We start from the raw sequence: 144,179 nt of genomic DNA, 5'->3' as shown, positions 1-144,179 counted from the left end.
AAACAAAGTCTTCACTTGAAAGCAATCTGAATATGGCAGTCTTCTGTACAGAAAAACAGATTTATGCTTGTCACAGAGCTAGGAGGATGGAGCTCAGAAAAGTTTCCCTCTTTTTGGACTACAGCTCCCAGAAACCTTGTTGCAGCATGTTTAGTGGCCATGCTGAGAGGATTTTGGAAACCATCATTCAAATAAAGGAATGTGAGGTACAAGTATTTCCTGTTACACATTCAAACAAAACTGGGGGTGGGGGTGGAGTGGGGACAATGCCAGTTCTTTTTCTTTTTATTACTAGTTTTATTTCCTAAACTATTTTAAATCATCCTTCATCTTCACAGTTATCGGTGTGCGCGGCTAAAACTAGTCACATCTGCATTTGTTTATTATGCTTCTTGTCTGCTCCTGATTGTTTCATAGTGTTCCCAAGGATGTCTCCTATATTATAGATGAGTGTTGTCAGCTGCTCCACTGCCACTACAGCAGACAGGGCCAAATGAGGCCTCAAAGTGGTATTGGGACTTTTTGCCATTGGATTCCCTTCTGTTGCCATCCTGAGATCTGGTGACCTTCATTAGAGCTCACTGAGTGGCCATGTTGATTGAGCAATTTGACTGGGAATTGTAGTTCCATATGTGTTGTCTCCAACGCATTTTTGGTATCACTTGGTAGGACAAAGTTTCAAACAGAGTACAGTGGTGCCCCACGTAGCGACAATAATCCGTTCCAAAAAAATTGTCGCTATGTGGATTTGTTGCTATGTGGGGCAAAAAAAGCCCATAGAACGCATTAAAACACGTTTAATGCATTCCTATGGGCTGTAAACGCACCGCTATGCGGAAATCCTCCATGTGGCCGCCATTTTCGCTGCCCGGTAAGCGAGGAAAGGGTGTGAAAATGCTGCGGGCGGCCATTTTAATTACCCGACGGCCATTTTGGAACCGCCGATCAGCTGTTCCCAAAACATCGGTATGCGAAAATCGGTAAGCGAAACACTTACCTATCATCGCAAGGTGATGTTTTCCCATTAGAAACATTGCTATGCGATAGCAAAAAGGATCGCAAAAAACACATTGCTAAGTGGATTCGTCGTTAAACGAATCGCTCGTTATGCAGGACACCACTGTAGTGCTAGATCAAGCTGGAATTTTTAGCATGTTTACATTACTGAAACAGCGATGTCTACGTTGGCTCGGGCATGTCGTGAGAATGGCTGACAGCTGGATTCCAAAAAATCTCCTGTATGGAGAATTAGTGCAGGGAAATCGCCCCAGAGGGAGACCACAGCTGCGATACAAGGATATCTGCAAACGGGATCTGAAGGCCTTAGGAGAGGACCTCAACAGATGGGAAAACTTGACATCTGAGCGTTCAGCCTGGAGGCAGGTGGTGCATTACGGCCTCTCCCAATTTCAAGAGATCCTTGTTCAGCAGGCCGAGGCAAAGAGGCAGTCCCAAAACCAGCAAAATCAGGGAGCTGGACAGAGGACAGATTGTATTTGTCTTCAGTGTAGAAGAGATTGTCTCTCTCGAATTGGCCTTCTCAGCCACACTAGACGCTGTTCCAAGTCCTCCATTCAGAGCATGTTACCATAGTCTCTTGAGACTGAAGAATGCCTAATCAATCAAAATACTGTACTTTATTGTTCTGGCCAAAGGCCTTTACAATATACAGTATACAATGTACAGTACATAAAAAAGTAAAATATTTTTTCCAGTTTAAAACAGGTAATTATAATAGCTCATTACGATGCTTGTCATCCAGATGATCATAGCATCCTTCAAAATGACCAAGCTTGATGCAAATGTTTTGTGGGAGCTGTACAGCATTATGATTCTTGACAAAACAAGAATGCAACTTCTTGGCTGCCTGTGTAAATTGGGCTACAAAGTGAGTGATCACTAACTGATTGTCAGAGAGCAGATGTAATACTGCTTTCTCAGAAGCGCAGTTGGCAAGTGACAGGAATATTTTTCTAGGGTCTATATAAAGGGGACAGAACAATAAATAGTGAGATATGAGGAGTAAAACAATGAAACCTTTCCACGGAAAGACTAAACTTTAAAATTATCTTGACACCACTCTGCTTATCCTCCCATCTGCAATTGCTCCAGCCAACAGCACTTGGTCATAGAATGGTCCTCCATGCTATAGCCTACACCAGTATCTAAAACAGGCCAAATCTATTCTGACCATAATTGAAGGGAGATCCAGCTCAGCCCTAATATGAACTGAAGGAGTCCCTGGAGAGAGCCCAAGTATCTGCCTCATGAATTTATTCTGCAAAACTTCCAAATTGGTCTTGACTTCCTCTCCCCATATTTCCACCCCATACAACATTTGAGCCAAGATTTTGGCAACAAAAAACCTAAAGGACAGGATTTACTAGCTGGCTGCCTCTGACATAAAAAATCTTCTTCAGCTGCCCAATAGATCTGGAACTCAATAAGGTTACAGCATTTAGGTGTTGTTTCCAAGAAATTTTCCCACTGAAATGCATGCCCAGATATTTAAATGATTGTACCCACTCAAGGGTATGTCCATCAAGTGACCAGTTATACTTGGGGGCTCTCTTCCAAAAGACCATCATCTTAGTTTTTGAATAGCTGATTGTTAATCACTCATCTTTGCAGAGTTGGCCAAATTTGATTAACATTCTTTTAAGGCCAATTTTGTTCTGGGATAACAAAACCAAGTCATCAGCACAGAGCAGCATTGAGGTCTTATGACTGCCAAGACCTGGGGGGAAGAATGAAGGGGAAGCCATTCCAGGGATCAAGTCATTAATGTAAAAATTAAATAGGAAAGGTGCTAGGATGCAGCCTTATGGAGGGTCTGATCAGTCACCTTTTTAAAAAAGTGGCACAATGACACTGGTGCACCAAGCTGGGGGAAGTTTTCCTGTGCAGTTAATGTGGCTAAATAAATTGACTAAAATAGAGGACTACCGGTCAGTGTCAATGGTGAACACCTCCATGGCAATCGTATCCTCACCTGGGGCCTTGCCATTATGAAGAGTTGAGATCAGAACCCCAATTTTTGCAGGTGAGACAGGCGGCCATTCTGGGATATTAGGTGGAATCTTGTTTGCATTCTGTTTGCATTCTGTGGATGCATGTCATTTCCAAATACTGTATGTCTCTAAAATGAGAGACCCTCTTTAAGGGGATGGCCCTGGAATTTCCAGTTATTAGTAAAACAAACACCTTATTTTTCTCTCTCAGAAAAAGGTTTTGTATTCTCTCTGATGTTGCAGCAAAAGAGAGATGGCTTCATCAACATTCATTTTACATATTACATTATCAGTTCACATGCCAAACATTCCTGACTCATAAATATTCATTTTTGAGATTAGAAATTGTACTTAAACACATGGGACTGTTTATATATAAATCAAACATCTGTATAGTGGCAATAGTCCTGAAATAATCCATTGTCCCTCACTTACAGTACTTCTTTTAAGTTTCTGGCTTGGAAGCTATCCAACCAACATGAACACCAATGAACAATTATCTGAGTTTTCCTTCTGCCTATAGCTATAGTTGCAGGAAAAGTCTATCGCTAGTGAGATTTAATGAGTTCATTCTGCTTCATCCGGTACGCAAAACATTATTATATACAGGGTTCTCCCCCACCCCAGCTCAACGTCATAGCAGAATTTGCCAAAGTAGTACACACCCACATCTTTTAGAAGACGTACTTCTATGCTCAAGAATCAAAAACAATTATTCATGAAACTAAACCATTTTCTACAATTACACAGAGAGGGGTTTTGCTCTCTTTCTGACACATCCCATGTTACTTTTAGGACTTGAGACTAATTTTGCAATGCTTTTCCCTTCAGTGCTTAATTTTTAATTTTTTGTTTTCAAAGCAATGCTACCTCAATATGATGAGTACATTAAGAAGCATCACACACACTGCTTCTTTACTCATACAGCAAAGAATCAATTTGTTGATTATTTACATACTTTACATATGGCCGTACTTTACAGGGAGATCTTCAAGCAGAACTGAGTGGATTTTTTTCTGCATAGTTATGGAGGATTTAGCATTCTTTCCCCCTCATTAAATACCACTTAATTTCTGTAGGTATAGCCTTAGATGTACATAAAGCTCTGCTAAAAGGAACAGCTGTACAGCTCTTTTTTTTAGAGTTACTGCTCTTTAATTTTAATTTTACTTATTTTGGTTTTCTTATACCAAAGCTATATTTGATTGTAAATGACTGCCCCTTTTTTCTAGAAAGACCACTTTGATATCTAGAAACACCTATCTCTTTAGTCCCAGAAATATTTAAATGGTGTCTCATGATCACATTCATCGATTTACTGCCTTCAGAACATACTCAACTCGTTCAGTGATAAAATTACACAACAGCCCTTGCCATCAGATGAGGGCTTGAGGCACTGGAAAAAAAAAGAGCTGTGAAAATCTATACACTGACCATTTGTGTAGCAAAGAAGAGCTGATAAACTGATATTCTGTCAGATTCATCTGTATTTCAGAACTGGAAACAAGATAAATAGGTAAGCAATGCACAAATTGCTTGAAGGGTAGATTTTGTTTCATCCCCAAGTTTTCCTTGTTGTGGCATTCTGAGATTTGTTGGGTTTTTTTACTTCTCTAGAAATAGAAGGGCACTTTATAACATTTTCTTGAAATTTTCTCCACCATCTTTTTGATGACTGCCTGCCTGCCACAATGGTCTAGAGTGATGCCAGATAGAAAGCATTGTGGATTGTGCAAAATGGTTACTAGTTTCCCAGTATATGTGCTGTTGTTGCTACTTGCAGTGGTAGAGGAGGGGCAAACTAAAGAGTGCCCTGCCTGGGAACCTGTATTACTGAGTTTGTTGCTGGCTATGTCATGAGGGCAAATAGAGTATTTTGCCATTTTGAGATTCTCTGTATTTCCTTCTCCCAGAAAGAGGGCATGAGAAATACAAAAACTGTCTACTGATTTAGCATCAGTATATTTCTCGGCTGACCTCTCAGATAGTAGAGGATTGAGATTCTCAAAATCTAAAAAGCATGGGCAAATAAAAACATTTCCATATGATTTTTTTTTTTTTAAAAATCGTGTTTGGCCTCAGGTGAGCATCCTTAGAAAGGGCATGACAAAACCAGGTCATAACATCTGAAAGGGTCCAATCCCAGGTTACCAATTTGCTCTACATACAAGCTGAGGGGAGTTGGAGAAGGGCCTCTAAGGAATATCATAATTACTGCCGCAGGTTACTGGAGCAGAAGGAGTAGTTGCCGTGTCATTTAGTGTCTTATTTTAAAATGTTGCTGCTTCCAAAAGTGAATTGTATATGAATGAATTCGTTCTTTATGAGGATAGTTTTATTTTAAGAACTGTTCAAATCAAGAGTCTTCCTCCGTCCCCATTCCCTATTCCATTCAGTAACATAGGACAATATTTCATTGACCTGAACTTCTTTCTGGCTGTAAAGAGAAATGTGCCAGATTAAGGCCGCTGTACTCTTGTCTGTTTTATCATTTATGCTTCTGTAGTCATCAGCAGTTCTCGTGAAGCCAAATGAAATGAACTGCTGACTGCCATTTCCCAGCTCCCTGTTGTTACATAACATATCACCGCTCCTGACAGACAGAAGAATGAAAGTTGACAGCATGGTCTCTACATGTTTGGCTAGTCCTCCCTTTACATGCTGCTGAAAAGCAAGGTGACCTTTGAGAGTATGACCAAATTTAACCATGCCGGCTACCAGTTTTTATGGGAAACAATCCTGAATGATGGCTCTCACAATACACAGCCAGATCTGTCATTAGATAGTGTGTGGCAGGTGTCTTGGGCAGCAGGTTTTAGTTGTCAAGAAAGGACAAAAAATGGTATTTGATTTATTATTAATTTATTTATTTATTTCATTATTTCATTTCATATGTTAGAAAACAATGTCTGCGGGATCTTCTTTCTTATCCTCCAAAATAATTTGACTGGCTTTGAATACTATCAATTTGATTGTGAGGAAAGGTCTTCCTCTCTACACTATCTCCGACAGCAAAAACTGTTGGAACATTATTGCAGAGTCATGACTAAATTGAAAATATATTTTTACAGTGGAATCACCAATTTATGCTTAATGCCATTGTTCTTGTCTTTGCCTTCCGAACTGTCAGATAATTAAAGCTACCACTTACTTCTCACAGACATTTGGAGTTCTGACCATGAGGTCATCATGACATGTACATTGTGATGAGGAGGAAATTGGAGAAATAGCAGCTCCTCAGTTAATACACAAAGAGGAAAGGGTGAGATAATGGCACAATTCTGGCCACCTCACAGTTCACAGCTGCTGTGATCCACTCCCCTTCCCACTTCTGAAAGATGCTTTAGTTGTCAGTACAAGCAGGGAAGTGATGACTGTCAAGGTTATAGGCAGGACAAAGAGGCCCACACAAACCACTCAGCCCTACACCCCAGACTATCCTGGTGTGAGTAATCTCCAGGAGGTTAATGTGCTGATGGCTGGTGGAAATATTCTGGTCTGGTCCTCTTTTAAAACTGTGAGTCACCCTTACTCCTTAGTGCATTAGGGTGTTACCAAAAAATTGCCAGATTAACACTTTAATTTACCACAAGGTAAGGTCTTTATTACCAATGAACCCTCTTCTTCCCAGAGTAACCAAACTGCTGTAATTTTATTACTATTTTAGTAAAGATGTTGTAAAAAATCAAAAGAGATAAAATCACAAGAAGTTCCAAAAAGTTCTAAAGCAGTCAAAAAGCTGTTAAACAAATACACTTTCAAAAGGGTAGGCAATTCCAGAACAGGTCCCATAGAAAATAAGAAAGCTAACTATTCTAGAGTACCTGAATTAAAGTGGAACTTCAGCATAGTTCCAGAATATAAACCAAATAACAAGACAGCAGATGAGCATCACATTCTCCTCAGAGTAATTAGGCTAAACTAAGCAAATTCTCCACACTATTTTTATACCCACCACCCACCTTTTCAGACCTTTCCTCCCTTTTATGTCCAGCCTGTATTTATGGTGTAATTTTGTTCAGACAGCATAACATGGAACTTCAGAGCTTGACTCCACAGTACGTCCAATCCCTTTTGAAGAACATTCACCACATTAGACATTTGACCATACTATTGTTGGTTATTTCATTGTACAAGTTTATTGTTTAATCCTGTTTTATATTACAAAGCTCTGTGTGAATGAATCCATAATATAGCACCAATACTTACTTTTATTAACATTTAGCTGAAAACACTTCATGTGTATTATATTAATATTATAATTCATGCTTTTGACAGCTGTGATGCAATGGCTTACCATTTTCAACTGTCAATGAACAAAAAAATAGTGTTGACACAACCCTGAAAAATATTGGAACATGTTTAGAAACATCTGACAAAACTGTTGTCTCTTCTATGACACATTCAGTTTGGATTTGAAAAGGATGTGGGTTGACTTGCCAAGTGCTTTCTGCAAACAGTCATGGGGGGTACTGTTTGCTCCTTTAGAGCTATATTTTGACAGGAAAGTGGTTCTGGGTGAGAATGAAGAGCTACACTTTGAAGCAACTGTACGAAAGGAGAAAGAAACTTCAAAGTATTTGGGCTAATTTCCATATTGACTCAACCAGTACTTTGCCCCATGACATTGCATTCAAAATAATCTGTATATTACAGAATATATGATGATTAAAGATACACCTCTGCAGCACAGACAACATATAACAGATTATTGGTCCAAATTTTCTCTAGCTGGATGAATGAAGTTGATGCAAAGAGTTAAAAGTCTTCAAGTACATAAGAGGACGACCAAAATAACATGAACCAAGAGGTAAGGTTGAACACTAAATTTATTTATGTACATAGAACAGCTAAGTGGTGAGCAGGATACATTTTTTATGTAAGAAAAATACAAAGAGATTGGAGTGGGTAATGTAGCTAGCAAACAGGATTGTGTTCAAAACATTTGTGATTTGTACAAGGAATATGCAACAGCCCATAATGAAAGACAAAGCTCCTGTGTTGGACTGGAGTAGAAGCAGCAGTTAATCCTGGATGTTAAAGTTAGGTGATGCGTTAAATACAACAGCCAATTAAGACAAATAATATGCATTGCGTTAAAATTCTTAAGTGTGACCTGTTTCAGCCAAAGGCAACCAGTAATTCACTGTATGCCTTTCTCTCATTCGTCTATGGAGATGATGAAAGACAATTGAATCTATATCCCCCAGACAGTAGCATGAGACCACTGCACCTCAAGCTACTCTACTTTTTCAAGTTTCCATCCTGAGATGTTAAATCTGGCCAGGATGATTCTTGGAGTTTACTGGTTTTCTCCTGCAAACTGTACCTCAAGATTTTTAATGTCCTACTTGAATAAAAGTTTTGAAGAACTAGGAAGCTTATATGTTTAATGGTATTTTAAAAGCCCTTTGAAGTTATTTGATGTTAGTATTCCTTAGCCTAGGGATTGGACTGAAACTGTCACCTGCAATAGTCAAACTGCTGTCATTGCTCATACCAAAATGTTTGGCATTTCTCTTCTTACTGCCTTGGCACGGAGAGTAGTGGATATGCCTTATAGAGAGTACTGGATGTGCCTTATCCTCTCATCCTCTCCCAAAAAAGGGGGAGATGAGAGGATCACAGAGAAAACAAAGGAAGTAGTCTATTGTTTTTATCTCCATCTATTCCTATTAGATACTTGTCTGGAAGTAAGAAGTAGCAATCCTGGTATTACACCCACATATATAATACCAGGATTGCTACATATATAATACCAGGATTGCTAATGTTATATGGTATATAACATTGGCTGGATTGTGCTAATGGTCAGGATTCTATAAGGTTCTTTTAGTCTTTGTTGAGGGTGGGATATTGATTTTAATTTCAATAGATCATTTAAAAAAATTTCATAATCAGCTAAATAATTAATTACTGGCATGGTTAAATCTGGATGTTGCTTTATTATGGCTTCTTCTGCTTGGCTACACCTAAGGCTTCTAAGAACTTTTGCAAGGCAATCCTCCAAGGATGATCTACTCCTTTTTAAGTGAGAAGCAGAATCGGAAATGTTATCTTCGGGATAATAATGCCCCAAATCTCCTGGCATGGAAATGTTTTACTCCCAGACCCCCTAAACCAGGAAAAGGAACTTTTCAAAACTCTGTTGATATCTTATCTTGATTGTAATTGAAACCAGTCAGCAGATTTTTTTTTTCTGTTGTGCCACGACAATTGGGTATTGAATTGCTTACAAAAGGGGAAAATCTCCATCTATTTTTAGAAAGGTTTCCCACTGCAATAGATTATTTGACAGAGCCGGAGGGACATGAAGGAAGCACAAAGGTTCCATTATTTGAACTTTATGAAAATCTGAAACAGTACCGTAGAGAAGAAATCTGTGGAACCAAACTTACTCATCTCCTTTTGTTCTGCTTATAACTTTGATTTACTTGTAAGTCCCAAATCATAGGTTTCATGTATCTATTCCTCCTGGAATTTGTAGTTCTGCAGAGTTGAGGCTTCTTGTTCATTTTAAAAATAGTAACTGCTCAACAAGGTTTGGGAATATGAGCTAATTTCGCTCCTAGGGAGGCCAAAGGAACATTGCTTATTAAAACTGGCAGTCTCAGGCGGAGCATTTAAATATAGTTCTGGCGCAACAATAGGAAAAAGTTAGATCAAACTTTCTCCTCTTCTCAGTGCTAGTGAGATCTCATTTCGCCTACTATAAAAATTTGCTTGTCAGAAAGATGGGTTTAGCAGTAATCCCCCTAACAAAAAGCTAATATAAATAATGCTGGAAGATTCTGTGATGTTCAGCACTGTGTGCACAAACTGAAGTCAGTTGAAAGGATGCATAACAAGGCTAGAAGTTTCCAAATTAAAAGCCACTTCCAGGTGAGTCCTCTTCAACACAAAGATTTATTTTCCTTTTCAGGTTTAATAGCTCATCAGTTCTGCCTAATGCAAACTATGTTAATCTCTTTGGGTTGTTTCTCAGAACGCTTCACAAGTTCTGAAAATAATTTGTTGCCAGTGAGCAGTACGTCATTGTGCATTTCAAATGCAGATCTTTTCATAAACACTGATTTTGTGAAAACACCTTGCAACAATTTCACATTTGGTCTAGTTGTTAAAAGTAAGAACAGATGAACCCTGGCTCTATTTGTTGCTTTTGTATGCCATTAACTATGTGCAGGTCCTCCTTAGGTCAGGATCTGCCTTGCCATTCGGCAGAGTAAGGTTCCTCGGTCAACAGATATGGGGCATCATAAGAGGACAGCAAATAATGAATGATTTACAATAGTTTGTTCTTATTGTATTTTACCACCATAGATGGGGAGTGTTGGTTGTGAGATCTCTTGCTTTATGTTCACGAATAATCTGCCCAGATTAGTGATTAAGAACCTTTACTCTGGAGGATGATGCCGTATCTTGATCTGTCTCAGCCAGCAAAATGTCCCACGCAAGACTTTTCAGAAGAGCACCCCACAAGCTATAGGAGGACTGCCAGTTTGGGGGGTGGGGTGGAGAGAGAGAGACCTACAACAGGAATCCACTTCCAGGTACAGAGAATGGGAAGTGAGGAAAATGCAGAGGATGACCAGATCATGCCTAAAGGCACAAAATTGAATAATAGGATGTTAGGGATGGGAAAAGATAGCTTGGATAATTTACATCAGTAAATAGTGTGTCTTTTTGCTCAATATTTTTTGGCATCTCAGTGGGCCAGGTGCTCCCAATAAAGGGAAATAAATAACCCCAAACACAGATATGGGGTATATTTTTCCTAGTAGTCCAGCACAACTGCTTGTGCTTTTTGCATGCCCTAAGATAATACGTAATAATTACCTTTGCACTGCAGAGCTGCAAGGGACGCTATGGATCAAGATGGTTGATGAATAAAAATACTAAAACCTAAAATAAATCCTTAACAAAGGTCAAATTTTAATGCCTTAGAACTAATTTGCCTTAGGCACATTTTGATATACAGTATAAGAACAATTCACTTGTCAATGAATGAAGTTGTAATATCAAACATGTCTAACTTCATTCATTGACATGAATGCCTAAACCATTGAGATTGGGAGTTCAATTCCCCACTGTGCCTTCCTGACAGCGACTGGACTCAATGATCCATAGGGTCCCTTCTAGCGCTGCAGTTCTAAAATTATTATTAGTTTACATCTTTCTTTACTGATCTGAGCCATCACCATCAGCAATCACCGTTTTCTATGATTTGCACAAATGTGGCATTTTTCCATGTGATATTTCCTATGAGAGCACATATTCTCTTTCAAACTGCTATTTGCCCCACAGAGGAAATACAGAGGTGTCCCCATTGAGCGGGGGGCAAGGGGATAGTAGATTCAAGACCATTTTCACAGGGAAAATGTCATGGGTAATATAAATTAAATAAATAAAATAAATAAATAATAAATAATGAGGGAAATATTTGCTCCATCCCAGCCCTGCAGTTCCATTGTTCTCTTAGTCTGTTTAAAATAAAAACTTGCCATTAAACTCTGCTCCAATTAAGCCCTAATTGACACATGTGTGGATGGGAGAAGCTGCAGGAGTAACTAGAACACAAAGCATGTTATTCCCTTTCCTTTCCTGGAGTCTTAAGATCTGCTCCAGGATGAGGAAGTGGGTCAGGGGAGAGCCTCCCCCCACTTTTTCACTCTCCCAGCAACCTGGCCATGATGAAGGCGAATCCATGGGAGACTTTGGGCCTTGGGTGTAGGGAATAGGAAACATTTTTACTACACAGATGTCATCAGCCTTATGTGACAAAGCTGAGCAAACAGGATTTCAGCCCATACCTTATGAAAACTAATCATGACGAGCAAATGTTACAGGTTTTACTAGCCTGGCTACACCATCAAATACCTTGGGATTTGCTCCACTTATAAAATGGGTTAATTTGGAGTATTTTTTTTCCTGCCTGCATAAGGCAAAAGCTGAATTGAATCTACACAGTCCTTTTTACTTGTACTACTTTTAATCAGGCTAGGGACACAACTGTTACGAATGTACAAGGTAAATGGGGAATGAAATTCTCTTCTCCTCAGCTAGATGTCTCAGTCTTCCAAAACATTTCGTGGTTGCTCAATAAGTGTTAGATGAAATAAACAGAACACATGCCTTGAAGGTAAATAAAAATAAAGGGCTAATTCTAAGTGCTATTCTGAATTAGAGCCAACTAACTGAATCAATGAGATTTGTTGAGAAAACGTAGATAAACATCATTGATTCACTAGGTTTATTGTAGCAGGAATTAATAACTAGAGTTTGTTGTTAATATGTGTGGTCAAGTGACTATTGGTGTATCATGACGCTAGTAGGACTTTTTGAGGTATGTGAGAATTTAAGGAGTAGTTTACCATTGTCACTCCCCAAACAAAGATTTGAACTCAGATTTTCTGAGTCCTACTCTGACATTCTGTCCACTGTACCACACTGGTTGTTGTTATAATTGGACAAATAATTGGATTTAGTCCCCTCCTCCCCAAAAACAAATTTATTAGAAGAAATAGGTGAATTAAAAGTGAACAAAAATAATGATAGCAAATAAGTACTGTAATTAGTTTATTAGACATGAGAGGCATTACCTTTTTAAAAATTATTCACCATAGTCAGTATGTTTAAAGCATATTTAAATCAGAACTGAAGCTAAACCCAGTAAAATAGCAATGGAGAAATTTGTCCAAAATTGTGTATGAGCACATACACTGTCAGCTTCTAATCATCTTGAGTATTTCTGTCAGAATTCAAGCCTTGTTTGCCCATTTCATTCTCCTTCATTTTTATTAATTGGAAGTAATTCCCCTAATGAGCTCGGTCTCTTCTAAACAGCAATTACAAAATTTGTTTCTGGTAGAACAAGAGCTGCTGGTTCTGAGATCTGCAACTCATGGGACTTGAATGGAAATGCATATACGCACAACTTGATACCCTTGGGTTGTCCAGCCATATATATCACACAATGTGCTATCACAGTTGGATACTGATTGGAATTTCTTTTTGCTACCTCATCACAAAGCGTAGGTCTTGAAAATGTGTGGAATACAAGTGAAAAGATGATTATAACCAACAGCAGTTATATTTTGGTAAATGATGTTGGAAGATTGCATGTATGTACCAGGAATTTTTATTTGTTTGGTTTTTTTACGTTTTCCTGTTCCTACACTGTAGAATTGAATATTCTGTTCCCTGGGTCATAGAAATATGTGTGTTATGAAAATTCACTTTACTGCAGATGCAATCTTCATGTTCCCTTTCAGTTAAAAAAAGTGAATAAACTTCCCCACAACCACCTGAACCTTGAAACATCAATCTGTTAATCTTTCATGGGAAGCATCGTTTCAGAATGGGCATCGTTGCATTTAGGACTAATAGCAAAGTGTTAAAACCAAGTTTTTGTGAAATTTCCATACGAATTGAAAACAGACTTCTTTATCATTAGTCTGATAATTGGTATTCTGGCATTTTTTTTTAGTCTGCTAGACAATTCTGTGGTCCATGTCAGGGTGGAATGGAATGTCTCAAAGTACATTTGTATAGCTGAAAAAAATGCTGGATTTTAAAACTACCACTAAAACACAAGAATGTAGACTTTATAGACAAGGAATTAACTCCACAGATTATGCTGATCCTCAGTCGTGGTCATGCTACTAAAAGAGAAGGCATATTTTTTTAAATAGTTACATTAATAATTTGCTGTTCTTTGAATGAGCTCAAGAGTTGATAGTTCATGCCCAAGTGTGGGCACCTGTCTATTTGCTAAAAGCTTTTTAAAAAAGCAAAGCTTGTGCTTATATACCACCCCATAGTAGCTGAAGCACTTTCTAGGCGGTTTACAATTTTTAATTATGCAGTCTGCTCCCCCACCCTCTGCAAGCTGGGTACTTATTTTACCAACTTTGGAAGGCTGAATTACCTGGGATTGAACCCAGGTTGTGCGCAGAGTTTTGGCTGCAGTACTGCAGTTTAACCACTGCACCACAAGGCTTTATTTGGTTCCACTGGGTGTCTGGCCCAAAATCATCCAGTGAGTTTATGACTCAGTGGGTCCTGGAACCTGGTTCTTTTAGCCCCCATTCCAAAATAATGACTGCTTGGACTCTGACCACTACACCACAACATGCAGCAGACCATAGAAATCAAGTAATCCATGGTGGTCAGAAAAATTTAAAGTTCTCATTGATTACCTAAAGACAAAATGTTTAGAATCAACTTCTGCTATCAGATAGAGGTTAAATTGCAATAAATTAAATAATAGCCCCTATCAGGTATCAAATTCAAATGCAAGTTTATTTGTCTGGCCTTAGCTGTTACAAACACACATTACAAATAAATTAAAACAAAAATATTAATAATCTAAATACAAATCAAAACTAATATTAAAAGTACTGTAAGTTACATCCAGTTAATCGATCAGGTCCTTATCACTATAGTATTTCCTTCTTAAAATTGATGCTCTGAAGGCGAAGTAGACTACTTTTTCTGTTATACGTGGTACTCTGTCCCCTAACAATAAGTTTATCAGATAAGCACCTGGTCTGTTGGTTAAAAGTCATATCTCTCTGAACAAGTTCGCTCTTAGGTCTTTGTATATGGGGCAATTAATTAAGTAGTGAACTTGATCTTCTACTTCCATGGTGCCACATGAGCAAGTTCTCTCTTCCCAGGGAATCTCATGGTATCGTCCTTCAGCCGAGACCATAGATTGACATCTTAAAGCTGTTGGAGTATTTCTCCATTTGAAGTTTGTTATGTTACTAAGATACTGTGGGTTCAGTGTTTGGATGGGTAGCTTTGTGTACCAAGGGGCAGATTTTGATGAGCAGACAGAAATATGGTCAGTTGTCAGGTCTTCTTTTAGGCTACGTGTCTTCCAATAGCGTACTGCCTCCTCAAAATTTAAAGAGTTCAAGAGATCCCCTGAAAGACCATATGTGTTAATAATTTGGAGACTTTTTTGATTCCAGGATAGGGCTGTTCTGTGGTTAAAGTTCGTCATCTCTCTAAAAGCTGTCAGCTAATACCGAGTCAATACCCTTTTTCAATTTCAGCCAATACTTAATCACATGTATATATACGAGGGCCTTTACCGACCAGAGACCAGCTTCCAACAGATTTCTGTTCCATTAGGGAGACCTAGAATGATCCGTAGATATCCGTAGATATTTATTCTGGGGTGTTTCTAAATATGATTTCTGATTTGGACCCCATATTTCAGCACCAAATCGAATTTGAGAGATGACTTTAGCTGCAAAAACTTTATAGATTAAAACTTTATAGGTTTAAACTAGAGATGGGGACAACTCACCATTTTGGTGAGTCATCCCCATCTCTAGTTTAAACCTATATAGTTATAATCTATAAACCTGTATGTAGTCACGGAAAAGGCAGGAAGCAGTAAGGTTGTTGTTTTAAGTCACAGTTGAGGCAGCTGTGAATTGGATTTCACACCCCAGGTCTTGAAACAAAGGGGCACAAGCCATGTGTGCATACTTGTGGAGTTGTAGGCCATAGTAGTGAATTTCTCTTGCATGCATTTGACTGTATATGGGCCGGTTCTTTTTTCATGGGCACATCCAACTTCTGATATCTGATATTTTATGCCCATGAAAAAAGAACCAGCCCATCCCCAAAAACATCTGGGGAACTACGGCAAAGAACCACTGTGCTTCTGAAAGAAATTCAGGCTTGAGTTTGCAAGAGCTGAGCAGGACTGTTGAAGACAAGACATTTGTAGGGTTGCCATAACTCAGAGGCAACTTGGCAATACATAACAACAACCATGAAATAATATAACAAAACTCTGACATAGTCCAGCAAGCCTATGGTTGTTGAATATGCTATGAAATAACGCTTGAAGCATCCTTTTATTATTGAAAGCCAATGTCCATGAAACTGTTTGCATTTCCTTCCACACCATGTATGGGTGTGAAAGCCGACAGAAACAAATTGATTCATTTGAAATGTGGAGCTGGAGGAGAGGTTTCCTGGTACCCTGGACTGCCAGAACGACAAACAGCTGGTTCCTAGCTCAAATGTAGCTTCAACTTTCTCTAGGGGCAAAAGTGTTGAAGTTGGGGCTGTCTTACTTTGTGCACAGCATGAGAAGACAAGATTCTCTGGAAAAGAGAATAAAGCTGAGAAAGGTGGAAGGCAGCAGGAAAAGAGAATGACCAAATGCAGGATGGATTGACCCCTTAAAGGAAGCCACAGGTTTGGGTTTGAAGGAGCTGAGGTGGGCTGTGGAGAACAGGACATTTTGGCAAATAATCTGATTTAAGTCAGATAAAACTTTTTGGAACATAACAACAAAAACAACAGGAGACTAGATTTAATTATACTCTTAAATATAATAATATTTCGAAGAACATTAACATAACTTCGCTTGTTATATCATGACTTTGGGTGAAGCACACCAAAGCTTTAGCTAAATGTTCTGAGTGCTAAAAAGGCAAAGAAGAAGAAAATTCCTAAATACATGTTTCTGTTATCTTTTGTGGAAGCAGTGAGTTATGAACTGGAGCCAACTGTAGGCAAATGCATCATAGTGTAAACAAAAGAACAGATGGAAGAAATGAATCCTGCTGGCTGTTTTTCTCCATCTTTAGCTTCCATCAGTCTTCTAGACTAGTTAATAAATGTTTTGTCACACTGGGGGTTGAGCAAAAGCAGGCAGAAATGTAACACAATAAGGATACAACAGGTATTGCAGAAATGTCCAGTTCCCATCAGGAGAATATGAGGTACATGAAGTGCCATATATACTAGTCCTTATGCTTGCCAAATATACCCCCTGACTGTGATCATTTATAGTCGCATCACATCATGCCATTATACGTGTGTTGATATTATTTACACAAATGGGAAATATTACTTTTTTTATTGCACCTAGAGATGGGCATGAAATTTGGGGCTAGGATTCTTCTTTTAACACCACGTTTGATGTATTTTACTGACACTGTACTACCAGTTCTTCTGGCATATTTTCCTTTTCCTCCCCTCCCTAGTTTTTTATTATTTCTGAGGGTTTGCAAAATATGGATCAATGTTAGTGACCACACCAAGAACCCCCCTGTCTGAGTGCAAGAGGCAGAGTAATTGAATGGTTATTCAGGGGTCATCTGGTTAATGGCTGTATAATGTTTACTGTATATCAAATACCAGAAGAGTTAAAAACAACCCCACTGGACAAACGGGCTTTCCTATAAAAGCAGCAAAAGGTCTTGTGGCACATTAACAACTAACTTTTTTAAAGCTTTTGGGGAATGTAGCCTGTTTCATCCCAAGCACTCAATGTTGCCTTAGTTGACAGATTATGATACTTTTATGCGTCTTTATAAAATCAGATGAGATATCTGAAAAGCCAAATAAATATCTGGAGATTAATCACTTCCTTTAGCAATAACAAATTGGAAAAACAAAGCTTGTTATCAGAGGAATCAATACTTGCCATGATTCATGGCAAGGACAGACTGGGTGAAGCATGGAAATGCCAATGATATGAAGATGGGTGAAAATAACATTCTAGGCTGGATGAAAGCTGGATGAAGAAAACAGAGTGCAGACTTGTGACAAGACCACTTATCTTCCTTTTATCCCTTTATGGACTCTTGTTGTTTCAACTAATAGGGATGGAAAAGGATTGTAAGGCCACATGAGGGGTCATGGATGGCTGTAAAAAAACTCCCTGTGCTGGTATGCAGGACCCATGAGCAGCTGCTGGGACCCCAGCACAATAGCATGGCTGGTCATGAACCTGGGCACTCAGTCAGCCTTCATGTTGTGATAGAACTCACTTTGAACAGATACCTTTTTTTTTTTCTTGTTTCCTATAATGCCCCAGGCCAAAGCTCTGTTGTGGCTTTCTGGAACATTGAAATAGCAGCTGATTGGAGGAATGTTGCTATAGGTGATGCAACCTTCCACACACCAGGTGAGATTAGCCGGCCAGTCTCACCAACAGAAGAAGGGAGCTCACCACAACTTATTTTATTGAGAATGCTTTTGGACCTAGAACCAGACAACTACAGGGCTGTTCAGTTGCTGGGACCTGGAACTGGAAGATTAAATGCAGAGGAACTGCTCTGTTGCCCAGTCACTGCTAGAGATCTAACTTCCACTTCTGGCCAGTCCATGAATTTCCTACCAGTAATGAACCACAGGGGCCAATGCTGTGTCAGCTTTTTCACTTAACGTTCCTTAAGAGTTATCTGAAATCCAAACAAGTTATCTACCATAGCCTGTTAGTTCAAAGCTAGGGTTATCAAGCCTCAGTTTTTCCAACTGTATGCTACAGCCTTCAGAATGCAAACCTCTCTGACAGACTCTTGAAGACAAACCCTTCATAGGAATATTTCACTGATCCTAACCCTAAGTAGGATACATCAGACCTGGCACCCTATTCAGATCTCATCCTTGGACCACCGAAGTCCATGGTGGTCAGACTACTGGACTGGTGATTGGAGATCCTGATTTTAGTCCCTGCTGATCTATGAAATCAGTACTGTAATGCCTGCAGCAGTGATTTCTGGAAATTAAAGTCTCTTCCCTGTCCAGGTCCTGCCCCTCATTGATGGAAGGGGTTCCATGAGAGCCTCAGAACCTTGTGAGAATTGAAAATGTTTATATCTGAAAAATTGCTGTGGCTGATGTGGCGTAGCTGCATGAAGAGGATTTCAGCTGACATTTTTGTTATGTTTTTTTAAGTACAACTTGTGGCCACGCTGGCTGTGGATTCTGGGAGTTGTAGCTGCAACAAGCTGTTTTCCCATCTCTGCTCTCTTGTCTGTCCCCGACTCCTCTCCAAAATATAACAATCTGGGAGACCCTTCAGAGAAGCACCTAGGGAAGAGGAGTACAGCAGAGCACAGCCATGGCACATATTATGAAAACCACCAGGAAATTATCTTCTATGCTTTGCTGGATGAAACCTGACCTCTCAGATACAGATGAGGCAGTTGAAGTTATAGAAAAATGATCCTTTTCTCTGCTCTGCAAGTGTGAGCGAACACTGGTAATATTTGTTAAGAGCTTTACAAGGTTACTCGTGAAAAAGCTAGCAATAGCTTGCAGTGCCTGTTTGAAAAAAAATAAAAACAAAACTACAGAATGCAAAGAAAATAATTAGAAAAATTGACAGAGTGGCTACAGAGAGCTCTCCTGATGCTTATCTTCTATTGTTGCTCAGTTTCACTGCACCATCTGGGCTTAACACCTTGTCCATTTTTTCTTGTTTGTTGTTTGGTTGTTATTATGTTTGATTATGTCATTGTGCTTTTCTGATCAGTTCTTTTACATGTACACCGCCCAGATTAGTGCCATGAACTAATGAGGTGGCGTAGAAACCTTATAAATCAGTCAGTCAGTCGATCAATCAGTTCATTCCCAAATTCACAGATGAGGACACACACATATGTAAAATTTGTATGTGATCATCATATATATCGATATTTATGTACACATAATTACTGTACTTTAATTGGGGTTGAACTAAGTGTGGCCTGAGGATTGCACGCAACCCCAGGGTCCCAAGTGCCCTCTGCCACCACCTCTGCACCCCAAAACCCCTCATAAATTTTCTTTTTAAATATTACTTAAAATCCTCCCTTGTGCCCTTTACTGGTTTGGACTATTTTACCATATGTGCCTCTCCTCCCACAAAGTCATTTTTTAAAAAATTATTGGCCACCAGAGGGCACAAGGAGGCTTTTTTTAGTTAAAAAGAAACGTATGTGTTTGTGCAACGTTATTCATGGTTCTTTTTAAATTTAGGGCAATAATGAAATTATTTCATCATTTAACAAATTATATATTCATAGGGAATATTTTTCACTGCAAAATGCAACAGATGGCCAATGTAGAAACAAAACTAATAAAAGAAGGCCTGGATATCCTTTGCTGAATCTATCAGTTAAAAAAATATCAAAAGTGGTTCTGACTCCCAGACTATGCAATGTAGTGTACCAGATTTCAGTGTCTTATCCTGGATTTCACTTTCTTACAGGCTGAAATAGAACACTTCGGTTCTCGTTACACATTTCATTAGGCCAAGGCACAGCCTTTGTAATATAGTGGAAATTCACTATAGAGTTGCACAGAAACTATTTCTGTACTAAAGAGCACAGTCCAATGACATCAAGCAGAGCACAGAGTTTATGGAGGAAATATTGGGTAAAGGTAAAGGTAAAGGTTCCCCTTGACAATTTTTTGTCCAGTCGTGTCCGACTCTAGGGGGCGGCGTTCATCCCGCTCTTCAAGCCATAGAGCCAGCGTTTGTCCGAAGACAATCTTTCCGTGGTCACATGGCCAGTGTGATTTAGACACGGAACGCTGTTTACCTTCCCACCGAGATGGTACCTATTTATCTACTCGCATTTGCATGCCTTCGAACCGCTAGGTTGGCGGGAGCTGGGACAAGCAACAGGCGCTCACTCCGTCGCGTGGATTCGATCTTACGACTGCTTGGTCTTCTGACCCTGCAGCACAGGCTTCTGCGGTTTAGCCCACAGCGCCACCACGTCCCCCTGGAAATATTGACCCTATGCTTTTACTCTTCATGGCTGTACTCCATACATACATGTCTGAGGAAGTAGACTTTTTCACGAAAGCTCATGTTAAAATATAACAGTATCTAAGGTGCCATCACATTTTTGTCTGTTTTAAAATATGTTCTTTTATTTTTATTATTTTTTAAATTTTTACTTACAATACCTTATACAGTATCTGTACTCCAAAACATGAATAGGGGCTCTACCTCTAATCTAAATCCTCTATTATAATAATAATTTGAGGAATAGAGCAATGTATCAGAAATACAAGTCACTGCCAAGGTGTCAAAGGGACAATTCCTTTTGTAGTGAGAAGTTCTTGGTCCAGGTCACACTGCTAAATACATGCATTGTACTTTCTGTATAGCTCCAAGGTAAGATCAAAGCAAACTATGGGTGAATCTTTTGAGAAACCTCTGCACAGAGTGACTGTTATGTTATGCCTCCGCCCCAACTAAGTACAGTATAGGAAGGTTATGCCTTGCTCTAACTAAAACTGCTAGCTTCATGCAATTGTTCTACACAATATATTTGCCATTTGGCAAAGTAAAGTAGTTTTTGGAACTGCTATGAGTACTTCCTGTCTCTGAATGAAAAGAACAGAGGATGTTTTATGGAGTAACAGATTTTTGAACATTAATTATGTGGTGGAATCCAAGCCTTGCTCAGCTGAGTCCAGCCTGACCAACTGAGGTTGAAAAGTGGGGCAGGGGAGATGTGGGCCCTGCCTCCAATATTTATGCTTGCTCCATCTACAACCTTCTGGTGTTGAAGTGAAAGCTATGAACAGGATTACTAGTCATGAAAAGTTCTACTTATATTAGACCTTCAGATCTTCCTGCTATCATGGTATGATCAGGGTCTGAATAGATGAGGAGGGGGTTTGCATGCAGATCCATGTGCCCTTTCTCACTTTTATTCCATTATATTTTATTCAACTCCATCTCACTGAAACAGATTTATATAAGCATAAAAGAATCAGAAATCCGTAAAAGATGAAAGCAGTGATGGCTAATGCAATTTTGTCTTATTGTCGTAATGCAAATTCTCTTTTAGATGTAACTGAATATTCACTGCAAATAAAAAAACATAAGTATGCACAGCTGTTCTTTTCAGTCTCCTATAAATTGCTTCAATGATCACACACAAATGAAATCAATAGGGGGAAATTTTAAATTGGTCTTCATGTCACTTTCTGTGGGGCTACTTGAGACTTTCATAGAAAGCTAATGATGGAGCAAGGCATGTAAAATCCCATCCAACAAGCCAAATCAGTAAGCAGTAGGCAAGGTCATGTTTAGCAGGTTGGAATAAGCAGTCACAGCAGACCTTATTACAATAAAAGAAAACGGGTCTTTGGAAAGCATCAAATGGGTCCTGTTGGTTGACCCACTCTCCTCCTAGAAGAATGGAAGGATGTCATCTCAGCCGGGAGCTAAAGACAACTGATACCTCCTGTAGGCTGGCAAGACCTTTAATTGTTGAAATGTGTAGCAACCCAGCATGTTACGTATGAAAACCTAAATTGTTTACTTGTTTTTAAGCAACCAATCAGCAGTTCTCTTTCCTATCAAGAGTCTGAGACATATTCAGAAAGGGTGAGCAAGGTGAGTGAGGGTCTGAAAACCAAGTCCTATAAGGAACACTTAGGAGGCTGGTTATGCTTATCATAGAGAAGAGAAGATTTAGAAGTAACATGATAGCCATCTTCACATAACTGGAAAGTTGTCACAGGGAAGATAGAACAGGCTTACTCTGGAGTGTAGTATCTGAAACAATGCATTTAAAGGATAATAAAGAAGACTTGACTAAATACTAGGAAGAACCTGACAGTAAGATTTGTTTGACAGTGGAGCAGACCATCTAGAAAGGTTATGATCTTTCACTGAGGTTTTTAACAGAGGATAGATATTCTGTAGATTTCTTCATTGTCAGGGAATTGGATTAGGTGTCCCTGGGTATTGCTTCAAACTGTACAGTTGTATGATTCCACTTTATGGGAACACAAAAAGCATACTGCAAACCATGTTTGTTACATTCACTTCTTACATTTTCAGCTTTTTTGTCTGCAATTTAATATATGAAATGTATGCACACATGCAGAATCCCTAGTGGCTATGAATTCTGTCCAGGCTGACATAGCTATTAATGTGTAACACATAAGGAGGGAAGTAACTTTCTCTTGGCCATGTTGTTTTATGATTTAAAGACTTCTAACTCAGCATGACATAATCATAACGAATATCCTCCTGTTAGGAAAACATTCACTTAAAAGGCTGTAAAATGCAAGGATTGTTAGTTCTCCTTGTTCAGTGTTATTGTTTCTAAACTGCACAGGAAGGATTTTTGCTTGAAGATTATAAACAAGAGAAAAATAGCTCCATTTAGGATGGAGCTATTATATTTATAACTGCTATAAAGCATGAAAGGCATCTCAGTCATTCCAAGTAACACTTAATTTAGAGATAGTACAAAGATGAACTTCACGATCAAGGTTCATTGCAGAACTTGTTTTTGCAAAGGATATGTAGTATAATTAATGATGTATTTGACCTTATTGCCATACTTCGGAATTATGTGCAACTGCAATTTTTTGTACAAGATTTCCTGTATATCTCTCATTTATTTTGAAAGCATTTCCACAAGGGGTCTTCCCAGTAGGTTGTGCCCCATGGGTCAGATGTGTTCAGCTTCCACCAGATGTGACACAGATTCACTTAGCTTCTGCTAACAACAGACATATTCTCTTGTGACCTAGAGGCTCTGACTACAAAGAACGATCTCAATTGTATGAACTAACAAGGGAGCTTTCTTCTCCTGCTGCCCCTTCTCCAATCCTCAAGTTTTCATTCATCACAATATTGTTGCCAGCACTTTAACCCCCACCAGTATGCTTAATGACACCATACATTTCCATTGGTGGCTTCTACCTCTTGCCTCATGTAGACAGAAGAGTGAGTGGCTGTCTGCAGTTTTAGGTTAAAATGATCCTAATTCTCAAATCATTAATTTTACCATATTAGCCAATGACAGAAAATATGTGGATGGGAGGGCCAATACAAAACATTTTGCTTCCTAAAGCAAAAGATAAGATGTTGTCTGCCCATATTCCACATACAAGAGATGCAATGGAGTAGCATTATTTGGATCTAACTACAGCACAGGCAAGGGGATATCATTCTGTACTGCACTGATAGGAGGACCCTTGATTTTGGAACAGAAAACCCAAACTCCTCCAGAAACAGTGACAGAGTAGCGGTATTACCAGGATACACTAGGTGGCGCTAACCAGTAGAATTCCCCAGAGAGTTGAAGACACCAAGCGATAAAACAGTGTTGATAGCAGAAAAGTTGTATTGTTTGCAGAATATATACATATATAGAGAGGTTAGTCCTTGTTTCCAGTCCTGTAGTCATACACAGCAGTTCCAACAGAGTTTTAGACATAAATCAGAGTCAAAAGTCCTTGTAAATTAATTCAGCAGTCATATACCATATATTCAGTCCAGTAGTCAGAGTCCTTCTCCCAATATTCAGCACAAAAACACAGCTTCTTCCAGAAATAATTTAGCACAGCACCACGACACCACAGAGTGAGTGTGCTGGGTCTACTTGCTTTATCCCAGGGTTAGCCAATTCTGGGACTTCTTCCTCAGCTGATGCAAGTCTTGCATTAGCTCAGCCTTATAAATTCTTGCTTTACTTCTTTCTATAGCAGTGATTCTTACAAATACTTACTGCTTTGTACAAAACTGTATTTAACAATTCCTCCAGGTTTATCTCAAACCTGTCAAACAGCTACATCACTCTGCTTAATGATAGAGCTGGTGAATGGGAAAATACAGTGGTGCCCCGTATAGCGAGGTTAATCCGTTCCAGATTAACCCTCGCTATACGGAATCATCGCTAAACGGGTAGGGGAAAGGTATTGGAATGCATTAAACTTCGTTTAATGCGTTCCAATACCTTCGTTACTTACCCGTTCAGCGAGGATTCCAGGTGCTGGCAGCCATTTTCGCGCCTTCGCTAAGCGAGGGCAGGGCGCGAAAACGGCTGCTGGCAGCCATTTCCGGGCTTCCGGCGGCCATTTTGGAACCGCCGATCAGCTGTTCGGCGGCTCCAAAATGGCCGCCGCAATACCCGATCTTCGCAATGCGGGTTTTCCCCATTGCGAAGATCGGGTATGTTTCCGTATAGCGATCCTGAAAAAGGGATCGCTATACGGAAACATCGCTATACGGTGCACTCGTTAAGCGAGGCACCACTGTATGTGACTACGAAGATTCTTTATGACAACATAAGCTAAAATATTAGCTATCGTAAGGATACACTAATACTTGTATACCTGCTCTGTTCACATATGAACTCAGGTAAGATTGCTCTACAGCAAAGGAGTGCTTCAGTGCAAGGTACTGAATCTTCTCTTTGAACATATACCATACTTTCCAGCCACTTTTCACCTGTTTCAGTCTCAAAAGTGAACTGGGAATGTACAAATGTATATAGAGCAAGACTGAAAAGAAGTGAGGCGTGTGAGAGACAAAGGCTTAGAACCCTTTCTACTTGCACTTTTTACTTTTACAGAGAGATCAGGATATTAATTTTATTTATGCGCGGGCAGACATGTGAAAAAAGACAAAGGCATGTGCCGCCACCACATGTAGTTTGACATCCACTGCATAGAAGGTCTGTGATTGGTTTTACAATGTATTAGTCTTCTTTAAAAAAAAGGTGAGGGGAAGGGAGAAGAATTTGGATTAGGGGTATGTCATGGGAAAACAAGAAACGCCGTTCCAATTCCTGTAAGCATATTTAACCGCTTGTCACACAGCTAGTATTACCTGTAAAAAGGGAAGCATACATACGTATAGACTCTCATATTGAGTCTATATGCCTCACATTCCACAGCTAATAGCTCCTATGAAATCAGTGCAATGAAAGAAATTTAGTTCTTTCTTCCACTTTATTGCCCTGAGAGAAATCTCTATATATAGATAGATGGCGGCTTTAGGGAAAGGAAAGCTTTCTCAGAAGATCTTATAATAGATTTATCTTCCTTTTCCTTTTAATGAGGTATACTTTGCCTCTGATTAAAATTCCCAGGATGGGCCTGCAAAATTTCAAAAAAATAATAAATTACATTAAAAATATAGATAGTATGCAGAAAATATATTAGAAACAGCACAATGAATCAAAGCAGAATAAAAATAACAAATTGAGTCAAGTTATAACCAAATTGAAGTCGAAACCATGCAGGGGGAGTCTTTACCTGGTACAAAACTACCACAGAATGCACACCAAGAGAATTTTCCTGAGGAAAATATTCCACATCTATGTGAAAGTCCACTTCCAGGTAGGGTCCTGTGAAGACCCCGCCAAACTCTCTCTGAAGGCCCCAGTGGTAGCATCAGGCCAAGCATGCAACTGCCTCAGTCAACAGATAAGGGCAGCGTAAATGGCAGCAGCTCCGTCACTGTTCCTTTTTTTTTTTGAGAAAGAAATTGTCTTACACACACACACACACACACACACACACACACACACACACACACAAGAAAACTAGCAAGTTGTCCTCAGATGTGGTAGATGCTATTCTGTTGCCACTGTTGAAATAAGAATTAAGTCATAACTGTCAGCTTCTTTATGTGAAATAGAGGGAAATACTATTTTTGCCTCAGGCAACAAAGTGTCATAGATTGATCCTGGCAACTATCACAGCTGCATTGGGAGGGATATAGAGAAGAGCCCACTGTGCAGATACTATGATAGCAAGAGGTATAGGCGGAGATATGCCCTTATGGATATCCCACATAACATCCAGTTTGGCCTTTATTCTGTTGCAGCTAAAAGAAACCAGATCTTGCCCCATCATAAAGACTAACTAATCTATTCTGTCAAGAAACCTTCATGCTCAATGAAAACAATCCAATGAAATATATCTAATTCTACCAGTAAAATTAACTAGAAGAGATTAAAGTAAATGTCTTTAGATTAATGATAAAAGGTTTGTAATTGTCTGAAGAAAAAGCATTACTGTAATGATAAGCACACTGAGTAGAGTCTTGGACGCCATGAGGCAAATTGCTGCTTTATTCTCAAAATATGAGAAATGAAAGTATTCAACTCCAAAACTGAAGAAAATAGGTTTCTGTTATAATCTCCTTGACAGGGAGAAGAAGGGCAGCATTTGGAACATGGTGAACACAGCGTTTGGAAAAGTTATGTTTTGGAATTCAAGTTCCAGAATCCACTAGCTAGTATGTGTATGCTGGCTGGAGGAGTCTGGGATTTGTAATCGAAAACAGTAACTTTTCCAAATTCTGGGATTTCCATAATCTCCAGTCCTGGTTTAAAGAGTAGCGATGATTTTGGTTTTAGCATTCAAAGGAATCAATGAGAAGCTTTCTCCCAGGTGTGAACACATACATATGCAGGCATGGGTACACACGCATGCACACACAAACACATACATGAATATGCAAGCATGTGTGTGCACTGTGTGCATGAGTGCACACACAATAGACAAGAACATTTGGCCTATATTCATACTCCTAGCATATGCAAAGCCTTGACTATAAATAGGGAAATAAGAATAGATCCATAAAAGGAAGGTCAATACAATACACTTACTGTACATGGTATTGGATGAATGGTTCCAGAATTTTAAAAAAAACTGTTTAAAAGGGCTGCAAGCAAAGCTTCTGACAACTTTTCCTCATCCATTTTGGCAAATCTTCCTTCTGTCTATCCATATATTCAATAACCTGAATGTTCCTTCTGAATAGCAAATGGTGGTTTAGAATATGCTAAGTGCTTGCTTCAACGATCTGCCTCGTTAATAGTATCAGTCTTGTTTTCTTCCTGATTTCATTTTTCTTTTGATTCAGAGGCAAGTTGCTTATTTTTGTATATTTCTGTACAAAGGCTCATACAAAGATTCCTCTTCTCCTCTTCCCCCCCCCGGGCCGGTCATGAAAGTAAGGTTAGATTATATGTTTCTACTCCAGACCTGTCATGACCCCCCTAAAAAATACAAGTGGCAAGTCAAACATCTGGGAGGAGGGGAGGAACCCCCCAAGTTGCACTTTGCCATTTCCTGAAGAATTGCAGTCTTACACTGCCTTTCAAGAAAATAATCATACTCACTTTTTAAAAATCCTATTGTTTTCATAGCTGCAAGCCGACATCATAATGTTGTTTTCAGAATTTTCCTATCACATTGCATCATATGAAAGCCAAATGTCTTAAGAAAGTATTTTGGGGGCAAATTGCAAAACAGTATTTAGTAAAATAAGGGACGTGGTGGTGCTGTGGGCTAAACTGCAGAAGCCTGTGCTGCAGGGTCAGAAGACCAAGCAGTCATAAGATCGAATCCACGTGACGAAGTGAGCGCCCGTCACTTGTCCCAGCTCCCGCCAACCTAGCGGTTCAAAAGCATGCAAATGCGAGTAGATTAATAGGGACCACCTCGGTGGGAAGGTAACAGCGTTCCGTTTCTAAGTCGTACTGGCCATGTGACCATGGAAGATTGTCTTCGGACAAAACGCTGGCTCTGGGGGCTTGGAAACAGGGATGAGCACCGCCCCCTAGAGTCGAACACGACTGGACAAAAATTGTCAAGGGGAACCTTTACCTTTACCTTATTTAGTAAAATACCTTTTTTTCTGTCCATGTTGTGCAGTTTATTACTTTTTCTCCATCCCTAGCATTTTTTTCCAGTAATATGCTGCTATTGCTGGTCGGTTGTCATTGTTTGTTAAATTGATTTTTTGCAAGAAGTCAGAGATGATTAGTTGGTGCTTGGGAATCCATCATCAGAAATATTTTCCTTGCCTTTGGAATGTGAAACTCTTCAACTAATGGGAGGGGCATGTATCAAACTGCTTCCTTATTATTTGTCCTTGGAAGAAAAATGTCAGTGACACACTGAGCTATGATTTATTTCCATCTCCTTCTCCTTCTCTCCTCCTCCACAAAAGGTAGGAAGATAACATGCTGGTTTTGTAGTTGTTAGGTAACATGAATAAGAGGGCATTGTTGCATCCATGCCTTCTTTGTTTGTGAGCTCCCTCTCGTGTCCTATTAGCTACAATGGGAAAGAGGGTCCTAGATTGCACAGGCTTTCGGTCACATCTAGCAGGGCTCATCTTACAACAGGTAGGCACCTTGTTCAAATAGTGCAAAGACATAAGCTTTCTTCTGACGTCAAAGGGTACCCCTTGGATCAGAGCTCTTGAGGTTAACAAGGTCATGCAGGGCAGCACCTGGGACAGCTCCCAGTATAGTGTCTGGGAACCTCTGGGAGTTGCTTCAACAATTGCCTGTGCTTAACTAAGCACTTAAATAAGGAAGCAATGGGGCTCCCATGTTCCAAACCAGATGCAAATTTGGTTAGATTGTAAAATGTCGAAACTCTGGCTTCAAGCTTGAAACTCCAGCTTGACTGGCCAGCCTCCAGCTGCACTCCCTGGCTCTTTTGCCCAGAGCTGACAAAGGAATTATTTTATGTTATAATCCATAAGTGATTGTACCTTACAATGTTTGCATATAAATGGCGCAGATTTAGTTGTCCCTTATTTAAGATGACAATCAGTCTGGACTATTGCAAATGAAAGAAGATGCACCAAATTTCGATTCCCTACAGGATATGGAGCATAGAATCTGTCAGTTCAAGTTGAGTTTTCACATTGGAAAGATGTCTCAAGATAAATACTTAGGTCATTCCTAAGTCTTGGAGATCTAAGCAGAAAATCTGTGACTCCTTAGGAGTGGATTGTTTACAGAAGTCAGGAAGCTCTACATACATTTGAGAAAAGCTGAAGATTCATTTTCAGACTCATTTAACAACTGTTTGGCTGTTGCTGTACCTACTCCTGCTATGCTACCTGTCCTGTGAGTGTAATGAAGTAATTGTTAAGGAATTATGACATAGACATAAACATAATTAGGCACTGCAAATTGATATTATTATATCTCCTGAATATTATTTTTGTATCAGCACAAGAGGACAGGGCTCACAGTTGAATATTTGTTATTGTTCCTATTTTTATGTATTCTCAATGTCCTTTTTATATCAAAAAGTCAATTCACTAATGAATAGCTAGAACTGTTTTGTTTTCAGTCAGTGAGCTCATGTTGCCAAATGTGGTCCCTATACATTTCATCTTCCTAACAACTTTGTAATGTAGGGTTGTTGTTGTTGTTATGTGCTGTCAAGTCCCCTCTGACTTATACAAACCTTATGCATGAGCAGTCTCCAAAATGTCTCCTTCTCAGCTCCTGTGGACTGAAGCCTGGGATTCTTTTAGGGCAGGGGTCCCTGACCTTGGGCCTCCAGATGTTCTTTGACTACAACTCCCACAAGCCTTCACCACCACCTCTCCTGGCCAGGATTTCTGGGAGTTGAAGTCCAAGAACATCTGGAGGCTCAAGGTTGGGGACCACTGCTTAGGGAACCCATCAGTCCATCTCATCTTTGGTCTTCCTGTTTTCCTGCTGCCTCCCACCTTTCCCTGTAATATTGTCTTTTCCAAAGAATCCTGCCTTCTCATGATGGGTCCAAAGTAGGACAACCTCGGTTTCAACATTTTTGCCTCCAGAGATAGTTCAGACTTGATTTAATATAGGACCCATTTGTTCATCTTTCTGGCAATCCAGGGTAACCGCAAAGCTCTCCTTCAGCACCACATTTCAAACAAATCAGTTTTTCCCGATAGCTTTTTTCACTCTCCAGCATTTCACCCATACATGGTGATTGGAAATACAAGAGTATGGATATGTTTGTGAATAATAGAGAGTCCTAGATGATCCAGTAATCTTCATGGCTGGATAAAGATTTGAAGCAAGCTTTCTCCATCCTAAGTCCAACACTTTAGCCAATATACCATGCTGTTTCTCAATTAGAAATTAACCCTATACAGGTATTGTTAATCATGTGGAGGAAAAGTAAAGACAATATCCCAGTTCTACCCCAGATCTCAGAAAAGTTACAATTTTTTTTATTTCAACTCCCAGAATCGCCCAGGCAGCAAGGTCATTTCTCAAACTCTGTTCCCCTATTACCATTTTTGTTTTCATCAGTTGTAGAGGATGACTGTCTGAAGGGGAAATTTTCCAGAGCTCCAAATTATAGGAATGCATCTACAGCTAACGGAGATGTTCCTCTTTATGAAACATTCCTCTACACATGGCATTTTAGATGTTAAAAATGACCACATTCATCCCCATTTCCCGTTTTCACGTGTTAATGATTCAAGATTAAAAACATCCGAACAGGGCTATCATATTCCACCATCTGATTGCATTTGTCTTCCATTCCACTTTATAATTTGTTTTGTTTTTAATGAAATTGGGGGGGGGGGGGGAAATAACAGGCGTGATCTGGGAAATATACCTGAATGCTGCTTTTGAGTAGTCAGGCACTGAGCAATGTTATAGAGCAGGCTCTCTCCTGGACAGAATTCCTCTTCATTCTTACCAACCTTTCAGATTATAAACCCACTTCCATAATGTAACTTAAACTATATCATTTTAGACCAATATGCCTGTACTTTGGCATAGAAAACTCACAGCAAGTGAGCAATTCTTTTTGTGTGTTGGGGGGGGGGAAGTTCACCTAACTCTTGTGCAGACTTGTAACAAGCTCAGTCTTCTGTTTTCAATTACTGAATAGTCATATATTCTTCTTTTGGCACAAATAATGGTCTGGTTTATGTTATAACTTGTATAAACCACTGAGTTTTTGTTCAACTTATTTTTCTTTCTTTAAAAGAAATCAAGCACTTTGCTTCTCTGTATTACATTTTCTTTTTCAGACAAGGTGTCTGGCTCCTTGACTGTTTACATTAAATTATCCATTTAAAAAAAGGGAGGGGAAATGGTTTTATTTTTGAAAGAGCCATCATTCCCATTTTTTGGGGGGGGGGAAAGACCCTTGTATTGTGGCTCATCACATCAATATATTTACATTGTGTTCCCCCAAAGAACTTTTGAATTTGAGGTGAGGCACTCCATGCTAGAAACTGTGGCTCTTGTTCACGTGAAAAAATATATAGACTATGGAGGCCATATTCCTGTGTCAGAGATATGTTCTCAAGGGTTATTTTTTTTTTCCTGTTATGCTATACAATGGCAGGTGGTTTCCACTAGCAAATCATTTCACCGGCGGCTGCTGGATTTACCTTAAATAAACAAAAAGCAGATCCATGAAAAAAATCTTGATGGGGTGGAATCAGAATTAGATACTGTGTACTGTTAAAAAGGAAAATAGAATGCAGCAATAAATAAATCTTTTTTTAATAGCAGAATTTATAAACCTCTAGGGCAAGAGTTTTTATAGCTACATGTTCTAGTTTTAGTAGTAAATGTCAGAACTGGGCAGTCTTTTCCCTTCAGCTATAAAGCAGATGAATCTCGTGCTTTGTATTTAATTTTATTTAGGTACAGTGCAAACTGACCTTAGAGTCTAGAACCATTTCACAATAGGGTTGAATGAACTCATGGACAAAAGGCAGTTTTCCATGCTATTTACTTTGTGCTTTAGTAGTATAGGAAGAGTAAAGGTTCTTTAGTCCTGAACACAGACATTAATGTATATCTGATTACATGTATCAGATATGCATATAGGGGCACATCCTTCTGATTTCACTTCATCCGTTATTTTCATCTGGAAGTCTTCTGAAAGCCTGTTCTACTGAACTAAAATCCACTCTATATAGGACAGTCTTCATGAGAGGAATACCTGTCCCTTAAATTTCAGTTTTATTTACTTCCTAATAAAGTAACTAGATCTAGTTTTGTCTCAGTTAAAATTCCATGGCTGAAATAATGTTGCCCAGTCATACAAATGATAGCTGTTGCATACTGAGATGCAATTAGGCAGTTGGAAAGGTGTACGACTGATCACACAGGTAAGAGCTGCTTTGTAGGGAGCGATCTCCTGTAAAGGGACCCTTTGATCACCCAGGGAATCGCTCCCTGCCCATCTCCAAAAAATAGTATCCCTACACATTTCTCCAAATGCAGAGATGTATCATAATGGTGTGCATTGTGCACTTGATATATTGCAAATCACTATGCTGCTTCCCCTCTCTTAAGAAAAAAGTTGCAGACCCCCTTTATCTCAAGTTATATTGTTTGAGAAACAGATATATCAGAACCGCATAATATTTTCAGGACTCTTCAATATACTGAACTAGTAAAGCTTCAGGGGACATTATGGTTCAAACCCTCGCCTTGCCATGGAAATTCACAGGGTGGGTGGCAATATTAAGTCACTTCCTGAACATCTCCTGTATCTTGAAAACCCTATGTAGGGTCATCATCACGTAACAGCAATGACACTGCAATGTTAAAAGCCATGCAGGACTCACAATGGAAAATGCTAGAAGAGAAGATAGTTGAGGATGTTTCTTTTTGATTTGTTTCACCACTGTATTCTGTACTAAGTGAACACTGCAGACGTGATTAATTATTTTCCGTATCACTGGCTTCAGAGAGTACATCGATAAGCTTGAAAATGTGGTGAGTGCCTGTTTAGACAAATTAGCTGCAGGACAAATTAGTTATTCATCAAACTGCATCATCCTGAAATGAACAACCTAAGTCGAGCATGGACTAGGTTTAGCCTTAGGGGTGCATGTAAATCTATAAGACTCTTTTTGCAATCCGGGACTCATTAGGCCACCTCCCCAAAAGCATTATTTTTCTGAGCAAAAAAAAAAAAAGTGTGTTGCTTTTCAAATGTGTTATAGGGCCCCTTTGCAGTTTTTCAAAATTGTAACTGGATGTCTGTTCATTTCGGTTTTTCTTTTTTTAAATATGCTTTTTGGCAGTCTGGGCATTCTCCACCCCAGAGCATCCTGGGGCTGCCAAATTATCCACCTCAATATAAATGGAAAATACAGCTGCAGCAATCTCTTTTCTTCAGTTCTGATCCTCAACAGTACAGCTATCATGTTTGCTTCTTTACCAAATGTTTGGTCATGATAGGTTAGCTTTTGTAAGGGCACACAGAGAAGAGCAGAATCGAACCTTTGTAACAACAAATAGAAGAACCCTCAAGTTCTTGAAAGTAAATGGTGAATAGCAAGCAAAAGCCTTGTTAGTCCCAAGCAACCACTCCCCACAATGCTCCAGAGACCAAATATCTCTGAACTTAACAGGCTGCCTCTGCCAAACATCCCCTTCCCGCCTTCAACACAAATTCAAAGCTATTGCTTTCATCTCCAGCTCAGGCCAGTAGCATCTTTACCTGTTTTGCATGAAAAGTGTATTGATTCCATCTGGTCCCTCGAAGGCCTCTTTGCTTCAAAGACACGGACAACCAACTAAATTGGTTTTCCCATTAATTTTTCTTATTGATCAGTGGGAATAAGTAGAACAGTGGAATATCTGTTATTCTTACAGCGTGATTAGGTTCTTTTCTCTTGTTGTTGTGGGAGATTGAATAAACCCACAAAGCCCATTAAGTTTCCATATTCCTCAAATAGAATGGGCCGAAATGTCCATCCCCAAACCTTGAAAAGTTACCTTTTTAGACTAGAAATTTTATTGTTGTGTGTATGTTTGTTGTTCTTGGTGGCCGCTCCTACACTGTGGCCCCTCCCTGTTATCCTTCTGCAGGCAGGAAAATAACTTTTCATTCAGACAGGCTTTTTGGAAACTCGCTGGTTGTCATGTAAAGAGCCCATTGGGTAGTGTAGGTGCTATACAAGATAGATAGATAGATAGATAGATAGATAGATAGATAGATAGATAGATAGATAGATAGATAGATAGATAGATAGATAGATAGATAGATAGATAGATAGATAGATAGATAGATAGATAGATAGATAGATAGATAGATAGATAGATAGATAGATAGATAGATAGATAAAGGGTTTTTTAATGGATTGCTGCTTTGGCTTTTTAAAATTGTATCTTTAAATTTTCATTTATTTATTTTATTAGATTTATACCCCACCCATCTAGACCAAAGGTCTACTCTGAGCGGCATAAAATGGTTTCAACTTACTTGTACTAATAAGACTACTATTGTTTAACTGTATTTTAGTATTATAAATTTCTGTATCTTTTGTTTGTCTGTTTTTATCCTGTTTTTATCTGTACTTGGTGTGTTTTTTTAATGCTTAGCTGTATATTTTAAAATCTTATCAGCTGCCTTGAGTTCCAGTCTTGGAAGAAAAACAGGACCCCTTTTAATAAAAGTCTGCGTCCTCTTTTGGCATCTATGTTTGGTAATATATCTCCTTTTCTGTGATGATGAATAAATGGCCAGCTGACAGCATCTTTTTAGCTGTCATTAGCACCAGGGTCTGCAGGTGTTTATCCTCTTATTCTAATTTTGCCCTATCAAACCTCTCGAGAAGCTCAAAGAAATGTCTGTCTGTGTATACATGTGCATGGTGATCTGATAATTTATCCACCATGACAGAAAGGAATCAACCAACCTGGAAAAGCTCCATAAGTTACCTCTGTCAGCAAAGGAAGAACAAGAGGCCTAAGGACCTAAGCATAGATTTCAGGCAGGTTCATGTTGAAGGAAACAATGGTTCTAGGCTGTTCAAAACTTGGAAAGCAAGAGGCCAATGTGATGTGGTGTAGCGGTTAATAGGACTTTAGAGATCCAGGTTCTAGTCCCCAGTTAAACTCACTGGATGACCTTGAACCAGTCACTCTGTCACAGCCAGACCTACCTCATAGGGCTATTATCAAGCTAATGGAAGGAAGGAGGGAAGCCATATACTGTATACTGCTTTGAGCTATCTGGGGGAAAGTTCAGATATAAATGAAAGACATGCATGCATGCATACTTAGGCAAATATAGCAGCACCTGGAAGCTAGAAGTTGGAATAACATAGGCTTAATATGGTCCATCCTGCTTAAACCCTCAATATAAGTTTGAAAGCTGTATTCTGAGTCAAATGATATTAACTGGCTATTCTGAAGGGTGGCCCCATAGAGTTCTTCACAATCTGCATTCTTTTCTGCTTCCTGAATCACACCTACTTTGTGCTCTTTGGACTATTGGACTGGGTCTTGAGAGATTCCATTCTTTGTTTATCTTCCTATGTTTCTGATCTTTTGTTGTTGTTAGATCCTCTCTAAATTCTTTGTTTTCCATTTAGGTTTCGTACCAGTTCTGAAGCATGCCGATCCATCACAATTATTATCATCATATACAGAGGAAGCAGTTTTCTAAATGGCAGTGTGGAAGGGGTTTTCATCCCTTTAACAGCTGGAGAGTGTAAAGTAAGTCCTTTAGTAGCTTTCCTTTTCCCTCTCCCCAACCTTGTGACCTAGACTTTGCCACTTAAATGATAAATTAAGTGAAACTGATAAACAAAGTGACACTACAATATGCATATAATCCTAAGGCATGTGGCCCTCCCCCTATATTAAGACAATGAAAATTCTGATTCTTGCAATCTGCTTGTGCTAACAATCAAGGCCTTGCCAAGACAGTTTGGTGCCTGATGCAAAGTACAAGATGGTGTCCCAGCACCCACTATGTAGAAATCAATGGGGATGGCATTTGGGTCTTTCACATGCTATGAAGAAAGCATCCTCCACTGCCCCTGATGGCAGAAGCGGAAGGATACTTTAAAGGGGGGGGGGGATGTGTGGCACATACCACTTTGTCCTCCAACATCTTGCTGTTGCTAGCATCTGCCAAGTAAGGTGGCTACCTCACTCTCCTTAATGGTACAGCTGGTTCTGATCATATTAGTCCTGTTGGTAGGTGTAATCCTGCCATCCTCAACCACTGCTTGGATACACAGTGAAGATGAAATCCTCTTTGAGTAATGCCAATTCTAAAGTCTTTAAATGAGAAAGCGTAAGTTTGAGAGACTAAGAATTAGCAGCAAGTTCACAGGAAGCTGCAGGCTGGAGTCTACAGGCAGTTGCTATGACCCCAAGCTTTGCAAGCCTATGCTGGTTAATGTCTCTGAACTACAAACACAGCTGCTAAGCAACTTTCCTTTTGCTCTGTTCTACTATGGACTCTGACCCTTGAGCTTTGTCTCAGTGCACAATAATAAATAAGTCTTCCTTGTCATGAACATTATTTTTATTGATGACTTCCTATCTGGAATAATTCAATAGCTTATTAACCTAACAAATGTTCAGCCCCAGTCATCTCAAAAGGATTCTTCACAAGTTTTTTTGAGCTATCTGCTTGCCCTGTGCGTTCCTGTGACATTTCCTGCTGCATCATTAAAGCACTGTTTTGTGTGCTTTGTAACAGCTCATCGCAAAGGAACAAAGGGCACACACATCGGAAACGTCTCCAGCATAAGCTACAATGAGATAAATGGAGCTGTGCAAAAATATCAGTGTTGCTTTCCTCAAATTATATGAGCCCGTTAAGAGAAAGTTCTCCTGGTGGACTGGATCCCAACTTCCCAGCATGCTTCTTGTTGCTCAGTTGAACAAATATCTTATGGAGGCCAGGGCTTATTACATGACTGCCTCCTCTTTAATTTCCCTTTCCTCCATCTGGAGAGTGATTTACACCTTTCTGGGGTTAAAGGCTTTTTTTGCTACCCAAGTGAAAGAACAAGATTCCTTTTTGCTCCTCTCCTCCCCATCCCATGTACATCAGGGGTGTGGGGCAAACCATTTTGGCATACACAGCTCTGTCCTCCAAGAGAGGAATGGCCAGGTCTCAGGAAAAATGGGCAGGAGGCTGCCACTAATACCCCCCCCCCCCCCAGAAAACACTCTGTCTAATGACAGGCCCTGCTCTGTCTTTCATAAAGGCACACCGGCTCAACCAAGTGCCTCACATCCCTCCCTTTGTAGAAGCAAAGTCAGAGCCATTTCTAGGTTAGAGGGACACCTTAGCTAGTGGTCCTCCACTCCAATCTCCTTCTAGCATGCTTATTGATAAAAATAGGAGGGAACAACTGGTCTCTGATTAAGGCATCATTTAAATTTTTTTACAGTATATCATCATCATTATTTTTAAAAGTTTGCTTCTCTGTTAAGAGAGAATTGGCTTAACTAAACCCCTGCCCCAAAACAGATTTTTAAAAAGTTGAACGCCCTCCTTATCCCAGCCGGTAACCATTAAAAAGCACAAGAAACAGAATTGGGCACCATTGGAGACCCAGGGGTGCAGGAGGGCCTCAAACTCATCCCATGTCCAGTAGAGGGCACAAGGAGACCCCTTGGGCAATTTTATTTAGGGAGGAGTGGGGGCTGAGAGGCCCCCAGAGGACTGCATGTGACCCAAGGCTTGCTAGTTGTCCCCCTCTGATTTAAAAGGAGACACAGGACAGCCATAAGTCTGAGGTGATTTGATGACACATAAAAACACAGGACGATCATTAGTGACAGAGAACTTTCCCTCATGAAAGCCTCGACAGAACATGCTCACAGGTACTTTTCTATTTGCTATTGTCTACGTGTCCCACAAATATCAACAACCTCCGATATGCAGATGATACCACTCTGATGGCAGAAAGTGAGGAGGAATTAAAGAACCTTATAATGAGAGTGAAGGAGGAGAGTGCAAAAAATGGTCTGAAACTCAACATCAAAAAAACTAAGATCATGGCCACTGGTCCCATCACCTCCTGGGAAATAGAAGGGGAAGACATGGAGGCAGTGACAGATTTTATTTTCCTGGGTTCCATGATCACTGCAGATGGAGACAGCAGCCCCGAAATTAAAAGACGCCTTCTTCTTGGGAGGAAAGTGATGACAAATCTTGACAGCATCTTAAAAAGCAGAGACATCACATTGCCAACAAAAGTCCGAATAGTCAAAGCTATGGTTTTTCCTGTTGTGATGTATGGAAGTGAGAGCTGGACCATAAAGAAAGCAGACCGCCGAAGAATTGATGCCTTTGAATTGTGGTGCTGGAGGAGGCTCTTGAGAATCCCCTGGATTGCAAGGAGAACAAACCTATCAGTTCTAAAGGAAATCAACCCTGAGTGCTCACTGGAAGGACAGATCCTGAAGCTGAGGCTCCAGTACTTTGGCCATCTCATGAGAAGAAAAGAGTCCTTGGAAAAAACCTTGATGTTAGGAAGGTGTGACAGCAAGAGGAGAAGGGGACGACCGAGGATGAGATGGCTGGACAGTGTCTGTGAAGCAACCAACATGAATTTGACCCAACTCCGGGAGGCAGTGGAAGACAGGAGGGCCTGGCATGCTCTGGTCCATGGGGTCACGAAGAGTCGGACATGATTAAACGACTAAACACACACAAACACACACATGTCCCACAACAGAGTCCTGGCTTTGAGAAAAGGATTTGGGTTCTGCTTTGGAGCAAATTAAACCCATCTCCCAAACTTTAACTCTTCGTATTCGCGAAGGCTTTCACGGCCGGGATCTAATGGTTGTTGTGGGTTTTCGGGCTCTTTGGCCGTGTTCTGAAGGTTGTTCTTCCTAACGTTTGGCCAGTCTTTGTGGACGGCATCTTCAGAGGACAGCACTCTGTGCTCTGGTCTAATTTCAGTGCTGTCCTGTGAAGATGCCGGCCACAGAGATGTTAGGAAGAAATGTTAGGAAGAACAACCTTCAGAACATGGCCAAAGAGCCCGAAAAACCCACTACTGTACAACCTTTAACTCTTCCTCTTCCTAAGTAACAACATTTAAACAAGCTCTTCATCTGAAGCCAATCCAGCTAAGCAGGCCCAACAGCTACTGAGAAGTTGCCTTATGTGCAGGAGTGCCATGTCCTGAGAGTAATGTCACCATCAGCACCATCACAAAAATAATACTGTGGGCTAGGAACTTGAATTTAATAGCTTTCTACCCCAGATGTCTTTAGTGAATGAGACCATGGTATGTCTCAAAGACAGGGCTTTTCCCTAAACATAATGCTTTGCAGTCAATTGCTACTGATCCCTAGGTCATGTCTGACAGTTTTACCCTAGTCTTGATTGATGGAAGAGCTGTGCTGCATAGCTGCAACACGTAGGGGGACTGATTTTAGCTCTGTGAAAGTGCTACTTCCCCACTCTTTGCTGTCCCTGGCTAAGGCTTCTCTGTCCAGCCAGAAGCGAATGATGCAGAACTTAAGAGCCACTGTGGAGGAAACCACTCATCACTCTGTGGCTACTGAATACAGCCATTCAGTCTTCCTTGGCTAAGTCAACAAAGCCAAGTCTTTAGCAATGTGGTCTGAAGATACCTGAGGGAAATATGAAAAGGATCCCCCCCCCACTGCTGTGTCACTCTGACACTGAAGAAAGCTTGCAGAAAATTACAAATGCTCACCTTCATCTTGATGGCCAGTCCAACTTCTGTCACTTTTTGTAAACATCTACACAACCACAAATCGTGTGGTGTGAGCCATATGCATGGAAGAAGCAGCCGTTCATTCATAATGGCATATGCTGTGGCATCCCAAACACGGGCTTTGGGGTTTGGAACTGCTGATTCGGCTGTTCCTTCGTTTCTCCATCCATGTTATGTCTAGATGATCTGGTGTTTTTCTTTTTTTTCCTTTCGGTGTTGCAGAGTCCAGCTGAGCTTTTTCTCTTTGCACATGCTTCCCCATGCATAAAATTCTGCATTGGACTTTCTGCTTATCTTGTCCTTGGGTGACTCATCTGCGGGGTTAGGCCAGCAACATTTTCATAAACGTTCCATGCATCTATGAAGCCACTTCCTGTTAACTCAAAGCAGCCCTTTTAACTTTAGGAAAATCAGTTTGGAATATCCTTTTTGTTCCAGAATCCTATTGAACAAGGCTGGATTATTCTAGGAGTTGTCCAAAAAAACTGACTTTTCCAGGGAAAACACAAGACCCACCCACCCCCAGGTCACACAGGAGTAACTGTGGAATGCAGTAAGCAGCTATTAGATATACTGGATAGCCCTCCTACCTGATGTTTGGGTTTCCTGGGCCCGTTGGGGGGTTCTAGAGCCATCCAGCTGATTCCTGTGGGAAACTGGATGCTGATAAATGGTCCCTGATTTAAACGAGCAGGCGTATTTCTTATGGTTTTATATCCATCATGTTTTCCTTTGCAAGAAGCAACACACACAAACCAGGCAGAGATGCTTGTGAACATATACGTTCAATGTGCATTCAAGTACACATAATTGTGCAGAGAGTAGCCTAGTAATCTCCTCAAGGGGTCCCTTTGAGGTGAAGGAGAAGAGAGCATCTCTCACTTTTCATTAATGTGTACATAAATCAAATGGACTGGCATTTGAACCTTACCTCAATCTTGACAAAAAAGGAGGGTCTCCCACCACACCTGGGGAAAGAAGGTTGGTTTGTGGGGTCACAATCCGCTGTGTGACATACCCTGCTTTGTTGTCTAAGACAAGAAAATGGCTAGGGTCCACAGGTACAATAATACGATTGTCAAGGATGCTCCCCAGTGTCTGTCACCCGTGGTAGCTGCCTCACTCTGCCTAATGATTGGGCTGGTACTACATCTTTCCAAATGGCGCTGTGCAACAGAAGAGCGGATTCCCAATACACCCCAGCTCTGGCTGCGGAGACGGAGACTGGGAGTTGGATTCCCAACTGTGCCTCCTTGACAGGGACTCGACTTGAAGATCCATAGGGTATCTTCCAGCTCTGCATTTGTAAGATCATGGTGGTAATGATATAAGCAAAATGTGAATTCAGTAAATACAGACATATATTTACCTACCAAGCAGCAACATACCACCATGTGTTTGTCACCATTTTGTTAAATGGGTTGCCTGCACCATCTTGCCTTGTGAAGAGGGGACTATATGTGAAGACCATGGATTTCTGACAAGATACAGCCAGGTGTCCAAGTTTCCCTGCCCTCGTGGTATGATGACCCGCTTAGCCATGCCAGTGTTGAGTTGAATGACTTAGTACGCACCAGCAAATCCCTTCATTGACTTCTTCACTTGCAAGCATTTGCCCGTGAAATTGAAGCTGATCTGACCTACACCAGTAAATGAAATCAATAACAGAAGCACAGCCATAGTATTTTGTTAGCTAATATTTTATATGCTAGAATTCATACCATATCCAGATCTTCCTAATCTTCGTATACTGTTTTACAATATAGTATATTTATGTCCTTGTTAGTAAGTTAACAAAAACACTCGAGCTCTGGGAAAAATATACAAGACCATTCAGATCACATAGGAATACTAGTGCCGCACATCCTTTAACATTATTACACCTCTCATAAACTTTCCACACCTTCCCAGAGCCAGACTCTTGGTCCATCTACCTCAGTAAATGCTATTATCTCCAGTTCTTCCTGGTGCGTAGAGAGATGCAAGCAATAGAGGACTTTCTGCATGAAATAGATGTGCTCCATTATTGAGCTGAAGTGGTGATATATACATCAGTAGGTTGGAGCATCTGGAGCCAAGGGTCAGGAGTTCAAATCTGCACTGCAGTCCTCTGACAGGGACCAGCCAAGATCAGCATGTATGAATGAGGCCTTGCCACATGCATGTCCTTGGGCAAGCTGCACAGTTGAGGGACTGGTGACCACTTGTGGGTATTCTTAGGCTAGAAAATCCTGGGAGGGCTGCTATTAAGTTGGAATTGGCTTAAAGGCATATAACTACAGTATTCGTGATGACTGAGTTATACTGCTTTCTCAAATCTTATGTAGATAAACTGAAGCTGCTGAACATGTTTAAGGTGGAGACAACTAGGACAATTTATACTGCTGTAGATAGCCTTCTTCAAGCAGTAGATGGAATTAAATTCTACCACTTCAGATCGGAGCCAGTGGGTTCAAATGGCAAGAAATGGCATTTTGTTTAAACATTAGGAAGGATGACCAAACCACCAGCTGTTGTTTGAAAGCAGAACAGTTTTAGCCTGTTCCTCTTCAAAGGTTTTGAAGCAGAGGTGGAAGTTGTAGCATCAGATTTCCTGCATCTGCAGGGGGTGGTTATAGATGACTTTTCAAGTTGAATCCACTGCTTCTAACAGTACACAAATATTTTTACAGGCGAGATTTAGAATTTAACTTTGCATTTCCCACATCCATATTTCACACATGCCACCAAGAATGTGACTTGGGTAAGGAGAAAATAACTTTCCCATTTTTTTCCCCAATTAGCCACAGAAAAACACAATGTGACTGAGGCTCCTATTCAATTTGTGGGTATTTCCATACCTTAAAAACAAAACAAAACAAAAAACAAAAATGAAACTACACCAAATATACCAGGTATTGACCTGCCCATCCCATTTCCCGGCACCCAGTTTCACACACCCCTGCATTCACACGCGCTCAACAAGAACGAGAGTTCAGAAAGCTTCCGCGTGGCCCTGAAAACCTCCCTTTGTGCCTGCGTGTCCGTGGGACAGTGTCACCCGATTGCGGTGGCACGTAAGATCGAAAGGAAAAGGGGGCGAACGTGAAGGTCTTGGGAAGGGCGGCGGCCGGGCAGCGAGACCCTCCCTGGCGGAGGGCGGCTTCCGCGGGCAGCGACTAGCGGCGGTCACCGAGCGGGAGGTGGGGCCGGCGGCACGCTAGGGCTGGGAGGGGAGCGGCGGAGGCGTGGAGGTGGCGTTTCCCCGGCCCCGGGCGGGCCGCCACCTGGGAGTCCCGAGAGCCGGACAGAGGGCAGGGCTTCGGGGGTGGAGCCGCCGGGTGGGGCCGCCGGGTGGGGCCAGCGCGCGCTCAGGCGCCCGGGGCGGGCGTGGACGACGGGCTGGCTGGCTGGCTGGCTGGCTGGCTCGCCTGCGGGGGCTCTTTCGAGCGGGCCGGGCGACTCCGCGACAACCGAGGCGAGGAGGCGTAGCCGGACGGGGACCGGGAGGAAAAGGCCCGCCGCCGGCGGAGCGCGTGGCGCTGACTCCCCGCGAAGCATGGCCAGCCGCTGTCAGCCCTCGTGGGAGCCGGAGCAGCAGCAGCAGCACCAGCAGGAGGAGGAAGCGGTGGAAGCCTGGCTGGACGATCACGGCGACTTCGCCCGCTCTTACTTCGTGCGGAAAGCGACGCGGTAAGAGAGACCGCCGCCCCCCCCCCCCGGGAAGGAGGGAGAGGGAAAGGGACCGTGCGGGGAAGAAGAAGCAAGGAGGGGAAAAAGAAAGAAAGAAAGAAAGAAAGAAAGAAAGAAAGAAAGAAAGAAAGAAAGAAAGAAAGAAAGAAAGAAAGAAAGAAAGAAAGAGAAAGAAAGAAAGAAAGAAAGAACCCGGAAGGCAAGGAGCAACTCGCCCTCCCCTGTTGCCGCCCCAAAACGTCCCAGGGCAAACCGGCCCTGCCTCCGCGGTGCGGAGCGCGCGGCACCGTCGGGCAAGCTGCTTGGGCTCAGCGACCCCCGTGCAGAGCTTTCTCTTTCTCTCTCGCTCTCAGCCCGTTTCTCTTTCTCTCTCCCTTCCCGGATTGGCTTCGCGGAGGGCGGGGAGCGTGACCTCCTCCCCCACCCTCTCCTCCTCGGCCGCGTTCGAGAGCGCGGGTGTGACCGCGCGCCTTCCCCTCCTGGCCGCGGAGCCGAGGATCGTGGCCGCAGACGGAGCGCGCCAGGTCCACGCCTCGCGGCCGAAGTCTCTCTCTCTCCTCCCCGCCCCCCGCGGCTCCTCGTTCAGGATCTCTCCCGAACGGTGCCTTGACCGGTTGCGTCGGGCGAGCTCTCGCGCGTGTCTGCCTGGACCTGTAAAGGCGAGACGGGATCCCTCAGCGGGCCGTCGCCCCGCAGGACTTGGCGGAGGGCGATTTCATTTACAAGCCGATTTTTTGCGACGGCACAAGCTTGTCACGCACGGTGTGTGGACGCACAACACAAGAGGACCTGGGCTTTGCTCCTAGCTTAGAAACCCTGCCCCTGTGGCCGCGTCTTTCTTCATCGGACTCGATTAATTAATAATTATGTGCCTTCCCACTTGGTTTAGGGTGACTCTCCTAGGGATTAAGTCATCACAGATGGCTGGCCAGTTTCTCCTTCTGGTGGCCCTGCGGGGAGGGGGGAGCTCGCCCAAGGCCACACCGGAGACAGGATATGGAACCCTCGCAGCCACATATGCCCGATGTTCTTGGCTGGTCCTTCTCCCCAGAGGCACAGGGAGGATTTGAACTCTTGCCCCTGACACTTTAGTGCATTGAATTATAGTATAGGATTGAATAGACCCCTTTTACTATCCAGCTGAGATACCTTTATCAGCTGAGGAACGAAGTTAGTGGTTATTTCCTTCCTGCTGTTTCATCAAAGTTCTGCTGCCAAAATTGGTACCTCTCCGATGTGGTTCCTTATCAGGACCACGATCACCTCTCCCGGTTCACAGAAATGCTGAAACGCTTTCAGAGCTTCTTGCAAAGGTTTTCTGCTGCTGGTATAAATTTCCACTCCAGTGTTATCAGTGCACAACAGTTGTGGCTGTTCTTCCTCATTTCTAGCTGCACATCCCTCGGCTTTTCCACTCTAATGTTTTTTCTAAATTGCACATTTTGTGACTCACTACACAACCAATCAGCTCTGGACAAGGTGTCGTGTATTTAAGGGCCATCATCTGATTCGGTGTGTATGTCAATGATTCAGGGCCTGTTAAATTCTATGCCCATTTAATGCCATTGAAAATCAGAGCGAAAACTTTCTGAGTAGTGTCTGCTTTTCAAAAACCTTTGGGCTTGTATTTTATTATTAGAGTTCTATACCCTTTTACTGGGGCACAAGTCCCACTGACCTGCCAGTGCTGTACTGTTCAGTCTGCAATCCTGTACTTCTAATTTCTCCAATGCTTATTGGGGAAGTTAGAAGTAGGTTCCGTACTGTTTCCAGGCAAATAGCTTTAGAACAATCAGTAAATCTGCTGTAGTGCTCAGCGGCATTCCTGTCTTTACACTCTTCGCTCTAATATGTGTGCACCTTTATTTTAAAGCACTATCCTTTTTTTAAAAAAAAGCTGAATGTCTTCTTCTGAATCAAAGCCCTGTATGATGTAAGCGCCCTTTTAGGATACTTGCATGTTATGAAATCCTGTTTAAGCAGTTGCAAACACCTTGTCGTTTTGAGAACTCTAAAGCTAATGGATGCCTTTGTCTTGCTTTCGGCCTTAGTGATTTGCAACATCAGCGGTCTGTTGGCTGTGGAGAAAGAAAAACAAAGAAAAAAGAAATGAAGAAAAAAGAGACATGCATAACAGAGAACAAATTTCCATTGGAAATGAATAAAAATGGGGTGGAACGCTGTGGCAGTAGGGAAAGGCTTCCGTATTGGGGATGGAATACATGGCCTTCAGGTGACCCACCCACTCCGACAGTTCAGCTGGTGGAGGTGGCAGTGAATAAATCTGGCCACAGCCATATTGCCAAGGACTGAGATGGGACAAGTTGTTGTTTTGGACTACAGCTTCCAAAAGGCCCGAGTTCTTTCCTTCTGTGAGCTGTTCCCCCGAAACAGTAACTTGGCTCTTATCTTTAGCCAAGGAATTTCTCTTTGTGTAAGAAGAAGGGATCAGGCTGGCGGACAGGGGCCGTCCAGGGAGTCATAGACTACTAGTCCTGACCTTTAACTCGATCCTCCTTAATTTGAGATAATATGGCTGAAAACCAGGTAGACAACACGGCTCGGTTGTGAGCTTCTTGGAAACACGATGAATGCCAACTGTGGGAAGCGAGCTGGACTTGATGTTCTCCAGGGAGGAGGAAAGCCGTGGCGGGGTCAATGGAAAAAGAGTTCAGAAAGCACAGACTGTGATCATGCCATGTGTTTAGGGCCCCGGGGAGAGGATGCTTCCGCCTCGGGCCTCCCCATCCCTCGACCAGCTGGGGCGATACAGGAGCGGGGTGCCTGAATTTGCCAGGCCCCTCCTAGGCTTTCATGTCTTCACGTGCCCTCTCCAGCACTTCCGTCTTTCACCCCACTGCAGCTGATAGCCTGATGGTTGGTGCTAGATTGCCATAGAGAATCCTACATCCATTTTGAGGGGCTCCTGAAGAATGTTATTCACAATTAAAAAAATATTTTTATTGCACGACTCTTAGGAGAGAGAGAGAGTATGCTCATGAAAGTAGATCTAGGCTTCTGCCTAGTCAGCCGTAAGAACAATACGGCCTTGGGCGCCTGCCCGAGCTACCAACCCACAGGATCCCTTAGCGGGGCTGCACTCAAAACTGTTGGGTCTGATGCTCGACTCGGGAACAAGGAAGTCCTCGAGGTTTTCTCCCCGCTAGGGGGCAGCGCCGCGCTGCACACTGCCCCAGGCAGCTCTGCCAGGGCAAGAAGTCTCCCCCCCCCGGGAATTTATCAGCCGAGGGTGGGGTTTTGGGGGGAGAAGCAGCAGCAACGGGCTGCCTGGGGGTGGGATAGTGTTCGGCAAAGATTTAATGAGATCAAAGCCGCTCGCCTGGATTTCCTCATCCCCTCTTGTTTGACATGCTGCCTTTTGGAGACAAAACGAGGTACTCTCCCTTGCACGTCGAGGGTTCGCGCTTCGGCCCGCGGGATTTCTACTATTTTTAGAAGTGTGTGGGGGGGGAGTCCGCCTTCTCATTAGCCGTCGAGAGACAAAAGCCGCCGGAGAGCAAGGCGGCGGCTCCCGATTGTTCCCCGGGTGGCTCGCGCAGGGTGGAGCCCGGCGGACCGCGACGAGGTGGGGGGGGGACCCGAGGGGCCGAAAGTCCCCTCTTCGGCGCGGCTCTGTCCCGGGATCGTCTTCGCTCGCCATCTGCTCTCCCTGCTGCCGCCCGCCCGGCTCCCTTTCGGAGCCACGCTGAGCGGGGAGGGATGGGGGGTCGGAGGAGCGTCGAGGCGGCCGCGCGGCTTCGCTCCGCCGGGGATGGCGCGGTAAGACCAGAAGGGTCCCCGGGATTATCGACGGGCGCCCCCGCGCAAGGGTCAGCCGCCGCCTGGCCGGAGTCCCAGCTGGGGTGGGCGAGGTCTTTGCCCGGCGGCTGCTTCCGCACCTACGCCACGCCACCCCAGAGTCCGAGCAGCGTGCCCCCTTCTGTTCCCCAAATTTTCCCTCAGGGCAGGTCGGGAGGGCATGGGGGCAACGGAGCCGGTCGTGCGCGCCGAAGAGGTCTCGCCGTGGCACCTGAAGGGCTGTCACTTCCTCTTGCTTAGAACTCCGTTCCCGCCGCCTGCCCTTTTTTTCGGAAGTTTCTGTGAGTTTCTTAACCGGCATGCCACCCCCCCCCGCCACGGAGGAAGGGGATCGTGGCTGCCCCCCTTCAGGGTGCCGCTAGACTCTTTCTCCTTTCGTATAAACTTTGCAGCCCCCCCCCCCGACTCCTGCGGAACCGAATGGTTGAAGTGCGAGGTTCATCGCTCCCGGGAAGGGATGCGAATGGAAATGGGTGGCGTTGTTTCGAAGCACACCGCTGGCTTTTTGATAGGAAACGTGCCTACACGCACCAAGGGGTGCTCAATTCAAATAGAGCCTCTGAAAAAAGAAGCCTGGGATTAATTGTGAATATAGTGTAATTCTGAATATCCATGTTGGCTGTCTAAGGGCGTTAAAACAAATGGATAGTTTTGATCTTTGCTCCTGATTAGATGTGCAGTGTATCCAGACACATTAGGATTGCACATTGTGTGCTGTATGCATGTGCAGCCAGTGGGTTTTGTATGCCAAATACTGCTGGGTTTGACAGTATGATTTTTATTCATGCACACATAATAATTAATGGCAGAAAGCTTTCATTGGTGTTTTGATGGATGGATGGATCAATTGATTCTTGGTTGTTAAGGGTGAAGTGTTTATCACTGAGGTTGAGAGATAGTAAGGGCACACTGAACTCCGCTTTTAGTCTGTTTCAGCTATAGCGTGTTGATGGCAAGCATGGGATTTTTGTTCTTAAAAAAAAAATAGAAAAAAATTGTTACATTTAAGATGATCATACAGTTTCTCCAGTATTCTCACCATGACATTTTAGAGGAGGCAATCTTTTAGTACATTTTTGTGTTTGCTCAGGACAACTTCAGTGGATTAATTAATTGACTGAAAGGCAAATGATTAACATATTAACAATTCTTTACTTTGATGATAACCATAAAGATAGTAGTTTGAATATACTGTTGAATGTACAGCACCATAATGTTATGCACAAATACTAATATATGATTATGTATGATTGTATATAATACCAAGTGTGCTTGTTTTATAGCTATAGCAAAGCTAATGGATTGTGCAAAGATGAGTTCTTTAAAGGTTTGTTGCACTCCTGTTTACATGTTTGTAATATTGACATAAACAGACAGTGCTTTTTTACTTTTTTTTGAAGTGGGAGTAATTTATCAAGCAGTTATCTATCTTAATAGGCCAGTCTTATGCATGTTGCTTTGAAAGATTGAGGAAACATGACATTCCAGGAGGCACAATTCTGTGCCGGTGTACTTACTACATTCAATCATGGAACTTTTTTCTGTAGTATGTCCTTCCAAGATCGTAGCTTTTAAAAACGAAAGTTATCCTGAGCAAATTTAAAAAAATCTTTTCACATTAATAAAACAGTGCTGCATTTCTTGCTCTTACCGTATGGTTAAGAATGGAGAGGGGAATGTGTGTTTGTGTTTTAATGCTGGAATTACTTCATGTTGTTAGCAAAGATTTGTAATGAAGTGAAAGTTAAACGCATAACTCATGTCTCATGAGGTTTTTTTGTTTTGTTTTTGTTTATCACTCTAGGACTCGTTGAAAAATTGTCTAATGCTATACAGTCAGTGCAAGCATGGACAGAGGATAAATTTAATTAGACAGAAATGGAATCTGCAAAACTTATTTTATAAGAATGAATCACAGATGTGGAAAGTAGCTTGCCACATGTATAATTGAAAGTTCAGAGGACGTATTTTCCAATTTTTAATTTTTTAAAAAATGAGTGTCTGTTTTATAACTTTTCGTGCCAGAGTTATGGCACTACATGGAGTAAGTAGTTTAAAGGTTCTAAGAAATATATCTGATCTACCATCAGGTCAAAGCCCTCCTGGGAAAATACTCAGAAATGTATTCCAAAACTGCACTGAATTCTGTGCTGATTATCTGGACTGGTGGCGTATGTGAGATGGAGTTTGTTCTTATGTTTTGATGGCAACAAAAATACTTCCTGGTGACGACAGATTGGTTGATTGTCTTGTTTAGATGAGGTGCCAGGACAATATGTTTTGGCTGTGATCCTATATCCGCTTATGTGGGCATAAGTCTTAATGAAATAATTGCAGTACAGCCAATTTCATTTTATCCATTTATCTGCCTACAAGACATTTTGCTGCCTGATAGAGAGTAGCAGACAAAGCCCCCCCCCCCCAGTCACCCAAGTCAAAATGCAGTTTCCAAAACCAGACAAACTATGACTGCAACTTTTTTTGAAACATCTATTTATGTTTCTGGTAGTAAAAATAAAACAGCAGCAAATTAAATAACGAACATTTTGCTGCCATCTTTCCTGACACAGTTTGCTTCTTGAGATAGCTGCATTGTTCCCTCTAATGCCAAGACTGGTCTAGAGCACATTTTAAGGGACCAGATGCACAATAGATAGCCTTCCTGTTGTTTATACACCTATTCTTCTCTTTATCAACACTGGAGGGTATAGCTGCATCAGCACAGTTTCTGCAGATGCGTGAACTTTCTCCAGAAAACTTGGGTGCCCGGCACAGAAGATGGTACCACAATGAATTAGTTAGCTTCCTTTTAACAGTGTAGGGCTTGAAAAAGTTTAGTTTTGGACTGCAGCTCAAGAATGTGCATTGTAGTCCAGAAAAAGAACTTTTCCAAGCTGTACAACAGAGTTGTACAACAGGCCCTCATGTGGATTAGAGCCCCCAGTTTGCTGACAAGCAGACTCAGGAAAGGGGTAGGAAAGACCCTGCTTTTCATTGCCTCACATAGATCAATTATTCTTAGTATTGGAATAATCCCAGTACTCAGTCCATGGTGTTTTACAGCATGCGATAGGCCCTGTCCCAAGAATCTTGAAATGTAGAACACCTCACTAAGGACACAGTGGAGGAAGGAAGAGTGGGTGGGGCAGGGATAAAGAGAGGAGGAATATGTATCTGTTCCAGTTACATGTATTAGTCTTTATTGCAATCATCATTTACGTAGCTATTGTGAGCAGAATATCATGGCAGACAGTTATTCCGAGTTTGTAGTGATGCTGTTTTGTTGATGGGTAAATACAGTGGTGGGGGACGTGGTGGCGCTGTGGGCTAAACCACAGAAGCCTGTGCTGCAAGGTCAGAAGACCAAGCAGTCGTAAGATCGAATCCATGCGACGGAGTGAGCGCACGTTGCTTGTCCCAGCTCCCGCCAACCTAGCGGTTCGAAAGCATGCAAATGCAAGTAGATAAATAGGGACCACCTCCGTGGGAAGGTAACAGCATTCCGTGTCTAAGTCGCACTGGCCATGTGACCACGGAAGATTGTCTTCGGACAAAACGCTGGCTCTATGGCTTGGAAACGGGGATGAGCACCGCCCCCAGAGTCGAACACAACTGGACAAAAATTGTCAAGGGGAACCTTTACTTTTACCTTAAATACAGTGGTGCCTCGCTTGACGAGGATAATTCGTTCCGTTGAAATCGCTGTTAAGTGAAATCCTCGTCAAGTGAAACGAAAAAGCCCATTGAAATGTATTGAAACCGGTTCAACACGTTCCAATGGGCTAAATACCTCAGTGTCCAGTGAAGATCCTCCATAGGGGCGGCCATTTTTTTTGCCTGTAAAGCGAGGAATCTGTCCTAAATCACAGCGGGGAACCATTTTGCACAGCGGGCAGCCATTTTAGAGCCACTGATCAGCTGTTTTAAAATCAGCGTCTAGTGAAAAATCAGTGCCCGAAGCATGGAACCGATCATCATTAAGTAATTTTTCCCTATTAGAACATCGTTTTGCGATCACAAAAGCGATTGCAAAAACTTCATCATCAAGCGGTTTTGTCATTTAACGAGGTAATCGTTAAGCGAGGCACAACTGTAAAATCCATGAAACCCAATCCGAGGCTGATCCAATATTTGAAATAAGTTCCTCAGTGTTGACTGGGAGTTACTCCTGCAAAGGTATGCTTGTTGTTGCTGCTGTTGTGGGCCATCAAGTGGTATCTGTCTTCTGGTGACCCTAATGAAGTTTTTCAAGATATGTGAGGTGTTTAAGGAGTGGCTTTGTCCGTTCACCACCCCAACGAATTTCCATGGCCAAGTGGCAATGTGAACCCAGGTCTCCTACTTGGGAGTAAATCTTTTTGAGGTTAGTGGCCCACATCTAGCAAAACAAAAACAAAACCCTGCTAGCATATTTGTGTGGGATTTCTTCATTATGCAAGAAGGAGTTCAAAAGACAGCAGGCATGTGTGGTTTCTTGTGCAAGTATTTGGTTTCTACCGTTTTGCTAACTCCGGAACAGCTGAGTAGATCTTGCACTAGCATAGCAATGTCTCTAGATACAGACTTGTAGGACAGTGGTTTTTAACCTTGGGTTACTCAGGTGTTTTTGAACTGCAACTCCCAGAAGCCCCAGCCAGCACAGCTGGTGGTGAAGGCTTCTGGGAGTTGCAGTCCAAAAACACCTGAGTAACCCAAGGTTTAAGAACCACTGCTGTAGGACATACTTCTGGAATTATGGTGAATATTCAGCCTCAGAAATATACAAGTCTCACTTTTCCTGCAAAGCTGAGTTTGTTTATCCCCATGGTAGCATAAAGTGATCTCACTGAGGCACTGTTAGCCTGATCCTGTCCATTTTTCTGTGTGGCTAGGATTAATTGTATCCTTTGGGACTTTCCTTAGATGGGGTTGCAGCTTTAAATTATAACATTAGGATCTTCATAATGCCCTCTTCAGGATAAACCTCAAGTACTGGGAGGCGAAGCAGCAGAAGTTCTGCCATGTTGTGTTTTAGGTTTTGCTTCGTCTTGTGATTATAATTGATAATATAATACACATTGTTATATATTTAACTTGTATCTTCCAAAGAAAGAGATTTTGTGCTGTGTTTGTGTTAGAGTTTCACTGAGGTTTTGAGTTTATAAATATACTAAGCACGATCCTTTCCAGGTATTGGATATGCATATGTATAACTGGCTGTGTAAGCACAGTAAAAAAACAAAGAAACTCTGACAAGCTGTGGCAAATGAGGGTTTTTTGCCCCAAAACACTTTCCTGTTTGAGGCGAGGCACCTCCTCTCCCATTCCAAAAGCTCATTGGGCTGCCAGTTTGATACTAGAGTGTAGAAAGCTATTTTTTTTAAAAAAGGTAATTCATTCTGTAACTTGTTACAGGCCCTCCCCCCAAGAAGTAACTTGCTACCATTAACACCAACTTTTGAAGTAAATTGTTACACAACAACACTTTCATTTTTTACTTCCTATACTTTGGGAATGAGAGAAAAAAAAGCCTCCCACTTGAAAACATCTCTCTCAGAACAGCCGCTGAAAGCATTCCCTGCAATTAACCAATAAAACATTGAGCAAATATTACTTGCCACAAGCAACAAGCTGCAGGTAATGGTTTTACTTTTACTGTGTTACAGTGTTCCTGTTAAACTCTGTTTGATACCAAATTCTGTTTTATATGTTTGATATTCTCAGGATGGTATCACCTTCCTTCTCAGGATGGAATCATCCTGAGAAGGAAGTAGCCAAGTTTGAGTCATTGAGTCATAGAGTTGGAAGAGTCCACTGAGGCATCCAGACCAACCCCCCTGCCATGCAGGAACATCCACCAAAGTACTCCCAACAGATGGCCATCCAGCCTCTGCTTAAAAACCTCCAAAGATGGAGACTCCACCACCCTTCAAGACAGCCTATTCCACTGCCAGACAGCTCTGACCATCAGAAAGTTCTTCCTAATGTTCAAATGGAATCTCCCAATACTTGAGTTCAAGACAGAGATAGTAAACTTATAGAGAACTTATAGAGAAATGTTCAATTTGTTTAAAGTACTCCTGGTATGAATAACTTTGGTTGTGTGTTTAACTTTAGCTTTTCTTAAACATGAAAGCTGTACTCGTGTGTCCACCTTTTTACATGGAAGGCTAAAACTGGCTACAAAGTTGTGAGTACTGTACACTTATAAACTCACCCTTGAACTTTACTGAGCCCACAGAAGTAAGTTCGACCTCCATTTACAGAGCTCCTGTGATTGGTTACCGAGCCATTTCAGCGTTCTGCTCACAGGAGCTGTGTCAATGTTGTTACAAAGCCTTCTTAAGGTCTTAGAAGTAACTGTTCAAAGTTCTAATTTACTTCTGGACATCCTGTAACTTTGGGGACTGGGCTTATAGATACACTTACTGCATGCCCCCCTCCTCACATCCAGCCCTATGTGCAATCATCCAAACAGTTGAATATGGCTAAGATTAGAATAGATATGGAGATTTCAGTGTATACAACATACACACACAGTTACAAACAATTCAAGATTAATATGTCCAGATCCAGTGTTCCATCCTCTCTGTCTTGCAGGATATAAGCGTGCACTTACACAATTTAAAAAAAGCAACTAGGATGCTAAATTTGTCTCATAGAAGTGGCCATTTTATTGCAGGGTCTGAAATAAAACTGCGGGTCTTGGCGTCCCTCAACCATTTCCCATCACCAAAGGTCAAACCAGTCTCTGTTCTGAATGCTTGAGTAGGCAGTGACCTCCATAATTACAACAGGATGGCTCTGCATTATAATAACATTCTTCTTCCTGCTATAAACCTTGGAACTGAAATAAATGCACATGAAGAATACATTAAAAAATCCTTGGAAGATGTGAAAGAGGGAGAGTCCAATTCTAACCAACTAACACTTTATTTTACTATGCAAGAGCGGCAATTACGCAACAGAAACATATGGGATCTTGTTGCTATGAGTAAGTTTCACAGCGAGGTCCTGCTCTTGCTTTTGCTGTTGGCAAAGTGTTCTGTGGCTTCATATAAGCCACAATTGACAGAACCTTTCCTTTCTTACAGAAGAAAATGTGGGGCTTCTTGGGCTGAATATTTTAACAAGGACACTCATGAATCTCTCTTTTGCTAGGAGCCAACTGGAAACTCTTCCAGCTGTGTGTTGACTGCAAGCATAGTAGAGCCAATTTTTTTGTTAACTTTCTAGGTTCTCTGTCTATGCCTTTTTCTTACAGAGAAAAATGAAGGATTGTTGGTAGATTCATCCATCTCAGTGATACTGGTGGTACAGAATCACACCCCATGCACAGCAGCCACCGTATGTGTTCATCTGAATCCGTGAGCAAAGATCATAAATGTGCAGCTAGATGATTTCATGGAAGCCTGAGAGGCATGGCCAATGAGTGTGATCCTTTTCTTATCCCACACATGTTGGTTTCACATGCAGAGCACTAATGGGACTAAAAGGATCATTGTTGAAACAAAGCAGCGAGTCAACATGGAGAGACAATTTTTCCCCATCAGAAATACTCCAGTTGACTTCTATGGGACTTCTCTTAATTCTTGTTTCCATTTTTCTGATATTTTGAGCATGGGATAAGAAGACAATAAAAATAGCAGGGTAAAAAAAGTCTGTATGTTTTGCTTGCAGCCCTGACCTTTATATCCTTGCAGTTTTACTGTGCTTCTCTGCATATTAACAGTGAGAAATCCCTTATAGGGCTAGGCTACTATTCTTGTACTCTGGATAGCTGGACGTTAGGCTGTACAAGTTAACTTGTTACCTAGCCAAGAATAACAATCTAGCATCAGGGTACTTTTTTGGAATTCTCACTTTAACAAACAGATCACACTGTTTGCTTTATTTAAAAATAACACTAGCAACAGGGAAGAATTAAGTTGTTTTACAGTTCTGCAGAAGAAGCCATTTTAATGCTGAATAACTGTAGCTTGGATCTCTTATACCAGGCTCCTTTCTTCTTACTGTGTAACTTAAAGCAAAGGTGTGGTTTTTTTTTGCTTCCTTCTTTGAATGCATTTTTGGAAATTCTTAGACTCAAGCCTATTGTATAATGCAACTATTGCCATGCTTTTGACTCATGTATGTTGCTTGTATTGCAAGTTGTTTAAGAAGAGAAGGGTGGGACAGGGGCATCAGAAGTCCTATAAAAGTGCAGAGGTATGTCCTCAGTTTCCTAGACTGTGTCCCAAATGAGTAATGCTAGACCATAAAAATTAGCATTGGCGTATCTTGGTTGCAGTAGTAAAATTGTAGTATTTCTGTATCACGGTTTGTTATGTTCTGCTGCAGTGCATTGTTCTGTTATAGTACAGTATTTATTTCTTACATATCTGTACCATCCACAAACTGGAGCTTTATGAGTAGTCCAAACATAAAAATACAGATATAAACCATAAAATATGAGAACAGTCAAACATAGCGTGAAATCTGAAACAAATTAAAACAGCTGCACAAAATTAAGCCAGGGTAAAATCAACAGAAACTGTACAAGGATGTAATAAACACTAACAAGTTTTTAAAATTCTGGGGGAAAATGCTTTGGAGGATGCTCTTTATCTGACAGCAAAAAGATGTGATTGCATCAGTCTAATTTGCAACCAATGTGATCCATTCTAATCTTTTAATTTTCTGGTACATCTTGAGTTATGATTGTTTGTAGTAAATATTACTATTGCTCAGCAGAACAAAGCTGAACAAAGTACTTACTGACTAGACCTAAAGAATTCTGTTTTATTCATATACCTTATTTTTCCATTTATAAGATGCTCCCATTTATAAGACACCCTCCCACTTTTCTAACTCCAAAATTAAGAAAACTTAGCTTTGAGTATTCAGCCTCTGGGCTCAGAATGTTCAGATATTAGGAGTGCCTGTTAAATCTGAGCCTAGAGGCTCCACCTCCAACGACGTGTGTTCCAGTTGGTTTGTTCAGCATCAGCTGACATCAGATTCATAAGGCTTGTGATTGGAGGAAACTAAGTCTCCTGACCGGAGGAAGCTAAGCTTCCTGACTGGAGGAAGCCTGTTTACAAAGGCAAGGAACAGGCCTTTTTGTTCTCTCCATGTTCTCAGCTTACTTCCATGTATAAGATGCCCTTCAATTATTTGTGTAATGATTTTAGGAAAAAGTTGTGTCTTATACATGGAAAAATATGGTATTCTTATTAAGGAAGATGTCTTATTCCTAATTTTTAGCAGGCACCAAACACTTGTAAAAATCATTAACTAGAAAACTGGACTGGACTGCACTGCTGTGAGAAAGGAATACCATGCTGAGATAAATGCATCTTTTTATTTCTTAACATCTGCAAGGCTGAAAGCCAGAGCTAGCTAATCACATTAATATAAAGGTCAAAATTCCCAGCATGTGAGAACCTCAGCTTTTAGTACCAGGGAACATCTGCTGAAGGCTGCATTCCTGCACACACTTACTAGAGAATACAGTGTGTTGAACTCCCTATGAGTTATTTTTGAATAGACATGTAAATAATGAAATGCCAAAACATGTGTATTTAGTATCATTACTTTTAATATATGTATTTAAGAAATAGATAATGTGAATGTAAGGTTATCTTGCTTAAAATTGGAACTGCCCTGTCAGCTTACAAATGAACAAATAATATCCAGCTGGGAAGTATAGTCTGTCATCTGAGCAACAAAACCTTGGCCCCCTTGAATACTTAGCTGTTTATCTATAGAATAATAGGGTATTTCAACTCAGAAGATAAAAGAGCTGGGTTGTACACTCTAGCAGAAACTTCCAGTCTGCAATGGCAGTCTCACATGAGGCTTGTGCACATTTCAGTTTATCGAAGTGAAAAGTGAAGTTTGGAAGGAAGATTATTTTTACTAAAATAGGGACAGAATCTGAATTCGGGAGGAGCCTCCCAAAATCCAGATTAGATCAGTCCATTTCACAGTCCAGGTTTATCCAAAATATGTATGTTTTTACTCAGGTATACAGCATCTTTCTGTATGTTTTTACTCAGGTATACAGCATCTTTCTAGTGACCTCTTGTCCAAAATTACTGAGAAAAGGTGATGAAGAAACTCATAACAACAATAGGGTCATGAGCTTCAGTCTCCCAGCATGCCAAATCAAGATGTCCTTGGAACCTTCAGAAACACAATTTTCTGCAGTTTGGAGTCCACATTAATGTTGCTGGGTATGCCTTCAGGATGGTGCCCAAGACCTGAACTCTAACCCCAAGAATATCACAAATTTTCTTTCTCCCACTTTCACCAAAGTAGGTTTGAGACTGGTTTGTTGAAACAATTAAGAATGTTCTTGTTCTGGAGGTTTTACTGATTCCTAATCATCCTAGTCTTGAAGTCAGATTAATTTTGAAGAGCCAGGAAACCAAATGCATCTGATTTAATTGGATCCATCTCAAATTGGGCTAAGGGAGTAAGAGGGAAAGCACGGGCTTGTGCATCTCCAGATTTCCTCCAACATGAAGGAAGATTTTGTGGCAGCAATATCTTGCAAAAACCTCTCTCTTTTTTTTGGTGATGCCTGGGTAGCATTTGTGGTGCTATTTCAGCATATATGGAATTCTGATGTTTGCACATCAGGGGATTTAAGGTAAAAATAGTGACCAGTTCCAGTTTTGGGGGATGGGGGTGAAAAACAGCAGTGGTTGCACTCTTCTTCAATGGTTAAAGAGTAAATCAGTTCCAGTGAATCCAGTGTTCTACCCCCCCCCCATGTTCACCAGTAAAAGCTGCTTCCAGACAACAGACACTTAGTCCCAGAAAGACAGAGAGTATCAAGTCACTACATTCCCCCCCCTCAGCCTTTTAGTTTCCATGGAAGCTTATGTCAAACTATAATCTGGAAACTTGGCAGTCATGGCTCCACCATCTGTAAAGGATAAAGTTCTGTACCAATTTGGGCTTGTAATGTTATTGAATTACTGAGACCTATTCTTCCAGAATCAAAGAAATGGAATAGGTTATTAACACAAGAGCAATTAGTTGTTCTTTGCTCTGAGGGTATAACAAATCAGGGCATTTGCTTTAGTAAGTGCTTACTTAATATACAGAACACAACTTTATACCTACAGCATCTTCTCTTACTCTGGCACCCTTTTATTAATATAAATCTAAATAAATGCAATTGTATCAAGCTGGCTTTTCCTCAGAAACTGCATGAAGTGAACCTTTTGAATTAATTCTTACTAGTGAAACCTGGAGCAAAATGATGTTTTAATGGGCAAAATCAGCTTTATGACGATCGGTTCCCTGCTTCGGCAACCAATTCTTCACATTACGACGATCAAAACAGCTGATGGCCACCGGCTGTTCAAAATGGCTCCCCGCTGTGTTCAGGATGGATTTTTCACTGCACAGGCATTGGAACATGGCCACCCTGTGAAGGATCTTAGCTGGACGCTAAGGTATTTTGCCCATTAGAACACATTGAACCGGTTTCAATTTATTTCAATGGGCTTTTTTATTTCGCTTGACGAGGATTTCGCTCTACAGCGATTTTGCTGGAACGGATTATCCTCGTCAAGCGAGGCACCACTGTACTTTATTGCTGTTCTTATGTGTCATCAAGTAAGAAACAACTTGTAGCGACCCTAATAGGGCTTTCACGGTAAGTGAGATATTTAAGGAGTAATTTTATCTCTTCAACACCCCCAATGAGCTTCTATAGTTGAGCGGTGTGTGTGTGTGTGAACTCCTGAGTCCTTGTCCATCACTCTCTTCACTACACCACACTGGGTATCCTGTTTAGAGATGGGCAAGAATCAGAAAAATTATGATTCATTTTGATTCATGATTCAACAAGGCTGAAAAATTACAAATTTACAATTTTTACTGACAAATTGACAAATCGGTTTGTCAATTCATTATTGACTTTAAAACCCTATTAAATTCCCCTCCCCCGCAAGCACATTTCAGGGAAGTTTCCCCTGAGTTTCTACAAACCCTACAACATTTGGTGAAGTTTGATTTTTGGACATCCAAATTATATGCCCCAATGGAGGCCAACCCCACCCCTGGTGGGGAGAGAGTCAGTAAAAGAGGAGAGTCAGTAAAAGCTTATCTGTGATTTTGGTGTGTCTAGGTGCATGGGGGAAACTTTCCTGGGGAAGGGGGAAGCTCTTTGTCAGACATCTGAAACTCAGTCTTTACTAAACTTGGAAGGATAGTAGAGAACAGTCAGATGAAGCTTGCGTGCCATTTTGGTGTCTCAATGTGTCTGGAGAGCTGTTTTATAGCCCAACAAAACTATAAATAAAAAATCACTAAAATGCATTAATTCATATTCATGGGGGCATAGATTTGTATGAATACAAATTGATCAATTAGTGATTTTGGAACAAATTTGATTTGTTTTTTAATTCATGCCTTCTCTAATATTGTTACACTGATGTCCACTTGCAAACTGACAGGTCAATATTCTGTAGCCACTGAGCATGTTCAAGCTTCTTTAGCACGTTTTTTTTCTTTCCTTTTTGCCTGTTTTGTTTGTGTTCTACTTTTTTTCAGGCCCATAGTATGTGTCATTGCTTCCAGTGCCTCAGAACTTGGGTGAGAGGCCTTGTACCAAAAGAAATCATCATCATCATCATTCTGTGCCGTCAAGTCAATGCTGACTTATCGTAACTTTTTTCAGGGTTTTCTAGGTAGCGAATACTTAGAAATGGTTTACCATTCCTTTCTTCTGGGAGTACCCTGGGAATGTGCAGCTTGCCCAAGGGTCTTCTCCCTGGAGGCACAGTGGGGAATCGAACTCCCAACCTCTGTCTCTGCAACCAGATACCTAAGCCACTGACTAGCCAGCACTTTAAAGCCTAATAAATGTATTGTGTTAGACTTTAAGGTGCCACAGGACATGTTGTTGTAGTTTCCTTGACACATTGACATGACTGCCCAGTTGGAAACTGATACTTAAAGCACTTCAGACCATATAATTCAGTATTGTTTATAGTTGCCAGAATCCTGTTGGTGATCTATGCATGCATAAGTTAAATGGCATAATTCACTGTGATGAATTGCCATGAATCAGCAAAGCATTGCTCGTGTTACCAGGGTTGAACCTGTTGTGCAGACAAGGGAATGCCTTGTAATGTGAAAGTCATCTTGTTAATTAATGGATTTTATGACAGTGTTTTATGCAATTTAACTTAGACATGTGCAAGAGGATTCTGTCCAGTGACAGGCAACAGCTCTGTAATGCTTCTGGTGGACGTCTTTCCCAGCCTTACCTGAAGGTGCTCAGGGGCACTGAGTTGTTTTGCATGGAAAGGATGTAGGAAACTTAGCTCTCCTCCCCTCAAAATAATTGTTTCTAGAAAACTGAATCATCATTAGTGTATGGGCTGTATAGCTCAGTGGCTTAGGCAGAGCCAGAGGTTGGGAGTTTGATTCCCCACTGTGCCTCCCTGACAGGGCCTGAACTCGATCCATAGAGTCTCTTCTAGCCACACAATTTTAAGATGATGACTAGGGTGAGAAATTTGTACAGACTGGAGACTAGGGAAATAAATTGGGGCTGTCTGCCATCAGAATTTGAGAAGTGTGTGTACGCTAATTGTAGCACAAAATATAGATAAGTTATGCCCAGAGTTGATCAGGTTTGCTGGCGGATTCTGGGGACTGCAAAAGTAGTAATGGTTTTCAATATCATGTATTTCTGCTCACTTCTTTGGAAACAACAGAAGAATAATTGTACGTTATTTTTTTCTTTACTGTTGAACATATTTGCTACTGTATTATGGTGTATATATTTAATAGCTTTATTTTTGTGTGTGGGTATAGGTAGCTTCTGTGTTGTAGGGGTAGGTACTAATATAGTTTAAGACTGTGTTTCTTAATAAATTTGTTCTATATTCCAACTCTTATACAATAGGTAGCATTGATAGTGTTTCCCCTACAGAGTAGTTCAAAAAGAAAGTTTCCAAACTCTTGGTGTGGGTTATATGGTGGTGACTATTTTCTTTCACACTTTGTCATTCCTCTGAACCATAAGAAAAGGCTTGTATGCAGGAGCATCAAAGATATAACCGTGAAAAAACTTATTTGTTGATTTTTTTTTCTGAAGCGTGTGAGAGAATGTCTTTTTATGAAACACAAGATGTTGAAGGCTTCAAGACAGGGGTGGGCAATTAATTTCTATTGGGGGGGGCACATGAAAAATCTGAACTGTGTTTGTAGGCTGAACCAACTTTACTGAAAAATAAAATGAAACAGTGATGTTATGATTGTTTTTATTTTAAACTTGTTAATCTTCACAAATATTATTGAGGTTTTTTTGCGCTATGTTAAAGATAAACAACTGATCAACTTTAGACAAAAAGCTATACATGGTTTTAATGTTCAAAACTGTCCGCAGGCCAGGTCTGCTTCAAGGCGTCGCCTACATTGGCCCGTAATGAAAAATACCATATTAAGAAGTTTGTGGCTAAACAAAATGTATTTTTCCTAAATCTGTTGTGCTAAAGGCATGGATCCTACTAGAGATGTGTAGTTTGTTTTGTTGTTGTTCTGGGTTTTTTTTTTTTTACTCTGATACACTGAATTCTCTAAGAATTTTCCAGGGAGAATTCTGGGAGTTGGAATCCAAAATAATAATAATAATAATAAAAAAGAACGCCACATCCCTAGATCCTCCCACTTGGGAATCATCTCCTTATATATTATTGATTGAGGAGAACTATTAAGATAGCTTATTGATAACATATCTCTCCTTTTTTTGCAGAGAGATGGTCAATGCATGGTTTTCTGAGAGAGTCCATACAATTCCAGTGTGCAAGGAAGGGACTAAACATCACACCGAAGCTTGTTCTTGTTCCTCTCACCAGTCCCAACGGGTGGAGAGCCCTAACCCCACACCACCAGCCAGAAAGATATCTGCTTCTGAATTTGATAGACCTCTTAGGCCCATTGTGGTCAAGGATTCTGTTGGAACAGTGAGCTTCCTATCAGATTCAGAAAAGAAGGAGCAGATGCCTCTCCAGCCTCGGACGCTTGGCACTGATGCAGGGGATCAATGCTCAAGGCTCTTAGAGCTTGTGAAGGATATTTCCAGTCATTTGGATGTCACAGCTCTTTGCCACAAAATTTTCCTGCACATCAATGAACTAATTGCTGCTGATCGCTACTCTCTGTTCCTGGTCTGTGAAGATAGTTCCAATGAGAAATTTCTTGTTAGCAGGCTCTTTGATGTAGCTGAAGGTTCTACCTTGGAGGAAGCTTCAAACAACTGCATCCGCTTGGAATGGAACAAAGGAATTGTGGGCCATGTGGCAGCCCTGGGACAGCCTTTGAATATCAAGAATGCCTATGAGGTAAAGGAATGCTTGTGTGTGTGCTGTGTGTCTGTGTGCCTGTTATCCCTAGAAAGCCATGGTTGAAATAAATTATAACAGCAAAAATATAACCTCATGGGATGGTGGACTGCAAGATCTCAACTATGACCCATCCAGCTGAACGTCATTGACACTTGTCAAGAGTGGCTGTCCAGGATATTAAGCAAGTGTATTTTCTGGCTCTTCTAAAAGAAAAGGCAAGTGGATTGATCCTCAGTCTTTATATATGCAACACAGAACCTCTACTACTGGGCTTATGATCTGTCAAAACTGTAATGTTTTTATATTTAGAAAAATTCACACAAAATGCAGGCTATTGCTCTACAAGAAAGATGGTCAAGGTTGGTCAAGACAGCCCTGAAGAAAACAACCAATGAATGTGACTTCTTTAGTTGTTAGGTACAACTGGTCCTGCTTTTATGGAGCTATAAATTATCATTTGGACTGGATTCACACATTTCTTTTTATCCTTCCTCAGTCCATGGTCACTTTTTTCTTTCACACAATGTCACCTTCCCTCATTCTCACTTAAAATGGTTTCTGTTCTGGATTTTTTCATCATCCACAGTAATGTTAGGCACTGTTTTCACTATATAATAGTGAAATTCACGTCAGATACTCACATCAGAAAGCCATATATTTGCACAGAAGCCATATATTTAGCATAAAAATGCTATTTTTCTTGGGGGGAAAGTGTTGGTCTTTCTGCTTTTGTGCAGGAGCAAAACGTTTTGCAGTGTTCATCCCATTTTCAATGTGTCTCAACATGCTGAGATGCAGATGAGAAATTGGGAGTATTTATTGGATCCTTGCTTAATAGTACAAAGTGGTTAATGCATGTCAGCAAAAGAGTATGGAATCTTTTCTCCCGATATTCCCTTTCAGCAAAATTGACTTAAGAGATATAGAGACAGGGACTTTAGTGGGCTAAAAGAGTCGTCTGTGCTCTGTAAGAAACACTTGCTAGAATATATTTTCAGGAGCAAATGAAAAGTCAACTCTTAAACATTTGCCCTTAATAGGAATTATTCCTGGCTTAAAATAACTCTGTAGAGTTCATAAAATCAGTCTTCTGGTTATGAATGGCCAGCAAAAAATGTAATAGTGTGGTCCTGAACCTGGCTATAACTCCCAGAATTCCCTAATCAGCATGACCAGTCCAAACAATAATTTACGTTTTATTTATGGTTCTCAAACTCCCACTTCCAACACTTGAAGATTTTATGGGTTGCAGCAGACTTCTTTACAAACATTTTAAATGGATCAAAACACATGCAGAACTGAAGTTTCCACATTTCTTTTCTTTGACACTGTGTTAGTTTCATTATCAAAACCATATGATGAAAACAGCAGGACTGAGACCAAACTCACTAGAAGACACACTTGGCTGATCATTAAGGAAAAATTGGTAGGCTACATTGTAAATAAAAACCACAGCCCCTAGACTAGGTCCTTGATATCCTATGCAGTGATTCTGGTCTGTCAAAGTGCTCTCAGTGGTGCCCAATAAGGGGAGAAGATCAAGTAGAGATATGATTTTCTCTTCTATAATCTTTCTGTGGATCGCCTAACTGGAACCAGGATTTTGTTAGATGTAGTGCAATGAGCTTTTTCACTGGTTGTACTAGAAAATCCAGGACTTCCTTGTACAAGCATAAGTCAGCTGTTTGGAACAGAGATCATTCTTTATGTACTGTACCACTTGTGCAAACAAAAGATCCATATATGGTATTATATACAATTACTGCAGGGGCAAGATTGTATGCACTTACATCTCAAATGATCTTAGCCTGAGGCTCACTGTCTACCAGTTTTCTTCTGATTTACAGTATCATCTGCAATTTGCTCACCATACGTCAAAAGAGAACTTCTTAATGACTATCCCTACTCTTAGAACTATTTGGCACTTTACTGGCAGATTCTATTAGCTTAGCAATGAGATTGTATCTGTTGAATAGAAATAATGAGTCTGGACTGGTAATAAGGCAAACGGAAAAATGTGCGGTCAAGATAGAGCAGGAGGAAGGATCTTTTAATGTGGTTGCAGAAACTTCTGCAGCTGGATTCCTTTTATGCAATCCTTTGTAACTAAAATTGGAAGAACAGAAAACAGGAAGTGACCCTAAGGAGGAAAGAATAGCCAGCCCTACAGGAGCAGTCTGCATATAAATTTACTGGTGGGGTCCTTTGATGATCTGTCTGAGCCTTCGCCCCAGTTCAGATTACTATCTATATCCATTGGTACTTTATTCTGACATTTACAACTCTGAAACTTCTTTACACTGGTAACTTGACAGAACACACATGAAGTTATGTCTATATGCTAGTTCTTGTTATATGGTTCCCCCCCTCCATGATAGTTTGATTGATTGATTGATGGATCGATGGATGGATGGATTGATTGATTGATTGATTGATTGACTGATTTAATTTATACCCTGCCCATCTGGTCTAAAAGACCATTTTTTGATCGTGGTTAGACAAATCTGCTTTGCATCAGTAGTTAGGCATTCCTTCCTAAAGCAGATTCATGGAATCCCATGTAGAAATAAAGCTTTGGATTGTGAACTTATCTTTAATACTTGATAATTTACAGAGTAATGGTCAAGAAGTGTACATAGTTGTTGTTTTTTTCCTATGTCGTTACTTGTTTTGAGCATGAGCACTTTTGTTAATATTTGACAACATGACATGCGAGTTATGCACCATATGTATAGAAAGAATATAGCTTTTAATTATTTGTCCTGAAATGGAAGAACTTTATCTTTTCCATCAGCATGGCTTGTTTATTCATGACAACATCCCATTTAGTCCTCTTGAGTCATTTTGTCAGAGAAAATAAAAAGCTCTAAAAGTGGCTGTGCTGTGGAATAAACAGCATATTATTGTGTGTATTCCTGCTGGAAGTGATGAGTGACTGTCACAGATTTAGGGTAGAACAAATATTGGGATAGATTATAGATTTTAGTTCCAACCAGAGGCGGTGCTGTGGAAATGAATGGGAATTGTCAGTCTCATTTATTACAGTGGGTCTGCTCTCATTGGGACATAAAATGGATATATATATATTTACTTATTCTGCTCCAGATTATAAGAAGGGCCCAAAAGATGGCCCATTGATTTTTCAAACTATTAGCCTCTTATTTGCAGCTGGGAAACGTTGTGCTCCTTTTTAAGGTCCCAAACTCGAGGATTATGGTAATGATAAATTAGTTCCAGTAGCTATTTGGCTACCCCACTTTCTTTCCTTGCCTTGAGAGTTTTACTGGAAGGATCTCAAATTTTGCTTTTTAATACGAATCTTCAGAAGAGCAAATTAGTTTCAAAGCAGGTTATTTCATTCTCGGTCACTCCTTTGTACTGGACTGCATGGTGCACAAATACTCTATGCCGCAGGGGAGTGAACTCCTTGCAGGTTTTATCAATTTAAAATCTGCTTTTGATTCTATTTCTCACAGTCATCTTTGGAATAAATTAGAGCGGCACTTCACAGATAGAAGGTTTGCATTTTTTTTCCCATTCAATCAGTGTATCATAACACAGGTTCCCTGCAGAAATCAAGGACATCTCATTAGATTGCCAGTTCTCAAGGTTTCAGATAAGGATGGGTTCTTGCTCCCATCTCACTCAATTTATATCTGGCAAATCTTCACAGAATTTGGAGAAGTTACAATCTCATCTGCCTAAAACGGGGTCAGCTAGAGTCCTTACTCTCCTCCACATAGTGATTCTGCTCTGAATTCTCATACTCACTGGGATCTTAAGGGACCACAGAGCAGCTTTGTTGAGTCTTGCTAGAACAGACCAGGGCCACAAAGTGGGCATTTGCCCAGCGCTCACTGTCTGTAGGGGCCCACATGAAAAGGGGGAGGGAGTGGCCAGAGCAACAGCAGCAGTGGTCTGGGAGCCATTGGGGCTGCGAGAGTGAGGCCAGCCTGGGGCGGTGGTGCAGTGCACGCAGGCGGTGCTCCTGGCTGGAAGTTATGGGGGATGGAAGGTGGACAGATGATGCTCAGCTCTTTTGTGCACCATGTTCTGCCCAAAATGGTCTGCCACGGGTCTGCAGCTGTGCCCAAGGAAGAGCCGTGGGACCCTTCAGCAAGTGCACCATCCTCCACCTCCCCTTTGCTTCCCTGGAGGCCAGACTGCGGCTGCCATGGGCATCATTGGGGTCGCTGATCTTCCTGTGTTGGGCAGCATTGCTGTTTAAGTGGGCATGTGCAGAGTGCCTCAAAGCCCAGTTTTAGGCTTCTCTTGCCTCACCCCTCCCTCATAAGCTACACTTGCTTTTCATTGTTATGTTGTTTGTTTGTTTACCTAAGCATTGTTCATTTATTTACTGCTACCAAGATTGCCTTAGTGAGTCAGTCTTATTTATGTTACATTTCATTGTTCATGCTGTGTTACCTGTTTAGGTGGGAGGTAAGGGAGAGGGAGGAAGGAGGAAGGGGGCTTCCCACTATTATATTTTTTTTTGCCCAGGGCCCACCGGAGCCTTGATTTGGTCCTGGAGCAGAATTTAACAATTCATTATAAGAAATTCAAAATGTTGATTGTCTGTAGGAAAAGGTTAAGATTTTATTAGAGATGGGCACACCCCACCAGTTTGTTTATTAGCTCTGCTTCCTCAGGCAGGCACCTACTCGGAGATGCATGGTTTCAAGAAGCTTTGAGATGAAGGTTATAGGAGAGGTGTGCCAAGAGTAAAGAGGAACAAAGTATGGGAATGCTGATCCATTTTTTCCTTACATGAAGGGGAACAAACTTATTCTATCAGCTAATTAGGTTTTTAAAGCTAAAACTGCCTTCCAGGTAGAGCACCAGCTTGGTTTCCAGAAATTCAGATTTCCTTTTTAACTTTAATATTTTGAGGCTTTAGGTGTGTTGCTTGAGCTGCTCGCTACTTGGAAGCTGGTATGTCCTCTTTAAAATGTTCAGTGTGGGTGTATGCTGTCCACCTCTGGCTCCTCTTCTTAAAGTGACTCCATAGATGGCTTGTGACCATAGCGATGGGGCACACCCACCTGACATTTTGAGGTGCCTGATTCTTATGAGTCTTGTTGTCTAAAGGCAGTGGTAGAAAAACGCTCTTCAGTGGTGTTTCTTACACTTATATCTACTATCATCAGTGGGTGTAAATGATGTTAAATAAATAGTTAAACAGAGGATGCTGGATACAGATTACCAAGGGACTGATGTGCCTAGTACATAAAGATGGGATGTATATAAGATGGTGAACTGTTCCTATATGAAGGCATTTGCTTTGCAAGGTTCGGTGTTCTCTCCTTGAATTTATTAGATGGCAGGTGCAATAAAATTCCAATGAATACAAGTTGGGACTCCTGCAACAACGTAGAGGTAGAGTTTATTTTGCAAGGTTTTTTGTCCGTACTTCACCTTTTCCTGAAGGGGCTTGGAAAAAAAGCTAATACATCCGGTTACTCGAACTCTTCCTTGCCACTATTTTTTAGCCTCTTCTGACTACTTCGCTTATAACAAGTCAGTCACTTAAGAAGTGTCAAAAATTCTTGAAAGCAGTCCTTCTCACCAGATCACATATGATTACTGTATTTTATTGATTTATTGATTGATTGATTTGATTTATATTCTGCCCATCCGGCAGCCAAGGCCACTGTGAGTTTTGTTTGAATTTAGATATATATTTAATGTTTGTTAAAAAAGAATGTGTACTTTGTAGTCCATTAATGTGTGTTTTATTCAGTCATGTAATGGTCCATTGACTGTAAATAATGAGAACGAGTTGAATAGACTACGCTGACTGGGCCAATCCAAGAAATATGTCCAATTTTTAAAGGAAGGGTCTTTTAGGTATACAAAAGTGTATGTTTCATCTACATAGTTATACATTTTGTCCCTATGACAGGATCCCCGATTTAATGCAGAAGTGGATCAAATTACAGGATATAAGACGCAGAGCATCCTTTGTATGCCAATAAAGAACCACAGAGATGAGGTAAGAAGTAGCTTTAGACTTTGTAATTTTTAGCATTGCCAACTCTGCTAGCTGTTTAAACTGTTTTCATCTTTCATACTCTGAGCCAAAGTAAAACATTGTTTGTCCTTTCTTTTGCCTTAAAAAAAGTCTGTCTGCATATATTCCATAGAGTTTTGACCTGTTCCATAAACTATGCAGAACTGGTATACAGCCAGTTTTTTTTTTTCAAATCTTTAGTGCTGTAATTTTTCAAATGCTGTTAACCATTTTTGGCATTGAAAGTAGATATGCATTCTTCTTCTTCTTCTTCTTCTTCTTCTTCTTCTTCTTCTTCTTCTTCTTCTTCTTCTTCTTCTTCTTCTTCTTCTTCTTCTTCTTCTTCTTCTTCTTCTTCTTCTTCTTCTTCTTCTTCTTCTTCTTCTTCTTCTTCTTCTTCTTCTTCTTCTTCTTCTTCTTCTTCTTCTTCTTCTTCTTCTTCTTCTTCTTCTTCTTCTTCTTCTTCTTCTTCTTCTTCTTCTTCTTCTTCTTCTTCTAATACCAGACTCTTTTTATGATTAATTACTGTTTCCTATTAATAGTTCAACTACATTTGTGCTATAAGGAAATATATTTGTACTAGACGCATTACTAGAAATATCTAAAGTAAAATGAACCTGTCATGTTATCATTACAATAAAAATCACAAAATAATAAAGGAGAATATTAGAAGACTGTCAACAAGAAAATGGAATTGACTGAATATCCCATTTAAATATAAATTTTATGAAAATTAATGGAATCAAAAATTATATAATTTAGAAAAGGACTCTAGATTCTGCTAGAGATTCTAACAGAAACAGAAGCATTTCTTCATCTCTTCTCTGAGTTCAAATCCCATGATTTCTAAGTATTATGTGAGAAAGGTATTGAAGGTCAGTAAAAGCTGATTGCAAATAAGTACAGTAAGTTTAGTTCTGAGCCTAAGGAATTAGCAGTGTAACATGCCTACTTGTAACTGAGCCCCACTGGGTTAAGAAGCACTTGCTCTCATGTGAGTATTGCACTGCAGCCTAAATTCAAATTCAAAGTACATTGTGAGTGTGTTTGCTGAAAATGTAACCCTCACGCATGAAGCTTTTAAAAAAATATATACTGAGGTTGTTACAGAGTATTTCCTGTTAGTTTCTCTTCTCAATTAAAGGTGCTGGTCATCACCTATCAAGACCTTAATGGTTTAGGATCTTGAAACCTATTGGAATGTCTCTCCCACAAAACAGCTACCTGTCCCGCCTGCTCATTGCAGTCCATGATGTTAAAAATTGTAACACCTAAGGAGGCCAAAAGAGTGAATATCAGACAATGGGCTTTTTCAGTTGTGGCCTCCTATCTATGAGACAAACTTTCAACAGAAGTACTCCTGGCACCTTCTCTCAGATTGTTAAAAAAATTAGTGTAAACAAAATTATTTGACACTGCTTTTTATTAGTGCTTGTTACCTAAGACGTTCAACATTGTTTCAGCTTGTTTCTTTATTTAAACCAGATTTTGTTAGCTACAGTGGTTTTTATCTATTTTATATTTATTTGTATATTGTATTGTAATAATCTTTAAAGTGATTTAGTATGATTATGTTGTGAGTTGCTCAGAGACTGTGGGGCAGTATTCAAGTTTAAACCAACCAACCAACCAACCAACCAACAAATAAATAAATAAATAAACGTCTGACTTTAGTAATTCAAATATATCATTGTTAGCATTGTGGTTAGAGTTTTATTTACGCTTCTTGTTTTTCCTTATCCAAATGAAAATTCCAGTTCCCCACCAGCCTGAGTAAGGTCAACGTTCTGGTAACCAGTATATGACACTACTTCTCTGTATCATGTTTCATCAGAAATGTTGTGAGCCACATCTTTGACTGGGACTACATGTGTCCCAGTGAGAGAAAGCAGTAAGTTTTGAGTGGTGTTTTTTCTTCCAGTTGTTCTTTCTTTCTGAAACAAAACTAAAGCTATACACCTATACCTATAATCTTGATGTACAGTTTATCACCATTCAGGTGACAGAGTTACAGAATGCCATTCCAGGGTTATTTATAGTTAACATATGGATGCTGGCAGCTGGTTCAGCATCATAACGCTGCAGTCTCCTGTAGTCTTGAAGGCCACTCAGTAAGTAATGCAAGATTTCATCAAACTGAGGGTGCACCAAGGCCAGTAGAAAATAAAAAAGCTTTGGAGAAGACTATGCCAGAGCAGCCTAATGAGGAGTGAACATGAACAATGGGGCAAGGAATGCTGACTATTGTGGGTGTGAATATTCTGAAAGAAAGTATGTTAGAATGCAGCATTGCATGTTGCAGCATTTAGTTGAAAGAGTCGCTGAGTGTAATGGAATTTTATGAACAGTTGCTTCATTGCCATGTTGATGTAAGGTAAAGGTAAAGGTTCCCCTTGACAATTTTTGCCCAGTCGTGTTCGATTCTACGGGGCGGTGCTCATCCCCGTTTCCAATCCATAGAGCCAGCGTTTGTCCGAAGACAATCTTCCGTGGTCATGTGGCCAGTGCGACTTAGACACGGAACGCTGTTACCTTCCCACCGAGGTGGTCCCTATTTATCTACTCGCATTTACATGCTTTCGAACCGCTAGGTTGGCGGGAGCTGGGACAAGCGGCGGGAGCTCACTCCGTCGTGTGGATTCGATCTTAGGACTGCTTGGTCTTCTGACCCTGAAGCACAGGCTTTTGCGGTTTAGCCCGCAGCGCCACCACGTCCCTGATTCCATGTTGATGTAAATGTATGGAATTCACATGATGGAAAATTAGCCTCACATTGGACTTCCGCTAGGATGTCTCAACACCTCATGATTTTTCAAAGTTTCTATTTGTGGTGATTTCACCCCCCTATAGGTTTGGAAATAATAATGATAAGTTTGTGCGGTGTATAGTTTCGGATGCATGGTTCATATGCATAGGTAGGCAGGTGCTGGAATCATGGACAGATATGTGACAGAATGTTTGGTGCAAGGCTGAATGCTGGTTGGGTGATGTGTTTCAAATTTGAAGGGATGTTAGTGGGGAGTGACAGTCTGTTTTAGGGTAGGCCAGGGTGAGGAGTCCGGTTGAGGGATCAGATCTGTGGAGTCTGTGTGAATTGCTGCTCATGAATTTGAGTGCACAAGAATGGGCTGTGATTAAGTGTGCATGAATATTGTAGATGAATAGAACATTGCAGTGTTCCCCTTTCCGGTTCTTATACCTAGTGAATTACTCTTCCTTGCTCCCATTTATCTATCCACCCCTAATAAACTTCTTAGATTTGTTCCTAAATAAAAATCTCTTTGTTATTTGTTTTATGCAGTAGGTTTACAGTAATAAAGGGCATTTAGAGGCCGAGAAATATAGAGCGTGATGCCACACGGTTGGCAGGTGACACAAAAGCAAAAGAAGGAAGCCAGAGTTTTCACTGAGTGGAATGTTTTATCTCAGCAGCAGATCAAAATATAAACACCAGCTGGGGCAAGATAGCATTGGCTGGGTGGCCCAGTTAATGGCACAGCCCCAAATATGTACCTAGGAAAGGTTTAGAGTTACTTGTTCCTGGGCAAACACCTGAGCTGCCAGCATGAATAAAAAGGTTTGGGAGGTGAATGTGTCAGGAAAGTGTGGCTTCTGGGGAGTGTGTATTTCACTGGTGTGATAGAAGCAGACAGGGGCACCTCCCTAGAAGCATTACATTATTGGCTTGCCATTTTCAGTTAGGTGATCTGCTTGATTTTGTGTTTTTCAAATGTCTGTTTTCCAAACAGCATTTCAGTTTTTAAAATCTAAATACATGTATGGTTTCAGTGCTTTTCTTATGTTAGTTGAAAACGTTATGTTATTTTATTACTGCTACTGCTTTTCCTGTTTCTGACAGTGTCTGTCCATTACGCTGTTTATTGAAGTGTGCAAGCAGTCATAGCTTGCTGGTTTTACTTGTATATACCTTCTTCATTACCACTGCTAGTTTATTCTTTGGAGCTCTATTTCTACTTGGCAGGCACTAAAGCTGGCCCTGAGTCAACTGAGCAGACCACTGCGGGTGGTGATGCCTGGCGTCGGAAGTCTGGTGCACAAAGTCCATTTTTCCCCCGAAGACGTGCTTTCTTTAGACAAACAGGTTGAAACAAAACAAGAATGTGTCAGGCCTTTGGCTTGCTGGTTTATATTTATAAAGGGCCTTGCTGTACAACCACAGACTTTGCAGCTACCATCATCTAGTCAGGCATGGTAGGCCGGAGTAAAAATGGAATTTCATCTTTCTCACATCAAGCTATTCTAAAACTAGTAGCATTGTTTGAATAATTACTTAGCTTGATATTTGTAGCATCTGAAAGAAGATTGGATGAATTAGATAGTTTTACTCTCTCACAACACAAGTAGAGTCCTAGCTAATGCAATGAGGCCCTTCTTTCCTTTGGAAATAGAAAACAAATTGATAGATGAACAAATTAACTAAGATTAGAAAGAGTGGGCAGGGAAGAGGATAGCATACATTTGAAATCAAAGGAAGTGTTTGGGACTGTTTCTGAGGAAAAACTGCCTGATTGGGAGGGGGGCTCCCCTTTCAGGCTCTCTTACCATACGTTTTTCTTCATTCTAACCATAATGCCTCACAGACACATTTCTGGAAGGAAGCTTGATCCATTGAATCAGCCTCTAAATTACCATCTGCTGTTAGCTGCCTTTCCTATATTTTTCAAGACATTAACAACATAAAAACATTCTGGTTCTTCGATTCAAAAGATAAAAGCCCAGAAAACGGATGTAACAATAATATTAAAGATTTATCTTGCAGTTTTAAAAAGTTGCTTGAATTCTCAATGACACCCACAACAATCTAGAGATTAAAGACATTTCTTTACAGTTGGAGAAACCATATCACTAGCACTCTTTAGCCATCATACTCCCACGAGTGACACTTCAGTAGTGTAGCCATCTGTGAATGTTCTGGGCAGAACCCACTCTGTGCCATTTATCTGTGAACATTTTGATGTAACAAGCAGTAGAAGGCACAATGCCACTGCTTGGTCATGGGGCAGGGGTCAGATTTGTCTAGATCTTAAGCAATATGGCAGGAACTGCACACATCCCTGGCCTTAAACAAATAGTATACAAAGGGACAATTCTTCCCAACTCTTCCGGCATCTTTCTCTTCCCCTTCCATATGCGCGTGCTATACATGAGTGTTTTAGAAGTAACTCATTTTAAAAATTATAGTCATACAATTGATTTGTTTCTATACCTTATTTTCCACAATGGTTTGTATGCAAATTGGTTCAAAAAAAGGAATAAGCACAATTATAACAATTATAACAGATTAAGCCAATTGCAATTTGCTTAACATTTCAACTTTATACCAATAACCATATCAAATATTAGCATTATTATTGAATGCTGTGATTCAGTTTCATACATTTCATACTAAGGGTCCAAGCAAAAAGACAGTGTGCTCACATCGTACTGTGAGGGAGACACCACAAGTGAGTGGACCTCTGAGGCCATAGTTTCTGGGTCTCTGCTAGGTAAGGGGAAGGGATGACAGATACCTTTGAGCAAGCTAGCTAATGAAAGCCATTTGCAAGGGTGAGATGGAGGCAAGGATAAAAGAGGAAGACTGGGAAGATCTCCAAGGGCTTCCTTCAGGGAAACAGAGGGATATGGAGACTTCAGAGGAGGAGGAGATTGGGGTAGAGGTTCTCAAGGCTTGGAAGCCCCAATTCTGCATCTCAGTTGAGGTGGAGGCTGCCTGGGAAGAGGAGCCCACGTCTAAAATTCCCAAGCCCACCCACTGAGTAAAGGGATGCAGTGAGAGACCCCAGGGGCAGAACTCCCAGAACCCACCATACCTCCCACTTTGTCTAAAGGGAGTAGCAGCACTTTCTCTGACCCAGCTGTGGCTTTGGCAATGAAAGCACCAATGTGTGAGACAGAAGAGGAGTGGGCACCAATATCACCTGCCCAGTTGTACCAGCCATCCTTGAAGATCCTTCAAATAGGGCCAGGACTCCTATCTCACCTTGCAAGACCAGGATTCTCAGGGGTCCCTGTGGCCTTAACAGGGGATTGTACTTGAAAGATCATTCCCTGGTGGGTTAGTGCAGAGAACACAACTCCTCTGGAAGCTCCCGCAGGGAGTTAAGAACAGTGTTCCTGTTGGTTCTTCAGTTGCAATAAAGATTGTTCTTCATTATTCTTCCAACATGGAGCCCTTGTAATTATTGCTGGGATACCCAGCCACCGCCAGTCCCACCGGAATGGGACCAGTGATGTTCACACATACCCACAGCAAGGGGGAAATATAAGCAGAATAGCCAGATGGTACTCCAGGCAGCCCATTCTCAAACATCTGAAGGAGACTTGCCTCTCACCAGGTTCCATTTCCAGGGCCAAGAAGGAGTGCTTTCACTCTCTCATGGCTATTCCCAGCCCCTTCACAGCAGATCACTAGGAGAGTACTTGTTAACAGGTTGTCTCTATGTACAAAAGTGTGCAAGCACATTGCCGTGAGTAGTGCATGGAATGGAGTATCTGCTGCAGTGAGGAAGTAGAAAAATGGATTTTCTTAGGATTGCTCATCAGATTTTAGGACTACATTCCATGCAGCCGTAGCAATAACAAGGACTATATCAAATGGTGGAAGTACTGTATTGCTTTTTAAAATGATAATTTCTTATTCTTATCCTTCTTCCTGATATCTAAAATGTATATCCTTCACTGGCCAGTAAACATTCCACAAGCAGATTACCAAACAATAATAATAATAAAATTTAATACTGCGGAATCCAGCGAACAATAAAATATTGGATCTTTAATGAATAAAAGCTCAGCAATTTGCTGATTATTAATTTTTTTAAAAGCATTTTGAATATTTTTTTTCTTAAATCGACCAGAATTATTATCCAAGAAAAAGATTACCTGGATTCTGCTTTGCAATCCTTTGCATGTCAAAGACCTTTTTTTGAGCTCTGCTTTTAACATTTTAATTTGGGTTGTGTGTTTAGAAGCCAGAAGAAATGAAAGATTGTCTAGTACTGAAATGATAGTAAAGTTTGAAGTGCAGGAGACTTTAGAGTCTAGCACTGGAGTGATAGCAACGTATCAGAAGAGACTATTCCATGGATGGCCATCACCATCAGAAAGGCTATCTTCCTGATTGCTGTTCATCTTATTTTCAATAAGAGGAGCAACCAAATTTTGAGGTATCCTTAGCCCACATGGAGCTAAATCTCAAGTGAATCCCATCTAGAGTAAACCCATTTCTAAAGGAGAACTGAATTGCTCTTGATAGTCCCAAGCAGCATAACTCCCGTTGATTGTAATGGGTCTCCTCTGGTTGCATGGATATTGAATTTATCTTCTGCTCAGCAGCTGTTTTCTCCTTGGAACATCTAGAATGCCTCTGAATAACACTTTAAATGTGGTTGCTCCACAGTAGAAACACTGCTCTAAGCAACAGCGGTGGATGAGATACTAACTTGTATTTATTTCAGCAGATGGAAGAGCTCTCAATGTATAAAAGTTATGTTTGCTCGAGAATGACCAGAAACTACTTTGAAACAGAAGCATATCCTTTATGATGCAAAAAGGAAAGCATCTGGTCTTTTTATTTGTAGATTAGTATCTCCCTTGGAGGAAGAAGGCCAAAAGAAGGAGCTGCAGAAAACCTCAGAAGTGCACTAGGCATCTGAGTCAAAAAGGCTTGCTTACAGATCTATTCTGAACACTTGTTCTAGGGATGTGTCTCTGCTAGACCTTCAAGTGGAACAAATATCTTCTGGGAATAAGTAGCTTTAGACTTGAATCTAATAATGAAGAACATACAGAGTGTATTTTATATGTGAAAAAAGAAGAGCTGTTCTGGAAGCAAATAAGATGGTTATTGCATCTCAATACATGAATAAATTCATTTTAAAAAAACATAAAGAAAGAGGATTTGGAGAATCTTCCATCCCACAGCAAAGACACTATGTCCCCTCTTAGTTTTACTAGTGCCAAGTCAATAGAAATTGCTATGTAAATCCATAAATTGACCTGGCAAACATATTGCCGGAATCTTAAGGTACCCCACCTTTTCCAATATAATTTGAAACAGGATTTTGAAGTCTTTGAGCTGAATCTGGCTGGCTTGAATAGAGTAGACCTACTGAATCACTGAGATATGCTGTATGTACAAGCTGACAGCATCCAGCTGTTGATTCAGTAGATTTACTCTGGTTGGGATTAGACAGTAAGTCTTAAGAACGCTCTGGTATGCAAAACACATACCATTCGTTTTAAGAAGCAGAATTTAGGAAGAGTTGCCAGTGGTCCATTCTTTGTGATCCTCATGCTTTCTGAGTAGACAGGAGCTTCTCTTGCTTGTGGCTTCTGCTTATTTTCTGAGCTTTGACTCTCACCCTTTCTCTGTTTTTGCCTCTTGATGCCCTTCATCAAGAAAAGAAATGCAGAACAAATGAAAGCCTATTTTATTTCTAGTAGGATGCATACCTATTTTGGAAAAAAAGAGTTCATTTTTGACAATACATTCATGAACATGGTAAGAACATGGTTTAGAATCTGTTGGTGATTTATCTGTGCATAAGGTAAACTGCGTAACTCACTGTGTTGAAATGGTACTAACTAAAGTGCTGCTGCTCATGTTATGAGACACCTCCCTGATTGGTCTAGGCACCTGCCTCGTAATGCAACTTTTGCCTCATCCATAGCAATTCACTGTGGTGAGTTCTGCAGTTAAACCTGTGCGCTTGTAAATCACTAACAGAATACTGATTTATTCTAGAATACTGATTATTTTTAAAGCTGCTTTTAATTCCAAGACTTGGCCTGAATATGCTGTTCTGCACATTTTTCACCTCTGGCTGCTGTGGGACAAAGTTTGCACAGAACTAATGCTATATTTATGTTCTCTTTCCTCTATGGAGATTTCAAAAGGCAATCTAGTGAGGTTTCATATCCATGTTAAATGATGTTGGGACAAGTTCAAATAGTATCTCAAGATCAAGGAAAGCCCAAAGATTTGATTAATATGTAGCATGCAGTGACAAGTTCTGTTTTTATTTAATTATTACACTGTATTTATAGGGAGTGTTTTTTAAATTTATATATATAGTGCCTTATATTTACATAGTAGCTGACTGGTTAACACAGTGAGTTAGATATCTGGCTGCAGAGCCAGAGGTTGGGAGCTCAATTATCCACGATATCTCCTGTGAATAAAGTTGGCCTGCATAGCCTTAGCCAAGTTGCACAGTTCCAGGACAGCACCAGAAGAAGAGAAACGGTAAACTGCTTCTGAGTACTCTCTATCTATAAAATCTTTTAAAGGGTCTCCATCATGGCACACTATTATTTTTACTATCAACATTGTGCCAGGGACAATTTACACTTTTAAAAAATCATAAAAATGGTCTAAACCTAAGAAATAGAGGGAGTAAAACCATCATATATTAACATTTCAGAGTGGCATTCAAATTGAAATGGATGAGCGATGGATAATATTGAAAAGATTAAACTCTTGATGGAAGAGAAAAATCTGTATTGCCTATCTATAGTAAAATAATAAAAAAGGACACAATGCTATATCCCACTCCCTGGAAGGAGGACGAATCAGGTTGTTGCCTCTCCATAAGTGGCTAGGGGGTGTGGGGGTGACTTTTTCCCTTATAATTTTAAGTATGCTGCAGTAATGTTTGTTAGATAGCACCATAAAGGAAACAGATGGTTATTTTTAACAGCCTTTTGGAGGGTTCTAGCCAAGGACAATATGTAAATATAAGTCTTTGGGAGCATTCACTCTGGTGGTACACCAGTATTACCAGCCCTGCATTCTCTGGTTTCGACCTTATGTTGCATCTTACCTGTGGTAACCTTAACAGAGTTTTCAAGATATTTAAGAAGTGATTTTGCTAGGGCTACCTTAGTGTTTGTTTTCCATAGCTAAGCAGGGATTTGAACCCTGATCTCCAGAGGTAATCACTCTATCTGCTGTGAGAGATAGAACTGTGTCACACTGTGGGATCTTCTGCTTACATTTAAATAAAGAGTAGCAACCCTCTCCAGATCTCCCTGCTTAATGTAGGAAGATCTGGAGAGGGTTGCTACTCTTTACTGTACTTGAAGACCAGAGAAGCAAGGCCAGTAAGCACAGAAAGAAGTTTTAGTTGTGTGGAAGTAAAGAAGCAAAACAGGTTTGAAAAAGAACAACCCTACAGTCCACAAGTTAAGGTGAGCTGGGCCCCTCATTTAAAAGAGACAAAGATACACGTCTGCCTCCTTTGAGCATTCTTTGGCTTAATGGATTATTTCCCTCAAGTGCTAGCTTTCTTGGATTTTCAAAATCTTCTCTAGAAGTTAAGAGAGAGTGAATGAGAGAGAGAGAGAGAGAGAGAGAAGTGTTTTGCTCAGAAATAACAAAGGGGCAAAAAAGGGCACCAGCTCCCTTTGGGGTTTGAACTAGCTTTCACAGAATTAAATCTGAGATCTTAATGTACAAGAATGCAACAAGAAGTATCCAGAGAAAATAAAACTTAGGAACGTAGCTAGCTATTCTAAAGAAATGTCTGTGGCCTATGGAGAAAAGTCTACAGGGACACAGGAAGGGCAATGTCATCTCTGAAGGCTAAAAGTCAACTCGTCTATTTTAAGCAAAAGATAATTAGCATCCATGAAATTCTATGGAAGATAATGAGAAAATGAAAGACTTTCTTTTCTTTTTTTTAAGCAAATGAATCCTCTTGAACAGAACAGTGCTGGCCTACTGCACAGAAGGATCAAAGAGTCAAGAGAGCTGTCATGGAGGGCATTAAATAAAAGATTTTCATCATAGGACACAGTGGCAAAAAACCTAGAGCTTTATTGATTCTTTTGAACAACAACAGAATGCCTCCATTGCCAAACTGAGTGTTAATTAAACCCTATATATATAATTTTTATAAGTGGCAGATACTAGGTTCATGCAGCCCTCTGTGGTGCAGGAGTATGTGTGTAGTTATTAAATTTAAAGAATTTCAATAGGGGATTAAGATTAAAAATAAGATAATTAGCCATTTTGGTCATGTCCCTTTTGACTTCAGGCATCCCCCCCTTTTTTTTGGGGTGTTTGACCCTCAGCCCTATTGAAGTTGCCCAGCCTTGTCCTATTCGGTTGTTAGCTGCCTTATATATTTTTATTTAATTAATTAATTTATAACTCCGCCCTTCTAGACCGAAGTCTACTCCAGGTGGCCTTGGGTCCTTTTAAGGAGAAAGTCAGAGTAAAAAAAAATATTTTAAATCAGTTAAAATAGTTAAGCATATTGAATCAACATGGAGAAACAAGGAGAACACTCATCTCACCCTATCCAGCATTATATTTGTCACCCTCCTTACGCATGAAGGGTGACTGTTTGCATGAGAGATATGAGTTTTTCAGGGTCCCAAGTCACATGGAGAGCTCCCACAAATTGCAAAGGCTGCAGCCTGCACATGAAGCTAACGATGAAATTGGGGACAGACAGGGACAGAGCTAGCACACCATGGTTAATTCCCTCAGTCAATTAATGTCTGAAAGAAGCTCTGCTGACAGCGCTTCAGTCCTGCCATTGGTTCTCCCAATACTCAGCCAACTAGCTTGCACTATGTAACTCAAAACCACAAAGTCTAGCCTCCAGTGTATATGTGTACATGAATGATGCCATGGGAAGAGTTATTGCAAGTGCAATCTCCTGCAGGGAGTTATATGTCCCGAAGAGGGCTTATATAAGAATGGCTTCCATGTAAGAGCAGTATTCCAATAGCAGAAAGAAAGTCGAATGTAGCTGCAAATGCAGCATTAAGAGAGAAGAGGCTTGAAAGGAGAAGGTGGGGTGAGGGAACTCAGGAGATTGCAAAATTTCAGGCTCTAAATTGCAGCTTCAGTTGTAACCTCTCTCTTGGATTACATAATGATATATAGCCTACTGAGGGTGGGCTTTCTATATAAAATGTGTTTAACTCTGCCAACTTGCTTCACGAGACACCTGACATCATGTATGCGATAGCTTCCTGCATTCCATTAGAATAAGAGGACCTTTGTTAATTAACAGAAAAATATAAGGTCAAACAATTCAATCCAGTCTCCGTGGCATAATAATAATCTACATTTTGAATGGTTTGAACATCTCTCCCAGAAATCAGGTACCTATTTCCCCCACTTCTTTTAATCCATGTTGCTAAACGTGGCCACATCAATAAAGGTTAGAAAGGCAAAGACAAGGAATTGGGCTTTCTCAGTGGTGGCCCTCAATCTCTGGAATAGGTTATCAACAGAGATACCATTCCTTCCCTCCTTACATTCAGGAACTTGTTGAAAATATAACTACCCAAAGCTGCCTTCAACAACTGAGTCTCCAGTATATGGTTAATATTAATACTTTATTTTTCTTCTTCTCTTTTTTGCATAGTTTTTTTAAATTGCTGTATGGTGATACGTATTGTCATGTGAGGTCTGTGGAATTTTTAAATTTTAACTAGTAAATCACCCAGTGCACTAACAGGGTGGTATATCAATCAATCAATTTCTGTTCACATTGTTAGGAAAAGCTATGATTGCTGTTGGGTTGCTACATCTCCTGGGCCCAGTATTTTCATCTGTTGCATCCTCATTGTATTGGGGAACTCATGATATTATGGAGAAGTCACAGTCTTGGGAAAGGGAGAGTTAACCCTCTCCTTTTATTTCTTCATCCAGAAAATATATCCAGTGCTATAATTAAGGTTTTAAAAGCCCCCATTGGCATTAATGGAAGCTGTTTTAAGGCAGGTCTAATAGAGTGATAGGGAGGAGGAACTCTTATCTCTGGTTACCAGTTGAGGAGAAGAAAACCTGACAAGGCATTTAGGAAAATGTGAAGATTTGTCATTCCCGCCACAGGATGATAGTATTCGGTTGTGCTACTGTCTGCATGTGGGGAAGGGAGAATTTTATGTTTTGGATATGATTTGTGGCCCCATATTTTTAATTCTTGGGTGTAAGCAATCTTCTACTTTTTGAGCTTAATTCCTTTCTGTTAAAAAGATATAAGGATGTTTAAACTATCACTTCTCTCATGTGTAGATTAACTTTGTTGACATACATGCTGTCATACAAACGAACTTTCCTAATTATATCAAACAAAAAAAGAGAACCAAAAAAAGAGATAAGTGTAAAAGGATGTCAACATCCTTGATCAGTGAATGGAAATGATAACCAAGGTGTCCATATCCTGAACCTATTTGAATTGGGGCAGCTCTAAGGAAACTCTATTTGCCTTGTGGCTATCATAAGCCACACTAGCAGAAAGTTTCTTACAACCAGGTAATTAGCAAAACCTGTTGCAAAACCTGTTTCTGTCTACTTGGAGATGATTTGAATGACTTGAAAGTCGCCATTTGGGGGGAAAAGAACCATACAAAATGAGACTTGAAAGAGAAACAGCTGAGATAAAGTATATACTGGATGCTGGAGACCCAGTTAAAATATCAATCAAGGGTTCTCAAGTCATCATGTGCAAAACGCTGCATTAATCCACACAGTTCGCAGCTTCTGTCATGTATGCTGTTGTTACCTTGTACTGTAGACTGTTAATTGACATTGTTCGCAGCCTGAAAGTATTTACAATGAAACACTGTCAATGTGTCCATTATTTATTTCATTTATTTAATATATTTTTACCCCACCTTTCTCCTTAAAAAGGATCCAAGGCGGTTTACACCATTTAAAAACAGTATTTAATGCTAACAATGGTGAATTTACAAATACAAAATGATCAAACAAATACCATATTAAAAAAAATTAGCAACACCACAAGACATTAAAACAGCAAGGTGCCACAATCCAATCAGGCAGACCAATCACTCAGCAAACATTTGCCTGAAAAGAAAGGTCTTTGCCTGCTTACAGAAAGACAGTAAAGATGGGTTCAGCCTAGCCTTCTACAGGAGGATATTCCAGATTGTGGGAGCAGCAATAGAGAAGGCCCTCTCCTATGTACCCACCAAATGCAACTGTGAAGGTGGAAGAACTGAAACAAAAGCCTCTCCTGAGGAGCTTAACACTTGAGTAGGCTCAGAAAGAAATATGCGATCCTCGAGATAGCTTGGGCGCAAGCCATTAGGGCTTTATAAGTTATCAGTATCCTCACCCAATCATGAGGCCATGTATAAAAATGACCATTGCTTTGTCTCATGTCTGAGGAAGTGGACAATGCACAAAAGCTCTCATTAAAATACAGCAGTTAATTTTTAAGGTGCCACAACATTTTTGTCTCATTTCCCCCCGATGTGCTACTTCTGATCTCTCTCTCTCTCTCTCTCTCTCTCTCTCTCTCTCACACACACACACACACACACACACATCCCGCAGATGTGAAAAAAATCTTCCAGAGTTGTGTATATCATTTACTAATTCCTTGGTTGTAAAAATCTTTCCACTAGTGTGGCTTATGATTGCCACAAGGCAAATAGAGTTTACTTGGAACTGCACCAATTCAAATAAGTTCAGAATATGGACACACAGATTATTGAAAATAATTTCCAATCACTAATTAGTCCATCAGGGATATTAACATTTTCGTGAACAAAAATTATGCTGTGGTCTATCACCTAAGGTGTGTTTCGTTTTCACCATCCTTTCATTTAACAATTTCAGACTCCATACTTGAATCCAAAGAATAAATGAGCTTGCGTATGGTTTCTGTGCTTTCCATAATAAAAGATAGAGCTGTGGGACTAATGAGGAGCAACTGAATGGCCTTTTGAGTCTATATTAACTTGGCTGCTTCTTCCTCTTTTAACTGTTTCCTCACAGCTCTTTAAGATCCACAAATTTCCCATTCATGGCAGGAAACTATTTACACAGAGTGAAAGTGTTCTCCTTTTGGATTCTTCAGAGGGGTTGTGATACCATTGAAATCAGTTCAGCTTTCTGCGGTTAAGACCTAATAAAAATAAGAAGTTCAACGTTATGAGCCAGCACCTGCGTGTCAGCTGTGCACCTGCAGACTGTTGTCAGAGCATACTGGAAAGTTAGGAAGTTTACTTAACATAGCTGCGGTGCATAATATTGAATCTCCACTATTTGGAATTTAGAAATGATGGAACAGTTTCAGATCCTTGTGTTCAGTATAGGAACATTCCTGGTGGCAGTGGTGAGTTATTTGTATTCTGAGTTTCCTTTACTGAGCTCACGGGAGCTCATATGGCCCCTGTCCTCCACACTTTATCCTTATAACAAGCCTGTGAAGTGGGGGTCAGATTGAGAGAGAGGGCTGGAGTCAACCAGTCAGTTTCCTGGATCCGTGGGAACTAGAATGTGGATCTCCAACCCCGCCCAGTACTATAACCACTATACAATGGTGGACGAATGGGACAAGGCATTCTGGCAAGGGTTCTTAAACAAGTTTTTCTGATGGTTGTTGTGGGTTTTTCGGGCTCTTTGGCCATGTTCTGAAGGTTGTTCTTCCTAACGTTTTGCCAGTCTCTGTGGCCGGCATCTTCAGAGAGATCACAGAGTGCTGTCCTCTGAAGATGCCGGCCACAGAGACTGGTGAAACGTTAGGAAGAACAACCTTCAGAACACAGCCAAAGAGCCCGAAAAACCCACAACAACCATTAGATCCTGGCTGTGAAAGCCTTCGCGAATACAAGTTTTTCTGACTTAAGAGGCTACACCTGACAGATATCCAAGTGCTATAGCCCTGTTTTAGAGCCAGCACAATCAGAGTAAGGCATGAGGCAGTAGATGCTGAAAAGTGGCAGTTTAGTATGTGACTGAATTCTGATAGAGAAATCTTAAGCTGTCTAAAATTTGCCCTGTTTATAAAAGCTGTGTTTACCAGAGATGTCAAGAAAGGGAAATGCTGCTTTTCACTGCAATTCAGTTCTGAGAATCCTACAGCCAGTGGGGAATTCTGGGAATTATAGTGCAAAATAGTTTACGTCTCCCCACTTATCTGAGAAAAGACATTTGTGAGTGGGAAGTTTCCTAGCTTGGGATGTGTGTGAGCTGGAGAAGAGGGCTTGGAACTGCAAGCGCATGATTGCTGTGAGGCATTTAGTGATAAATGTACAATAGCAGAACCTTTATGAGAAGCCACGGTGTGTTCTGAAGGATCTATTCTATGTGGTGCCTGTTGTTTGGGGATAAAAAGCTTGTTTTTTGACGTAGGATCTGAAATAAGGACACGACCCTTAAATTAAAGAGTCTCTGGTAGCCTTATCTTGGGAATTTGGAAACAGCTATGCATTGTGTAGCTGCCCAGATAGCTCAGTGGTTTAAGTATCTGCCTGTAGAGCCATAGATTAGGAATTCCCCATTGTGCCTCCTGAGAAAAGAGCCAGCCTGTGTGACCTTGGGCAAGCTGCACAGTCCTAGAGCACTCTAGAAGATGGGAATGGTGAACCGCTTCTGTGTATTCTACCTAGAAAACCTGGGAAAGGATCACAATCAATTTGATGGTATGCAGTTAGTGCATTGCGTAGGATGAGGGTTTTTTAAAACTGTTTTTAAATTTGTAATGCCGCCCAGAGTAGACCTTTGGTCCAGATGGGCAGGGTATAAATCTAATAAAATAAAATAAATAAATAAATGAGTAAAATGACAGGCGCTTTTTGCTGTGTCTTATCAGTCTCATACCCAGATATCTTGTCTTCCTAAATCCTTGCTTGCAGCTGGGAGAGTTTACCATTAACTTAAAAGATCAGAGTTTGACTTTCTGCTGTGGCCCTAACAATAAAACCTTTATTTCAAATGGACGTTTTGAACCTATGCTTGCTAATAGATCATTTTGTAGAACAATGATCTTATTTGTGCTGCTAGTAGTTTAGAGAGGCTAGTGTAAGAGAGAGGACTATAAATTACCATACAACCTACTGAGATATTCGAAGTGATTTTCCAAACAGCTCCACAGCTTGGCTGTTGGAACTTTAGTACAGTACTTAATAGCCGAGTGCACTTTTCCATATGTGTGCCTTGCACACAATAATCTGTTCAAAGTCTACATTAATAGAAGACCCCATTTCCTCTTTCATATCCCTTCCAAACTACAGTGGTCACATGTAATTCTATTTCTGATGAATTCTGGGCAACAACCTTGCTGCTAATGTGCTAAAATCACTAAAGTGAATTACAGCCGCCTTTACAGTATCCAAAGTGGATTGCAATCGACAAAAGCTCCCTATGAAATAAATTTCTTCATCTTAACAGTGCCACAATACAGTTGCTTTTGTTTGCTTGCTTGCTTTTGGGCCCTATAACAACATGATTGTTCCTCAAGGTTTACCTGCATTTCGATAGCCTTGCCATGCCATACATCTGGAGGACACCAGGTGGAGTATAGCTAGATGATTGTACAGCTATATCCATTTTAAAAAGGCAAGTTGAATGCACTTCACACTGTACATGCAGGTAAACTCTTAAGAACAATCACGTTATTATTTTCATTATTGCCAAACTAAAAGTGGTACATCAAAAAAGTAAATCATCTGGCTCAATTAATTCTCTGAAGTAGGTCTCAACAATGTCAGATACAAAGATATAAATGGAGTGCTCCTTTTGAGACTTTCCATTAGAGCTAAGAAGTACAGACCATTACACCAGGACACTTGAACTCCAGCAGAGCTCTTGTGTGTACGGAAAAAAATGAAGTAAGCATTGTGAGTAATTTGAAATGTAACTGTTGTTTAGAAACACAAGAAGGTGGGAAAAGGCGACATGTTTTTATCTGAGTTGAAAAACCTCAGGCTGTTTTTGAACATCAAGTTCCTCCTTCATTGGAAACACCACAATCTGTAAAGCACACACAAACCCCTTCCACTTGTATTGACAGCTCCTGTGCGAAGAGACCAACATGGCTGACTTCATGTACCCTGAATTACCCAAACATTTGTATGATCCTTATCAGAAAGTTCCGGGGTGATATACAGTAATGTGTTTGGGAAGACTATTTAGTTGCCTCATTCCGTTGTAATAGTAGAATAATGCAAAAAGCAAAAATAAAAGCAAAACGTGCTGCTTATATACCACCCCATAGTGCTTCAAGTACTTTTTTGAGTGGTTTACAAGTTAATTGCTCAGGCTTCATATTGGCCCTCAGCGAGCTGGATACTCATTTTACCAACCTCAGAAGGATAGAAGGTAGAATCAACCTTGAGCCAGCTACCAGTGAGCGTAGTTTTGTCTGCAGTACAGCAGTTTAACCACTGTGCCACAAAGCTCTTCATAACTATGTCTGTGTGCAAATTTGTCACACACACTACAGTGAGTCCATCCTTTTCTGAATGAACATGTTGTCAGTATTACTTTGAACACTGTTGTACATCCATAGGAGCAGATGGGTCTCCAGCAATGTTATTTACGCTGTGGCCCTAACAATGTTATTCAACTACAGCTTTCATGATCCCTCCCCAGAGATTATGTTTGCTACGGCTGAGGGCAATTGAAGTCCAGCAATATCCAGAATGCCATGAGTTTCTGACCACTGTTGTACATTGTGTTGTCTATAGTTAGGTGGGAAATAAAATGCAAATTATGACCCATTTGAAAATTGGGAAAACCATCTAGAACCTAGTTGCTCCTTCCTCTTTCAGACAAATGCACACGTGTGCGCACAGTCTTACAGATGAGTGAGAACATCTGGAAGGCCAAATAGGAGGCCTGTGGTTCAATCTGGGTTCAGATGCATGTTCAACAAGTGCAAAAACAGAGGTCTTGTTCAGCTCTGATGAACTAATTTCACTGGTAGAATTTAAACAAGAGGAAGAATGTTGAAAACTGTGTTGGGAAAGCTTTTGTATCCAGAGCTTGCAAAAGTGACTTTGTTGGATTACAGTTCCCCAAATCCCCAGTCAGCATGCCCACTGGGAGCTGCAGGCTCTTGAAGCAACATTTCCAACTTCTGTCCTTCTCTTGCTAATCACTGAACTGGATGCCCCAGGATTCTTTGAAGGCAAACTGTAATTTGTACATGCTTTATAGATCTTTACTCCTATATAGTAGTGGTCCCCAACCTTGGGCCTCCAGATGTTCTTGGACAACAACTCCCAGAAGCTTTCACCGCCACCTCTGCTGGCCAGGATTTCTGGGAGTTGAAGTCCAAGAACATCTGGAGGCCCAAAGTTGGGGACCACTGCTGTATAGCATGTATTAATATAGTGTCTCACATAGCTTCCAGTATCTTTGTTTGGTTTGGATTAGTTCATGTAGCTCTCATCCCCACAAAGCCCCTTCAGACACAGAGGTTCAGTGCTTGTTTATGTAGAAGCAAATACAGCTGCGTCACTGAGGCACTGTAACTTCAGTGGGGCTTACTGTCAAATAAGTGGCCAGAAGATTGCAACCTTAAGCTTTGATGTGTAGAGTCCTGTTTTTGCAATTTATTTAATGTTTGCACACAAAAGCTGCAGCAGAGTTTTTGGAATAACACATTGACACCTAGTGTAAATACTCATTTCCATGTGCCTTCCAGATGAATTCTTGCAGAACTAATATTGCTACATTCTCTTTAATCAGGTGGTTGGTGTGGCACAAGCAATCAATAAGAAGTCTGGTGGAGGAGGAATATTCACTGAACAAGATGAAAAGGTAGTAATGACTGGCATGGCTTTATTATTATGGTCAGCAAAGCATCTTTGGATACTCCCTCTGTCTGAGATGTGGCAGGTACCTGAAGGGCAAAGGGTCTCCTTACTGATGGCTTCTGTCCTGATGTCATTGATATTTCTCATCTTTTAAATGGAAAATTTGTGATTCTTCATTGACATTCTGTGGACTCCTTTTATACTCCTCTTTTATATCAAGTTTGGGGAATGTGCAATGGGCCAAGGTCTGGATTCTCTCTTGGACCCTATTTGTAATCTGGATGACATGCGCGTGGGGGTGTGTGTTGTCCTCTGATGAAGCTGCCAGTGGAGTGGCTGTTGTCACCATATCTACTTCCAGGCTTCCTGTACCATTTCTTTGGGCAGTGTGAAGAACAGGATGCTGGGCTGTATAGGCCTTTCATTTGATCCAGCAGGGCTCTGCTTATGTCCTTAACAAAGAGCATGCAAATACTCACAAGCATTTATGTTCTATAATGGTCAGTTCCTTCTCCCTCCCCAACTTCACAAGATCTCCCAAACCTATTTTTCCTCTTTATTTATTCATTAACCTGTTGCTTCTCAGTTACACTTATATCTTGATTATACTCTAGGAAGCTCAGAGAGATGCATGACTCTCCTCTTAACCACTTTATCCTCACAAAAACCCATTAAGTAGGTCAGGCCACTTTCTTAGTTTCATGACTACTTAGTTTTATGGTTGAATGAAGGCTGGAACCTAGCTCTACCATTTGCCCATTGAATACTTCCATAACTGCTAGAGGTTACATTCCTTACATCTTTCCCCTTGCATTTTTATCATTGCTAATGACATCCCTCTGTGGATGCAGGACTGTTTTCCCTCATGTGAGTGATGCATTAGGGACATACTCTGGATGTGTTAAGTTGCTTTATACTGACTCTGTATTGTCTATTCTGACCAGCAGCCAACTTTATGCACAGTCTAACTGGGGTACAGTTTATGGCTTCCAATTGCAAGGGAGACTCTAAATACATATTAATACTTAAGCCTGAAGTAGCTCAGGGCCTCAGCTTGTCCTAATCTGGAACTGACTGGCAACCACTTTCTAAGATTTCGTGAAGATTTCTCAAGGATGGAAATCTTCGCCAGCCTGAGATCCTATAACTCAGATGGTAGGTCTCAGGTCACAAATATTCATTGTTGGAATGTAATCCATTTGTCCATCTATCAATTGATCTGTCAATCTTTCTGTCTCCTGCCCTTAGATCATGAGATCTTAGGGTGGTTGGTTTTCTGCAAGAACAATCTAAAGCAGTTTAATAGTTTGAAACATAGTAGAATTATTTAAAACAATTTAAAATATATGAAAGAAATTAAGCAATTTAAAACTATTTAAATCCATTGAACCTTACGAATTGCAAAAAGCAAAGGTAAACAAAAAATTCCTCTTAACAGCCTTAAACCACCAAAGTTCTGGTGAACAGCCACTTTTTAACTTGGCACCAAAATAAAATCAATGTTGATGTCATTTGAGCTTCCAAGGTGAGAGTGTCCCGTAGTGTTACAAAAACAAAAACATTTCCCCCATTTCCACATAATGTACCTCTCTCACTATCGAGAAATGGAGAAGGGCTCCAAGTTAATGACCAGGTGGATACCTATCAAATTACTATTGAACTATCATTTAAATTTCCCTGGAAAAGACCCTGATGTTGGGAAAGTGTGAGGGCAAGAGGAGAAGGGGACGACAGAGAACAAGATGGCTGAACAGTGTCATCAAAGCGACCAACATGAATTTGACCAAACTCCGGGAGGCAGTGGAAGACAGGAGGGCCTGGCATGCTCTTGTCCATGGAGTCACGAAGAGTTGGACACATCTTAACGATTAAACAAAACAAAATCATTTAAATTATAATTTGCAAAAGAACGTTTTAATGATAATAGAATTCATTCAATTATCATCTCCTTGAAAGGAGGAGTAGCTGAATAAGTGACCTACATAATGATCACGGGGCTCTTCTACATGTCCTACTCATTTCAAGTATGTAGCAATAGGTTCCCTGATGTTGATGGCTGTGTCTCCTCTGATATATATAGTGATGTGCACTTAGGGGAGTGGTCTTTTCTTACATGTACCACCTCTTTGTCTTGTTCTTTCACTTTGATTTCTAGTTGCCTATGTTCTTACATTTCCATAGTGGTCAATGCTGCCCCTCCTTTTTTTTTTTTTTTAGCAGTCTGGCTGCCTTGAGCTCATTGGAGAGAGGACACAATATAAATATAAACTAAGACACAGCTAATCTGTTTACTCCCTGGACATGAAATCTCTCACAAAGCAAGGATTCTGTTCTTTTTGCTGTGGTTTTCATCAGCAGTGCAAGGCCTTCGGTTCCATATGGTCTTCATAAGTATTGTAGCATGGCAGTTCAACATGAAGCATTGTCACAATTTTTAAAAAATACCTTATCACTACATTGCCATTCAGGGCACTGTAGTGATGGATTATAGTTAGGGAAGGATTAAGGTGGGAGGAGGAAGCAGACCCAATATTGGTATGGATGGCAGATGGCAAAAGGTGGTTGACAGCAAGAGGATGTTACATCAAGGTATGGACACAACCTTGGTGAAGGCTTCTGGGAACCACAGTCCAAGAACACCTGAGTTACCTGAGGTTGGGAACCACTGCTCTAAGCTGATCTAGGGATAGAGAAAAAGGCACAAAGGAGCATGAAGCAGCATTCATTAACAAGCCCCATCTGGAACAACTGTTCAGTTAAGACTGTTGGGTTTATTTAAAAGTGCCTGAGGCAGAGTAGATTCAAAATTATGTCTTTTAGCAGCTTTATTAAAATCTGTATTACTTCACAAGTAATCTGTGGCACAGCAAAGAGAGCTCAGCTCAGGCTAGAAAAGCTGACAGACTTTGGCAGTAACTAAATCAGAACTCATTCATCCCTTCTACGTGGAATGTGTGATGAACATCTGCAGGACATCGTGATTAATATATTTCCTGAACAAAAATGGTTTCTGGCTTTGCTACCTAGGCCGGATTGAGTTCCTGCTTTGAAAATATGTAGTTTCTTGTATAACAGATGGCTATACTGTGTGTTCTGTTATTTAAGTATGACAGAAAGTTTGGTGAGTTTGGTTCTCCAGACCAATGTATTGAATAATTTTATAATGACAAAATACACTTAAATATTACACAGACTGTTCTCAAGAATGCACTTATTCACAAATAAATACCTTGTTGTCAGTAATACTTCGTCTTAAGTAAGCTGTGGTTAGAAAAGGGGGGGGGGGGGGTTGATTTCCAAAACAAATAGAAGAATCTTGGCAACTGCTAACCAGTAGGACAGTTTTATATATGATTGTCAAAAATAATCTCAAACACCCTTTGACAGTGTCTGTAGATTGTTATTATTATTATTCAAGGAAGTAAGATTCTTGTTTTTATTTTGTTTGCTTTGGATCAAGTGGATGAGGATTTCTGGAAGATGTTGTACATTTAATATTGCATATAATGGAGGCCATTATCTGAATTTGTTTTTGTCTTTGCAAGAATTGACCACAAATCTTTACTGTTGAGGATCTGGTCCTAGGTAGAACTGGATATTTTAAGACAGTGTATAAAGAGCACTCATTACTACTGAAGTAGTGTGGCTGGGAAAATAAAATGACAACTTCCTTCTAGCTCTTCACAGCTAACCAAATAATTGGAGTGTTGTTAGAAATCAGAAAACAAGAGCATTTCAAGTTGTAAATAGTTATTTGTACAGGTTGGTATCTAGGCTTGCATACTTTGGCCTTTCTGTAGTATACACTGAAGAGAAATGGCCAAAGCACAAATCATATACTAGTAAGGGCTCCCACAAAATTTTAGAATCAATGTAAAATATTGTTTGTATATCAGTTGGCCTTGAGAGTACGGAATCTAGAATAAGCAGTTTGATTTTCTACTTAATCAAAAGCTGAGTTGCTTTTCCCCCATTAGCATGATCTAGCCCAATATTTGTGCTTGTGTTTGTTGGCTAACTCCCAGCTTTCTCAAACTCAAGTTGCCAATTCAGTTAAATTTCTCTTCCTGGTTTTCAGGACTTTGCTGCTTACCTGGCCTTTTGTGGGATTGTTCTTCACAATGCTCAACTATATGAGACATCCCTGCTTGAAAACAGACGCAATCAGGTAAGCCTACTAAGTCCTCCATGTGCACATAGCCCCAGATATTTTATTGCTTGAGAGAAAGAACATGCTTGTACCACCTCCCGTTCCACATACAAAAGTCAACTGGGGTGACAGTTCAAATTTCCTGCAGCAGTGACAATAGGATAGCATGTTAAATTGAACTCAAAGCCACCAGGGGTACAAAATTCCATAGCACACTGCTTTCTCTTCCCTAATAGTGGGACCAGCTTTGGACACAGAACATATGAAGACTGTATAATGAAAACTTCCCTTCACCCAAGTTTTCTGACTTTCTTTGAACTACATGCAGTAGATGTTTGTGGAGTGCTACACCCACGAGCAGCTCTTGGTGCCACAAATGGCAGGTGGGAATGGCAGCATGCACGGTTGGGAAAAAGTTAGCTGGCACAGTGGGCTATATTGCTAAGAAATAAACAGGGTTGGTGAAAGAGAAGTGGCGGTGGTAGTATGACTATTATTTATTTCTATGTCACTTCCTCTGGAAATGTCAGTATTCGTGACAAATACTCCAAAATTCAAATTTTTCATATAGTCATAAAAACCACTGTGAAGCAGGAGGCGAGTCGGAGCCACCACTTGCTTTAGCGCCGTCCATCCTCTACAAAGGGACTGAGTGTGGAGAGAAAGATGAATCCCAGTTGACTCTGGAGGAGGCCCACGGGAAACCCCTACAGGAAACTGAAGAGGCCTTGGCCCAAAGTATGAGGGAGATGGGAGTGAAAGAGGAACAACTGAGAGAGGCGGAAAAGACTGGTAGAAAGGGGGAGAAGACAGAAGCAGGGGAAGGAGGGGTGATAGGAAGACAGGGGGCATTACCTCCTGGCTGGGAAGGGATCTAGATGCAAGATCCATGGACTCAGAAGTGGGAGAGACTGTGGATGGTGAGAGAGGAGGCAGACTGTAGGAGAAGATCAGTGATCCGAACCCAACCCTCATACTGGGGAGATATACCAGAGTTAGAGAGTGGTGTAGAAAGATAAGAGAGGAGAAGGAGAAGGTGGAGGAAGAAAGATGTAAGAGAAATGAATGGTGAGTTCAGGAGATGAAGAAGATGGAGGAATTGAGAAGGTCTGGGAGAAACTGAGTTCAGAGAGGGATTCCAAGTGGGAATATCTCCTTGGATACGTGGCCTTGTTGTCTGTACCGTTGGCCACAACATTATGGGACTGGACTCCACCGGACCATCCTGGACCATGGAACTCTAGTTATGGCAACTCTTTTGTTATGGAAGATTGGAAACCCTGGTCTGTCCCATCGGTGGAAGGAGACAAAGACTCTGTGTTGGTTAAAGATACTAGTTTATTTGTTCATACTGAAATAAATGTCCCACAGTTGGCAAAGCATGTAAAGTCTTATGTACTCATTGGTAAAGGGGAAGACCCTTTGACACATAACCTTGAACCCTCACAACCACCCTGATTACAATAAAGCCAGGGTTCACCTGCTGTGAAAGGCCTGGGCATGCCTCCCTCTTGCCCCCAATCTCTGTGGGCCACCGATACCCTTTTTAAAAGTAGAAGTGATAAGAAAGTACTTCTCCTTTTCCTTTCCTTTCTTTTAAACATAATTTTAGGCCTCTAAAAGGTCTGGGAAGACCCCAAATAGCCTTGGAATGGGGAGCTGTCCCCCATTGAAGTTTCTGGGACCCTGGGGTGAATTTATGTCTTTGCTAGGTGACATTGGGGGTGTGCATGTGGCCCATAGTGTGTACTGCACACTTGGCATATAAGATCTTTCGAACCAGAATGTACCTGCAGCCTTGTCCATGCCAAGCAAACATTCTTCTAAGGATCTCTAGGCCCTCCTCCATCACATAAAGATATATTCCACATACCCAATGGGGAAAAACAGCTAATGCAGAAGAACTAGAGAGTCGAGTGATTCTGTAGCTTGGAGAAGTTACATTTTTGACTACAACTCATGAATCTACCCAGAAAAAAAATAACCATGCTGCTTGGGGATCCAGGGTGTTGTAGTCTAAAAAAGTAACTTCTTGATGTTTTATAATTCCCTACTCCAATTTTACTGCATGTTTTCATTGGGTCTAATTCAGTTGCGTCAACAGAAACCAGAAAAGAAGGGAAGGTGAGTCCATCTTTTCCTTTCCAACACCTTACCACCACCTTCTTGGCTTTGGGGTGAGTCTGAGTCTGAACAAGTCAAGATCCTGCTTTTTCAGTAAACTCACACAGACTCTGAGGCTCCTCCACATGTATTAATAGCATGTTTACTATATCTGTTGAAGCAGAGCTGGTCTCTCAGTATGTTTCATCTGTCCATGTGCTTTGTTGAAAGGTTATTTATATTCTACCTCTGTTTACGGAAGGAAGTATCTAGAGCCTCCCTTGCCAGTGTAAAAAAATAAAATTAAATTTTTAAAAAAATGGGTGGGAATAAAATGGGCAGTCAGTCCTCCAAAACTTCCTGGTGGGATGATATTTCAGAATTGCTTTCAAAGGCGTTTCAACCTTCTAGGCCAGCATCCCAACCAAGTCTTCATCGCATGGGTGTTTTGCAAGCAGGACTCTAGCTTGGCAAATCGAGAATTTCCCCCTATCAAAAGTCTCTTTTTTTGTCAGACTTGAGTGTGGCATTGTTGGAGAAATCAAGGAATTGCATTAACACTTTCACTCAAAACATGCACTGTTGTGAGTCCCCACTGGGCTAAGAATGTACTTGGCAAAAAAAAAAAAAAAAAAGCTCCAGAATTCTGTTGCAGATGTTGGATGAATAGGACCTCTGTCCTGAGTAAACAGTTAGTAGAAATGGGTGGTAGCCAAACAGCTAATTTAAATATCTTTCATGTATAAGTATTATATTTATTGGTTTAAACAGGATGGGGTCATTACAAAAAAACCCCAGTTTCATAAGTAGGTAGGAGGGGGAGACACCTAGAGATGAATGATTTCCTTATTTCTGCGCCATTATTATTCCTTAGTTCTTTTAAGCTTTGTCTTTCATTTTTCCACAAGAGCCTGTTACTGTATAACAATAATTTTAAATATGAACCATCAGCCTTTCTAAAGAAACATGATTTTCTACCAAAAAATGTTTTTTATTTTTAAAAGACTTTAACTTACTCTTCATCCTAGAGGGACATGCCAGCAATCTTAAGTAAGATAGGACCAGAATCAACCCTTCCAACAGAAATTCGGCTGGCACCCTCGCTGGGTGTTTTTAAAAGCCAGTTAAAAACTTGGTTATTCAAGCAGGCCTTCCCTCCAGTCAATTAAGTCTTTCTCGTTTTTTCTTTTCTTTGCTATTACATCTTGGTAATCCTCTCTTTAAATTAATTGTTTTAAATTGAAATTGTAATTGTAATTTTATGATTTTATATATTTTTATACTGTTCTGTTTTATTTTGTAAGCCGCCCCGAGTAGACATGGTCTAGAGGGGTGGGGTAAAAATTAAATAAACAAACAAACAAACAAACAAACAGGACCAGAATCAACCAATGCAACAAAATCATCAGCTCAATGGCTGTCTCTTAAAACAACCTGTTCTTAAAGTAACCTGTTTGTAATAGTAATAGCAGCGGTTTACTACTTTCTGTTGCATACCTTGCAGAAAGGCTGTTCAGAAGTAACTCCATTTTTCAACAGTTCTATTAAGACAAAAGCCCTTCACCCTTAAAGGAAGAAATCTTGCAGTGAAGGAGATTATAAGCATGCATTAAGCAAACAAACAATTGCTTAAAACAATCCAATACTTTACAGGGTGGAGTGGAGGACTTTGAAAACTGAACTAGGGAAAAGGTACTTTGGAGAATTTGTAATTTCTTGAATCCTGCAACCATCATGCCATTGGTCAAAGCAACCTTTCCGACCCATAGAACATTTGAACATCAATTTAACAACAATCAAAACAGAGCACAACTTCCCCTTTCTTGTATGTTCAAAGGTCTTAACAGGGGAGAAAACTTTCCCCCGTATTATACTCTTCATTAGCAAAAGCTAGTACATTTTAAAAAAAAAGTTGCAGGGGGAGTTGATCCCTAAGTAAAGGTAAAGGTAAAGGTTCCCCTTGACAATTTTTGTCTAGTCGTGTTCAACTCTAGGGGGCGGTGCTCATCCCCGTTTCCAAGCCATAGAGCCAGCATTTGTCCGAAGACAATCTTCTGTGGTCACATGGCCAGTGAGACTTAGACATGGAACACTGTTACCTTCCCACCGAAGTGGTCCCTATTTATCTACTTCCATTTGCATGCTTTCGAACCGCTAGGTTGGCGGGAGCTGGGACAAGCGACAGGAGCTCACTCCGTCGCGTGGATTCGATCTTACGACTGCTTGGTCTTCTGACCCTGCACCACAGGCTTCTGCGGTTTAGCCCGCAGTGCCACCACGTCCCTTTGATCCCTAGAGCCTGTGTGAAATCAAGATGTATGTGCTTCTTTAAAATGCCTTTCATATCGTGAGACAACATACCTCAACCTCTCATGTTCATCCACATTTCAAAAAGAAAAAAAATCTAGCTACCTCATAATTAAATCCGAGGAATAACGTGACTGGGGCAATCTTTCTCCCACAGGTGCTCCTCAATCTTGCCAGTTTAATTTTTGAAGAGCAGCAGTCTTTGGAAGTCATTTTGAAGAAGATAGCTGCCACCATAATCTCCTTCATGCAGGTGCAGAAGTGTACTATTTTCATAGTGGATGAAGACTGCCCTGTAAGTACTAGGCCTGCTTTGTATGTAAAGGAACAAGGTTCTTATTCTTCCCTTCAGTGCCTTACAGCCAGCTCTCAAATTTCCATTATTAACAGTGGACTACACCCACCTTTTTGAAATTATATAGAATGACTTTATTACATGTGGTGGAGGATTTTAACCCTGTGTTATATACACTGAAACTAGTGAGTCTTTAATGCTAATTTTAATTTATTTGAAATATTCATATGCTACCTTATAATCGGCTATTTTACAGGAAAGAAACAAAACAGGACTTTTGATAAATTAAAACCATTAATTAGGTCATTGGGCTGTTGACTTTGTTTTTGTTTATTTTCCAGTTCTCCTGTGCCTGCTATGTGTGTGCATTGCTATGCTTTCCTATGCTCTGCTTTGCTTCACTTAGCTATGCTTTATTATGCTTGTCACCTAGTTTTGCACAGACGACCACAGTCACATTTTGTGAAAATTTCAGAATTCTTGCTAGGATGAAAGTGTTCTTGTCTTGCTCTTGTGCTGAAGCTGAGGAATCTTGTGGGACTTGCAAATTCCTTGTTCAGGTGTTTTGTCATGCTGAGGCAACCACAACGAGGAATGTGATTAATATGCTTTACTTCCTTACTTTAACATGCTATAGTAGCTGATTTCCTTTCTGTCTGGTGAGCAGCAGCGCACAGGAGAAAAATACCTGTTAGGTGGCATATTAAATGCAGTTGGAAAGTCAGATCATACATAGTGAGAAAGATGCCAGTGTATTTGTTTCAGCATATTTTCCCTTCCTCATATCTTATTTATCTGAGTCAGTCCCATGTGTTATTTTGCCTAATTCACAGCGGTTGAAAGCTGTGCCTTGATATTTTTTTCAGTGCATCTGGCACAAAGTTAGAGCTCATTGTCAAGGAGAAGGATTCAACTGAGCCTCAAATTCAGATTGGAAAACATGATGCTAACATTGTAGTGTAGTAGCTTGTGTTACCCTACATTCAGTGGCATTTCATCACAAGACAGGAGCAACTCTGTGACTTCCAAAGGGCCATTTATTCCTTGGGGGGGGGGAAGCCCAGCTACTTAAATGATTATGTTAATATGTAGATAATTCAGTTGGTATACATTAACTAAACAGAAACTCTCTTCTCATTTCTAGGATTCATTTTCTAGTGTCTTTCACATGGAATTTGAGGAACTAGAAGATTCTAGTGAGCCCCGCAAAAGGTGAAATAATTGATGAGACTACCATTTCCTCAAATACATGTTTGACGTGGGAAATGTAACATTTTTCTTTGATTACTGTAGGGACATCTGAGTGGGCCTGAATTAAGGCTGAATTGAATGGATCATACAGTATTTCACTACTGTAACCAGAAAATGGGGGCATACCCAGTATTTATGATGATGATGATGATGATAAAACAACAGGCACAGTCAATCAAAATGATAAAAGCATTGACTGGTATTATATAACAAATACAAGTTTTAACCAAAAACCTAAGTATCTATTAAATATCAGTGCAGTATGTATGCTGCTCCTAATGTTGTTGTTTTTTTTTGTAGTTCTGATGGTGTTATTTCCGAGCTCTGTAACTGCTTATAATACTTCGTGAAATTTCTTGATATTGTTCCCAGAGCCCCAATGACTACAGGAACCACTGAAGTGTGTTTCATACAATAACAGCAACTAGTATTAGTGTTAGTATTAGTATTAGTATTAACAACCTGAAAATTGCAGAGCTAGAAGGACCCTATAGATCGTTGAGTCCAACCTCAAGAAGACACAGTGGGGAATCAAACTCCCCATCTCTGGCTCCGCAATCAGATACCATGGAGCTATCCCAGTTTATACTCTGAAAACAGCTTAGCAGACTGATTTGAAACTTGACATATTTCAGAAGTACGTTCATAACATCCAAATGAGTGTTAAGAACTTTATGGTGTATCTGATGCTGGACGATCACTCTTAAAATAGCAGAATCCAGCAGTACTAGGACAAGAGTTTCTCCTTCTTGCTTCAGCATTTCTCCACCCCTGGCATTCCAAACACAGCATTGTATATATCTCCTTCAAAAGTTAGGCAAGGAGAGGCCAAAAATCTTTGGGATGTATTCAGCTGACATATACTCTTAAAGCAAAACAAGTAATGACAGTGAGAAGGAAGGGAGCCATGTCCCTAAATTAAATGTAATACTTCAAAATCACCACTTGGAAAAGATTTGTTTTAGACCCTGATTCGAAGAAGCAGATGTTGTGTCTTCTCTGTACAGCAGTCCCAATGCAATAAATGTGCATTCAGTTCTGAAAGCATCTTTTTAACATGAACTTTAGTAAGTATTGGGAACATTCATAAGCGCTCCATCTGTTCTGTATTATTTGCAAAGCAAATATATTATTAATTTAGAATCATGCCAAAACTCTAAATGCATATGAATAATTCTGGTTGGGAAAGCACCTGTCCGGCTCTCTCATCTTGCAAGCCTTTTGTTTCTCTACTCTGGGTTACTTTTTAAATATTTTTAACACAGCTATAACTGTAGTCCCCAAAAAACATTAGCACCTCACAAGACATTCTCATCCTCTTTCCATGTTACTCTTTGCTTGGTCATGCCCTATATTCTGCTCACTACACCATAAAACATTTCCTTTGAGAGGGTGTCATAGCTTGCATTTACAACAACCGTTCTTGAAACTATAGAGGTATAGATAGAAGCCCAAGAGGACTTAAAATTGAGCAGATGTAATGATAGGCCCACAATAAATTGGAAAGAGAAGTATATTTATTTCTCTTACTCATATTTCTCAAATGGGGATACCTGGGGGGGGGAAAACTCGTTTGCTCTCAGGGTGAATCATGCATAAATGGTTTTATTGATTGCATATCACTTGTTCTTTTTAATGCAGAGACAATTAATAAATGTCATAAATACATCAACCATTGATGTCAGATATACAGTCTGGCTAATGGATGTTTTCTCTTGTCTTGTACAGTGGTGCCTCGCAAGACGAGTGCCCCATTTAATGACGAAATCGCATTACGATGAAGTTTTTGTGATCGCAAAAGCGATCGCAAAACAATGTTTCCTATGGGGCAGTTTCGCTTTGCGATGATTGGTTCCCTGCTTCGGGAACCAATTCTCGCAAAACGACGGGTTTTGCACAGCTAATCAGCGGTTTCAAAATGGCCACCGGGTAAAAAACATGGCCGCCCGCTGTATTTAGGGACAGATTCCTCGCTGCACGGGTAGTGAAAATGGCCGTGCTATGGAGGATCTTCGCTGGACGTTGAGTTTGAAGCCCATCGGAAACCATTAAACAGGTTTTAATGTCTTTCTATGGGCTTTTACATTTCGCTTTACGATGTTTCCGTTCTACAGCGATTTCGCTGGAACGAATTAACATCGTAATGCGAGGCACCACTGTAAATGTGAGGACAATAAAAAAAAGAAATGGGCTCATCCACACATTTTGCACCAGTTGTTGGTTGCTTGGTGTTGTTCTGGCATTTTTTAAATTGAAGATTTGTGTAGATCATCCTGATATTGATGTCCAAACTTGCAAATGGTATTTATTGCCGGATTCTGTGGGCTGTGCCGGTATCACCCCTCCCCACAATTGCGCCATGAAGATTTCATTCCCATAAGGGAATGTTGCCATATTACACACACTCAGAAAGTGCACAGATCAGCATTCCTCAGCCTGGGGCTGGCAGATAGTGCACTGGAGCACATCAGAACAAAGCAAAATAAAAATATACCAAGAAAACCCAGAAAGGAAGGGGTTTTGGCCTGCTCTGCTTCAATTGAATCTTGTGTCATGTGGACCCCAAAGGCCAGTATCATGAATGTAAGTAAAGTTTGAACAGCAGCTCACTGTGGATGAGTCTGAAGTTAATGTAAGCATCACAGCTGTTATATTCCATTTCTATGTAATTTATTTGCATATTGCAGTTTATAATAAGAAAATATTTTTTTTCTTAAGAACTAAAATACTGCCTTCAGTGGCAGGAGGAAAACAATGTTTCATTTCTTTGGCCAGAAGATTTACTCATAGCAATGTTAGGTGGTGGAATGACAACTGGATAGAAAGCAAATAAGAAAGCTACACGAAGCTTGATGTCTTCATTTTGTGGTTTCTTGTTTAGTTTAGTTTTTGACAAGCAGGCCTGCAGTTTGTCAATACGTTAATAAATCCACCATTTTCCACCTATCATTGCCAGTGAATCCTTGAATAGATCCTTTTGCTTTTTTTTTTTTTTTTTGACAAATAGTTTGTCAAGTATGAAAGTGAATCTCTGGTAATACATAAAAATAAAACTGTTTCTTCTTACTTCAGCAATGACTGTGACACAAACCAAATCAATTATATGTATGCACAGTATGTGAAAAATACAATGGAGCCTCTTAACATTCCAGACGTTCGTCAAGACAAAAGATTTCCTTGGACAGTAAGTAATAATGAATAATGATATGTTGTCAAGTCCATTCTTATTTACGGCAACCTTTGTCACTTTTCCAGGTAGAGAGTACAGTGGTACCTCGCACAACGAGTGCCTCACTCAACGATAAATTCACACAACGATGGCTTTTTCTGAAAAATTTGCTGCCTCACACAGCGATGTTTCCTACGGGGAATTTTCGCACAACGATGTCTCTTTTCACTCATTTAAAAGTGCCTTAAACTGTTTGAAACCTGTTTTAAATGCTTGGCATTGATGGTCCAGCTTGTGAAACGTAAGGAAACTTAATTTGGTGTTGTTCTGAGTCTTCGTTAATTTTTGGTGAATTTTTTTATTCTCCATTGAAAGCCATTGAACGGTCCGTCCAATGGCTTTCAATGGAGAAAACAAAAAATCACCAAAAATTAACGAAGACTCAGAACAACACCAAATTAAGTTTGCATAGGTTTCAGGAGGTGGGCTAACGATTGCAAGCATTTAAAACAGGTTTCAAACAGTTTAAGACACTTTTACAGGAGCGAAAAGGGACTTCGCAAACCCATTCAAATGCATTGAGTCGGCTTCAATGCATTTCAATTGGGGAACCGCGTTTCCCTCAACGATGTTTCCTATGGCGATTTTCACTTAAGGACGGCAATCCGTTCCAATTGGAACGGATTAATCGGTTTTCAATGCATTCCTATGGGAAATGGTGTTTCACAGAACGATGTTTTCACAGAACGGGGTTTTTTTTTTGAACCAATTAACATCATTGTGCGAGGCACCACTGTACTCAGAAGTGGTTTATCATTTCCTTCTTCGGGGGCACCCAAGGCCACACAGGCTGCCTTTACTCACAGAAAACACCATAGGGAATTGAACTTTCCACTTCTGGCTTCACACCCAGTTATCTAGACCACTGAGCTGTCCAGCCAGTGGACACTAAGTAACATGAACCTAAATTCAGAAGTTGTGAAAGGAAATGTAGGGATGCTTCTGTGTAAAATTCAGTTATGGAAAATCTTGTGTAAGATCCTTGATGACATTCTTGCAATTAGTTCTTTAATAGTTCCAAGGTGTACACTCATACTATCCCTTGATGCCCATTTCAGTCCATACCTAGTGGTATGGACTGAAATGGGCATTGAGGGATAGTATGCCCATTTCTAGTGAGATCCTTGTTATTTTCTTTATGGACTACTCCATACTATTGCCATCATACCACCCTGAACATTCTCAGTCTCATCTGACATTTCAAGCTGAGCAGAGGATCAGTAATGATTGTTACTTAGGTGGGATACTACCAGGGAACAGGAGAAATCTCTCCAGGTGAAGCTTGGGAAGAATCCTGCCTGAAACTCTGGAGAGCTAGTGTGAGTTCAATAGGTGGATGGTTTGATCCTGTCTATAGCAGCTTTCTCTGTTCCTATGGCTCTTCTTGCCTGCCTTGGCTAAGGCTGAGTTTTCACCTTGCAGTTTGACAGTGGAAGACCTCATAAAGCTCCATTGCCCTTTCTTCTAGACTAATGGGTTCTTAGTCCTTATAAAAATGCTGTACCCACCTAGACTAATTATGCATTCCACCAGCAGTACATGTGTAAGAACCAATATTTTGGACCAGCTTTTCTCTTAATAAAGACACAAACAGTTATCTCTTTCTGGCTGGACCATTTTCACCCTGTGTGTGTGTGTGTGTGTGTGTGTGTGTGTGTGTGTGTGTGTGTGTGTGTGTGTGTGTGTGTGTGTGTGTGTGTATGTGTGTGTGTGTGTGTGTGTGAGAGAGAGAGAGAGAGAGGGGGGGGGGAGGGGGAGGGGGAGGGGGAGGGGAGGGGGAGGGGGAGGGGGAGGGGGAGGGGGGAGGGGGAGAGAGCATTTAGGATAGAGCTGTCATATGTAACTGATTATGTATTAATAATGTATCTTACCTTATTAATTCTGATATCCAGATGGCTTAATAAAGTTAGTAAAGTTTGTTTCTTTCCTTAACAGAATGAAAATGCAGACAGTACAAACCAGAATATTGAAAGTTTGCTGTGCACACCAATAAAAAATGGAAAGAAGAATAAAGTGATAGGTACTTTGTTTTGAATGTTTCATTATGTTTCCATTTGTGGATAATGCATGGCATTTTTTGTGAATACAGGGTCAGGTGGTGGTAAAATGTTCTCATAGTATGGTCACAATGACTTAGCTTTCTAAGATGGATGTTAAATTCATCTTCAGTTCATATCGATATCTAGTCTGCTCTAATAAAACCTGTATCAGCCAGAGGTTGAACTGGGTGATCATTTCACCACTTCCAAGAGTACAGTTCTATGGTTCTTTGAAATCAAATCAACTGCCAGAATCTTGTTGATTATTTATGATGGGGTAAGGGCAGTGGTATGAATTGCAATAGTTGCCAATAGTTGAGGAGTCATCATTTGTATTGTTCATTTTACACCAGTCACATAACTTGATGCACAACAAAGAATACTAGTGGTGACTCATCAAATATCAGCAATTTATGGCTATTTTACATCATTACACTTAAACTGGCCTAAATAACCAGTAGGATTCTGGACATGATATAATAGAATACTTTTACCCTGATCTAAAATGGATATTTTTTCAAATAAGTTTGGAAGCATCTGATCCAAAGCATCTTACTTTGAAACGGGGATCATTTGATGTAATGTAATGGATCTTACTTTCAAGTAATATTGGGTTATAGCATTTGTGGCTATACAAAAATTCATGCAGTGTATGTAATGCTGTGAAACAAATGAACAAAAAACCGATGGCAATATATTCACTGCCAATGAAAGCCATTTTTTATTGTTCTCTAAATTGGGTTTGGAGGGAGGACAGAATTTTCTGTCAGCTGGTTGGTAGTATTATCATTTGAGATAACTAATGTGGGTGTTTGTTGACAGGAGGCTGAGAACATTTCTGGCCTTATTTGCAAGGCTCTTCCTTTTTTCAACTTCCATAAATATTTCCTAAAAGAGATTTGGCATCTTGTATATTTGGATGGATCTAAAACTGCATCATGGAAAACACTGGGGAAACATTCTATTTACAGACACTAAGTTGGAAATACTAGTGAAGCATTCCTGCTGTGATTCTCACACTCTCATTACTCATAGACATTTTAAATGTGATCAGTTGGATGCAAAGATATCCTTCTGTAAGTAAAAAGCATCTTATGGTCACACTACAGTGGTACATAAGAAAAATGAAACAATCCAAATGTGTTTTGGTTTTTCCACAAGAGCATACATACATCATCTTTGACACAAGCATGGAAAGTATTGCAGGCAGTAGCTTTTATAGCACAGAATAAATTCTTACACAGCTTTTTATGCAAGTATTCACAGAATAGTACTATTATCCTGTTTTTCTTCTGTTTCTGGCTCTTTTGGTCCAATCTTCTGGTAAGAATATTAAGCTTCTTAAGGCATGATCTGGTTTTGTGGCAGCTTCAGTATCTGAAGTCACAGTCCTTGCTAAAACATAATTGCAGAGGTGACTGATTACCATATCACAAGCAGAGAACAGAGTTCGCAGAAAAATGTTTTGGAAAGCCCCTGGAATGCTTATGCTGTCCAAAGGCCACTGTTTTAATGATGGCAAAGTTTGTTTCGTTGTTTATTTATTAGTTTGTCTTGTTTATAGGCCACCTTTCTTCCAGACTCAAGGCAGCACACAAAATTAAAAATAATAGAATTTAGAACACAATAAGTTATACATTTTTAAAAAATGATTAAACTATAGTACTGATTAAAATACATTGAATCATTAAAATGTTTAAAACTATCATAAGTAAAAAGTGAGATTCAGAGACTCAGTCATGATCATTAAAAGTCTGCCTAGAAAGGTGGGTCTTCAGCTATCAGTGGAAGGAAAAAAGTAAGGGGCCGAAACTGACCTCCCAAAGGAGAGTATTCCATAACCTGGGAGTAGCCACACAGAAGGCCCTCTTTTAAGTCCTCATCAATAGGACCAAGAGGAGACCTTCCTCTGATGATCTTAAGCACCAAGAAGGCTCATATTGGGAGATAAAGTCCTTCAAGTAGTGTGGATTCAAACCCTAAAGGGCTTTATAGGTAATGACCAGAACTTTGAATTGGGCCTGGAAACAGACAGTGCAGTTGTTGTAGCAGGGCCATTATACACTCTCTATAACTGGTCCCAGCCAATAGTCTGACTGCTGCAATTTTGAGCCAGCTGAAGTTTTCGAACCATCTTCAAAGGCAGCCCCTATGTCGAGTGCATTACAGTAATCCAAGTGAGATGTAACTTAAGGCATGTGTCACTGTAGCCAAATGAAATATTTCAAGGAATGGGCACGGCTGGCACACTAGTTTCAACAACACGAAGGCATTCCTGGCCACTACTGAAACCTGGGCATCCAGACTCAGGGATTAATCGAGGAGTTCACCCAACTGTGAATCTGAGTTTTCAGTGGGAGTGTAACTCCACACAGCGCAGGTTGTATCCCCTTTCTCTCATCTGCCTTCTGATTGACCAGGACCACTTCTGTCTTGTCTGGATTAAGTTTCCGTTTGTTTGCTAGTGAAGTGGGATCCAGGGAGAACTTTTTCAGCAATGGTCTTATTACAGTTTCCTTTACATATGCTGAGTTGGGTGTCTTGATCAGGCTGTGCATGAAACTCATAAGATGTATTTAGATATTATAGAATCTAGCATTCTGATCACAGTTCAAGGAGAGTGCCTGAGCCCATCTTCTCCATCCCTGCTTTTGTTGTACTTTCAATGCTTAGTCTGAAGGGGAGACCATCTAGGTTCCCAATGGGAACAGGAACCCTGGAAACTTGGGTTCTTGCTAGAGATGGGGGTATTCATATACAAATACGAATATCTCCACACAGGTGGCGATAAAGAGGGTCCAGCCCCATGGAGCAGGATGGTCCACTCACTGATCCGCTGCTGCCGCAGATGCTGCAATTCTTCCAAAGGCTTCGCAGATCATGATCAGCTAGCCATTCCTGGCAGGAGGCAGGAGGACAAGCCTTGCTGCAAGGTTGAAGGGTGGCTTGCAGATTGTGATCTGCAGAGCCATTGGAAGAATCATGGTGTCTGCAGCAGGGGCGGATCAGTGAGTGGATCGTCCGGCCCCAAGGGGCTAGACCCTTGTTATCGCTATCTGTGCTGGGATACGGATACCCCCATCTCTATTTCTTGCTCATGCGGAGAGTCTACATGCGAGCAGCAACTTCTCCTTTTCAAAGCTGACACTGAAAGCATGAAAAAGGCAACAATGAATAGGAACAGGATGAAGTATTCCTTTCTCAGCTCGTTCAGAATGCTAGATTGTATAATGGGTGAACACAACTATGCTTATCCTTCCTTGGTAGCTGTAGCATAAAGTACTACCCAATATGTACTGGCCAAAATCCTGTTGCTTAGTGTAGTATATTGCAGTAGAGTAGGCTCATTGAATCCCTGGAACTTACGAAGGAGTTGATTCACCAAATCCCCATTGATTCGAATGGCCTCCTCTAGTGTAATTTACTATGCTAAGCAACAGGATTTTGGCCAGAGTATTTTAGTAGTTCTTCAAGTCAGCTCAGTTGATATAACTGTCTTCATTTTCTCCTGGAATAGTATTACTGCTAAGTAAAATATGACTATACGTGTGCACATGCCAAAGTTACTTGGCATTCAGACTTTGAATAATCTGATTTAAGGAGCCAAATTAAATGAGGGAGCAATGAAACCCAGCCTTCTTCTGCCATCATTTCCATTATTCTCCCCACACAGAGAAGAACAGTTTGAAGAAGAGAGCCTTTCCTACATGGGGAGGCTCCCCACGAGATCAGGAAGTAGGTTTCACATATGGGGAGCAGCAGGGGGCAGGCTAGTGTGCTCCCATCCTTCTATGTTTACTTAAACTAGGCTATCAAATGCATGAACAAGGTTTCTGTATTTTTATAAGACTCTTTAACTAACAATTATGTTTAAGTTCCAGTGCTGAGAATAGTTGCAGTGTCCCATTAAGTCTTGATTCTGAGGGGCATAACAAGGTCTGGTTAATTTTTCTAGGCATTTGTTTAGGATTATTGGTTACTCACTGTGTGATTGCAGTCAAATCTTCCCCTCAGCCCTACATGAAAATATCTCAGAAGGGAGAATTAAATTAAGAGGAGACCCAGTGATACTTGTGATGGCTCATGGTATGATGACTGATAGAAGTTCTTCAGACAGATAGATATTTGGTAGGGGTGCATCTTTATGGTTCAGTCCCCCATCACAGATTAGTCTCTTACAAATCACTCTTTAGCCTCCGCTTTGGGACAAAGGGATACAGAAAAGGCACTGATAGGAAAAAAAAGCTGGACATAGCAGATGGAGCACATAAACTAGCAATGTTTTCCATGTAGTTAATTTACAAAACAATCTGGCCCTTATTCAAGTAAGGAAGTGCAAGCTCTGTGTACCATTAACCTGACATTCATTATAGTTCTCTTGGCATGCTTACAAAAACCTAATTAGTTTGCAAAGGACAAATTGTCTTAGGGGATTACATCAAACTGAGGAACTATTAATAATAAAAGTCAAGAGGAAAATTGAGATGTAGACTTCAGAGGTTATAGAAAAGAATATAAATGGTTCAGGGTTTGGGAAAGTTGAGAAGGTTTTCTCTTTTTAGTTAGTATATATATACAAATGCACACACAGAGAGAGATGCATAAAATATGAGTGGGACCCCAGCCAGAATTCAGATCCTTAAAAGGATTGTGATTGACTAGAGCGGTGGTTCCCAGAAGCCTTCACCACTAGCTGTGCTGCCTATGATTTCTGGAAGTTACAGTCCAAGAACATCAGGGGATCCAAGTTTGGGGACCACTGGACTAGAAGAATACATGCTTTCCATGTTTGTGATCTTGGAATAAACAGTTTAAATTGATAGAAACACACACACACACACACACACACACACACACACACACACACACACAAATATATACAGTGGTGCCCCGCATAGCGCCGATAATCCGTTCCGGATAAATCGTTGCTATCTGGAATCATTACTATACGGAACGGAAAACCCCATAGGAATGCATTAAACCCCGTTTAATGCGTTCCTATGAGGGATAAACTCACAGCTATGTGGAAATCCTCCATACGGCCGCCATTTTCGCCACTCGGTATGCGAGGGAAAGGGCGCGAAAATGCAGCGGGTGGCCATTTTTTCTTCCGGTGGCCATTTTGGAACCGCTGAGCAGCTGTTTCTAAAACATCGCAATGTGAAGATCGGTAAGCAAAACGCTTGCCGATCATCGCAATGCGATGTTTACCCATCAAAATCTGCATCGCTATGCGGATTCGTCGTTAAACGGGGTGCTCGTTATGCGAGGCACCACTGTATATGCTTCTGGAAAGAAGAATGCATGTTAGTTGTTTTTAGAAGTATGTGATTAATTTTATGCAAATATATAAAAGTGGCACACAAAACAAAATAAATAAATAGCATACCCACACAATTTATTTATTTATTTTGTTTTGTATGCTACCTTTTTCTGAAACTGGGACTTGGGGTGGCTCGCAAAATTACTTTTTGCTTTGTTAATGATCTAGGAGTATGTCAGCTTGTCAACAAAATGGAGGAAAATTCGGGTAAAATAAAGGCTTTCAACAGAAATGACGAACAGTTTTTGGAAGCTTTTGTCATCTTCTGTGGCTTGGGCATCCAGAACACTCAGATGTATGAAGCTGTAGAAAGAGCCATGGCGAAACAGATGGTGACATTAGAGGTGAGGAATATTGCATATTAACTGTTTTTCTGGGATTCAGCACTACGTGTTCACAAGTTGGAACCATTGCTTTTCTAGGCTACAACTCCCAGAATGAACCTGGCCAGCATGGTCAGCTGTGCTGCTGAATATTCTGGGAGCTGTAGCCCAAAATGTAACTTTTCCAAGCCTTGATGCTGCCATCCTAAATATGTTGCACATTGGCAAGGGTGACTGGTGTTGGTGATTTACGTTATTGCCTAGGAAAAGGATGTGATTATGGGCACTGGGACATCCTCTTCTTGTCTGAGGTTTCCAATGATGATTTTGGCTTCATCTTTCAAACAAACCAGTAACTGGAGCAGCAGAAAGATCACTATAGCTTCCTTTAACTTCATCAAACCATATCAAGTGGGAACGCCATCCAGTTCCAGCCTTTGAATTGGTTACTGTTAGTTTTCCTAACTGTGGTATGAATGGAGAGCACAGTAGGAGATCCAGGTTTACAGTTATCATCTTCCAAAGTAACCTAGGAAGTCAGATGTTGTAGACTTTGGATCCACCTGCACCCACAGTGTAAACAGAGTACAATATTTCTATAATGCAAATTCAGTCATCCATTAGTTCTGAAAGGAATACTCTCAGGTAAAACTGTATTTAGTTGTTTTGTTTACATTTGGTTGTAACAACCCTCTCACTAATTAAAGTTCTTTATGAAAGGGTAGCATAACATTTTGAGGAAATATAAAATCCTCATAGGATGTAGATGAAGGTATAATTTCAGCTGCATATGAGTTAAACATGAGTCCAGCCTAAACAGCAAGGTCCAGCTCTCTTTTGCAACACACCCCTAAATAGTAAGTTTCCATCTGTTCATTAAATGAAAAAAATATATTTTCTCGTAGATTGGCAAAACCTCTGCCAGGATTTTCCTTGGGCAGAATCTCTTTTTAGGCCTGTGTTTCAAACCCATGGAGAAAATGGATTTATTATGACAAGTTGACAAATTTGTCAAGGATATAATTATAGCCATGCTGCAAAACTATTTATCTTTCATATAGGAACATGGCAGCTTGTTAAATCTCTCTCTCTCTTTTCCCCTTAAAAGAAAAGAGCTCTTTGCTCACATAAGGCAACAATGTGATTTTCTCCTTCCCGTTCCCCATCGGTTGCTAGTCGCAGGAGTCCTCCTACCTGGGAAGAACCAATAAACTCATCAAGGTCTCCAGCTTACATTAATATATCAGGAAGCTATCACAAAGCTATCTTTGTCAAATTGAGCCAATGTTAAGATGAGAACACATAACATGTGCACAAATGAACTGTGTCTCCATTTGCCTACAAAACAACACAATGACCTTTTTTTGTCCTTGGGTCTCCATTCATGTTAGCCTTTGTGTTTAGATTACTGTACTGCTGAATTTCTCTTGATAAATCGGTTTCAGACACTGATCTAGCTGGAGGATCCAGTAGGACCGTGTGGATCCCAGTGGAAGAGCAAAGAATTCTTTGCTCCTGATCTCAAACAGTGTATGTATCAAACTTTTCTACTTTTACACAAGCTTTGCTTCCTTTTCCTTTAGATCCTTTCTTATCATGCTTCAGCTGCCATAGAAGAAGCAAGGGAACTTCAGGTAACAGTGGTAATGACCTTTTTAATTCTACTATGTGCTGTAATTATGTGTCTATATTTGTGGCCGGTGGTCCTTTCAGATACATACCTATTGAAGTCACTAGGTAGAAAGTGCATGAAGACAACAATATGTTTTAGAATCTGTTTGCTACCATTTTGTTTGTGTCAAGAGAAGGTCTGGAGAAGAGGTTCAGATTTCATCAGAGGGTTGAGCACTTCAACCCACAATTTTGACGTGGTCCCAGCTATGAGTTTGAAGACTCAGTTCTCCGCTCTGATCTTGAACTATTTGTGAAAATCATAGGAATATAACTTTTCTTAAATAATTTCTGCTGAGTATTTTGTGAGCACCCAGACTCCTCAGGTTTCTCTTTATGGTAGAAACCTGTTGATCCTGAAGAAAAGATCCAGCCTAAATGAAAAAATCACCATTGTCTGTTTTGTGACCCAACATAATCACAGCCTAGTACTTGGTCTGCATTTTCCTGCCATCATAGAAAGACAACACATAGAAAAGCTGGTGCTAAGCTGTTCTGTTTGGCATGGAACAATGTGCAACTTTTCCTGCCTTTCCTGCTGCCATTTATTGATGTGGCTTAGCTTTTCCGTAGCTGAGCCTTCAAACTCAGTGATGTTGGTTCAGAAGGTCTGCTCCTCCTCTTGTCAGTGCTAGTTGTCAGGATTAAAACTAAATGGAAAAATATTTCACAAGAATCTGAAATAAATTAAGAATTCAATGTTCCTATTGTAGTACCTTGTTTTGATGACTAATAACTCAGTGATTTAGTGATCAGCCTGTGTAGCCTTAAGCAAGCTGCTTAGTTCTAGGGCACTGGTTCTTAACCTTGGGTTACTCAGTAGTTTTGGACTGCAACTCCCAGAAGCCTTCACCACCAGCTGTCCTGACTGGGGTTTCTGGGAGTTGCAGTTCAAAAGCATCTGAGTAACAAAGGTTAAGAACCACTGCTCTAGGGCACCCATGAAGTATGGAACAGTAGACCACCTCTGAGCATTCTATGCTTAGAAAACCCTCGAAAGGATCACCATAAATCAGCAATGACTTGATGGTACAGTATGTTGTTTTTATTATTATACCTTTTTCTTCTCATAGCAAATGGGGATGGTGGGAGTTGTATGCTAAGATTTAGATGGCACCAGGTTGGGAAAGGCTGGCTGGTAGGGATTTCTGCCTATGAATTCAGGGTGAGGATGAAACATAGTCCTGGGAAGCCTCCTTTAAATGGAGTTATAGCAAGATTTGTTTTTATTGGCAGGATATAATGGCCCCAGCCCAAACTATATTATCATTTACAGTGTTTTGTCCAAAGCTCCTAGAGGTTCTGCCTACCTGGGTAATTAGCAAGCTGTTTGGGAATCATGAGATAATGTGTGTTAAAAAGATTCTAGCAATAGTTTTTTCTTTTTTCTTCTTCCCATGCTAGTGCTCCGTTAAATTTAGAAACACATATTTACCTTTTAGGCACATTGAAACGTAATACCTCTGATTTTTCAACTAATGTGTTTTAGATTTGCTTAAATTCAGTTTTAGTAGCAAACATGAGTCATCTAGTATATAAAAAGATGCCTATGTATTTGCTTCCCCCTGGTATTCATACATTAAAAAACAAACCAACCCAAACTAAAAAAAAACCAGGATGGAGTATTCCATATCCAGAGAAGCACTTCCCTACATTTCAAGTATAGAATTTAAATTTGATGTGGGATACAGCTACTATGCTAGCATCTGACTATGCTGCAGTAAAATGTATTCTGCTTCACCCATTTCCAGTCCAGTCTACGAACATTTATGTCTCAGTTCAACACTTCTGTTGAATCTGCTGGGGAGCATTATGTGTAAAGTTTTAGTCATCTATTGCCAATATTGATGAACTCTCCTTTGGCATCTGAGATTTTCACCATGCATGCATTGCCCACGCATTAGTTAGGGCTAGGCAAGCTGAATGTTGACAACACCAGTGGCAGAAGTGAAGATGGTCTATAGAAGATGGTCTATAGCAGGTTCTATAGTGGTGGTGAACCTTTATGGGCTTGCATGCCCAAACAGAAAAACAACAACAACATACCAGCAGGCAGCGTGCCATGGCAGCAGCGGTACCTGAAGTGGTGACGAAAGAGGGAATCCTAGGACAGAGGTGCCTCAGGGCCCCACTCCAGATCCTCCGCCAGTGCCAGCTGTGCCAGATCTGCTGTTGAAGCACCAGTACCATGGCTGGTGGTGCTTCTCAGGTTTGGCTGCATGGGGTGGGGGAAGTAGCGATCCAGCGACTTATGGCTCATGTGCGCACAGAAAGGGCTCTGCGTGCCAGCTGTGGTATGCATGTCATAGGTTCTCTATCGCTGGTCTATAGGATACCTTCTTGTGCACACTATTATTCACAAAAGACACTCTGAAAGGGAAAAATCCCAGAAACGGACTCATTTTTTCATTAGTTAACCACTTCTCACCAAAATCCAAAGCAATTGTCAGGGCAGTTTTTCAACAAGTGTGAATGGTAGCTTTGGCTATTGGAAGGGGTCAAAAAACTGTGTGTGGCAGAGGGAAAGATCCGGTTTAGAAGAGATTGGATAAATTCATGGTTTACAGTAGAAACACTAAATGTCCATTATCAATTATTTTCTACAGTAGTGGACTTGTAACTGTACTTTAAAGCTGTAAACATTAGGAATGTTTGTGTGAAACACAGAGATTAGTCAGCAAGAAAAAAACAAGTTCTCTGCTCCAAACAGTGACCAGAAACTTAAACTGACATTTGTTTATATTTTTAAGTTTTGTTTTGCTTTGCTTTTAGGAAAGCAAGCAATATGCATATTCAACACAGATGTAGCCAGAGGCTGCTTTACATGAAGTCAACCCATTAGACTGATGGGCAGTGGTTCCCTAGTGTGTTAGTCAGAGGTCATTCCTGGCCTTGCTAGAAGTCTTTTTAACTAGAAGAGACAGGTATGCGCCTGGGATCTTTTAAAATACGTAATAAGTTATTTACTTTACCTCCTCTGTTACTAAAATTGTGATGGAGACAAAATGGCTTTCATAGCACAAAATGTAATTACTGTTAACTCGATTACAGTAAAAAGAAGTAAATGTTATTAATGCTGCTGTCTGAGAGTGCTTTCTATGCTGGATAGAAAAACAAAAAATAATTGGTTATTGTGTTTTCCAACCTGATTATATGCTGCAATTTTGTTATTTAAGGGTTTTCTTTTTTTTCTTTTTGAAAGGAAAATGGTTCCATTCCCTCTCACTTTACTGTTCTCTCTCTCTCTCTTTCATGTTTCCCTCAAGACTGCAGTTGTGCCATCTGCACAATCCCTCAAACTCACTGACTTTTACTTCAGTGATTTTGAGCTGACAGACATGGAAACTTCTCTGTGTACAATTCGAATGTTCACTGATCTTAACCTTGTACAAAATTTCCAGATGAAACATGAGGTGAGAATCTTCTGGTACATGAGATCATGTCTATCTATGCATGGTAAAACATTCTACAGCATCACACGCTTCACTATAATCTTCATTCAGATTGCAAGCAAGACAAGATCTCTTCCATACAGGGTGGAAACAGGTTACGAACTCCTCCAAAGTGCTCCCTCAGAATAATTCTCATGGCAGTTAGAATTCTGAAAGGAAGAGGTGGCTTTGACCACACAGTCATTCCAACCCACTGTTATTTTCCCCTTTGCTTGACAGTATATGTATAAAGAAAGATCTTGATTTCAGTTTGTGCTTATTTCAGCCAGCATGTCTATAGTCACTACCATTCAAAATTTAATTTCTGGACCAAAACTCCCAAGAATCATCCAACCAGCACTGCACTCCAAAAAAGTAATTTTAAAGGCTCCAGTTAAAGATAAAATTTCTTCCTGGAGATAATAGATATAGTTCATAAAATTGTTTGTTAATGTAAATTCTGTTTAATTTCATTTGAAATTCTGTTAAAAATATTTACAGGAATGAAATCAAGATGGATAAAATACAGATATGAATATGAAAAATGAAGACCTTATGTTCATAATATATATAATCCAACAATCTAATATTCCGTTAGTTATTGTAGGTTTTCGGGCTGTTTGGCCGTGTTCAGGAGGTTTTTCCCCCTAATGTTTCATCAGTCTCTGTGGCCGGCATCTTCAGAGGATAGGAACTAGAACGCTGTCTGTGTTCAAGAACACAATCTAATATTCCATTTAAGATTTAAATTTATGTGTAGCATTTTCCTCCTTAATAGTGTACCTTTGATATAAAACCAGTAAGAAAGGCAGGTGAAAGGAGTGCAGGTAAGTGGAATTTGGGTTTTACATTCGTGAAGACATTCAAGCCTGAAACAGGTAGGGCCTGAAGTAGACAGGTGATATAGGAACAGAGACAAGTCCTCCCCATTTCATGTCTGTATTCCACCTGAAAGTTAGAGAGATCTTAACATGTTACCATCAAAGGTTTGTAGTTATAAGCAGATTCTGCCGAGCAAGCCTGCAATGTTTCTGTGATGGGAGGTCTGATAAGGCAGGGTTCTCAATGATAAGAACACTGTAAGTGCATTGTGTGCATCACTATCCCCACTATACTTAAGTGCTACTTGGTTTTATGGTGTTAACAACTGAATATGGTTAATGAAGATGGAGTATATTTCTACATTTAACTGACCAGTGATGTTTTCTAACAGGTCCTTTGCAGATGGATTTTAAGTGTGAGGAAAAACTATCGGAAAAATGTTGCCTATCACAATTGGAGGCATGCTTTTAACACAGCCCAATGCATGTTTGCTGCTTTAAAATCAGGGAAGATTCAGGTATGTTTGGACACCTTTTTTGTGTGTGTTCAGCCCTGTGAAAAATTTCAGCCAAAAGCTAGTATACACCACACCAAAGTATTCTTACTAACACTTCATTAACAAAATTCAGAGATCTCTGTGAGAAGAATCAGTAATAGTACAAATTCATGAAAGGTACAATATGTCCAGGATGACATCCAATAGACTTGTAGATTGCTGTAAGTCTGGTGGCTTGAAGCAATACCGCCAAGATTACAAAAAGCAAAATTGTTAACCATATAAAAATATCCAAAATCCATAGCTGGGTAGTAGCGGTAGCGTCATGCCCATCACTGTTAAGATGAGTGTAAAAAATTCAGAGATGTGACTCTCCTAATGCACTTCAGGAACACAGAAAGGAGTGTTGTGGCAACCTTAAGGTAAATATATTTACTTCCATGGATTGTGACCCAATTATTTTGCCACATTCAAGATCATATTTTAGCATATGTGTGGAAGAAGTGGATGTCAATCCGTGTAAATGCTAGTAAAATATATCTGACTAAAAGGTCCCACAAAATTCTTTCTACTTCCAGTGTTGAAGCTTCAGAAAGATACATTTCTTTCTTTCTTTCTTTCTTTCTTTCTTTCTTTCTTTCTTTCTTTCTTTCTTTCTTTCTTTCTTTCTTTCTTTCTTTCTTTCTTTCTTTCTTTCTTTCTTTCTTTCTTTCTTTCTTTAAGAATATGACTCCCAATATTGTCCAGCTAATATGACCACTGGAATTTGTAATCCAAAGAGATAACAAGCTGTGTTCCTTCATGCAATTCTGAGGCCACAGTGGAGCTGACATGGTTTAAAGCCCAATTCAGTCATTCTGTAATCAGGAATCATCAGCATAATTACAGGAAGATCCCAGACAAACCATTTCCATTGTCACATCTCTCACAGAACCAGAGACAAGTCTAAAGAAACAGAACAATCTTACTTGCACATAGCTTCTGTATACAAGCCAAGAATCCCCCTTTTCTGGGCATTTTGCTTGCATGTAGGGCCTACACATAAACAGAAGCCTCTCTCCTCTAGACTTTGCTGTTTCTGGGAGCAAAACAGGGGAGAGGGTGGCACTAGATTTTCCCATGTGACCATGCTGATAATTCTGGATTATAAAACAACAGAATAGGGCACAGGTAAACCAAGTTTCAGGTTTGCATTGGCTTCTCTGAGTCATTGGCCCTCTCTTAACAATACAGTACTGCGGATCTAATGTGCATATGGAGCACGGAACAGCTGGCGATTAAGCAAATAAGTCTCATTACTGTTGGCAAGAGGCCCTTGTCTGGAGCCTTTGGTTCAGCCCTACAGGAAATTAGAGGCCGATGAGGAGGTGAGAATCAAAAGGGTAAAAAATATAGCAAATGCCCTGTGTGTACCCAAGTCTTTTCTCAGATACTGCCAATATATTCTTAGTTATCTTTCTCCATCATTAAGACACTGAATCATGCTTTCGTAAAATGTGAAAGCTGAAGCCCAATTCATAGCATAGGTTTGGAAAGTAAAGAAATGAACAGACCTGTCTAGTTTTCCGAATTTCTGTTCTCTCTATCTTGTTGGATTAGGAACAAGTGGGAAAAGAAAATTCTGATATAAGACGCGATAAGACACAAAATCATTTTGATGGTTTTGAGCTTGCATTTAATCCCTACATTGCTGTCTATAGTTTTATAGCATATTATTTTTATTAAGAAAAATTTATGATAATGAATCAAGTTACTTTTTCCCTAAATAAACCTATATGAACCATGAATGTATTTAAAACAACTAAAAGCAAGAAAGCAAATCATGTATGTGTTATCAAGGGCTTTCTCGGCCGGGATCCGATGGTTGTGGGTTTTTTGGGTTTTTTGGGCTGTTTGGCTGTGTTCTGGTGATTTTTCTTCCTAAAGTTTCGGCAGTCTCTGTGGCCAGCATCTTCAGAGAACAGGAGTTAGAACTCTGGTCTAGCTCCTGCCCTCTGAAGGTCTAGCTCCTGTCCTCCGAAGATGCCAGCCACAGAGACTGGTGAAACGTTAGGAAGGAAAACCTCCAAAACATGGCCAAACAGCCAAAAAAAAAAAAAAAAAAACCCCACAACAGCCATCAAATCATCTATGTTGCTTTGGTATAAACCCAAACTTTTAGCGTAATCATCTTTTTTTCCCTTGCATTTCCTGACATGCAGAACAAGCTTACTGATGTTGAGGTCCTTTCTTTGCTGATCGCAGCGCTGAGCCATGATTTAGATCACAGAGGAGTGAACAATTCTTATATACAGAGGTGAGTAAGGGGGAATGGTATTGGGAGCATGTCAGGGCTTGGGAATGCTTTTGGTCTTTACCCCTCAGTACAGCTTCTTTTGAGTTTGAGACATGAAAGCATAGTAAGATAGAAGAGGAGGAAGAAGAATCTTTTCTGGACTTATTTCTGGACTACACCTGCCAGAATGGCCAGGGTATTTTAGAAGTTATTGGGTATTATATATGTAAATAAAGAATTATTCCTTTACTGAGTCTTCTCTAGTGAAACAGTCCAGCTGCATATTAGCTATTTCGGCATAGGTGGTCCATGGCTGCTGCCACCTCCTCCCATGGTGAGAATGGCTGGACAGTTTTCTTGGACCATCAGTTTCCTGGACTCTGGACACTTGTATAAGTCACAGCTTGTCTTTCTTATGGCAGGGAAGTGTGCCATACTGTCAGATGGAGCCCCCTGGTTCCCCAACCCCCAAGTCCACAGGGGAACTCAGTTTTTCTCACTTAGCCTGGAACTGAGCTGTAGTCACTAGCCCTCTACTGTCCAAGTTCTGGAGATAGGGACAAATTTTAAGCACAGAACCCAGCCCTCGACATACCTCAGTGAGTTCTGTAATATTGGGCTGATGAGGGTCCTTCTGCAGGAGGTGCTCATCCTGCTCTTGGGCCAGTTCGAGTCACCACTGATGTTGTCACTTCTACCTCTAGCAGAGTGGGTCTCCCTTGTTTGTTAGTGTGAGCTACCATTGTAAGGGTCCAGGTGTGGGGAAGATTCGTGTTCTGCCATGGCTCTGCTCAGAGCAAAGCTGACCCATGCCCTGATCCAGGAATCTTGAAAGATCAGGGGCTTGTTCTCACCCAGAGTTCAACAACAACAACAACAACAACAACAACAAAACAAGATGGCTCTTACCAAGCCTCTGACCAGCCTACTGCCCCCAACTATGATGAGCCCCCTCCTCCTCTGTCTTCAACCTGGGCTCTTAACCCTGCCCAGCTGTGGCTTTGTCCCCCAGGTGCAACTGATCTTCCTCCTCGTTCTCACCTGGGCACCCTGCCTGCCCTTCCAATCCCCAGTTTGCCCTTTTACCAGAGTCTCTAGAATACTTCTCCAGGGAGTACATGGGGATGTCAGAGCCATTTCCCCTCACAGCGGCACAAAGTCCACTTGAATCTCGTGGCGCAGTGGTTAAAACGCTGTACTGCAGCTAAAACTGTGCTCACGACCTGGGGTTCAAATCCCAGGTAGCCGGCTCAAGGTTGACTCAGCCTTCCATCCTTCCGAGGTCGGTAAAATGAGTACCCAGCTTGCTGGGGGGGCAATGTGTAGCCTGTATAATTTAAAAATTGTGAACCGCCCGGAGAGTGCTTGTAGTGCTGTGGGGCGGTATATAAGTCCAATAAATAAATAAATAAATAAATAATCAGTTGTCTTTGCATTAGCTGTGTCAGCAGTGTTGGGCCTACCATAAAAGAGATTGCCTTCCAGGATATTTAATATTATGAAGCTGTTGTGTGAATGTGCTCTTTCCCTTGAAGTATGTAGTCTCAATTTGCCATGTTCAGAATTTTCTGTCAAATACCATTATGTTGGAAGCAGGAAGAAAATAATATTTTAGCTCAAGGTAACTCATAGTGTTTCCTCACAGTATGAGAAGAAAAGCCAGCTCTTCACTCTCTTCCCTTGCTATTCAAACTCTTTTTTTGTGGACATCCAAGGAATATGCAGATTTGTGGTAGCTGGAACCAATTGCCCTTTTTAAACACTTTATTTGTTTATGAATACATTATTTCCTGGAAAACATTTGGAGATGAACCATGGCCCTTCCAAAAACGTCCTGGGAAAAAAGTTGATGGTGAAACCAAACATTCATGCACACCACTAAGTGTAGGCGTCCTTCAGTCTTGAGAGACTATGGTAACATGCTCTGAATGGAGGACTTCGAACAGCGTCAACTGTGGCTAAGAATACCAATTCAAGAGTGACTTCCACACTGAAGACAAATACAATCTGTCCCCTGTCCAGCTCCCTGATTTTGCTGGTTTCGGGACTGCCTCTTTGCCTCAGCCTGCTGCACAAGGGTCTCTTCAAATTGGGAGAGGCCATGCTGTGCCGCCTGCCTCCAGGCTGAGCGGTCAGAAGTTAATGTTTCCCATCTGTTGAGGTCCATTTCTAAGGCCTTCAGATCCCGCTTGCAGATATCCTTGTATCGCAGCTGTGGTCTCCCTCTGGGGCACTTTCTCTGCACTGATTCTCCATACAAGAGTTTTTTTGGAATCCGACCATCAGCCATTCTCACGACATTCCTGAGCCAATGCAGACATCGCTGTTTCAGTAATGTATACTTGCTAAAAATTCCAGCTCGTTCTAGGACTACTCTGTTTGAAACTTTGTCCTGCCACACTGACCAACAAAAATGTATCGGAGACAACGCATATGGAGCGTGTTGAGCTTCCTGTCCTGCCATACACAAAGGATCCAAGACTCACTGCAGTACAGGAGTGTACTCAGGACACAGGCTTTCGAGACCTGGATCTTGGTGTATGCCGTCAGCTTCTTATTAAGCCATACTCTCTTTGTGAGTCTAGAGAACATGGTAGCTGCTTTGCCAAGGCGTTTATTTAGTTCGACATCTGGAGAGAGAGTGTCAGAGATCCTTGAGCCAAGGTACACAAAGTCATGAACAACCTCCGATTCTTGTGTAGAGATGGTAATAGAGATAGGTGACTCCATGACCTGGCCCATGACTTGTCTTTTTTTCAGGCTGATTGTTAATCCAAAATCTTGGCAGGCCTTACTAAAATGGTTCATAAGTTGTTGGAGCTCATAAGCAGAATGGCCAAGAACAGCTGGCCTTTGGTCTTCGCTCTCAATCTAGAGAGATTAAAGAGCTTTCCATCTGATCTAGTCCGGAGATAGACACCTTCTGTTGCAGTTCCAAAAGCATGCTTCAGCATGACAGCAGAAAAGATCCCAAACAGAGTCAGCGTGAGGAGACAGCCCTATTTCACTCCACTTTGGATGTGAAATGGATCTGATGTTGAGCCATCAAAAATTACAATGCCCTTCATTTCTCATAAAAGGACCTGAAAGGAGTCGAGGTGGACATCCAATCGTGGGAAGTATTTTAAGAAGGCTGTCCCTGATAACCAAATCAAAGGCCTTTGTAAAATCTATGAAGGCCACAAAGAGTGGCTGTCGTTCCCTACATTTCTCCTGCAACTGTCTGAGGGAAAATACCATGTCAGTGGTGGATCTGTTAGCTCAAAATCCACACTGTGATTCTGAATAGATTCTATCTACAAGCACCTGGAGCCTCTTCAGCACAACACATGCATGCAGCTTCCCTACAACACTGAGAAGAGAGATGCCAGGTAGTTATTGCAGTCGCCCCTGTCACCTTTGTTCTTGAACAATGTAACAATGTTTGCATCCTTCATGTCCTGTGGTACTCCACCTTCCCTCCAGCAAAGACAAAAGATTTCATACAGTGCAGTAGTAATGATCTCTTTACAGCACTTCAGCAGGGATATTGTCCTTTCCAGGTGCCTTGCAAGGGAATCCAAGGCTGCTTTTATTTTTCTTAGAGTTGGTTCGCTGTCCAACTCTTCCAAGACAGGCAGGCACTCAATGTTATTTAATGCCTCGTTGGCTACTATATTCTCTCTGGAATATAGCTCAGAGTTGCATTCTAGCATTCCATTTGCTGTGCTCCGTCTTGGATGATCACGCCTATAACAGCAGACTTCAAGGAGCAGATTTCTTCTGTATTGGACCTAAAGCCTGCTTGATACCATCATACATTCCCTTGATGTTACCTGTGTCCTCTGTTGTCTGTATCTGAGAGCAGAGCTGAAGCCAATAATCATTAGAACATCTCCTGGCAGTCTGTTGGACTTTTCTACAAGCAACTTGAAGAACCTGCAAGTTGTACTACAGGCTTTGTATGCTGATGGAGCTCTCCTCTTTTCCTTGATGGCCGACATTAACTCCTCCAAGTGGGCTTCAAACCAGTCTGCCATCTGCTGTCTTTTTGGTCTTCTCGCCAAATGTGGACAAGGCGGTGTTATAAACAGCATTCTTGAAATGTTCCCATCGTTCAGGTACATTTGCATCAGCCGGGCCTGGAAGAGTTTCCTCAAGCGCTTGGGTAAATTCCACCACTTTTCTCTGATCATGAGTCTTGTTGATGTCAATACGTGATCTTCCTTCCTTTTCCATGTGATACAGTCTACTTATTCACAGTTTGACTCTGCTACACACCAGGGAGTGATCGGTATCACAATCAGCACCCTGCTAACTGTGTATGATCGTAATACAAGGAAGGCTAGAGCATCTAGTGAGGATCACATTGAGCTGAAACCAATGCTCTACCACAAAGTAGAGACTTACGTTTTCACAACATTTTCTTTTCAGACTAAAATTGTTCTAGGGATCTTTTTAAAAATTCCCTCAGGCTAGTGTGGATAGATTAAAATGAGGATTAATGTGGCCTCGTGGATTGTGGAATTAAGGGCGCCTTGGGACACTTGGTTCAAGACTCTTTTCTTGGAAGCAAGATTGTGTGTTTTTAAAAAAAAACACCCTGGAAGGCTGTAAGCAAAAGATGATGTGAAATCAACTAGAATTTATACATGCATTTGCAGGAATAGAGTTTTTCTCCTTTCCCTCTTCTTCCTAGATAGCATATATAGAAAGCATTGAAAAATAGCAATGGCGTTTTCCAGATCAGATCAGAAGTCGCTCTAATCCAACAGTGTTTACTATTGGAGGCAGTCAAATGCCCTCAGACTCTCACAAGAAGGGTTCAGTGGAGAAAGATGATATGCGCTCCCAGCATCTGGCAATAAAAAACAAACAACCTCTGAACTTCACTGTTCCATTCTCAGCTGTCATGGCTGACTAACGTTCTCTGTGGAATGAACACCTAAACAACAGTTATTAAAATAACAGTAACAACAACAGTGGCAATGAATTCTGCATTTAGACTATGTAGCTGAGAGGTTGGGCAGTACACATATTTCAAGGATGTTTGTGAGGGTCTTGTCCACATTTCTGGCTTCTGAAATTTGAAACTAGCAACTCTGTCTTCTTGGCTACCTCTTTCCTTCTGGAGGGGAACTTTTGAGGAAGATGCTCAGATCCACCCTCCTATGTGTGCCTCTCAACCGCTGGTATACAGAGACATGTTTTTTGCATAGACATAAGTAGTTGCTGTGATGTACCATCAAGACACTAGCAACTTCTAGCTTCCTTACGAATAACCTTTAAAATGTATTGGTATGAAAATCCCTGCCCAGGTCTTGCAAATTAGTGGCCATGGCTTCCTTTATTGAGTTAGTCTGTTCATTTTAGATTTTCCTTTTCTCCCCTACAACCTTCCACTTCTGCTTCAATTATTATCTTCTCCAGTGAGTCTTGCCTTCTCATGACAAGTCCTAAGTGCAGTAGGCTCAGCTTAGTTGCCTTAGATTCTAGTAAGAATTGAGGTTTGACTTGATCTAGAACCCACTTGTGGTGCTGGAGGAGACTCTTGAGAGTCCCTTGGACTGCAAATAGAACAAACCTATCCATTTTGAAGGAAATCAAGCCTGAGTGCTCACTGGAAGGACAGATCCTGAAGCTGAGGCTCCAGTACTTTGGCCATCTCATGAGAAGAGAAGACTCCCTGGAAAAGACCCTGATGCTGTTTGTTTTCCTACACAAAGTAGGGGTAGAAATAAAGAATTTCTACCCCTGGGGCCGATGAGGATAGGTTATATTCCATCTGCCTCCCACCCTTATATTTTAGACATGAATCTTCCTGAGAATATTGTAGGGCGTCATTGTTTTTTCATGCTCTGCCTTATCAACATAGGGTGCCATATGCACCACTCTCTGATGATAGTTAGATTGACAAGGCTACTGAATGAGATCTGTTGTTCTTCCAAAATATAAAGTTGAAGAATCACATGTTTAAAAGCTGCACTCTGAATTCCCCTGTGGTTGGGATTTGTGATTTTCGATTCATACTGTGCTTGTTAGCCAGAGTGCTTGCAGCTGGGGTGATCAGCATTGTTGCTAGCCTTGTGCTGACTTTTGGAAGAAAAATATGAGATGAGGAACAAGATTCCTGAGAACAGTGTGGTCCTGGCAATCACAGTGGCTACCAAGTCCAGATAGAATTTGTGGTTCCCTGTAAAAATGGACACCTATATACATGTGTATACTATAGATACACTACTTGAGGGGACAAATGGCGTGTAACCCATGGATGTCCCGCAAAGGACTTCTAATATGGTTATCTGTGGCTACGATATATGATATGTTCCCTTTGTTTTTGGCTTTTCAGAAGTGAACATCCTCTTGCACAACTGTATTGCCACTCAATCATGGAACATCACCATTTTGACCAGTGTTTGATGATCCTGAACACCCCGGTAAATGTTGGCTTCGCTGTTTGTGCATTGGAAAGAAATCTTGCCTGGTTCACTTCTATTTTTAGTTTTGGATGCATTCCCAGCATTATACATTCTTAAATGTTTTTATATTCCTTTTTGGGACAAGCAGGCAAAGATGGCCATTCTAAGAGCTAGCAAGCTTTTTTGAATGCCACTTGATGAGCTTGGGGAACACTGATAATATAATTGCCAAGGCCTTTTGCCTTGGACCTGAAACGGGGATGGGAAAGGATCCTTTGTTTTTAAAACCTGTAATTAATCTTTCTGTGGAGCCAGAAGTACTGTTCATATCATAGGACCAAGTGCTGATGGTCATTGCGTAGAAGCAATACATACCTACTGCATATTGTTTTCTCTTTCTCTGAGAGTCTTCATAGTTCCACAAAACCTTTAATGTTGGAAGTGAAGTTTTTCCACCCCTGCTTTGGAGAAAGGGGAAAAATTATATAGCAATTTCTTGGCAGCAGAGCTCATTAGCAGAGGCAGTGGCAAAACCTGTTGGGGGCTGGGAGGAGGACAGTGCAAACAACAGCAGGAAATGTTGGCAATCTGTCTGCTGCCATTTTGTGTCCTCCCAAATTCCTTGCTCTTCTAGATCTTCCAATGCAATAGGCAATTGTATCAGAAAATGATGGGATAGCCAGAAAAACAATTGGTGAGAATACTGGTGTGGATTTTTTTGGGATTGTGTGTGTGAGAGAGAGATAAAAATCTTATAACTGTGGCTGAAATTCTGTTGTTTAGTGTAGTATGTTGTACTAGTGTATGCCCATTGAATCAGTGAGGATTTGGACAGTCATCTCCTCCATGGGTTCCATTGATTCAAATGGGCCTCCTCTAGTTGTGACTTGAGTTGCAGCTAGAGTAGACCTATTTGATTCAATGGAAATGTAAGAGTTGACTCATCAGTCCCCAGTGATTCAGTGAACCAACACTAGTTTAATATGTAAACCACCCAGAGTAGTAGCCAGATGGGTGGTATAGAAGTCAAATGACTGACTGACTGACTGACTGACTGACTGACTGACTGACTGACTGACTGACTGGATGGATGGATGGATGGATGGATGGATGGATGGATGGATGGATGGATGGATGGATGGATGGATGGATGGATGGATGGATGGATGGATGGATGGATGGATGGATGGATGGATGGATGGATGGATGGATGGATCCCTTTGCAGAGCCAAATGACTGAGCCTCTAGCATTTTCTTTTCACTGTTTAATACATTTTGCATTTTTGTTAGAAGTAGTTTTTATATTCAAAGTCAATCCAATAATTCTCATTTTTACCAGTAGCTGTGAGGCTGGTTGGCTTAGTGCTTTTGCCAATCTCTTCCTCTGAACTGGAATACTCACAAAACATAACACCTTAGCATTATATTGTCTATAACAAGACACTTCCAAATCAGTGAAATATATTTGTGATCATTCATTTTCCCCTCCCACTGATGTTTTTTTTTTGTGTGTATATGTGAAGGGAAACCAGATTCTCAGTGGTCTTTCTATTGAAGAATACAAGGCAGCCTTGAAAATTATCAAACAAGCTATTCTTGCAACAGATCTTGCACTCTACATTAAGTAAGTTACTGCTATATTATTGTAAATAGGTGCATTTGTTGAAAATGTCATAGTTCAGCTGTGAAGCTTTTTTCTTTATTTTTTAATCTTCCTTTTCAGTGTACACTTGTACAGTGCTTTGAGTGTCACATTAATAAATATTCCTTTATTATGTTTGAAGGAGGCGTGGAGAGTTTTTTGACCTTCTCAGAAAGAAGCAGTTCAACTTAGATGACCCTTATCACAAGGAGCTATTTTTGTAAGTCAGTAATAAAAGTGCATGTATATGTTGAAAAGGTGGTCCTTCTGCCATATGATATTGGCTTCTTCAACCGTTCAGTTCATATTTTGTAGTGTTAGCCTAAGTCAGTAATCACAGGGCCTTGGTTTAACTGAATTGGTTGGTTACGCTGTAAAAGAACAGATATAACTTGGCTGGTAAATGTAGTTGAACAACTGGCTACAGGCGGTTACATAAGTCTTTGCGTTGTTTCCCAAGACAAGGTGTAGAAAGCTTGACAAAGTACTGTATTGTTCCTTAGCTGAAGGTGCATTGTCCTGAGCCACTGAACCATTAAAGTCAGGAGTGCTAAGTTTCTGGCCGGTTATTTATTCTTCATGAGATTGGTTAGGCTAAGATGACAGCAGTTCTGCCTGCATGGCATGAGTGCTGAAGCCTCAACAGTGAAGCACAGCCTTTTCCTTTGGCACAGCCTGTTATAGGAGGAAAAGACGTAACTAAACACTGGTGCAAAATTGAATGAAATTTGCAATGACTAATGTTGCTGCACACAGCACAAGCCAGGATGAGACTTTAAAATGGCACCAATGTACCCTTTTAAAAGCCATGTTAAGGTTTCTGTTCTGGCTAGCTGGTGCTGGGATGCTTCTTGGCAACTGACAACACCAGGGTTATGGTAGCAGAGTCCCTGCCTCTCAACAAGTGGCAGAATGGAGCTGCCCTCTTCAGGCTAAGCACTCTTGCTGGTCAGGTGGTGCTTGGAGGCTTTCTGGTTAATTCAGCATTAGCCACCCTGCATCCTACTTCTTGCCTGGGAGGGGCAGCTCCAGACGCTTCATGGTTGCCACGTGTTGAGCTGGCAAGGACTATGTTGCCCCAACCCCTGCATCATCGGTATCCAAGAAGCCTCCCAGCACTTTGGCAGGGTGGTGGCTGGTCCTCGTCCTGCTTTAATGCATTAAAAAAGGAGGTGTGTTTCCAGCAATTTCACACCTGCTTGCAGATAACCCACAGTAAGAAGTTTAACTGCATAGATTTAGCTTCCAAACAATGAAACTCCATGATTCCTTAAAACTTCCATGTTCTTACTGGAATAAATGCAGGCCAAAATCCTGTTTCTTAGCATAGTAAATGGTGCTAGAGTAGGCCTGTTGAATTAATGGAAATGTGATAAGTCAAGTCCTCTATAAGTTCAGTTGATTCAAATGGGCCTACTCTAAGTGTGACTTGCTTTAGCATAGTAAGTCTTAGTTAGAGAGCTGTGCAAATACAGAGCTTCTGAGAGAAAAAAAATCTGGGAATACCATTTTCAGGATAACATGAGGATTTATAGAGGTGGGCAACTTGAGAGTTTTTTTAAAAAGCTCAAAATAATCAAATAGAACTGCTCAGTCACCAAAGCATGCAGAGTTTCTGCTGAGGAAAAGAGGATATAAAACAAGAATATGGGAAATGGAACAGTGAATCTTCAAAGAGTTTATGGCTATGTTTTAACCCAACCCACCTAGTTAAAACGCAGAAAGAGCCACCATACACTGCAATGTTTTATTTCTTAGAATCATAGAATAATTTTATTTCTTAGAATCATAGAATAATTGAGTTGGAAGAAGCCTATAAGGCCATTGAGTCTGACCCCCTGTTCGATGCAGGAATCCAAATCAAAGTGGATCTGACAGACGGTTGTCCAATTTTCTCAAATGCCTCCAGAGTTGGCACAATCACCCCCTCCAGAGGCAGTCTTATATTTATTGTATTTTGCTACATTTATTGTATGTCCAATCCTTTCTCCAGTGACCTCTCTGAAAAAAAAACCCTCTTACTAGTGAATATTAATCAGTTGCAACCATTTATGTTACAGATCCTTTTTCATGTTGTCTAATTATTTGGCTTTTGTTTTTTTAAACTGATATGGAATACCATGGCCATTATTATTTTGCCTTCAAGCTGGAATTACGTTTATAAAACAGATATTTAATACATGGTTACATGATTTTCAACAGGGCAATGCTAATGACTGCTTGTGATTTGTCAGCAATAACAAAACCATGGCCAGTTCAGCAGCGGGTAGGTGTGCACTAACTATCTATGTTTTCCTTCAAAGAGAGAGGATCTCTCACTTTCTGTGGACACTTTTTTCCTGATAAACCTCCAGCTGTGTAACAAGTTGCATTTTGCATATATTTTTTTAGGGAGCTGGAAGTGCTTAGTTTTCGCAAAGGCCAGATGCGTTTGGAGTTTACAAGACGCTGATTGGCAGCTTGCAGAATTAGATCTTATAAAAGAGTTGGGCAAGTTCTCGAGGGCTTTTTTTTTTTTTTTTTTTTTTTTTTTTTTTTTTTTTTTTGCCCCACAACTCCCTCAGCCCTCCATGTGAAAAAGGAACCTCTGAAAGTCACCTCTGGATTCGAAACAGCAGCAAAATCCAGTTCTCATTTTGAAAAATATATGAACAGGAAGTAACTGGGAGGTCATTTTTGTCTTTCTTCTTTTAAAAAAAAACACACATCTGGTTTTGAAAACTACAACAGATTTTATTTCTGCTAATATAAGCCAGAGGCATGCCTTGTTTTTTGAGGTTTACTGCACCCCCTGGAGGTGCAGTTCTGCTGTTTGGAAAAAGAAATTGGAAAAAGAAGTGGATTAGCTGGTTCGTTTATGCTCTGGGTACTTCACGAGTATAAAAACAGAGTGAGGGTCTGTGTGCATCCTATAAGGGCATACCCCTCCCCCTCTTTTGAGTCTATAAAGCATAAAGAAAGTCACAACTTGATTTTGCTCTGTGAAAACAATTTGCTCTTGACCCATTGCATTCTTTCATCAGCATGGATAATCAAGGCACATTTGGGAGGTCTGAATACAGTGCCAGAGGAAAAGATGTTCTGAGCCCAGTCATCGCTTCAGTAAATGGAGTACTGTTTTCCCTCTTACCTGGTGCAGCTTTCTACTTTCAGATAGAGCAGTGGTCCCCAACCTTGGGCCTCCAGATGTTCTTGGACTACAACTCCCAGAAGCCTTCACCATCACCTCTGCTGGCCAGGATTTCTGGGAGTTGAAGTCCAAGAACATCTGGAGGCCCAAGGTTGAGGACCACAGCCTTAGAGGACAGAGTGAATTGTACTATTATCAAGTGCACTTGTCACGGGCAACACTTTTCATGGTTATTCCAGATAAATGCTTTGTGTTCAGTCATGTTTAAAACCTGTGTAGTTCTGGTTTTCATGATGTAAGATGCTATACCAAGGTGAAACAGCTTTAAAATTATTTGGCAATATAGTGCTTGAACCAGAAATATCAATTTCCAGTTGCTGGAACCAATGGGCTTCTTTCTAGAGGAGAAAAAAGCTATGTAAAATATATCAACTGTTATTATAAAAGTTTATGGGGTGAGCAAAAAACATGGAATGAATCCTTGGAAAACCAACAAGTTCCAAAAATCATATACGGTTTCATCTCTTTGATTCGAGTTACTTTTAATTACTGTAACTTTTAATGCAAATTACTTTTAATCCTGGTTGCTGTTCTTTGGTGGCCATTTTTCATATGATGACTACTGACTGCATACATTTGTATTTTTAAAACATTGTTATAAAATAGCTATGAAATGAACTAGCAGAATAGCTTAGATTAACTTTTGAAACTTCTTTTCAAAAATACACAGATAGCTGAACTTGTTGCTGCAGAATTCTTTGACCAAGGAGATAAAGAACGAAAAGAACTCAACATAGAGCCAACTGTAAGTAGAGCGAACATGTCCTCTATATATTTGTTGTAGGGCATGTTTTCCCATGTGTAGGAGCCTCCTCCTCTATCTTCCGTAAAATGAAATGTTGTTCAAGGTTTTTAACTTGTTGTTTCTCACAACAATATGAAAATGTTCTTCTTCCTGTGTGAGAAACCATATCCTTTTCAGATGTTACAAATGCCTGCGTTGTGAACATGCTGAGAGAGAGCACTAGTCCCCACCACCTCTACTGGCACATTCTTCATAGTTTTAGCACCAGGCTTGGAGAGGAAAGGTTACATTTCGTGTGTAATTGATACACCCAAGCATGAACCCAGATTTTCCTGGAATTATGTTTGTGGGTAGGTCCTACACATAAGCAGGAACCTCTCTTCTTCAGTTCTCCCTAGCAATATCAATATGTCAGCAAGGGGCTAATGGTCCCTCTGTAATTGTGCTGATGAATTTGGATCACAGAATGATTGTCAGGCTCATGTTTTAAGGAGATGTATACCATTTTTAGCCATGTCCATTTGATCTGTTCTCTGGATTTCAAAAGGTTCGTTTTTGTGACCTATAATAATCACTAACTTCCAAGGTTTTCTTTGCAGTATTAGTCTGAAACAGATGTTTTATCTTCACAATAACTTTGTGAGAATTTGAAACACCCATTTAATGGAAGGAAGAACCAAAGTTGATAGTAAATTGCTTGCTTTAAGATGGACTTAGGTTTAGCTGAGATATGAACCCAGGACCACTTCTCCTAGGCCATTCTGACCAAAGACTGGGGCTATAATAGATGCTGTGTTAGAATGTACCACTGATATAAGTTGTTGCACTTGGCCACATTGTGGCACCTGCATAATTCATCTTGATGATTTTCAGGATCTAATGAACCGAGAGAAGAAAAACAAAATCCCTAGCATGCAAGTTGGATTCATTGATGCCATCTGTCTGCAGCTTTATGAGGTACCATGTATGAAATGGCCAATATGACAAAAGAGTTTGCATCTGTATTATGTACAAATAACTGAAAATTGTACACACTGTTAAAAAGCACTGGTAAACAAAGGGGGGAGATGGAACTACCTGTATTAACTGAGGGAGCAAAGCTGAGACTCCAGTTCATAAATGTACTTGAACAACCTCCAGAGATCCAGGGGTCACACACATCCATAGCTTGATGTTTTGGGCAGGCCCCTCAATTTTTATCTTACAGAAATTGGAGGAGCATAGTGGGAAAGCATCCTGTCAGCCTCTAGTGGCCAAATATATTCAAAAACAAACAAACATTTGAAGGGTATGAGGCTTAGGGGTGCCATGGTAGCCTCAAAACATGATAAAATTAATCTTTCGTCCAATAGAAGGCATAACAAAATCTTTGGAGCAATTTTAAAAAAAAATCCGTAAATTTTTCAGGATGCCAGGGGGTACATTCGAATCCATGAGAGCCATATGCAGCCCACAAAATACCCGTTGCCTACCTTTATTGGGCAATGAGCCATCTGTGCCCTCCAGATGTTGAGCTGTCCTAGCCAGCGCAGCCAACAGTGAGAGATAATGGGAGTTACTTTCCAGCAAGATTTGGCTAGCCCCATGTTGCCCACCCTGCCCTAACAGCATATTAGAAAGAACTCTCATTAATTTCAGAGGAACAACCTGAGAGTAAGTGGTTTTAGTATCTTGCAAAAGGTTCAGATAGCAAAATTAAATTTTAAAAAAGGTCTCTGGAATGTTTGTTTGTGTTTCCTATTGCATGTGAATTGGTCCATCACTACAGTTCAGCTTGAAGTCCATAGAGCTGTGTTTTGTCAGAAGAACTGTGCATTCAGTGAATAGAAGAAGTAATGTTCTTTTAATTGCTGTGGATATTGTCTTGAAATGTAGCTCATCTGTAGGAGTGAGATAGGAGACAAGTGCTTGAGTAGATATAAAGGGGACTTTAAGGGGCAGAGATAGACTGAGAGAGAAAGAAGGAGTTGGGGGAGAAAGATTGATGCAGAGACAGACAGAAGGAACAGAAGATGGGAGTCTTAGAAGATGGAATTTTTTCCCTGCACCATTCACAATATATTGGTGCAAAGCCTGATGAAGACTAGTATAAGTCGAAAGCTAGCATTTTCGAGAATTACTTCTTATTGGTCTCATACAGGTATTACCTACCCTTGCATTTATATAATAAGAATTCAATGCAGATATTTTTCAGTGAACTTGTTTTTGTGTCTTCAGTAAAATTCGTGCTAGTCAGCAATGTTAAAAAGTGTCTTCTAAATTTTATATTCATTTCCTGCTTTTGTTAGTCATTTGAAGCATGTCAGCTACCCAAACAAAATAAATATATCCAAGTATCTTTTTTTTTACTGCTAGTTATCTGGGTCCAGTTTTTACTTATCAAAGATGACTTGCTGCTTACAAGTTTGATTTAGATAATAATAATAATAATAATAATAATAATAATAATAATAATAATAATAATGATGATGATGATGATGATGATGATGATGATGATGATGATGATGATGATGATGATGCATTTGTTAGGCAAACTATTTCCATGCTCCTGATATTTAAAATATAAACACACTTTCTGTGGCTTAAATCTCCACCCAACTGATGGAATAATGATGACCTAACTCTAAAATAAAGACCACAGGTACACTTCAGCCCTCATCTAGAGCCATAAGAGGTTTTCTGGGTCTGCCCTTCAGCCATACTGGCTGTGGGAGTCTCATACCTATAATTCAAAATGGAAACTTTACCAAACTCTGATAACTAGGCTATTCAGGTTCCAGAACTTTTTGTTGATCTTTATAGGTCTGAATTTGCTTTCCATTTGCAGGCATTGACACATGTATCAGAAGCCTGCTACCCTTTGCTGGAAGGCTGCAGAAAGAACAGACAGAAATGGCAAGCTCTGGCTGAGCAGCAGGAAAGCAACCTGATCAACGGAGAGAGTAACCAGCCCAAGCGGAACTGAAATAGCACTTCACTAAGAAATATGATGGTTTACAGAGGATATTTATATATAGTAATTTGGGGATATTTAATGTTTTGCTAGACACTGTATGAAATAGGTGTATAATTTGCCACTGCTGTATTTTAAATAACCAGAGACATATATTTTTGCACAGTTGTTGGAACTGCAACTTGAGTGTTTTTATGTGTATGATGTATCATAGTTGTATATTTCCAATATTTCATTTATATAAGGGAAAGCAGATCTGCATTTGGCAGATCCGGTTTGTTCTGCACGGCTTTGTATGATGGTACAAAAGGGGAAAGAATTCCTAGGACTGCTTTGGAAGCCTCTTGGTTTTGAGTTGTACATAGTTGTTTTATTTTCAGTCAATGGCCAGTACCTTAAAGATTACCATATTTGGCACTTTTAAAAATTCTTTCATCTTGTGTGGCTTTGTAAGTGTAAATAATGAAAGAGCAATGTTGCCTTTGGAAACATGAAAACACCGAGAAGCATAGAAGTCAGTGTTCACTACATGGGAGGCTAATATCTCTGAAGAAAGCCTGTATTTTTTAGGACAAGCATACCAAGCCCCAGAGAGGGATGAAGGTAGAGATGGAAAGAAATTCAGATTAACTAGTTTTCAGAATGAATTCATATAGTTTGTAATATGTAAGACAACTAGTGAAAGTATGCACATATTTTTTTTTCCATTTCTTGTCATTGGGAACTTACTGCAAGTTGCAGGCTACCCCCTCAGTTTTGAATTATATGTAAATAAATGCACACAACAAATTAATATGTATCTTTGAAAAATGTTCACAAGTGTGCTTTAGTCAATAAGAAATATATATTAAAAATGCACATACTGTATTAAGAAAAATGCAGAAAAAGTGCATCAATTAGGAAGAGTGCCTACCAAAATCCATGCAAATGTCTATGCAGTGCGAAGCTTTATAGAGTCTCACAACCCAGAACAAAACAAGGAGAGGGAGAGTATACTAGTGAGATTCAGAGAAACCCAACCAAATTTAACCATAGAGGTTTTCACATTTTGTCCAGAACAGTATCTTAAGGCATCTGCTTTCTCTGTGGTTTTTCCTGTCACGACAGTGCTACAACTAAATGAACTTAAGCTGTTTATTACTCTGCAAGCCAGAGCTACTATGGGGGCTCAGTAGATGGAACTGCCTAAATTCTCTTAACAACGGTGGAAACCTTTTGAAGAATATGATAAAACAAAATAGTTTACAACTGTAGGTAACTGAGATGGAATGTCTCAGATTAAAAAGTTGAAAGAGACTGGGAGTAGAGACAGAGGGGTCGTTGCTGGGAAGGAACAACTGATGTTCGGCAGGCAAGATTCATGTCTTCTTGCCTAAGGAAACAGAGGAATTGAGAAGCATATGAGGCCGGTGGTGACGTAAGCAAGTAAAGAAAGCCAGGGTTATTTAAGAACATGAGAATTGCTCTGTTTGTCATAAAATGAAATCAAATTAAAGAGATCAGAGTCAAGAAATCGCCAATAGTCTTTAAAAACAACTGCTCATAATTGCAGCGAGTTTTTACAAGTGAATGTTAGAAAAAAGAACATTTGGGTTTTTTTTTTTCATGAGACCATTTGATTTGGAACAATCCTAACCACAAAGTCTTAAAAGTACGGAGCACAAATGGAAACAGCTGAGAGTCACTTCAGGGAGCCACAAGTTAAAAAGATGCTTTCAAATAAGTTAGAGGACATTAGTTCAAGAAAGTAACATAGACAAAACAAATCCTAAAATATCATCTTAGGTCCTGCAACCAATCATAGAACCATGTCAGAAACAAGGTCTTGATTGATGTGATTTATTTGCAGAGACAACTTTGGCTGTACACAGATGTCTAAAGATATGAATTTCCCATGTGTAGTACTTTTTAAGGGCATGTTGGCAGTGGCATTAAGCACGTCTGTCAAATATTTTGCATTAATTTTTGCTCAGCATTGGAAAATATTGGATCTTTTTTGGAATTTCTGAGAGGAGGGCATGTTAGTCTGTCTAAAAAAAAACAAGGAATCCTGTGGCACCTTAAATGCTTAATCGGCCTTATTTGGCTTAAGGTTTTGTGGGGTATAGTCCTCTAAAGCCTATGCCAGGTAGAACGTGTTGAATCTTTGAGGTGCCAGAAAAGTCCTTGTTGTCTGTATGTGTGTATTTCTTATGAATTTGAATTGGGAGTTCCTATTCAAGTTCTCAAATTAGGAGCAGATCTTGATTCCAGACAACCTACAGTTTGCTCACTGGGCACAGCCTCTTAGCAGTGTCCTCTTGGCTTTCAGTGTAGAGGAGTAGGGTTGGAGGAACCAGGAACTTGGACAATTCAGTTTCTGTAAGAGAGTTTTCTTAATCTAGAGTTGGGCACGTTATAGCTATTGAGATGTTGTTGGACCGCAACTCCCATTGCTCCTCACCAGCTGGCTACGGCTAATGGGAGATACAGTTCAGCTACATCTCCAAAGAAACAAGTTTAACATCCCTCTTAATCATTGTATAATGCTAAGAGGAAGAACAGACTCTTTGGTTTAGGAGAAGATCCTCAAATTTTCCAGATGATCAGTGGCTAATTGTACATCCATAGCAGGGAGTATCACAGTAGTATCACTGACCTGTGTTATATGGCTGCAATTTGAAAAAGCAGTCAGAAAACCACTCCATCTGTCCCATTAAGTGTAAAGGAACCCTTGGCCTCAGAATAGAGGCCTCCATATGTTATGAAAAGATGAGACGGTTGACGAGCTGGTTATCTCGGAGCTGCTCTTCAACTATGTTGGAAGTTGTCGCTTTTTGACATGGGGCTTGTATGTATGTTCTTGCAGCTGCAGAAAAGTATTTACGCTGACTGATAGGCATGGGCTTTTAGGAATTCATGGACTACAGCCCCAAAACGTCTGCAGGAATTCCCTTGGCCAGGTTTCTGGGGGCTTTAATGAAGAAGTTAAAGTCCTGGCAGGTGTTTCCAGGTTCTTAAGCTAATGAATTCAGATTCCAGCAACCATTTTCATCCTATGAAGAAGACAGGGGGAATGGGTGAGTGGTAATTACAAGGGGTTATGGGTCTGGTGCAGAATGCCTATTAGGCATTCCTGCATCCTATGCAGAATGCCTAATAGGCAGAGACTACTGTACCCATAATCCCTTGCAACTCACACAGAGCTTTCATCTCCACAGAATGAATATAACTGCCAGAGTCTGAGTTCATTTACTGTAAGAACTTTAAAACATATTTCTTTCTAAGGACCACTCTACTTAAGAAAAAATTCCACCTGCTCCTGACCTTTTCTGAACTGTGCTGCTTCACTCCAGGATGCTTTGTGCAGTTTTAGGATAGAAAGCTACCATGTTCAACATGCTCTGTGATGGTAGCTTTCCAGGTGTTAATCATTTTGTTTTACACAGGAAAGCTTTTCATATTGTCAGTCCTTGAAGAGAAACATTTGCACAAAGGATTGCATTGTATGATTTCAGCGTATTTAAATTCTCTATAAGGGGTTCAAATATTCCACCAAACAAAGTGCAAGGACAAAAAAAAATATTAAGTCAAGATCTAAGGATCTCAAGAGGCAAGCAAGACAGAGGTACCTCATATCAAGACTAGTCCATTGAGATCTTGACCACTATCAGTACTTTTAACTCACTTTAGATAGAGCTAAATACATAAAATTCGACATCCTGTCCCCAAGGCTGGAATTTTTTTAGCCATCATCCTCTTTTGGAGATTGCTGTGTGTCTGCAGCTTAGAACATTTGCAATGATAAAAATGCACAAAGGATCTTCAATGGTGAGAGCTCCAGATACCTCAGATGAATGTGATATGTTTTGTCGTAGTTCAGGTGAAGAAGGATATCAGAGATGTGGAGAGATCACCAAGATGACAAGAGTTTTTCCAGTTAAGCTGTCTTTATGTGGTTTAGCAAATGGAATGAAAGAAACCTATGGGGTTTAGGGGGAACAAAAATAATATTAAAATGTTTTGTCATAATGATTTGTCTCACACACTCAAAGGTTTATAAGCAAAACCATATAATCGTCAAATATTACTGGGTGATATCCTTCATCTAAGGGTGAATCACCTAATCATGTTATCCTGTTGATAGCAGTTTTATAATAATCTGACCTTGCTTTGTTTGGCTTTTAATACATACAAGCATCCATTAGTATAGAGCCATGATCACCAACAGAATGGGCTTGTAATAGTTAGTATTTTGAATCTGTCATTATTAAAGACCATGTCACACATGACCTATCAAAGCATTATTGGGTTGGGTAACTTTAGGTGTGTAGAGAGAAATTATATCAATCTGAATTAATTTTTTACAGGTTAAAATTGCAGTTTGGCTACGTACAGCTTTGTATAGTAAAAGAAGAACAAAACAGTGGAGTAGATCCAGGCTACTGACAAAAATACTCTGTTTGTAGTAGGTTTATCTACCTGGATTTGGCAGACATAGTCTGGTCAAAGTGGACTTCCTCTGTCATCTCGCCCAAGTTGCACAACAGCCCCCTTAATTTCCACTTAACAAGAGTTAAGTGGCCCCTGCTGAAAAGGTATAAATATTGTGTACAGAGGGTAGTTGCATTTCCACCACTCCAGTAATATATACCTAAACCTGAAATACAATTTCAGTATCTGTGGTCCAGACTTGGGTGCCTCTCACACTAATAGGTGGATTCAAGTAAGTAAAAATGTTGGAACATGAATTGATTGCAACCTGTCAAAACCATGAGTTTGTCTCATAGAAACCCTCCTTTCAGCTTTGTCTTCCAAAATCATTGAACAATTACTATATTTTCCATTTGTACATGGGCATATAATTACAAAGAACAATAAGAAACCACAGGGTTGCCCTTTAATCACTGCTTGTTTGTTACTGTTTGTACTGCAGATGATAAATCAATACAATCTCATCAGTCCCCAGTGCCCTGGGGCACTCAGAAGCTAAATAGGCCGCCCAATGCTGCTGATAGTTCAGTGAGGAGAAAAAGGTGACAGCCAAATGGCAATGGCATTTCCTCACAGTGAGGCATTCTGATCCTACCCAATGTCTCCCTTTGACTGAGTACAGTTCAGAAGGACATATGTCAGGAAATGTACTTACGTTGCTGGTTAGTTGATCTGGAATGCATACTCTTCTCTGAGATGCGTACCTCTCTTAAGATGGGTGCCTCTCTTAACTTACAGTAAAAGTTATTTAATGGGGTAGTCAAACTCTTAGCACTACAGACATTTTTGCAAAAGAATATATATATATATATAGCCACTTGTTATGCTTTATTCCTGAAAGCATAGGTACACAGATGAATGATTGTGTATGTGATGATACATTCGTGTAATCAGATTTGAAATATTGAAGTGAGTATTTTTCATACCTTCGGTTGCTGTCCCAGGGAACATTCCCAAAATGTTAATATCAAGGAGTAAAAAAGATTACTAATTAACAAAGTTAGTCATAACCTTACAACCACTAACATGGTTTATGATCAACACCACTGCTTAAATTTTGTTCTGATAAGTGGTGATACCTCTAACTTATTTTCCTCATTTTCTGTTTCGAAGCACTTAGAATTTTTAGGGAAACAAAATTGAATGATTCTGTGTAAGAATATTAGTACCACGGAAGACAGTTTATTTGTGAAACAGGTCATATACACAACACAGTTTTTGGAAATTTGGAGTAAACCCCTAGCCATGTTTCGGCTGAAGGAAGTATCATTGAGATTGTTTTTAGTTACTTCTAAACAAATGCTCATGGCATTAGCATGTGCATATTAGTTGTTCTCCAGTTCTTAAATTTAATTCAGATCATGAAATTGAGGGGTGAGGTAGTTTAATTAGCCATCAGTATTTTTGTTTTTTAAAAAAGCTTTACAACACTGTGTGTTGGTGATATTTCTCTCCATTGAATTACAAAGCAGCAAAAAATATGCACTTGAACATAGTATATGTGCGCATGTTTAAAGTATAATCTTTAAAGGACTGAGCTCCTATTCAATACATGGGTTAATTACTATTTAGTTGATTTTGTTGTTGACTGAAGAAAGAGGGGACCAGATCATATCTATAGAGACCAGGGATAACTAATGTCCCTTGAACATCTGGATTTCATTTAGATAGGCAGCATAACATGTACCATCACTGAAATATATGGTTTGTTATATGTTCATAAATATACTGTTCAATGATCTGGGTGAATTTCAGAGGAAAACTTGATTTTCAAAAATGGAGATAGCAATTAGAATTTGAGTGTTAACCCACCAAACAGTGGTGAACCGCAGAATAATGGGTATTCAAAGGAAACCCACCTTGAGTTGTAGTACTCACATGGTTGGTTCATATGTATATAAAATGCCTTGATTTCCTATCAGTTAACTCATTGACATTTGATAATGCATAACCAAATGTGTGAATTGCTTCCAATGAAATGTTGCAGCGATAAGCCAATTTGTCAAGCAGCTTTTTCACATACACAACTCCTATTTTAACACATCAGCCATTTACAAATGAAAATGCACATGCAGAGTGGATCATAAAATACAAGTCATGAGTCAGATACATTTTCCAGTATATGTCTTAAGTAGACTAGGCCTTATAACATTGAAGGGTGCCATCAGAGAATCAGCATTTAGATTCTAGGTAAAATGTCATCTGTTGGGTACAAAATACAGTGAAAAGTTTTTCAGAAAAAGGTATTTGTTACAGATTGTATTTACGTAAGCACCAAGGCTTCTAAATACCTGTTACTAAGCAGTTCAGACTGAACACAATTAGCTTTCATTTAATAATACATATTTTATAACTACCCATTTCTATGTGAGGTGTTGCAAAACCCATCAAACCCAACAAGGGCAAAATATAGCCTCCTAGATCAGAGATTAGAAACATGTTCCCTTTAGATATTGTTGACTGCTACCATCCTTCACAATGGTCAGTGTTGGTTAGGCTTGATGAGAGTTGGAACCTCACAGTATCTAAGGGCCAAGATATTCTCCACTCCTGCCATAGGGAAAATAAATTTCCTTATGTAGTTCTGTTTGGTGTATGCATATTGATACAAATTCTGAGGCAAATTATAGACCTCAGTAAAATTTACGTACTTGGCTTTCTGGTACAGTCAGTCAATCCTGTTGAATCCCATATTGTAATAGTGTAACTGAAGTTGAAATTTTATATCTCTGTAAATAAACAGAATATGGTTCTGTATATGTCTCTTAAGAATGTAGTAAACACACAGTACATGATTTTGAGATACTTTGCTTTCATATGGTATAGAATCTTTTAATACATGGTCACTTACCACTTGGTGTGTTGATAATTTTCTGTCTTTTTAAAAACATTTGAACAAATATATATATAGTTTCTGAGCACTGTATTTTTGTACTAGACCAAGTCATTATGTATTTGGTGTTCTCTTTCAAAGGCATTTTTAACTTTGAGAGATTTTTTGGTTCTCTGTAATTCTTAAACCACAAGCACTCTTTATTTAAACTGGTTAACAAGTATATCCTTCCCTCCCTCCTCCAAAATGTATATTAAACTGTCTGGGAAAGAAAATATGCAGCTAAATCATTTTTGTCTTAATTGGAGGCTTGGTTGATGTATTTTTCTCTTTCCTTATTTGTACCATTTCCCATGCTTTCTACAATAAATGCAAGAAGAGAGATGTTTCATTGTTTTCTCTTTATCAGTGGAAGTCTTTGTGGAAGCCCAGCCACTCGTCATAACAAATTCCTCTAATGATATATGGATGTTATAATGCAGGACCTATTTAAAAGCTGCTTTGCCCTGGAGAATTCAAACTGCTTGGATGCAAGAGTTTAGATAACAAGTAGAGTGAGTTCTTTGGAGGTAGAGAGAGAGGAAGAACGTTTTCAAAGTTTTCAAAGACCAGACATTTTGGAGAACCAATGTTTGTGTGACTGAATATTTAACTGTATTGATTACAGTGACAGTCCGTGTTACTTAGTTCTGGAACAGTTTTTGTCATTATTAGGACAACATTTCTTAGCAAATGCTGACAACTAGAGGGCACTAAAGCTACACCTCCCAGCACATAGCACATTGATTAGCTCCACAAGATTTCAGTTTACCTAAAATACAGAACAAACATCCTACACATTGGCAAAGCCAATTATTAACAAACAAACAAAGACATTTTATAACACAAAAGATCCAGAATCTTGTTCAGTTATGCAAGTAGAAAGGGCAATCGTACAGGCAGTGCTATCAGCCATGCCCTGGTTGCGCAACCAGACATTCAACCAGGAACACAGCAGAACGACACCAAATTATGGAAAATGCTTGCATAGTTGCCCTCCACATGCAGTGAAATTGAACAAGATTTTCGACAAAATAAATCGGCATAAAAGCATTGTAAAAAAATGAGGCAAATTCAAGTTGCAGTTACTAAGCAACAATAGAAACCAGGGTGAAAGCAGAAATCCAATATTGGAGCCCTGACCCCCATGCTGCACTTTATTTGGGTATATAGTTATGTCCCAAACACACACGCACACACATTCCCAATCAAGCTGAGAGAAGAGAATGTTGCATGGATGGAGCAGAAATTGGCTGTGAATGCAGCTGAAACCAGTGTATTCAGTAGCTTCAATCTCCCTAGGGCAATCTCTTTTTTAAAATTAGCTTTGGAGTATACTGTAGTGAAATATGGAATGTATAGTGAGAGAAATACATGTAGAGTGAAATTATAGTGAGAGAAATAAATCTGGAGCTGATGCTTTGAAAAGAAAAGCACTGAATAACTTTGGCTGATGCATAGATCAGAAAAATAGTGAATGTGTAGTATGCTGGTGACCAAACTCCGAGAGGCAGTGGAAGACAGGAGGGCCTGGCATGCTCTGGTCCATGGGGTTACGAAGAGTCGGACACAACTTAATGACTAAACAACAACAAAATATGCTGGTAAGCATAAGCCATATCTTTTCAAAATACTCCTGTAAAGCATCCTTCTGTATACTTTGGGTCATTTTAATCACACATTTAAGGCTGGGTAGAATTAGATTGAAGTCCTAAAAAAGAAACAACTCTTACATGGCAAGAAAAAGGGTGACTCAGCATCTGTCCTTGCAAGTTATATTATTCCTGCAGATAGCTGATGCTACATATTCAGGTCAACAGGCCTCTTGGCGACTCTTGTTCCTTTCGCAGTAGATCTGAAATAGCTAAGTCTCTAGCCACAGGACATGATTTGGTGCATTGTGCCATTCTAAAAGGCTTGTATACTTTCTTTAACAAACAAATGTTAAGAGACAGATGCTGTTTGGTTTATATGGATTGCAGCAGTTTGCATCTTAACAGACCTGTGTGTGGTTCATCACCATCTCTTCAACAATGACATGTTTATATAAAAGCTTCCATGAAAACCCTTCCTTTTTCTTCTCTGAATGAGAGACACATTGCCAACATAGGTCTGTTCTTTACTAATGCCAGCAGAGAAGAAATGTGTTATTTTGGTTTTTCTCTGCTCTATTGTGCTTCCTTCAAATCCTGATGGTGGTTTCAGAAAAGACTCTTGGACATCTTTCAATTCCTATTTCGGTCAGTGTCTTGCTTTTGGAAGAAGGAAAAGGGTTGATCTGCTGAAATGAAGCCTCTGCAAGGAGATGCATCTAACAATTTTTTTCCCATTCATTCTGTCTATATGAAGCCTCCTATGAGAATCTGAATTGTTTCAGTAGAAGAGAAAAGACGACAGAGTATTAAAATGGTTTGTCAACTAAATTCCTCTGAAAATGGGCAGATCTCATGCGTCCTTAGAGAAATGCCCTTTACCAACGTATCTCAAATATGTTTCGACTTCTTTTTGTACTTTATCTTCTAAACCCCCAGTAACCATGTCCTTGACAGATGAATGTAGAGAACGTAGAGAATCTTTGGTCATGCTTGAAGCTGTAAGCCCAAGGATCAGTGGACTAGAATATTAACAGTGGTGCAATGAAGTATTCTGAAGAGCAGGCTTTATCATGACAGTCTCCACAAGCACAGCCCAAAAGAGCATCCAGAGAGATCCACCTTACGGCTCTGAACACATGAATCTCATCTTATTTAGATTCTAAGTAGGGTCTAGTACTTGGACCACCCAGAAGTACCAGGACTCTCTGAGTAGGGGCAGGAAAGAAATTTGCCTGAAACCTTGAAGAGCTATGATTGCTGGTCTACAGTTCCAGTTGACTATACCAGGCCATTTGGATGAGTGCTGTGACTTTGGTATAGGGCAGTTTTCTATATGTTCCTAGTATACAGGAAACTTTACTGATCCCTATCTATACTCTCTCACACATACATAACCATGTGCATGAGCACATGTGAGCACACACACCTCACCCACAGCTCCCATGAAGATTGCAAGTAAACTCCAAGAAAACTGAAAAATCTGAAGGAGTTTGTGGCAGATGACATCACTGCCCACAAACATTGGGCAATCTTTAACTCTACTACCATATTCACATGTTAATCTAACACTGACACAAGACTATAAACACTACATAACATTTCAGATACTTCTATAGATGGAAGAAGGCATGACAACTGCTACTAGGTGAACACTCTCACAGTTAATATGAGCATTATGATGAGTTGGCTGCATAGATGCTTTTGCAGGGAGAAAGGCATCATTTCTCCCTTGGTTCCTGCAGGATCCTCTCTTTCCCTCAAAGATTTTGCTATCATTTCCTCACCATCTTCACATTTTGTGCTTCCTTAATGCAGCCCAGATCATAGTTTGGGAACTTTGTGGTGAATAAGGTATTTTCATCTTTATGAAGGCAGGATAATACAATGGAGAGAATACTGGATTTAGATACAGTATATATGGCATTCTTTCTTTGCTTTTTTGTTTCCAAACCTGCCAATACCCCTTTCTATTTTTCCTTTTATGGCTTTCCATACTCCCATCCACTTCTTTCACTTCTGATTGACCTTCTCTTCCCAGCTGACCTTTCATCTTAAGTTTGATATCTTTCCATGTCTAGAACATTCATCCTGTATATGAGCTGCTAGCACCTGAAGCTGTGCTTTTCTCTGTTTGAGACCTGATCATCACTGGTAGCAGAACTGACAGCAGACAGAAACTGGCACAGACTTCTCTCTGCCCTTGGAGTTGCATTGTCATTTTTACAGTGGTTGTGGGGAAGCAAAAATGAGATTTTCCAATGGTATTTAAAATGTGTTTGGGTGTGAGTAGGTAAGTGAGAGAGGGAGGGAGGAGAGAGGGAGAAAGAGAGGGAGAGAGGGAGGGAAAGACTGGCAAATCTTTGTTTGACAAG

At 40.5% G+C, this 144,179-nt stretch overlaps 1 protein-coding gene across 4 annotated transcripts; it reads left to right on the top strand.

Moving 5' to 3' along the window:
• Window positions 1-42,951: 42,951 nt before the first annotated feature.
• Window positions 42,952-137,135, top strand: PDE5A (phosphodiesterase 5A). 4 transcript variants are annotated; one of them, XM_073001711.2, is made up of 21 exons: window positions 42,952-43,503; window positions 62,066-62,654; window positions 68,560-68,649; window positions 88,157-88,228; window positions 92,303-92,392; window positions 96,942-97,079; window positions 98,224-98,291; window positions 101,403-101,514; window positions 103,495-103,579; window positions 109,090-109,265; window positions 110,828-110,887; window positions 114,182-114,328; window positions 115,560-115,685; window positions 117,866-117,960; window positions 124,268-124,355; window positions 125,861-125,961; window positions 126,122-126,199; window positions 128,182-128,245; window positions 129,840-129,914; window positions 130,788-130,871; window positions 132,742-137,135. In XM_073001711.2, the coding sequence occupies exons 1-21, from the start codon at window positions 43,370-43,372 to the stop codon at window positions 132,877-132,879; spliced, it is 2,610 nt and encodes an 869-aa protein (XP_072857812.2). In that variant the 5' UTR covers window positions 42,952-43,369; the 3' UTR covers window positions 132,880-137,135. The 4 variants fall into 4 exon arrangements, with proteins under 4 accessions (XP_072857812.2, XP_072857813.2, XP_020637107.3 ...); XM_073001712.2 differs by having other exon boundaries at window positions 43,226-43,503; window positions 110,828-110,878; XM_020781448.3 differs by lacking the exon at window positions 42,952-43,503 and adding an exon at window positions 46,752-46,898.
• Window positions 137,136-144,179: the final 7,044 nt, after the last annotated feature.

This window comes from Pogona vitticeps, chromosome 5, assembly GCF_051106095.1.
Source record: "Pogona vitticeps strain Pit_001003342236 chromosome 5, PviZW2.1, whole genome shotgun sequence".
In the NCBI taxonomy this organism is placed as follows: domain Eukaryota; kingdom Metazoa; phylum Chordata; class Lepidosauria; order Squamata; family Agamidae; genus Pogona; species Pogona vitticeps.
This window is presented reverse-complemented; position numbering and strand designations above follow the sequence as displayed.

Bases quoted from the DNA above. Each gene is read 5' to 3' on its own strand.
- PDE5A (XM_073001711.2), top strand. From the start codon at position 43,370: ATGGCCAGCCGCTGTCAGCCCTCGTGGGAGCCGGAGCAGCAGCAGCAG. The intron at 109,266-110,827 runs GTGAGGAATATT...CTTTTCCTTTAG, and splicing joins AACAGATGGTGACATTAGAG to ATCCTTTCTTATCATGCTTC. The intron at 110,888-114,181 runs GTAATGACCTTT...GTTTCCCTCAAG, and splicing joins GGGAACTTCAGGTAACAGTG to ACTGCAGTTGTGCCATCTGC.